At 40.0% G+C, this 143490-nt stretch overlaps 1 protein-coding gene across 3 annotated transcripts; it reads left to right on the top strand.

The window, feature by feature from the left end:
• Positions 1-23970: 23970 nt before the first annotated feature.
• On the top strand, positions 23971-91134 carry TRIOBP (TRIO and F-actin binding protein). Of its 3 annotated transcripts, none has more exons than XM_053721272.1 (14): positions 23971-24204; positions 42518-42574; positions 43994-44062; positions 54935-55024; positions 61654-61763; positions 64388-64802; positions 65243-65341; positions 66807-66954; positions 67251-67365; positions 67533-67692; positions 70805-70918; positions 71159-71245; positions 85185-85348; positions 87200-91134. In XM_053721272.1, exons 1-13 carry the CDS (start codon positions 24199-24201, stop codon positions 85344-85346), a joined length of 1632 nt encoding a protein of 543 aa, XP_053577247.1. In that variant the 5' UTR covers positions 23971-24198; the 3' UTR covers positions 85347-85348; positions 87200-91134. The 3 variants fall into 3 exon arrangements, with proteins under 3 accessions (XP_053577247.1, XP_053577248.1, XP_053577246.1); XM_053721271.1 differs by lacking the exon at positions 23971-24204 and adding an exon at positions 40069-40426; XM_053721273.1 differs by lacking the exon at positions 42518-42574.
• The last annotated feature ends 52356 nt before the right edge of the window (positions 91135-143490 follow it).

The following is a 143490-nucleotide window of genomic DNA, read 5'->3' as shown; positions in this document are numbered from 1 at the left end:
GATTGAGTCTATCCCAATGGTGCACTAATAATTTTTGGTTGCGTTAACAGGCAAGAAGTGAGCGTAGAGCAAAATTGCACTCCACACTGCACTCCAATGCCAGCGCTGCTTAAGTGAGCGGTGAGCTGGTTATACGTGCTCGTGCACGATTTCCCCATATACATCAATGGGGAGAGCTGGCTGAGAAAAAGTCTAACACCTGCAATAAAGCAGCGTAAAACTCAGTAACGCAGCCCCATTGATTCCTATGGGGCAACTAAAGTTATGTTTACACCTAACACCCTAACATGAACCCCGAGTCTAAACACCCCTAATCTTACACTTATTAACCCCTAATCTGCCGCCCCCGACATCACCGACACCTACATTATACTTATTAACCCCTAATCTGCCGCCCCCGACATCGCAGACACCTACATTATACTTATTAACCCCTAATCTGCTGCCCCAACATCGCCAACACCTACATTATATTTATTAACCCCTAATCTCCCTCCCCCAATGTTGCTGCAACCTACCTACACTTGTTAACCCCTAATCTGCCGCCATTATTCTAAATTTATTAACCCCTAAACTTAAGTCTAACCCTAATACCCCCTAACTTAAATATAATTTAAATAAATCTAAATAACATTACTATCATTAACTAAATTATTCCTATTTAAAACTAAATACTTACCTATAAAATAAACCCTAAGCTAGCTACAATATAACTAATAGTTACATTGTAGCTAGCTTAGGGTTTATTTTTATTTTACAGGCAAGTTTGTATTTATTTTAACTAAGGTAGAATAGTTACTAAATATTTATTAACTACTTAGCTAAAATAAATACAAATTTACCTGTAAAATAATACATAACCTAAGTTACACTAACACCTAACCTAAGTTACACTAACACCTAACACTACACTACAATTAAATAAATTACCTAAATGAAATACAATTAAATAAATCAAATACAATTAGCTAAATTACAAAAAAACAAAACACTAAATTACAGAAAATAAAAAACAAATTGCAAGATCTTTAAACTAATTACACCTAATCTAATAGCCCTATCAAAATAAAAAAGCCCACCCAAAATAAAAAAAAACCTAGCCTAAACTAAACTATCAATAGCCCTTAAAAGGGCCTTTTGCTGGGCATTGCCCCCAAGAAATCAGTTCTTTTATCTGTAACAAAAATATACACACAACCCCCACAACAGTAAAACCCACCACTCACACAACCAACCCCCCAAATAAAAGCCTAACTAAAAAAAACTAAGCTCCCCATTGCCCTGAAAAGGGCATTTGGATAGGCATTGTCCTTAAAAGGGCATTTAGCTATATTGCTGCCCAAAGCCCTAACCTAAAAATAAAACCAACCCAATACACCCTTAAAAAATCCTAACACTAACCCCCGAAGATTCACTTATCGGAAGAAGTCTTCATCCAATTGGCAAGATGTCCTCAACAAAACCGGCAGAAGTGGTCCTCCAGGCGGGCAGAAGTGGTCCTCCAGACGGGCAGAAGTGGTCCTCCAGACGGGCAGAAGTCTTCAGCCAGACGGCATCTTCTATCTTCATCCTTCCGACGCGGAGCGGCTCCATCTTCAAGACATCCGGCTCGGAGCATCTTCTTCAATCGACGGCTTCTTGCTGAATGAAGGTTCCTTTAAATGACATCATCCAAGATGGCGTCCCTTAGAGTCCGATTGGCTGATAGAATTCTATCAGCCAATCGGAGTTAAGGTTGCAAAAATCATATTGGCTGATGCAATCAGCCAATAGGATTTTTTTCAACCTTAATTCCAATTGGCTGATAGAATTGTATCAGCCAATCGGAATCTAAGGGACGCCATCTTGGATGACGTCATTTAAAGGAACCTTCATTCAGCAAGAAGTCGTCGATTGAAAAGGATGCGCCGCGCCGGATGTCTTGAAGATGGAGCCGCTCCACGTTGGAAGGATGAAGATAGAAGATGCCGTCTGGGTGAAGACTTCTGCCGGTAAGTGAATCTTCGGGGGTTAGTGTTAGGATTTTTTAAGGGTGTATTGGGTGGGTTTTATTTTTAGGTTAGGGCTTTGGGCAGCAATAGAGCTAAATGCCCTTTCAAGGGCAATGCCCATCCATATGCCCTTTTCAGGGCAATGAGGAGCTTAGGTTTTTTTAGTTAGGCTTTTATTTGGGGGGTTGGTTATGTGGGTGGTGGGTTTTACTGTTGTGGGGGTTGTTTGTATTTATTTTTCAGGTAAAGAGTTGATTTCTTTGGGGCAATGCCCCGCAAAAGACCCTTTTAAGGGCTATTGATAGTTTAGTTTAGGCTAGGGTTTTTTTTTATTTTGGGGGGGCTTTTTTATTTTGATAGGGCTCTTAGATTAGGTGTAATTAGTTTAAAGATCTTGTAATTTGTTTTTTATTTTCTGTAATTTAGTGGGGGTTTTTTGTAATTTAGCTAATTGTATTTAATTTAGGTAAGTTATTTAATTGTAGTGTAGTGTTAGGTATTAGTGTAACTTAGGTTAGGTTTTATTTTACAGGTAAATTTGTCTTTATTTTAACTAGGTAGTTAGTTAAAAATAACTATTTAGTAACTATTCTACCTAGTTAAAATAAATACAAACTTGCCTGTAAAATAAAAATAAACCCTAAGCTAGCTACAATGTAACTATTAGTTATATTGTAGCTACTTTAGGGTTTATTTTACAGGTAAGTATTTAGTTTTAAATAGGAATAATTTAGGTAATGATAGGAATTTTATTTAGATTTATTTAAATTATATTTTAGTTAGGGGGGTGTTAAGGTTAGAGTTAGACTTAGGTTAAAAGGGTTAATAAATTTAGAATAGTGGCGGCAACGTTGGGGATGGCAGATTAGGGGTTAATAAATGTAGGTAGGTGGCGGAGATGTTGGGGGCAGCAGATTAGGGGTTAATAATATTTAACTAGTGTTTGCGTTGCGGGAGTGCAGCGGTTTAGGGGTTAATATGTTTATTATAGTGACGGCGATGTTGGGAGCGGCAGATTAGGGGTTAATAATTTTATTATAGTGTTTGCTATGCGGGAGGGCCTCAGTTTAGGGGTTAATAGGTAGTTTATGGGTGTTAGTGTACTTTGTAGCACTTTAGTTATGAGTTTTATGCTACAGCATTGTAGTGTAAAACTCTTAACTACTGACTTTAAAATGTGTTAGGGATCTTGGAGGTAGAGGGTGTACCGCTCACTTTTTGGCCTCCCAGGACAGACTCATAATACCGGCGCTATGGAAGTCCCATTGAAAAAAGCCTTTACAAAATTTACGTAAGTTGGTTTGCGGTAAGGCCAAAAAAGTGTGCGGTGTCCCTAAACCTGCAAGACTCGTAATACCAGCGGGTGTAAAAAAGCAGCGTTAGGACCTGTTAACGCTGCTTTTTTACCCTAACGCACAACTCGTAATCTAGCCGATAGTATCCTTTGTTTAAAAGCAGGGAGGTAACCTCAGGAGCAGCAATGCACTACTGGAAACTAACTGCTGATTGGTGGCTGCTTATATATGCCTCTTGCCATTGGCTCACCAGATGTGCTCAACTAGCTCCCAGTAGTGCTTTTCTGCTCCTTCAACAAAGGATACCAAGAGAATGAAGCAAATTTGATAACAGAGATAAATTAGAGAGTTATGTTACGGAATACATTTTTATAAATGAGTTACATCTCTACAATATGTCATAGTCTGAAGGTCAGGGCACTTTACATAAAGGGGAGTAGTTGATACATGGAGCAGACATCCAGCAGAGGTGCGGACAATAAATACATTAAAGGGACATAAAATCAAAGAATTTTCTTTCATGATATACAGAATGTACCATTTTAAACAACTTTCCAATGTACATCAATTACATTTTTTGTTTTCCTGTTATCCTTTGTTGAAAAGCAGGAAGGAAAATTACAGGAGTGTGGACGTGTCTGCAGCACTATATAGCAGCAGTTTTACAACAATGTAGTACATTAGCAGGAGCACTAGATGGCAGCACTGTTTCCTGTCATGTAGTGCCCCAGACATGAGCAAACTACATATCTAGATACTTCTATGTCCCTTTAAAGCTACATGAAAATATTGTTTTTCTTTGTCATATCCAAAAGAAAGTAATTAAAGATGTACTGGATTTGTTTCTGAGGGTAAAACATCTTTCCCCCTGTATTAAATTGGGGTTGTGATAGGAAGTAGGGTAGCAAGTTCAGCTATAATTTACAGAAGAAATTGTTAACAAAAAAGGTGGTTGATTCATGGAACAGACTTCCAGTAGTGGTGGTAAAGACAAATACTGTAAGGGAATACAAGAATACCTGGAGCATACATATCCTGAGAAGTAATTCACCTTCAGAAGGGAATATGTGTAGTGGTGGTGATGAGCTCTCTGGATTTTATCTGCTGTCAATATCTATGTTGTTATGTTTATGTTTTCTGTTCTTTTTGTTTTGGCTCTGAGGAGCTGCGGGTCCTGTTACCAGCAATCAGAGGGACAGATTAGGCTGTGACATCCAGGTCATTTTAACCAACACTTTGTAAGAAAAAACTGCTCAAATGCTTCTAATGGTATTTTATATGCGTTTCAAATAACACTGGTATATCCCTTTAACTTAAAAGGACACTCAGGTTAAATTACATTTTCATGATTCAGATACAGCATGTAATTTTAAACAACTTTCCAATTTACTTCCATTAAAAAAAATGTGCACAGTCTTTTATATTTACAATTTTTGAGTCACCAGATCCTACTGAGCATGTGCAAGAATTTACAGACTATACGTATATGCATTTGTGATTGGCTGATTGCTATCACATGGTACAAGGGGAGTGGAAATATACATAATTTTGAAATTCGTTATAAAAAAATCTACTACACATTTCAAGTTCAGACTAAGTGCTATTGCATTGTCTTGTTATCTTGCATTATTATTAACATATTTATGCCAGACACAGGGGGTGATACATGTGTATGTTGTTTCTGATTGGCTCACGGCAGCAATACCTTGTAGTTCCTGAACAAATGGTAAGTGTGCTTTACTCCTGTGCAGGGGTTAAACCCTGACTTATTTAGTATTGGTGCTTTAATAAAATACTACAACAAATTAGAGCATTTTAGCATTGCAGTAACTTGTTTTCACATGTTACAAAAAGACTTCTAATGTGACTGCTTTTTCATATGTGCTTGAGGCTACGCTTACTATAGAGAGAATATAGGCTTATGGCTAAAGGGACATTTTAATCAAATTAAACTGCCATTTGTTGTTACAGAAGTTTTATTCTTTGATATATTCAGCTTTTATAGTTGTGTTATTCCCTTTTAAAGGGTTAAATTCATAGACACAATACTCATGTATGAAGCCACTGAAATACAAAGAGTGGTGAAAACCAAATGTGTTCTTTCAGGAATCAGATAGAGCAGAAAATGTAAATAACTGTCTAATGTGTTTCTATTATCTAATTTGTTTTGTTCCTTTTGTATCCTTTGTTAAAAAGTATACCTAAATAGGCTCAGAAGCTGCTGATTGGTGGGTGCACATATGCCTCTTTTTTGGCTTTCAGCTAACTCCTAGTAGTGTATTACTGTTCATTCAACAAAGGATACCAAGAGAATGAAACAAATTAGATAATAAAAGTATATTGCAAAGTTGTTTAAAACTGCACGATCTATCTGAATCATATAAGAAAAAAATTGGGCTTTTCATGTCCCTTTAACTATGGTCAAATTCAGTTTCTACAAGCCACTGCTTACAATTTAGAGACAAATAACCTTTTTATAAAATTCTGTCTAGATTTTTACATTTCCTGTTTCACACAAACTAGAAAAAATAATAAACTTAAGGCCTAGTTGAATGTACAAATATTAGTGCTATTGTACGTTAGCATCACTTGAGCGCAATCAATAGCTCTTCTATTTTTGTGCTCAAAAGTCCAAAGTTAGTTTTTACCGCTGAAGCAATAGTCTAAGGCGCGATAACATTTGCATGTCAGATATTGTGGTTACGCTAAATCCCTCACATAATAGACTCCTATGGGGATGCCAGTAATACTCATGTTGGATATTGCCCGTGCGCTTTGCCGATGTTGTGCAAGTAGTGGAATTCTTCATGTAGTACTGTTCTACATTATTAACAATAATCGTTTACTTCAGGTCTTAAAGGGACAGTCTACCTAAAAATGTTATTGTTTAAAAAGATAATCACTTACCCATTCCCCAGTTTTGCATAGCCAACATAGTTAAATTAATATACTTTCTACCTCTATGATTACCTTGTATCTAAGGTTCTGCAGACTGCCCCTTATCTCAGTTATATTAATATACTTTTTACCTCTGTGATTACCTTGTATCTAAGCTTCTGCAGACTGCTCCTTATCTCAGTTATATTAATATACTTTTTACCTCTGTGATTACCCTGTATCTAAGCCTCTGCAGACTGCCCCTTATCTCAGTTATATTAATATACTTTTTAACCTCTGTGATTACCTTGTATCTAAGCCTCTGCAGACTGCTCATTATCTCAGTTATATTAATATACTTTTTACCTCTGTGATTACCCTGTTTCTAAGCCTCTGCAGATTGCTCTTATCTCAGTTATATTAATATACTTTTTACCTCTGTGATTACCTTGTATCTAAGCCTCTGCAGACTGCTCCTTATCTCAGTTATATTAATACACTTTTTACCTCTGTGATTACCCTGTATCTAAGCCTCTGCAGACTGCCCATTATCTCAGTTATATTAATATACTTTTTACCTCTGTGATTACCTTGTATCTAAGCTTCTGCAGACTGCCCGTTATCTCATTTATATTAATATACTTTTTACCTCTGTGATTACCCTGTATCTATGCCTCTGCAGACTGCTCCTTATCTCAGTTATATTAATATACTTTTTACCTCTGTGATTACTTTGTATCTAAGCCTCTGCAGACTGCTCCTTATCTCAGTTATATTAATACACTTTTTACCTCTGTGATTACCCTGTATCTAAGCCTCTGCAGACTGCTCCTTATCTCAGTTATATTAATATACATTTTACCTCTGTGATTACTCCGTATCTAAGCCTATGCAGACTGCTTCTTATTTCAGTTATATTAATACACTTTTTACCTCTGTGATTACATTGTATCTAAGCCTCTGCAGACTGCCCATTATCTCAGTTATATTAATATACTTTTTACCTCTGTGATTACCTTGTATCTAAGCCTCTGCAGACTGCTCCTTATCTCAGTTATATTAATATACTTTTTACCTCTGTGATTACCTAGTATCTAAGCTTCTGCAGACTGCCCCTTATCTAAGTGCTTTTGTCAGACTTGTATTTTAGCTAATCAGTGCTGGTTCCTGCATAACTCCACAGGACATTCAGGTCAAATTGTAAATGCACATAGATGGATTACATCTTTAAATAGAAACATTTTTGCAATATACATGTATTGGCAAAAAATGCTTCTAGTAAAAGTTATAACTGTTTTAGTGTTAGCATTTTTCTCTGCATGTGCATGTGAAGCATAGCTAGATATTCTCAGTGCACCAGCATTTTAAATACTGCAGCTGCTCAGAGCATCAGTGGGGCTTGTATCATGCCAGCAAGTAACAAATTGAGTCATTACCAGATTGTACAAACACATTAAGCTCTCTGAGCAAGTGCTGTGTTTAAAATGCTGGTGCACGGTGCATACTTAAAGGGACAGTAAATTCAAAATTAAATATGTATGATTCAGAGAATGCAACTTGCCAGTTTGCTTCTGTCATCAAATTTGCTCTTTGGGTGTGCACTTAGCACTCTATGGTGGTAGTGTTTGCAACAGTGTATAACATTGCTGCCTTAGAGTGCTAACGACACGTGCACGCTCCTAATTCTACCTCAGTATCCTCTTCAGCAAAAGATACAAGAGAACAAAGCAAATTTGATAATATAAGTTAATGGGGACATTGACTAAAATTCCATGCTCCATCTGCATTTATAAAAGCTTAATTTTGACTTTATCCCTTTAAGAAACTAACAATCCATTCACTAGAATTCTTGTTAGTTATTTAACTAATTCATTAGACCACAAGAGAGCTGTCTAAACTTAAAGGGACACTGAACCTAAATGTTTTCTTTCGTGATTCAGATAGAGCATGACATTTTAAGCAACTTTCTAATTTACTCCTATTATCAACTTTTCTTCATTCTCTTGATATCTTTATTTGAAATGCAAGAATGCAAGTTTAGATGCCGGCCCATTTTTGGTGAAGAACCTGGGTTGTTTTTGCTGTTTGGTGGATAAATTCATCCACCAATAAAAAAGTGCTGTCCAGAGTGCTGAACAAAAAAAAAACCTTAGATGTCTTATTTTTCAAATAAAGATAGCAAGAGAACAAAGAAAAATTTGATAATAGGAATAAATTAGAAAGTTGCTTAAAATTGCATGCTCTATCTGAATCATGAAAGAATAAAAATTGGGTTCAGTGTCCCTTTAATGAATCCGGTATAGAAGACAGGAACTGGGCAGGGTTTTCACACATCCTAATGACTCTAGTGATGTCTCTATGAGCAGATTGATGCTGCTGTATTCTAATGAATCTAGTGATATATAGTAACAAGCTAATACTATAAAGTTACTGTCTGTCTCTATGAGCAGATTGATGCTGCTGTATTCTAATGAATCTAGTGATATATAGTAACAAGCTAATACTATAAAGTTACTGTCTGTCTCTATGAACAGATTGATGCTGCTGTATTCTAATGAATCTAGTGATATATAGTAACAAGCTAATACTATAAAGTTACTGTCTGTCTCTATGAGCAGATTGATGCTGCTGTATTCTAATGCATCTAATGATATATAGTAACAAGCTAATACTATAAAGTTACTGTCTGTCTCTATGAGCAGATTGATGCTGCTGTATTCTAATGAATCTAGTGATAAATAGTAACAAGCTAATACTATAAAGTTACTGTCTGTCTCTATGAGCAGATTGATGCTGCTGTATGCTAATGAATCTAGTGATATATAGTAACAAGCTAATACTATAAAGTTACTGTCTGTCTCTATGAGCAGATTAATGCTGCTGTATTCTAATGAATCTAGTGATATATAGTAACAAGCTAATACTATAAAGTTACTGTCTGTCTCTATGAGCAGATTGATGCTGCTGTATGCTAATGAATCTACTGATATATAGTAACAAGCTAATACTATAAAGTTACTGTCTGTCTCTATTAGCAGATTGATGCTGCTGTATTCTAATGAATCTAGTGATAAATAGTAACAAGCTAATACTATAAAGTTACTGTCTGTCTCTATGAGCAGATTGATGCTGCTGTATTCTAATGAATCTAGTGATATATAGTAACAAGCTAATACTATAAAGTTACTGTCTGTCTCTATGAGCAGATTGATGCTGCTGTATTCTAATGAATCTAGTGATATATAGTAACAAGCTAATACTATAAAGTTACTGTCTGTCTCTATGAGCAGATTAATGCTGCTGTATTCTAATGAATCTAGTGATATATAGTAACAAGCTAATACTATAAAGTTACTGTCTGTCTCTATGAGCAGATTGATGCTGCTGTATTCTAATGACTCTAGTGATATATAGTAACAAGCTAATACTATAAAGTTACTGTCTGTCTATCAGCAGATTAATGCTGCTGTATTCTAATGAATCTAGTGATATATAGTAACAAGCTAATACTATAAAGTTACTGTCTGTCTCTATGAGCAGATTGATGCTGCTGTATTCTAATGAATCTAGTGATATATAGTAAGCTAATACTATAAAGTTACTGTCTGTCTCTATGAGTAGATTGATGCTGCTGTATTCTAATGAATCTAGTGATATATAGTAACAAGCTAATACTATAAAGTTACTGTCTGTCTCTATGAGCAGATTGATGCTGCTGTATTCTAATGAATCTAGTGATATATAGTAACAAGCTAATACTATAAAGTTACTGTCTGTCTCTATGAGCAGATTGATGCTGCTGTATGAATCTAGTGATATATAGTAACAAGCTAATACTATAAAGTTACTGTCTGTCTCTATGAGCAGATTGATGCTGCTGTATTCTAATGAATCTAGTTATATATAGTAACAAGCTAATACTATAAAGTTACTATCTGTCTCTATGAGCAGATTGATGCTGCTGTATTCTAATGAATCTAGTTATATATAGTAACAAGCTAATACTATAAAGTTACTGTCTGTCTCTATGAGCAGATTGATGCTGCTGTATTCTAATGCATCTAATGATATATAGTAACAAGCTAATACTATAAAGTTACTGTCTGTCTCTATGAGCAGATTGATGCTGCTGTATTCTAATGAATCTAGTGATAAATAGTAACAAGCTAATACTATAAAGTTACTGTCTGTCTCTATGAGCAGATTGATGCTGCTGTATTCTAATGAATCTAGTGATAAATAGTAACAAGCTAATACTATAAAGTTACTGTCTGTCTCTATGAGCAGATTGATGCTGCTGTATGCTAATGAATCTAGTGATATATAGTAACAAGCTAATACTATAAAGTTACTGTCTGTCTCTATCAGCAGATTAATGCTGCTGTATTCTAATGAATCTAGTGATATATAGTAACAAGCTAATACTATAAAGTTACTGTCTGTCTCTATGAGCAGATTGATGCTGCTGTATTCTAATGAATCTAGTGATAAATAGTAACAAGCTAATACTATAAAGTTACTGTCTGTCTCTATGAGCAGATTAATGCTGCTGTATTCTAATGAATCTAGTGATATATAGTAACAAGCTAATACTATAAAGTTACTGTTTGTCTCTATGAGCAGATTGATGCTGCTGTATTCTAATGAATCTAGTGATATATAGTAACAAGCTAATACTATAAAGTTACTGTCTGTCTCTATCAGCAGATTGATGCTGCTGTATTCTAATGAATCTAGTGATATATAGTAACAAGCTAATACTATAAAGTTACTGTCTGTCTCTATTAGCAGATTGATGCTGCTGTATTCTAATGCATCTAGTGATATATAGTAACAAGCTAATACTATAAAGTTACTGTCTGTCTCTATGAGCAGATTGATGCTGCTGTATTCTAATGAATCTAGTGATATATAGTAACAAGCTAATACTATAAAGTTACTGTCTGTCTCTATGAGCAGATTGATGCTGCTGTATTCTATAATACATTACCTCTGTGATTACATTGTATCTAAGCCTCTGCAGACTGCCCATTATCTCAGTTATATTAATATACTTTTTACCTCTGTGATTACCTTGTATCTAAGCCTCTGCAGACTGCTCCTTATCTCAGTTATATTAATATACTTTTTACCTCTGTGATTACCTAGTATCTAAGCTTCTGCAGACTGCCCCTTATCTAAGTGCTTTTGTCAGACTTGTATTTTAGCTAATCAGTGCTGGTTCCTGCATAACTCCACAGGACATTCAGGTCAAATTGTAAATGCACATAGATGGATTACATCTTTAAATAGAAACATTTTTGCAATATACATGTATTGGCAAAAAATGCTTCTAGTAAAAGTTATAACTGTTTTAGTGTTAGCATTTTTCTCTGCATGTGCATGTGAAGCATAGCTAGATATTCTCAGTGCACCAGCATTTTAAATACTGCAGCTGCTCAGAGCATCAGTGGGGCTTGTATCATGCCAGCAAGTAACAAATTGAGTCATTACCAGATTGTACAAACACATTAAGCTCTCTGAGCAAGTGCTGTGTTTAAAATGCTGGTGCACGGTGCATACTTAAAGGGACAGTAAATTCAAAATTAAATATGTATGATTCAGAGAATGCAACTTGCCAGTTTGCTTCTGTCATCAAATTTGCTCTTTGGGTGTGCACTTAGCACTCTATGGTGGTAGTGTTTGCAACAGTGTATAACATTGCTGCCTTAGAGTGCTAACGACACGTGCACGCTCCTAATTCTACCTCAGTATCCTCTTCAGCAAAAGATACAAGAGAACAAAGCAAATTTGATAATATAAGTTAATGGGGACATTGACTAAAATTCCATGCTCCATCTGCATTTATAAAAGCTTAATTTTGACTTTATCCCTTTAAGAAACTAACAATCCATTCACTAGAATTCTTGTTAGTTATTTAACTAATTCATTAGACCACAAGAGAGCTGTCTAAACTTAAAGGGACACTGAACCTAAATGTTTTCTTTCGTGATTCAGATAGAGCATGACATTTTAAGCAACTTTCTAATTTACTCCTATTATCAACTTTTCTTCATTCTCTTGATATCTTTATTTGAAATGCAAGAATGCAAGTTTAGATGCCGGCCCATTTTTGGTGAAGAACCTGGGTTGTTTTTGCTGTTTGGTGGATAAATTCATCCACCAATAAAAAAGTGCTGTCCAGAGTGCTGAACAAAAAAAAAACCTTAGATGTCTTATTTTTCAAATAAAGATAGCAAGAGAACAAAGAAAAATTTGATAATAGGAATAAATTAGAAAGTTGCTTAAAATTGCATGCTCTATCTGAATCATGAAAGAATAAAAATTGGGTTCAGTGTCCCTTTAATGAATCCGGTATAGAAGACAGGAACTGGGCAGGGTTTTCACACATCCTAATGACTCTAGTGATGTCTCTATGAGCAGATTGATGCTGCTGTATTCTAATGAATCTAGTGATATATAGTAACAAGCTAATACTATAAAGTTACTGTCTGTCTCTATGAGCAGATTGATGCTGCTGTATTCTAATGAATCTAGTGATATATAGTAACAAGCTAATACTATAAAGTTACTGTCTGTCTCTATGAACAGATTGATGCTGCTGTATTCTAATGAATCTAGTGATATATAGTAACAAGCTAATACTATAAAGTTACTGTCTGTCTCTATGAGCAGATTGATGCTGCTGTATTCTAATGCATCTAATGATATATAGTAACAAGCTAATACTATAAAGTTACTGTCTGTCTCTATGAGCAGATTGATGCTGCTGTATTCTAATGAATCTAGTGATAAATAGTAACAAGCTAATACTATAAAGTTACTGTCTGTCTCTATGAGCAGATTGATGCTGCTGTATGCTAATGAATCTAGTGATATATAGTAACAAGCTAATACTATAAAGTTACTGTCTGTCTCTATCAGCAGATTAATGCTGCTGTATTCTAATGAATCTAGTGATATATAGTAACAAGCTAATACTATAAAGTTACTGTCTGTCTCTATGAGCAGATTGATGCTGCTGTATGCTAATGAATCTACTGATATATAGTAACAAGCTAATACTATAAAGTTACTGTCTGTCTCTATTAGCAGATTGATGCTGCTGTATTCTAATGAATCTAGTGATAAATAGTAACAAGCTAATACTATAAAGTTACTGTATGTCTCTATGAGCAGATTGATGCTGCTGTATTCTAATGAATCTAGTGATATATAGTAACAAGCTAATACTATAAAGTTACTGTCTGTCTCTATGAGCAGATTGATGCTGCTGTATTCTAATGAATCTAGTGATATATAGTAACAAGCTAATACTATAAAGTTACTGTCTGTCTCTATGAGCAGATTAATGCTGCTGTATTCTAATGAATCTAGTGATATATAGTAACAAGCTAATACTATAAAGTTACTGTCTGTCTCTATGAGCAGATTGATGCTGCTGTATTCTAATGACTCTAGTGATATATAGTAACAAGCTAATACTATAAAGTTACTGTCTGTCTATCAGCAGATTAATGCTGCTGTATTCTAATGAATCTAGTGATATATAGTAACAAGCTAATACTATAAAGTTACTGTCTGTCTCTATGAGCAGATTGATGCTGCTGTATTCTAATGAATCTAGTGATATATAGTAAGCTAATACTATAAAGTTACTGTCTGTCTCTATGAGTAGATTGATGCTGCTGTATTCTAATGAATCTAGTGATATATAGTAACAAGCTAATACTATAAAGTTACTGTCTGTCTCTATGAGCAGATTGATGCTGCTGTATTCTAATGAATCTAGTGATATATAGTAACAAGCTAATACTATAAAGTTACTGTCTGTCTCTATGAGCAGATTGATGCTGCTGTATGAATCTAGTGATATATAGTAACAAGCTAATACTATAAAGTTACTGTCTGTCTCTATGAGCAGATTGATGCTGCTGTATTCTAATGAATCTAGTTATATATAGTAACAAGCTAATACTATAAAGTTACTATCTGTCTCTATGAGCAGATTGATGCTGCTGTATTCTAATGAATCTAGTTATATATAGTAACAAGCTAATACTATAAAGTTACTGTCTGTCTCTATGAGCAGATTGATGCTGCTGTATTCTAATGCATCTAATGATATATAGTAACAAGCTAATACTATAAAGTTACTGTCTGTCTCTATGAGCAGATTGATGCTGCTGTATTCTAATGAATCTAGTGATAAATAGTAACAAGCTAATACTATAAAGTTACTGTCTGTCTCTATGAGCAGATTGATGCTGCTGTATTCTAATGAATCTAGTGATAAATAGTAACAAGCTAATACTATAAAGTTACTGTCTGTCTCTATGAGCAGATTGATGCTGCTGTATGCTAATGAATCTAGTGATATATAGTAACAAGCTAATACTATAAAGTTACTGTCTGTCTCTATCAGCAGATTAATGCTGCTGTATTCTAATGAATCTAGTGATATATAGTAACAAGCTAATACTATAAAGTTACTGTCTGTCTCTATTAGCAGATTGATGCTGCTGTATTCTAATAAATCTAGTGATAAATAGTAACAAGCTAATACTATAAAGTTACTGTCTGTCTCTATGAGCAGATTGATGCTGCTGTATGCTAATGAATCTAGTGATATATAGTAACAAGCTAATACTATAAAGTTACTGTCTGTCTCTATGAGCAGATTGATGCTGCTGTATTCTAATGAATCTAGTGATATATAGTAACAAGCTAATACTATAAAGTTACTGTCTGTCTCTATGAGCAGATTGATGCTGCTGTATGCTAATGAATCTAGTGATGTATAGTAACAAGCTAATACTATAAAGTTACTGTCTGTCTCTATGAGCAGATTGATGCTGCTGTATTCTAATGAATCTAGTGATATATAGTAACAAGCTAATACTATAAAGTTACTGTCTGTCTCTATGAGCAGATTGATGCTGCTGTATTCTAATGAATCTAGTGATATATAGTAACAAGCTAATACTATAAAGTTACTGTCTGTCTCTATGAGCAGATTGATGCTGCTGTATTCTAATGAATCTAGTGATATATAGTAACAAGCTAATACTATAAAGTTACTGTCTGTCTCTATCAGCAGATTGATGATGCTGTATTCTAATGAATCTAGTGATATATAGTAACAAGCTAATACTATAAAGTTACTGTCTGTCTCTATGAGTAGATTGATGCTGCTGTTTTCTAATGCATCTAGTGATATATAGTAACAAGCTAATACTATAAAGTTACTGTCTGTCTCTATGAGCAGATTGATGCTACTGTATGAATCTAGTGATAAATAGTAACAAGCTAATACTATAAAGTTACTGTCTGTCTCTATGAGCAGATTGATGCTGCTGTATGAATCTAGTGATATATAGTAACAAGCTAATACTATAAAGTTACTGTCTGTCTGTATGAGCAGATTGATGCTGCTGTATTCTAATGAATCTAGTGATAAATAGTAACAAGCTAATACTATAAAGTTACTGTCTGTCTCTATGAGCAGATTGATGCTGCTGTATGAATCTAGTGATATATAGTAACAAGCTAATACTATAAAGTTACTGTCTGTCTCTATGAGCAGATTGATGCTGCTGTATGCTAATGAATCTAGTGATATATAGTAACAAGCTAATACTATAAAGTTACTGTCTGTCTCTATGAGCAGATTGATGCTGCTGTATTCTAATGAATCTAGTGATAAATAGTAACAAGCTAATACTATAAAGTTACTGTCTGTCTCTATAAGCAGATTAATGCTGCTGTATTCTAATGAATCTAGTGATATATAGTAAGCTAATACTATAAAGTTACTGTCTGTCTCTATGAGCAGATTGATGCTGCTGTATTCTAATGAATCTAGTGATATATAGTAACAAGCTAATACTATAAAGTTACTGTCTGTCTCTATGAGCAGATTGATGCTGCTGTATGCTAATGAATCTAGTGATAAATAGTAACACGCTAATACTATAAAGTTACTGTCTGTCTCTATGAGCAGATTGATGCTGCTGTATGCTAATGAATCTAGTGATAAATAGTAACAAGCTAATACTATAAAGTTACTGTCTGTCTCTATTAGCAGATTGATGCTGCTGTATTCTAATGCATCTAATGATATATAGTAACAAGCTAATACTATAAAGTTACTGTCTGTCTTTATGAGCAGATTGATGCTGCTGTATGCTAATGAATCTAGTGATATATAGTAACAAGCTAATACTATAAAGTTACTGTCTGTCTCTATGAGCAGATTGATGCTGCTGTATGCTAATGAATCTAGTGATATATAGTAACAAGCTAATACTATAAAGTTACTGTCTGTCTCTATCAGCAGATTAATGCTGCTGTATTCTAATGAATCTAGTGATATATAGTAACAAGCTAATACTATAAAGTTACTGTCTGTCTCTATGAGCAGATTGATGCTGCTGTATTCTAATGAATCTAGTGATAAATAGTAACAAGCTAATACTATAAAGTTACTGTCTGTCTCTATGAGCAGATTAATGCTGCTGTATTCTAATGAATCTAGTGATATATAGTAACAAGCTAATACTATAAAGTTACTGTTTGTCTCTATGAGCAGATTGATGCTGCTGTATTCTAATGAATCTAGTGATATATAGTAACAAGCTAATACTATAAAGTTACTGTCTGTCTCTATCAGCAGATTGATGCTGCTGTATTCTAATGAATCTAGTGATATATAGTAACAAGCTAATACTATAAAGTTACTGTCTGTCTCTATTAGCAGATTGATGCTGCTGTATTCTAATGCATCTAGTGATATATAGTAACAAGCTAATACTATAAAGTTACTGTCTGTCTCTATGAGCAGATTGATGCTGCTGTATTCTAATGAATCTAGTGATATATAGTAACAAGCTAATACTATAAAGTTACTGTCTGTCTCTATGAGCAGATTGATGCTGCTGTATTCTATAATACATTACCTCTGTGATTACATTGTATCTAAGCCTCTGCAGACTGCCCATTATCTCAGTTATATTAATATACTTTTTACCTCTGTGATTACCTTGTATCTAAGCCTCTGCAGACTGCTCCTTATCTCAGTTATATTAATATACTTTTTACCTCTGTGATTACCTAGTATCTAAGCTTCTGCAGACTGCCCCTTATCTAAGTGCTTTTGTCAGACTTGTATTTTAGCTAATCAGTGCTGGTTCCTGCATAACTCCACAGGACATTCAGGTCAAATTGTAAATGCACATAGATGGATTACATCTTTAAATAGAAACATTTTTGCAATATACATGTATTGGCAAAAAATGCTTCTAGTAAAAGTTATAACTGTTTTAGTGTTAGCATTTTTCTCTGCATGTGCATGTGAAGCATAGCTAGATATTCTCAGTGCACCAGCATTTTAAATACTGCAGCTGCTCAGAGCATCAGTGGGGCTTGTATCATGCCAGCAAGTAACAAATTGAGTCATTACCAGATTGTACAAACACATTAAGCTCTCTGAGCAAGTGCTGTGTTTAAAATGCTGGTGCACGGTGCATACTTAAAGGGACAGTAAATTCAAAATTAAATATGTATGATTCAGAGAATGCAACTTGCCAGTTTGCTTCTGTCATCAAATTTGCTCTTTGGGTGTGCACTTAGCACTCTATGGTGGTAGTGTTTGCAACAGTGTATAACATTGCTGCCTTAGAGTGCTAACGACACGTGCACGCTCCTAATTCTACCTCAGTATCCTCTTCAGCAAAAGATACAAGAGAACAAAGCAAATTTGATAATATAAGTTAATGGGGACATTGACTAAAATTCCATGCTCCATCTGCATTTATAAAAGCTTAATTTTGACTTTATCCCTTTAAGAAACTAACAATCCATTCACTAGAATTCTTGTTAGTTATTTAACTAATTCATTAGACCACAAGAGAGCTGTCTAAACTTAAAGGGACACTGAACCTAAATGTTTTCTTTCGTGATTCAGATAGAGCATGACATTTTAAGCAACTTTCTAATTTACTCCTATTATCAACTTTTCTTCATTCTCTTGATATCTTTATTTGAAATGCAAGAATGCAAGTTTAGATGCCGGCCCATTTTTGGTGAAGAACCTGGGTTGTTTTTGCTGTTTGGTGGATAAATTCATCCACCAATAAAAAAGTGCTGTCCAGAGTGCTGAACAAAAAAAAAACCTTAGATGTCTTATTTTTCAAATAAAGATAGCAAGAGAACAAAGAAAAATTTGATAATAGGAATAAATTAGAAAGTTGCTTAAAATTGCATGCTCTATCTGAATCATGAAAGAATAAAAATTGGGTTCAGTGTCCCTTTAATGAATCCGGTATAGAAGACAGGAACTGGGCAGGGTTTTCACACATCCTAATGACTCTAGTGATGTCTCTATGAGCAGATTGATGCTGCTGTATTCTAATGAATCTAGTGATATATAGTAACAAGCTAATACTATAAAGTTACTGTCTGTCTCTATGAGCAGATTGATGCTGCTGTATTCTAATGAATCTAGTGATATATAGTAACAAGCTAATACTATAAAGTTACTGTCTGTCTCTATGAGCAGATTGATGCTGCTGTATTCTAATGAATCTAGTGATATATAGTAACAAGCTAATACTATAAAGTTACTGTCTGTCTCTATGAGCAGATTGATGCTGCTGTATTCTAATGAATCTAGTGATATATAGTAACAAGCTAATACTATAAAGTTACTGTCTGTCTCTATGAGCAGATTGATGCTGCTGTATTCTAATGCATCTAATGATATATAGTAACAAGCTAATACTATAAAGTTACTGTCTGTCTCTATGAGCAGATTGATGCTGCTGTATTCTAATGAATCTAGTGATAAATAGTAACAAGCTAATACTATAAAGTTACTGTCTGTCTCTATGAGCAGATTGATGCTGCTGTATGCTAATGAATCTAGTGATATATAGTAACAAGCTAATACTATAAAGTTACTGTCTGTCTCTATCAGCAGATTAATGCTGCTGTATTCTAATGAATCTAGTGATATATAGTAACAAGCTAATACTATAAAGTTACTGTCTGTCTCTATGAGCAGATTGATGCTGCTGTATGCTAATGAATCTACTGATATATAGTAACAAGCTAATACTATAAAGTTACTGTCTGTCTCTATTAGCAGATTGATGCTGCTGTATTCTAATGAATCTAGTGATAAATAGTAACAAGCTAATACTATAAAGTTACTGTATGTCTCTATGAGCAGATTGATGCTGCTGTATTCTAATGAATCTAGTGATATATAGTAACAAGCTAATACTATAAAGTTACTGTCTGTCTCTATGAGCAGATTGATGCTGCTGTATTCTAATGAATCTAGTGATATATAGTAACAAGCTAATACTATAAAGTTACTGTCTGTCTCTATGAGCAGATTAATGCTGCTGTATTCTAATGAATCTAGTGATATATAGTAACAAGCTAATACTATAAAGTTACTGTCTGTCTCTATGAGCAGATTGATGCTGCTGTATTCTAATGACTCTAGTGATATATAGTAACAAGCTAATACTATAAAGTTACTGTCTGTCTATCAGCAGATTAATGCTGCTGTATTCTAATGAATCTAGTGATATATAGTAACAAGCTAATACTATAAAGTTACTGTCTGTCTCTATGAGCAGATTGATGCTGCTGTATTCTAATGAATCTAGTGATATATAGTAAGCTAATACTATAAAGTTACTGTCTGTCTCTATGAGTAGATTGATGCTGCTGTATTCTAATGAATCTAGTGATATATAGTAACAAGCTAATACTATAAAGTTACTGTCTGTCTCTATGAGCAGATTGATGCTGCTGTATTCTAATGAATCTAGTGATATATAGTAACAAGCTAATACTATAAAGTTACTGTCTGTCTCTATGAGCAGATTGATGCTGCTGTATGAATCTAGTGATATATAGTAACAAGCTAATACTATAAAGTTACTGTCTGTCTCTATGAGCAGATTGATGCTGCTGTATTCTAATGAATCTAGTTATATATAGTAACAAGCTAATACTATAAAGTTACTATCTGTCTCTATGAGCAGATTGATGCTGCTGTATTCTAATGAATCTAGTTATATATAGTAACAAGCTAATACTATAAAGTTACTGTCTGTCTCTATGAGCAGATTGATGCTGCTGTATTCTAATGCATCTAATGATATATAGTAACAAGCTAATACTATAAAGTTACTGTCTGTCTCTATGAGCAGATTGATGCTGCTGTATTCTAATGAATCTAGTGATAAATAGTAACAAGCTAATACTATAAAGTTACTGTCTGTCTCTATGAGCAGATTGATGCTGCTGTATTCTAATGAATCTAGTGATAAATAGTAACAAGCTAATACTATAAAGTTACTGTCTGTCTCTATGAGCAGATTGATGCTGCTGTATGCTAATGAATCTAGTGATATATAGTAACAAGCTAATACTATAAAGTTACTGTCTGTCTCTATCTGCAGATTAATGCTGCTGTATTCTAATGAATCTAGTGATATATAGTAACAAGCTAATACTATAAAGTTACTGTCTGTCTCTATTAGCAGATTGATGCTGCTGTATTCTAATGAATCTAGTGATAAATAGTAACAAGCTAATACTATAAAGTTACTGTCTGTCTCTATGAGCAGATTGATGCTGCTGTATGCTAATGAATCTAGTGATATATAGTAACAAGCTAATACTATAAAGTTACTGTCTGTCTCTATGAGCAGATTGATGCTGCTGTATTCTAATGAATCTAGTGATATATAGTAACAAGCTAATACTATAAAGTTACTGTCTGTATCTATGAGCAGATTGATGCTGCTGTATGCTAATGAATCTAGTGATGTATAGTAACAAGCTAATACTATAAAGTTACTGTCTGTCTCTATGAGCAGATTGATGCTGCTGTATTCTAATGAATCTAGTGATATATAGTAACAAGCTAATACTATAAAGTTACTGTCTGTCTCTATGAGCAGATTGATGCTGCTGTATGCTAATGAATCTAGTGATATATAGTAACAAGCTAATACTATAAAGTTACTGTCTGTCTCTATGAGCAGATTGATGCTGCTGTATTCTAATGAATCTAGTGATATATAGTAACAAGCTAATACTATAAAGTTACTGTCTGTCTCTATCAGCAGATTGATGATGCTGTATTCTAATGAATCTAGTGATATATAGTAACAAGCTAATACTATAAAGTTACTGTCTGTCTCTATGAGTAGATTGATGCTGCTGTTTTCTAATGCATCTAGTGATATATAGTAACAAGCTAATACTATAAAGTTACTGTCTGTCTCTATGAGCAGATTGATGCTACTGTATGAATCTAGTGATAAATAGTAACAAGCTAATACTATAAAGTTACTGTCTGTCTCTATGAGCAGATTGATGCTGCTGTATGAATCTAGTGATATATAGTAACAAGCTAATACTATAAAGTTACTGTCTGTCTGTATGAGCAGATTGATGCTGCTGTATTCTAATGAATCTAGTGATAAATAGTAACAAGCTAATACTATAAAGTTACTGTCTGTCTCTATGAGCAGATTGATGCTGCTGTATGAATCTAGTGATATATAGTAACAAGCTAATACTATAAAGTTACTGTCTGTCTCTATGAGCAGATTGATGCTGCTGTATGCTAATGAATCTAGTGATATATAGTAACAAGCTAATACTATAAAGTTACTGTCTGTCTCTATGAGCAGATTGATGCTGCTGTATTCTAATGAATCTAGTGATAAATAGTAACAAGCTAATACTATAAAGTTACTGTCTGTCTCTATAAGCAGATTAATGCTGCTGTATTCTAATGAATCTAGTGATATATAGTAAGCTAATACTATAAAGTTACTGTCTGTCTCTATGAGCAGATTGATGCTGCTGTATTCTAATGAATCTAGTGATATATAGTAACAAGCTAATACTATAAAGTTACTGTCTGTCTCTATGAGCAGATTGATGCTGCTGTATGCTAATGAATCTAGTGATAAATAGTAACACGCTAATACTATAAAGTTACTGTCTGTCTCTATGAGCAGATTGATGCTGCTGTATGCTAATGAATCTAGTGATAAATAGTAACAAGCTAATACTATAAAGTTACTGTCTGTCTCTATTAGCAGATTGATGCTGCTGTATTCTAATGCATCTAATGATATATAGTAACAAGCTAATACTATAAAGTTACTGTCTGTCTTTATGAGCAGATTGATGCTGCTGTATGCTAATGAATCTAGTGATATATAGTAACAAGCTAATACTATAAAGTTACTGTCTGTCTCTATGAGCAGATTGATGCTGCTGTATGCTAATGAATCTAGTGATATATAGTAACAAGCTAATACTATAAAGTTACTGTCTGTCTCTATCAGCAGATTAATGCTGCTGTATTCTAATGAATCTAGTGATATATAGTAACAAGCTAATACTATAAAGTTACTGTCTGTCTCTATGAGCAGATTGATGCTGCTGTATTCTAATGAATCTAGTGATAAATAGTAACAAGCTAATACTATAAAGTTACTGTCTGTCTCTATCAGCAGATTGATGCTGCTGTATGAATCTAATGATATATAGTAACAAGCTAATACTATAAAGTTACTGTCTGTCTCTATGAGCAGATTGATGCTGCTGTATTCTAATGAATCTAGTGATATATAGTAACAAGCTAATACTATAAAGTTACTGTCTGTCTCTATCAGCAGATTGATGCTGCTGTATGAATCTAATGATATATAGTAACAAGCTAATACTATAAAGTTACTGTCTGTCTCTATGAGCAGATTGATGCTGCTGTATTCTAATGAATCTAGTGATATATAGTAACAAGCTAATACTATAAAGTTACTGTCTGTCTCTATCAGCAGATTGATGCTGCTGTATTCTAATGACTCTAGTGATATATAGTAACAAGCTAATACTATAAAGTTACTGTCTGTCTCTATGAGCAGATTGATGCTGCTGTATTCTAATGAATCTAGTGATATATAGTAACAAGCTAATACTATAAAGTTACTGTCTGTCTCTATGAGCAGATTGATGCTGCTGTATTCTAATGAATCTAGTGATATATAGTAACAAGCTAATACTATAAAGTTACTGTCTGTCTCTATGAGCAGATTGATGCTGCTGTATTCTAATGACTCTAGTGATATATAGTAACAAGCTAATACTATAAAGTTACTGTCTGTCTCTATGAGGAGATTGATGCTGCTGTATTCTAATGAATCTAGTGATATATAGTAAGCTAATACTATAAAGTTACTGTCTGTCTCTATGAGCAGATTGATGCTGCTGTATTCTAATGAATCTAGTGATATATAGTAACAAGCTAATACTATAAAGTTACTGTCTGTCTCTATGAGCAGATTGATGCTGCTGTATTCTAATGAATCTAGTGATATATAGTAACAAGCTAATACTATAAAGTTACTGTCTGTCTCTATGAGCAGATTGATGCTGCTGTATTCTAATGAATCTAGTGATATATAGTAACATGCTAATACTATAAAGTTACTGTCTGTCTCTATGAGCAGATTGATGCTGCTGTATTCTAATGAATCTAGTGATATATAGTAACAAGCTAATACTATAAAGTTACTGTCTGTCTCTATGAGCAGATTGATGCTGCTGTATTCTAAACAAAGAGCAGCTAATTAGAACCTGATACAAAACACTGACACCCAGGCCTGTGTTTGTTCCTGTGTGTAACATTGTATCAGCTTGAACTTCCTATCTGGCCCCTTTCATTGTCCCCATTGGCCCAGGGCCTCTCCCCTCCTCCCACTCACTGGGCACCTCCTTCCTAACTGGGTTAGTTTTTCCTGTCCCCTCCCAGGAAGTTTCTAAAAAAAATAGGAAAGAGAAAGAGAGAGAAAAAAAAAAAAGGTTAAAGAAAAAAGTGTGAGTGTTGGGGTCCCAGAGGAGGAAGAGGACAAGGAGTGAGGGGGCTACTGGCCTGAAACACCCCCAATACTGGCCCAGATAATCTGTGTGATACAGGAGGGGCAGGCAGCAACATGACGGTGAGTCTGACAGCATGCTGGGACTTTACAGCACCTGGGGGTATGTCAGCTTGTGTGTGTATACATGTCTGCTTTATATGTGTGTGTGTGTGTGTCATATCTATATGTATGTGTGTCATATCTATATATATGTGTGTGTGTGTATACATGTCTGCTTTATATGTGTGTGTCATATATATATATGTATGTGTATGTATACATGTCTGCTTTATATGTGTCATATCTATATGTATGTGTGTCATATCTATATATATATGTGTGTGTGTATACATGTCTGCTTTATATGTGTGTGTCATATCTATATGTATGTGTGTGTATACATGTCTGCTTTATATGTATGTGTGTGTCATATCTATATGTATGTGTGTATACATGTCTGCTTTATATGTATGTTTGTGTCATATCTATATGTTTGTGTGTATACATGTCTGCTTTATATGTATGTGTGTGTCATATCTATATGTTTGTGTGTCATATCTATATGTATGTGTGTATACATGTCTGCTTTATATGTGTGTGTATACATGTCTGCTTTATATGTGTGTATGTGTCATATCTATATGTATGTGTGTATACATGTCTGCTTTATATGTATGTGTATACATGTCTGCTTTATATGTATGTGTATACATGCCTGCTTTATATGTATGTGTATACATGCCTGCTTTATATGTATGTGTATACATGTCTGCTTTATATGTGTGTGTATACATGTCTGCTTTATATGTATGTGTACACATGTCTGCTTTATATGTATGTGTACACATGTCTGCTTTATATGTATGTGTACACATGTCTGCTTTATATGTGTGTGTATACATGCCTGCTTTATATATGTGTGTGTATACATGTCTGCTTTATATGTGTGTGTATACATGCCTGCTTTATATGTATGTGTATACATGTCTGCGTTATATGTGTGTGTATACATGTCTGCTTTATATATGTGTGTATACATGCCTGCTTTATATGTATTTGTACACATGTCTGCTTTATATGTGTGTGTATACATGCCTGCTTTATATGTATGTGTACACATGTCTGCTTTATATGTGTGTGTGTATACATGCCTGCTTTATATATGTGTGTGTGTATACATGCCTGCTTTATATATGTGTGTATACATGCCTGCTTTATATGTGTGTGTATACATGCCTGCTTTATATGTGTGTGTATACATGTCTGCTTTATATGTGTGTGTGTGTATACATGTCTGCTTTATATGTGTGTGTATACATGCCTGCTTTATATGTATGTGTATACATGTCTGCTTTATATGTATGTGTATACATGTCTGCTTTATATGTGTGTGTGTGTGTGTGTGTTTGTATACATGTCTGCTTTATATGTGTGTGTGTGTTTGTATACATGTCTGCTTTATATGTGTGTGTATACATGTCTGCTTTATATGTGTGTGTATACATGCCTGATTTATATATGTGTGTGTGTGTGTATACATGATGATGTCTGCTTTATATGTGTGTGTATACATGTCTGCTTTATATGTGTGTGTATACATGTCTGCTTTATATGTGTGTGTATACGTGTCTGCTTTATATGTGTGTGTATACATGTCTGCTTTATATGTGTGTGTATACATGTCTGCTTTATATGTGTGTGTATACATGCCTGCTTTATATGTGTGTGTATACATGTCTGCTTTATATGTGTGTGTATACATGTCTGCTTTATATGCAAGTGTGTCATATCTATATGTGTGTGTGTATACATGTCTGCTTTATATGTGTGTGTATACATGCCTGCTTTATATGTATGTGTGTATACATGTCTGCTTTATATGTATGTGTATACATGTCTGCTTTATATGTAAAATATACAAAAGTAATTGGAGGAATGGAGGCTGCACTTTTGAGTTTAAAAAGTAAAAAAATTATTTTATTCCATTATTTAAAAACTTAGTAGCAAGCACATACTCAAAGTAGAATTACCCTAGCAGACAGGGATTATGCTGTTCTCCGACGCGTTTCCTGCTCAACACGAGCACTTCATCAGGGATGTGTATATATGTATGTGTATACATGCCTGCTTTATATGTGTGTTTGTATACATGTCTGCTTTATATGTATGTGTATACATGTCTGCTTTATATGTATGTGTATACATGCCTGCTTTATATGTGTGTTTGTATACATGTCTGCTTTATATGTATGTGTATACATGTCTGCTTTATATGTAAGTGTATACATGCCTGCTTTATATGTGTTTGTACACATGCCTGCTTTATATATGTGTGTATACATGCCTGCTTTATATGTAAGTGTATACATGCCTGCTTTATAGGTGTGTGTACACATGCCTGCTTTATATGTGTGTGTACATATGCCTGCTTTATATGTGTGTGTACATATGCCTGCTTTATATGTATGTGTATATATGCCTGCTTTATATGTATGTGTATACATGTCTGCTTTATATCTATGTGTATACATGTCTGCTTTATATGTGTATGTATGTATACATGTCTGCTTTATATGTGTGTGTATACATGCCTGCTTTATATGTGTGTGTATACATGCCTGCTTTATATGTATGTGTATACATGTCTGCTTTATATGTGTGTGTGTATACATGTCTGCTTTATATGTGTGTGTATACATGCCTGCTTTATATGTGTGTGTACACATGCCTGCTTTATATGTAAGTGTATACATGCCTGCTTTATATGTGTGTGTGTGTACACATGCCTGCTTTATATATGTGTGTGTGTATACATGCCTGCTTTATATGTAAGTGTATACATGCCTGCTTTATATGTAAGTGTATACATGCCTGCTTTATATGTGTGTGTACACATGCCTGCTTTATATGTGTGTGTGTACATATGCCTGCTTTATATGTATGTGTATACATGTCTGCTTTATATCTATGTGTATACATGTCTGCTTTATATGTGTGTGTATACATGCCTGCCTTATATGTGTGTGTATACATGCCTGCTTTATATGTGTGTGTATACATGCCTGCTTTATATGTGTGTTTGTATACATGCCTGCTTTATATGTATGTGTGTGTATACATGCCTGCTTTATATGTATGTGTGTATACATGCCTGCTTTATATGTATGTGTATACATGTCTGCTCTATATGTATGTGTATACATGTCTGCTCTATATGTGTGTATATACATGCCTGCTTTATATGTGTGTATATACATGCCTGCTTTATATGTATGTGTATACATGTCTGCTTTATATGTATGTGTGTGTGTATATGTATATTATAGCTAGCAGGTTCAGACAAAAGTGGTTTCTTATTGGCATTTCACAGCATTCCCTCTGTATTGTGCGAGGTCAGATATATCTGGTTATGCGATTTCAGATATCTCTGGTTGTGCCTAGCAGTACTATGAGGTCAGCTATACCTGGTCGTGCCTAGGGGTACTGTGAGGTCAGCTATCTCTAGTTGTGCCTAGCGGTACTGTGAGGTCAGATATCTCTGGTTGTGCCTACCGCTACTGTGAGGTCAGCTATCTCTGGTTGTGCCTAGCAGTACTGTGAGGTCAGCTATCTTTGGTTGTGCCTATGGGTACTGTGAGGTTAGCTATTTCTGGTTGTGGCTAGCAGTACTGTGAGGTCAGCTATTTCTGGTTGTGCCTAACAGTACTGTGAGGTCAGCTATCTCTGGTTGTGTCTACCGCTACTGTGAGGTCAGATATCTCTGGTTGTGTCTACCGCTACTGTGAGGTCAGCTATCTCTGGTTGTGCCTACTGCTACTGTGAGGTCAGTTATCTCTAGTTGTGCCTAGCGGTACTGTGAGGTCAGATATCTGGTTGTGCCTATGGGTACTATGAGATCAGCTATCTCTGGTTGTGCCTAGTGCTACTGTGAGGTCAGCTATCTCTGGTTGTGCCTACCGCTACTGTGAGGTCAGCTATCTCTGGTTGTGCCTACTGCTACTGTGAGGTCAGCTATCTCTGGTTGTGCCTACTGCTACTGTTAGGTCAGCTATCTCTGGTTGTGCCTACTGCTACTGTGAGGTCAGATATCTCTGGTTGTGCCTATCGGTACCGTGAGGTCAGCTATCTCTGGATATGTCTACTGCTACCATGAGGTCAGCTATCTCTGGTTGTGTCTACTGCTACTGTGAGGTCGGCTATCTTTGGTTGTGCCTACCGCTACTGTAAGGTCAGCTATCTCTGGTTGTGCCTACTGCTACTGTGAGGTCAGCTATCTCTGGTTGTGCCTAGCGGTACTGTAAGGTCAACTATCTCTGGTTATGCCTAGCGGTACTTTGAGGTTAGCTATCTCTGGTTGTGCCTACCGCTACTGTAAGGTCAGCTATCTCTGGTTGTGCCTACTGCTACTGTGAGGTTAGCTATCTCTGGTTGTGCCTACCGGTACTGTGAGGTCAGCTATCTCTGGTTGTGCCTACCGGTACTGTGAGGTCAGCTATCTCTGGTTGTGCCTAGCGGTACTGTGAGGTCAACTATCTCTGGTTGTGCCTAGCGGTACTGTGAGGTCAACTATCTCTGGTTATGCCTAGCGGTACTGTGAGGTCAGCTATCTCTGGTTGTGCCTACTGGTACTGTGAAGTCAGCTATCTCTGGTTATGCCTAGTGGTACTGTGAGGTCAGCTATCTCTGGTTGTGCCTACCGCTACTGTGAGGTCAGCTATCTCTGGTTGTGCCTAGCGGTACTGTGAGGTCAGCTATCTCTGGTTGTGCCTAGCGGTACTGTGAGGTCAGCTATCTCTGGTTATGCCTAGCGGTACTGTGAGGTCAGCTATCTCTGGTCGTGCCTAGCGGTACTGTGAGGTCAGCTATCTCTGGTTGTGCCTAGTGGTACTGTGAGGTCAGCTATCTCTGGTCGTGTCTAGCGGTACTGTGAGGTCAGCTATCTCTGGTCATGCCTAGCGGTACTGTGAGGTCAGCTATCTCTGGTCATGCCTAGCGGTACTGTGAGGTCAGCTATCTCTGGTCGTGCCTAGCGGTACTGTGAGGTCAGCTATCTCTGGTCGTGCCTAGCGGTACTGTGAGGTCAGCTATCTCTGGTCGTGCCTAGCGGTACTGTGAGGTCAGCTATCTCTGGTCGTGCCTAGCGGTACTGTGAGGTCAGCTATCTCTGGTCGTGCCTACTGCTACTGTTAGGTCAGCTATCTCTGGTTGTGCCTACTGCTACTGTGAGGTCAGATATCTCTGGTTGTGCCTATCGGTACCGTGAGGTCAGCTATCTCTGGATATGTCTACTGCTACCATGAGGTCAGCTATCTCTGGTTGTGTCTACTGCTACTGTGAGGTCGGCTATCTTTGGTTGTGCCTACCGCTACTGTAAGGTCAGCTATCTCTGGTTGTGCCTACTGCTACTGTGAGGTCAGCTATCTCTGGTTGTGCCTAGCGGTACTGTAAGGTCAACTATCTCTGGTTATGCCTAGCGGTACTTTGAGGTTAGCTATCTCTGGTTGTGCCTACCGCTACTGTAAGGTCAGCTATCTCTGGTTGTGCCTACTGCTACTGTGAGGTTAGCTATCTCTGGTTGTGCCTACCGGTACTGTGAGGTCAGCTATCTCTGGTTGTGCCTACCGGTACTGTGAGGTCAGCTATCTCTGGTTGTGCCTAGCGGTACTGTGAGGTCAACTATCTCTGGTTGTGCCTAGCGGTACTGTGAGGTCAACTATCTCTGGTTATGCCTAGCGGTACTGTGAGGTCAGCTATCTCTGGTTGTGCCTACTGGTACTGTGAAGTCAGCTATCTCTGGTTATGCCTAGTGGTACTGTGAGGTCAGCTATCTCTGGTTGTGCCTACCGCTACTGTGAGGTCAGCTATCTCTGGTTGTGCCTAGCGGTACTGTGAGGTCAGCTATCTCTGGTTGTGCCTAGCGGTACTGTGAGGTCAGCTATCTCTGGTTATGCCTAGCGGTACTGTGAGGTCAGCTATCTCTGGTCGTGCCTAGCGGTACTGTGAGGTCAGCTATCTCTGGTTGTGCCTAGTGGTACTGTGAGGTCAGCTATCTCTGGTCGTGTCTAGCGGTACTGTGAGGTCAGCTATCTCTGGTCGTGCCTAGCGGTACTGTGAGGTCAGCTATCTCTGGTCATGCCTAGCGGTACTGTGAGGTCAGCTATCTCTGGTCGTGCCTAGCGGTACTGTGAGGTCAGCTATCTCTGGTCGTGCCTAGCGGTACTGTGAGGTCAGCTATCTCTGGTCGTGCCTAGCGGTACTGTGAGGTCAGCTATCTCTGGTCGTGCCTAGCGGTACTGTGAGGTCAGCTATCTCTGGTCGTGCCTAGCGGTACTGTGAGGTCAGCTATCTCTGGTCGTGCCTAGCGGTACTGTGAGGTCAGCTATCTCTGGTCGTGCCTAGCGGTACTGTGAGGTCAGCTATCTCTGGTCGTGCCTAGCGGTACTGTGAGGTCAGCTATCTCTGGTCGTGCCTAGCGGTACTGTGAGGTCAGCTATCTCTGGTCGTGCCTAGTGGTACTGTGAGGTCAGCTATCTCTTGTTGTGCCTAGCGGTACTGTGAGGTCAGCTATCTCTGGTTGTGCCTACTGCTACTGTGAGGTCAGCTATCTCTGGTTGTGCCTATCGGTACCGTGAGGTCAGCTATCTCTGGATATGTCTACTGCTACCATGAGGTCAGCTATCTCTGGTTGTGTCTACTGCTACTGTGAGGTCAGCTATCTTTGGTTGTGCCTACCGCTACTGTAAGGTCAGCTATCTCTGGTCGTGCCTAGCGGTACTGTGAGGTCAGCTATCTCTGGTTATGCCTAGCGGTACTGTGAGGTCAGCTATCTCTGGTCGTGCCTAGCGGTACTGTGAGGTCAGCTATCTCTGGTTGTGCCTAGCGGTACTGTGAGGTCAGCTATCTCTGGTCGTGCCTAGCGGTACTGTGAGGTCAGCTATCTCTGGTCGTGTCTAGCGGTACTGTGAGGTCAGCTATCTCTTGTTGTGCCTAGCGGTACTGTGAGGTCAACTATCTCTGGTCTTGCCTAGCGGTACTGTGAGGTCAGCTATCTCTTGTTGTGCCTAGCGGTACTGTGAGGTCAGCTATCTCTTGTTGTGCCTACTGGCACTGTGAGGTCAGCTATCTCTTGTTGTGCCTACTGGCACTGTGAGGTCAGCTATCTCTTGTTGTGCCTAGCGGTACTGTGAGGTCAGCTATCTCTGGTTGTGCCTAGCGGTACTGTGAGGTCAGCTATCTCTGGTTGTGCCTAGCAGTACTGTGAGGTCAGCTATCTCTGGTTGTGCCTAGCGGTACTGTGAGGTCAGCTATCTCTGGTTGTGCCTAGCGGTACTGTGAGGTTTGCTTCTCTCATTAATCATTTATAAAGTAATGTTTCCGTGTTGCATGTATAATGGAGCATTTTAAACAGTATTAGTTATCTGTGTTATGTGTAAATCAGAAGTTCTTATAGTGAGAAAAAAACAACTAGTATTTGAGCAGTTATATTGCTGCCTATTAATTAAACAGAGGGAGTTACCAATGACTGTCCCACAGACCAGTGTTGCACAAGCACTTTCTGCTCATTCACAATAGAACCGTTTTATTGCAACATCACATTTATTTACATTTTAAAGGGACCAAAAAGTACAATAATACAAATATTATCGCACTATTGTTTGCATATGTGTTTAACGTCTACAAAAGAATTAAACGCATAGATAAAGCCAGCTCAAATATTTTACTCTTTGTATCCTTTGTTGAAAAGCATACCTAAGTAGGCTCAGGAACAGTGATGAGCTACTGGTAACTAACTGAACATATCTGTTGAGCTGTCTCGGGGGGGGGGGGGTCTGTGCTATTTATCTGTCTCATGGTGTGTGTGTCTGCTATCTAGCTGTCTCATGGTGTGTGTGTCTGTGCTATCTATCTGTCTCACGGTGTGTGTGCTATCTATCTGTCTCATGGTGTGTGTGTGTCTGTGCTATCTAGCTGTCTCATGGTGTGTGTGTGTGTCTGTACTATCTGTCTCGGGGTGTGTTTGTCTGTGCTATCTGTCTCGGGGTGTGTTTGTCTGTGCTATCTGTCTCAGGGTGTGTGTGTGTGCTATCTATCTGTCTCATGGTGTGTGTGTCTGTGCTATCTATCTGTCTCAGGGTGTGTGTGTCTGTGCTATCTGTCTTATGGTGTGTGTGTGTTTGTCTGTGCTATCTGTCTCGGGGTGTGTTTGTCTGTGCTATCTGTCTCAGGGTGTGTGTGTGTGCTATCTATCTGTCTCAGGGTGTGTGTCTGTGCTATCTATCTGTCTCAGGGTGTGTGTGTCTGTGCTATCTGTCTTATGGTGTGTGTGTGTGTGTGTGTGTGTGTGTGCTATCTAGCTGTCTCATGGTGTGTGTGTGTGTGTCTGTGCTATCTATCTGTCTTATGGTGTGTGTGTGTGTGTGTGTGTGTTTCTCTAGCTGTCTCGGGGGGTGTGTGTGTGTCCTCTAGCTTTCTCGGGGTGTGTGTCCTCTATCTGTCTCGGGGTGTGTGTGTGTCCTCTAACTGTCTCGGGGGGGGGGGGGTGTCTGTTCTCTAGCTGTCTCAGGTTTGTGTGTCTTTTCTCTAGCTGTCTCGGGGTGTGTGTCTTTTCTCTAGCTGTCTCGGGGTGTGTGTCTTTTCTCTAGCTGTCTCGGGGTGTGTGTGTGTCCTCTAGCTGTCTCGGGGGGGTGTCTGTTCTCTAGCTGTCTCAGGTTTGTGTGTCTTTTCTCTAGCTGTCTCGGGGTGTGTGTCCTCTAGCTGTCTCGGGGTGTGTGTCTTTTCTCTAGCTGTCTCGGGGTGTGTGTCTTTTCTCTAGCTGTCTCAGGGTGTGTGTCTTTTCTCTAGCTGTCTCGGGGTGTGTGTGTGTCCTCTAGCTGTCTCGGGGGGGTGTCTGTTCTCTAGCTGTCTCAGGTTTGTGTGTCTTTTCTCTAGCTGTCTCGGGGTGTGTGTCTTTTCTCTAGCTGTCTCGGGGTGTGTGTCTTTTCTCTAGCTGTCTCGGGGTGTGTGTCTTTTCTCTAGCTGTCTCGGGGTGTGTGTCTTTTCTCTAGCTGTCTCGGGGTGTGTGTCTTTTCTCTAGCTGTCTCGGGGTGTGTGTGTGTCCTCTAGCTGTCTCGGGGTGTGTGTGTGTCCTCTAGCTTTCTCGGGGTGTGTGTGTCCTCTAGCTGTCTCGGGGTGTGTGTGTCCTCTAGCTGTCTCGGGGTGTGTGTCCTCTAGCTGTCTCGGGGTGTGTGTCTTTTCTCTAGCTGTCTCGGGGTGTGTGTCTTTTCTCTAGCTGTCTCGGGGTGTGTGTGTGTCCTCTAGCTTTCTCGGGGTGTGTGTGTCCTCTAGCTGTCTCGGGGTGTGTGTGTCCTCTAGCTGTCTCGGGGTGTGTGTGTCCTCTAGCTGTCTCGGGGTGTGTGTCCTCTAGCTGTCTCGGGGTGTGTGTCCTCTAGCTGTCTTGGGGGGGGTGTCCTCTAGCTGTCTCGGGGGGGAGGTGTCTGTTCTCTAGCTGTCCCGGGGGGGGGGGTCTGTTCTCTAGCTGTCTCGGGGAGGGGGTGTCTGTTCTCTAGCTGTCTCGGGGAGGGGGTGTCTGTTCTCTAGCTGTCTCGGGGAGGGGGTGTCTGTTCTCTAGCTGTCTCGGGGAGGGGGTGTCTGTTCTCTAGCTGTCTCGGGGAGGGGGTGTCTGTTCTCTAGCTGTCTCGGGGTGTGTGTCTGTTCTCTAGCTGTCTCGGAGTGTGTGTCTTTTCTCTAGCTGTCTTGGGGTGTGTGTCCTCTAGCTGTCTCGGGGTGTGTATGTATGTGTGTCCTCTAGCTGTCTCGGGGGGTATGTTTGTCTGTTCTCTAGCTGTCTCGGAGTGTGTGGGTGTCTGTTCTCTAGCTGTCTTGGGGTGGGTGTCTGTTCTCTAGCTGTCTTGGGGTGGGTGTCTGTTCTCTAGCTGTCTTGGGGTGGGTGTCTGTTCTCTAGCTGTCTTGGGGTGTGTGGGTGTCTGTTCTCTAGCTGTCTTGGGGGGGGTGTCTGTTCTCTAGCTGTCTTGGGGGGGTGTCTGTTCTCTAGCTGTCTTGGGGGGGTGTCTGTTCTCTAGCTGTCTTGGGGGGGTGTCTGTTCTCTAGCTGTCTTGGGGGGGTGTCTGTTCTCTAGCTGTCTTGGGGTGGGTGTCTGTTCTCTAGCTGTCTTGGGGTGGGTGTCTGTTCTCTAGTTGTCTCGGGGTGTGTGTCTGTTCTCTAGCTGTCTTGGGGGGGTGTCTGTTCTCTAGCTGTCTTGGGGTGGGTGTCTGTTCTCTAGTTGTCTCCGGGTGTGTGTCTGTTCTCTAGCTGTCTTGGGGTGGGTGTCTGTTCTCTAGTTGTCTCCGGGTGTGTGTCTGTTCTCTAGCTGTCTTGGGGTGGGTGTCTGTTCTCTAGTTGTCTCGGGGGGGTGTCTGTTCTCTAGTTGTCTCGGGGTGTGTGTCTGTTCTCTAGCTGTCTCGGGGTGTGTGTCTGTTCTCTAGCTGTCTCATGGTGTGTGTGCCTGTGCTATCTAGCTGTCTCAGGGGGGGGTGTCTGTTATCTAGCTGTCTATTGTCTGACTGTCTCTTTACATGTTTGTATTTAGCATTGTTATTTCTCCTTCAGATGTGTCTTTACTTTTTAACGTTCCCTTCACCTGTTAATTCATTCACTCTTCTACTGTACAGCGCTGTAGTTGTATATGTCTTTTGTAGCTGCCTCTCATTGTGTGGGTTTGTATTGTCAAATACTAGCTAGAGGTATACGTCCCCATTGTCCATCTGTCCTTTAAAGGGATATAAAATAATCTGTTTCATTGTTGTAATAGAAAAAAAGCATTAAAGAGACAGTCTAGTCAAAATTAAACTTTCATGAATCAGGGTGTGTTATTTTAAATAACTTTCCAATTTACTTTTATCATCAAATTTGCTTTGTTCTCTTAGTATTCTTTGTTGAAAGCCAAACCTAGGCTAAACCTAGGCTCATATGCTAATCTCTAAGACCTTGAAAGCCGTTTCTTATCTCAGTGCATTTTGTCAGTTTTTCGCAGCTAGATAGGGCTAGTTCATGTGTGTCATATAGATAACAATGTGCTCACTCTTCTTGACATGCATACCTCTCATCCAACCATCTCTTGATTTGTAGGTCTCGGTCACTTAAAGGGACATGAAACCCACATTTTTTTCTTTCACGATTTAGAAAGAACATGCAATTTCAAACAACTTTCCAATTTAGTTCTATTATCTAATGTGCTTCATTCTCTTGATCTCCTTTGTTGTAAAGCATATCTAAATAGTCTCAGTAGCTGCTGATTGGGTGGCTGCACATAGATGCCTTGTGTGATTGGCTCACTAATGTACTTTGCTAATTCTTCAAGAAAGGATACCTAAAGAATAAAGCAAATTGGATAATAGAAGTGAATTGGAATGTTGTTTAAAATTGTATTCTATATCTGAGTCATGAAAGAAAAATGTTGGGTTTCATGGTCCTTTAAGGCAGTGCTTGAGAAATCTGTTTAAAAATTAGGAGCCAGTAAGAATATTTAGGAGCCAGTCAATGGATTTGTATATAGATATATGGAGAATAACCCAAAAAGTTAGGAGCCAGGGGTAAAATTCTAGGATCCTGGGTTTGTCGAGCCCTGCTTTAAGGGACAGTCTAATTGATTTTGTATTGTTTAAAAAAAATAGATAATGTCTTTACTACCCATTCCCCAGTTTTGCACAACCAACACTGTTCTATTAATATACTTTATAACCTCTAAATCTGTGCCTGTTTCTAAGCCCCTGCAGGCTGCCTCTTATCTCAGTGCATTTCATAAGCTTTTCACAGCCAGACAGTGCTAGTTTGGGAGTGCCATATAGATAACATTGTGCAGGAGTCATCGCTAATTGGCTAAAATGCAAGTTTGTAAAAGGAACTGAAATAAGTGTGCAGTCTGCAGAGGCTTAGCTACAAGTTAATCACAGAGGTAAAAAGTATATTAATATAACTGAGATAAGGAGCAGTCTGCAGAGGCTTAGATACAAGGTAATCACAGAGGTAAAAAGTATATTAATATAACTGAGATAAGGAGCAGTCTGCAGAGGCTTAATACAAGTTAATCACAGAGGTAAAAAGTATATTAATATAACTGAGATAAGGAGCAGTCTACAGAGGGTTAGATACAACGTAATCACAGAGGTAAAAGTATATTAATATAACTGAGATAAGGGGCAGTCTGCAGAGGCTTAGATACAAGGTAATCACAGAGGTAAAAAGTATATTAATATAACTGAGATAAGGGGCAGTCTGCAGAGGCTTAGATACAAGGTAATCGCAGAGGTAAAAAGTATATTAATATAACAGTGTTGGTTATGCAAAACTGGGGAATGGATAATAAAGGGATTATCTATCTTTTAAAACAAAACAAAATCAAGTAGACTGTCCCTATAGAGGATTTTTGTGTTGCTGCCTCTTGTGCTCATGTAAATATCTCTCAGCGGTATCCTTAAGAGTGTCTCTATTGTCTAATTCTTGATGCGTATATTTCCTACAGCTTTGCTGTGACTTACTGGTATATCTATTGTTTATAAGTCTATAGATGTATGTGCTTCTGTTATCTAGTTGTCTCTCGACTACTGTATCTTCATCTTCCTAATGTCGCTTAAAGAGACATTAAACACCAAATACATTTCATGCACCTCCCTTTAATCATGGGAGCTGCCATTTTGGAACCTAAGTTACACTGCAGGTATCTGAAGGAGAGTTACTGCTGCACATGCGCAAACAAATACATCAGCACTGGAATACAGTGAGAGCTAGAGAACAACATGACTAGAGGGAGGTGGGGAATAACCTCAATACTATTCTTATAAAATGTATTTAGTGTTAATGTCCGTTTAATGTTTGTCTTTTGTCAAGCTGTTTTATATCTCATGTCTATTATCGAGCTGTCTCAATGGGGCCGAATTATCAAGGGCCGAATGGTGCTTAAGACCGCTGCTCCTTAACTGGTCCGCCTGTTCTGAGCGGCGGACAGCAATCAACCCGATCGAATACAATCGGGTTGATTGACAGCCCCTGCTTGCGGGCGATTGGCCGTGAATCTGCAGGGGCGGCATTGCATCAGCAGTTCACAAGAACTGTTTGTGCAATGATAAATGCTGAGCGGATCATGTCGGACAGATAGATGATAAATCGTCCCCATTGGGGCTAGATTTATCAAGACCTTTTCTCCACAAGCCAACCTGTAGTCAGGATTTATCAAGCAGCGGTCATGAGATCGCTGCTTCCCTACCCTGTACTCCACCTCTTAAAGGGACACTGTACCCAATTTTTTTCTTTTGTAATTCAGAAAGAGCATGCAATTTTAAGCAACTTTCTAATTTACTCCTATTATCAAATTTTCTTCGTTCTCTTGCTATCATTATTTGAAAAAGAAGGCATCTAAGCTTTTTTTTTTGTTTCAGTACTCTGGACAGCACATTTTTATTGGTGGATGAATTTATCCACCAATCAGCAAGGACAACCCAGGTTGTTCACCAAAAATGGGCCGGCATCTAAACTTACATTCTTGCATTTCAAATAAAGATACCAAGAGAATGAAGAAAATTTGATAATAGGAGTAAATTAGAAAGTTGCTTAAAATTTCATGATCAATCTGAGTCACGAAAGAAAAAATTTGGGTACAGTGTCCCTTTAAGTGGAGAATTTCAATTTTCCCTGTCTCTTCCCACTGGGGAGATTGACAGCTCCTGCCCGCACATGATTGGCTGTGCGTGGGGAGTGGGCGGGGTTGCAAATGAGCGCAAAGGAGCGGATTGCTGCCCACTAAAGGAGAACTCAGACGGAGAGGGGCGAATATGTACGTACCTGTCCGACTTTGAGTGATTAAATTGAGCTCTAAGTGGCAGACTATTTTCTCATTATTTCACCCTCTGTCTCTTTATAATTGTCTTCATTGTACAACTTTAAACAATTAAACTGTCACGATTCAGATAGCGCATCACTTTTAATAGATTTTCCAATTTACTAGCACTATCAAGCTGTGCACAGTCTCTTTTAAATGCACACTTTCTGAGGCACTGGTTCATACTGAGCTCACAGTGTATATGTGCATCAGTCTATGATTGACTGCTGTCTGTCACATGATACAGGGGGAAAGCAACTCAAAATAAATTATTAAATTTATCAGAAAAAAAAAATCTGCTGCTCATGTAAAATTCATTGTCTTTTTATCATGTGCTTGTTGGTTACAATTCTACTGTATTCAATTGTCATTGTAAGGGACATAATACTCATATGCTAAATCACTTGAACGTGATGCAGAATAACTGTAAAAAGCTGACAAGAAAATATCTCCTAAACATCTCTATGTAAAAAAAAAAAGAAGATATTTTACCTCAAAATTTCTTTAGCTCACAATAGTAAGTGCTCTGTGAGTAGTTGTTCCTCAGCTACTGTCAGTGGCAGGTTTAAAAAATAAAAATGAGTGCAGTGCTTAGATCATGCTTTGCTTTACTGTAATCTTGCGTTTCCATGGTGAACTTCCTTAAACTAAATAGGGTGATAACTAGCCATAGCACAAGCTTTTTTTTCTTTTTTGTATATGCAAATTATGACCCTGAGGGAAGTCTCCCTAAAGGTGATGCGGGAAACCATATGTGGACCCGTTGCTCAGTGTGCCTAGAGCGATATGGCTGCACCTCACTGACGAGGCCCACACTAGGCCGAAATGTTCATCTGGGGTTTTGCAGTTTCTCTTGTTTAGAGAGGGATTGCCTGGTATTTTGGGACTGAACTGCACTGTTAAAGGGATAGGAAAGTCAAAATTAAACTTGCATGATTCAGATAGTTGGTCATTTTAAGACACTTTTAAATTCACTTGTATTTTCAAATGTGCTTCGTTCTCTTAGTATCCCTTGTTGAAAAATAATACGCACATATCATACAACAGTGGGATCTGCTCCTAATTGGTGCATGCACACATTTGTCTCTTGTGATTGGCTGACTAGATGTGCTCAGCTTCCTGCCAGTAGTGCAATGCTATTCTTCAGCAATGGATAACAATAAAATGAAGCAAATTTGATAATAGAAGTAAATTGGAAAGTTGTTAACAATTGTATGTTCTATCTGAATCATAAAACAAAATTTGTGGGTTTACTATCCCTTTTAAGTCAGGGCCAGACTGATATACTACAGGAAAGTTCTCTGTGAAACGCCCATGTTGAGCAAAAAGAGGCTGTTCCTAGGGTGGTAACTAGCCATAGAACAAGCTATTATGCTATTGTTTGTTCCCAAGTTGATCGCTTCTCTCTTTTTGTATATGAATAGTGAAATAACAACACTGTCCTGCACATGACAGATGCACGCTCCCTTTGCAAGTCCCGGGACTAGCATCCTCATTGGCTGCTGAAAATCCCTTTACAATGGGATGTGGTTACTGAGGAAATTCTGATGTAAAATATCTTCCTTTTTAAATAGAGATGTTCTTGTGATATTTTCTACTCAGCTTTTTACAGTAATGCCGCATCTCTTTCAAGTGCTCCAACATTTGGTTATCATGTCCCTTTTAACTTGTCACTTTCTTGTCTAAATATTTCTTTATATGTGTTTGCGTAACTTGTGTTTCTCAGCATGTGCCCAGCTGTCTCATCATGAACGTTTAGCCGTATCTTTCCTTATTTTTTGGCGCTTGAGTCTCTCTCTCTTTCTATTTTCAGCTGGATCTCGAGTACACATCTCTATAATGTAGCTGTCTCTATTGTTAGTGACTGTTCCCCTGGGGATTTGGGTGTCTGGTGTCTTTAAACACACTGTATGGTGTAGTCTCACTTTTCGTGTGTCTCTCGGGTTGTATTTAGAGAGTGAAACAGAATACGACCAGATGTCTCGCTGTCCCCACTGCGCCCTCTAACCAGCAGGCCTGTGGCCGAGGGTAACGGGCACTAGTATGACAACCCCCCCCCCAACATACACAATTCCTCTGTGTAACTGGAGAGGGGATAACGAGTGAGGGACTGAAGCAAGAGGCAGGGTGACGGACAGAGACAGTGAGACACGATGTGAGAGAGAAGTATACCAGACAGAGACAGTGAGACACGATATGAGAGAGAAGTATACCAGAGACATAACTGATAAAAGTGTAGTGCGTGCTTAAACTAGAGTGAATTACACTCCTTGAATGAAATTTACAGCTGGAGGGGGAGATATAATCTCCACACTCAGGGACTGGAGCAAAGAAACAGTTTGGTCAGGGAATCAAAGTGACTGGGACGGATGTGGAGTGAAAAGCCGAGACACCACTATGTTGTACAGTCGAGGTGTCCCCCCCTCAGAAAGTGATGACAGCTCAGACCTGGAGGTAGGAAACTGTATGCAACTGGTGGGTTCAGCACTGCATTCTGAGAGGATGGGGGCTGTGGCCCTATGGGATAAAGTGTTGTCAGCCTGTGGGATAAGGGTCTGTCGCCCTGTGCGATTAAGGGTCTGTCGCCCTGAGGGATTAAGGGTCTGTCGCCCTGAGGGATTAAGGGTCTGTCGCCCTGAGGGATTAAGGGTCTGTCGCCCTGAGGGATTAAGGTTCTGTCGCCCTGAGGGATTAAGGGTCTGTCGCCCTGAGGGATTAAGGGTCTGTCGCCCTGAGGGATTAAGGGTCTGTCGCCCTGAGGGATTAAGGGTCTGTCGCCCTGAGGGATTAAGGGTCTGTCGCCCTGAGGGATTAAGGGTCTGTCGCCCTGAGGGATTAAGGGTCTGTCGCCCTGAGGGATTAAGGGTCTGTCGCCCTGAGGGGTTAAGGTGTTGTCGCCCTGAGGGGTTAAGGTGTTGTCGCCCTGAGGGGTTAAGGTGTTGTCGCCCTGAGGGGTTAAGGGTCTGTCGCCCTGAGGGGTTAGGGGTCTGTCGCCCTGAGGGGTTAGGGGTCTGTCGCCCTGAGGGGTTAGGGGTCTGTCGCCCTGAGGGGTTAAGGGGTCTGTCGCCCTGAGGGGTTAAGGGGTCTGTCGCCCTGAGGGGTTAAGGGGTCTGTCGCCCTGAGGGGTTAAGGGGTCTGTCGCCCTGAGGGATTAAGGTGTTGTCGCCCTGAGGGATTAAGGTGTTGTCGCCCTGAGGGATTAAGGTGTTGTCGCCCTGAGGGATTAAGGTGTTGTCGCCCTGAGGGATTAAGGTGTTGTCGCCCTGAGGGATTAAGGTGTTGTCGCCCTGAGGGATAAGATATTGTTGTCGCCCTGAGGGATAAGATATTGTTGTCGCCCTGAGGGATAAGATATTGTTGTCGCCCTGAGGGATAAGATATTGTTGTCGCCCTGAGGGATAAGATATTGTTGTCGCCCTGAGGGATAAGATATTGTTGTCGCCCTGAGGGATAAGATATTGTTGTCGCCCTGAGGGATAAAATATTGTTGTCGCCCTGAGGGATAAGATATTGTTGTCGCCCTGAGGGATAAGATATTGTTGTCGCCCTGAGGGATAAGATATTGTTGTCGCCCTGAGGGATGCTGGATTGTTACCCTTTGAGTCGGGGGGCTGTCACCCTTACATGATGAATAGCTTTCACCCTACAGGATTGTAGAATGAGAGTCTGTCACATTGTAGAATGAGAGTCTGTCACATTGTAGGATGAGGGGGATGTCACATTGTAAGATGGGGGGGATGTCACTTTGTACGATGGAGAGGCTGTCACTTTGTACGATGGAGTCTTTGTAGGATAAGAGGCTGTCACTTTGTGGGGTGGTGGGATGTCACCTGGCAGAACAGGGGGCTGGGACATATTTGTCACTCAGCAGCAAAGGTACAAAGCAATTCTGCAGTGAGGGTATAAATCCATAAGTCTCCCTGATGTGGTCACTATAAAGGTGAGATAGTGTTCACTGGTGTGCACTGGAGAAACACCCGGCTCATCTGTACACTCTAGTGATAACCCTTGCTGTGCTCAGCAATGCACACTGGTATGTGGTCCACACTCTTATCCTGTGTTATACAGCACATTGATCACTAATCTTCTGTTACACAGCCCTCAGATCACTAAATCCTGTGTTATGCTGCCCTCAGATCACTAAATCCTGTGTTACGCAGCCCTCAGATCACTAAATCCTGTGTTACGCAGCCCTCAGATCACTAAATCCTGTGTTACGCAGCCCTCAGATCACTAAATCCTGTGTTACGCAGCCCTCAGATCACTAAATCCGGTGTTACGCAGCCCTCAGATCACTAAATCCGGTGTTACGCAGCCCTCAGATCACTAAATCCTGTTTTAAGCAGATCTCAGATCACTAAATCCTGTGTTATGCAGATCTCAGATCAGTAAATCCTTACGCAGATCTCAGATCACTAAATCCTGTGTTAAGCAGATCTCAGATCACTAAATCCTGTGTTACGCAGACCCCAGAACACTAAATCCTGTGTTACGCAGCCCAGAGCTTATTGTGTATGATAAACAGATTTTCTCTCTTCCCTATAGCCGGACCTGCTGAACTTTAAGAAGGGATGGATGTCCCTAGAGGATGAAAAAGGAGTGGTGAGTCTGCACATGGTGTCTTTAGTTTGACTAATATATTTCACAATATACTGATTATGGGGAATTTAATGCCCTGTAAATGTGCATTTCACTGTGACTCGCTTCACTGTGTATGGGGTGTTTGTGTAACAATGTATACTGTGTGCACAGTGAGATTGCATGCTATACAACTGCCCCCTGTACATGAGATTGCATGCTATACAACTGCCCAATGTACATGAGATTGCATGCTATACAACTGCCCCCTGTACATGAGATTGCATGCTATACAACTGCCCCCTGTACATGAGATTGCATGCTATACAACTGCCCCCTGTACATGAGATTGCATGCTATACAACTGCCCCCTGTACATGAACTGTATGTAGGATTATACCCTGTATAACTGCTATTTGTATGTAGGATTGCACTCTGTATAACTGCTAGCTGTATGTAGGATTGCACGCTGTATAACTGCTAGTTGTATGTAGGATTGCACGCTGTATAACTGCTAGCTGTATGTAGGATTATATGCGGTATAACTGCTAGCTGTATGTAGGATTATATATGCGGTATAACTGCTAGCTGTATGTAGGATTGCACGCTGTATAACTGCTAGCTGTATGTAGGATTATATGCGGTATAACTGCTAGCTCTATGTAGGATTATATATGCGGTATAACTGCTAGCTGTATGTAGGATAATATATGCGGTATAACTGCTAGCTGTATGTAGGATTATATGCGGTATAACTGCTAGCTGTATGTAGGATTATATGCGGTATAACTGCTAGCTGTATGTAGGATAATATATGCGGTATAACTGCTAGCTGTATGTAGGATTGCACGCTGTATAACTGCTAGCTGTATGTAGGATTATATGCGGTATAACTGCTAGCTGTATGTAGGATTATATATGCGGTATAACTGCTAGCTGTATGTAGGATTGCACGCTGTATAACTGCTAGCTTTATGTAGGATTATATGCGGTATAACTGCTAGCTGTATGTAGGATTGCACGCTGTATAACTGCTAGCTGTATGTAGGATTATATGCGGTATAACTGCTAGCTGTATGTAGGATTGCACGCTGTATAACTGCTAGCTGTATGTAGGATTATATATACGGTATAACTGCTAGCTGTATGTAGGATTGCACGCTGTATAACTGCTAGCTGTATGTAGGATTATATGCGGTATAACTGCTAGCTGTATGTAGGATTATATATGCGGTATAACTGCTAGCTCTATGTAGGATTATATATGCGGTATAACTGCTAGCTGTATGTAGGATTATATGCGGTATAACTGCTAGCTGTATGTAGGATTATATGCTGTATAACTGCAACCCTATTGTCTATGCATGTATATCGCACTGTGTGTATGCTGTAGGAACAGTACAAGCATGTGTGAGTCTCACAATTATTTTACTTTATTTGCAGTGGAAGAAGCACTGGTTTGTTCTGACAGATTCCAGTCTGCGGTATTATAGAGACTCCAATGCAGAGGAGGTAAGAGTTCTACCTGTATCAGGGAGACCCCATAACGGGTTGTGCATCTGTCTGTTTGTGCATGCTGCAGCTTTATGTGCATAGTTTCCCTCTACAGCTTTGTGTGTGTTTGTGTCTGTGCACAGTATCAATCTACTGTTGTGTGTGTCTGTGCACAGTATCAATCTACTGTTGTGTGTGTGCACAGTATCCACCTACTGCAGTTGTGCCTGTGCACAGTATCCATCTACTGCTGTGTGTGTCTGTGCACAGTGTCCATCTACTGCTGTGTGAGTGTGTCTGTGCACAGTATCAATCTACAGCTGTGTGTGTCTGTGCACAGTATCAATCTACAGCTGTGTGTGTCTGTGCACAGTATCATTCTACAGCTGTGTGTGTCTGTGCACAGTATCATTCTACAGCTGTGTGTGTACGTGCACAGTATCACTCTACAGCTGTGTGTGTCTGGGGACAGTATCACTCTACAGCTGTGTGTGTGCGTCTATGCACAGTATCACTCAACAGCTGTGTGTGTCTGTGCACGGTATCTCTCTGCAGCTGTGTGTCTGTGCACGGTATCACTACAGCTGTGTGTGTCTGTGCACAGTATCCATCTACTGCTGTGTGTGTCTGTGCACAGTATCCATCTACTGCTGTGTGTGTGTCTGTGCACAGTATCATTCTACAGCTGTGTGTGTCTGTACACAGTATCATTCTACAGCTGTGTGTGTCTGGGGACAGTATCACTCTACAGCTGTGTGTGTGTGTCTATGCACAGTATCACTCAACAGCTGTGTGTGTCTCTGCACGGTATCTCTCTACAGCTGTGTGTCTGTGCATGGTATCACTACAGCTGTGTGTGTCTGTGCACAGTATCACTCTCCAGCTGTGAGTGTGTCTGTGTACAATATCACTATACAGCTGTGTGTGTTTGTGCACGGTATCTCTCTACAACTGTGTGTGTCTGTGCACGGTATCTCTATGTATATACAATTTATATGAGTGTGTGTACATATATCTACATATACGGTATGTATGTCTGTACACATACTTTTAGCTCTTTGTTTTATTATTCAGAGGTTTCCATAGAAGTTTCCATGCACTATAGTGAAGTTAACATTTGTTTGTCAATGCTCATTATTTCCTTCCTAAGATAGGGAGAGTCCACGGCTTCATTACTTACTGGCCACCTGGAGGAGGCAAAGACACCCCATCCAAAGGCTTAAATATCTCTCCCACTTCCTCATTACCCCAGTTATTCTTTGCCTTTCATCACGTTAGGAGGTAGCAGAGAAGTGTCAGTAGATTCAGAGAGTCCTGAAAATGGGTATCTGCCCTTTGAGATAGGACTGGAGTTTTAAGTAGTCATGTCAACCTCTCAGTGAGAGTATTGATGAAAGTCAGAGTCTGGAGATGCAGGGAAAGTTTTTCCTGCAAAACCATCCAGACTACTGCTAACAGCTCCTAAGCAATCAGTGTTGACGAGTTTCACTGCCTGCTTTCTCTCACTCAAGTCCATGTCAGGAGCCCTGCTATAAGACTGTCACACTTGAGAGACTGTGTTCTGTTCCACAGCATGGATCCTGGAGGTAAGATTGTTTCAATTTTTACACATAAAACGCTGTAAAAGGATCACAGTGTGGCTCCTTTATACCTTGATAGGATCCAGGGTTAATATCCTTGAAGGGGGTTTATTGAACAGTTGGGGTTAATTAATCAGTGTATTAATTATTTACATGCTGCTTTGTGTGATTTTTTTTACCTGGGCTGATAGACTGTGTGTTTTTGGCTGGAACAAATTGGTTTCACTTTTAAGTTTCACTTTCGTTTTTGAAAGTGTTGCACAGCTACTATTACTTGCTGTACTTGTAATAACAGGAGAAGTACTGTCTTGCACTCCATGTGACCAGGTGTGGTCTATGTTCATTTCCTCTATTCCGGCTGAGACTTGAACCTGAGGAGAGCGTTTCCTCTGTTAACTATCTGGGTCTAGGAGGTGGTGAGTCCCTCAGCCATTGGGAGTATAAAGGTGCAGTTTTCTATAATACATTTTTTTTGTGTGTCCTTCTGTGGGTATAACCTGAGCTATGGAAGACTCTAACATGTTAGAAGGTACTACTTCTGTACTAAACCATACCTGTTTATATTGTGAGGAGGCTGTGGTTTTCCCGCCCACTCAAGTATGTTCCACATGCCTTAACACCGTTATAAAGTCTAAGAAGGGAGACAAACCTGCTAAGGCTCTTAGTCCCTCTGAGCTCTCTACCTCTCAGGACTCGGCGTCCCATGAGATTACAACCCTTGCTACATCATCATTATCCACTCCACATGCAGTTCCCCATAGCACATCTAATCCTCCATCTGGAGGGGGCCTTCTTCCTGCGGACTTTGCCTCGCAATTACAAACAGTGGTGTCTGCAGCCCTCAGTGCATTACCTTGCTCTAGCAAATGCAAGAGAAAGGTTAAACATAGCTCTCCTGACCCAGAGTCATCTAAATATTTATCAGATTTAGCTATTATGTCCCAGTTATCCGATGATGAGTTAACCTCTAACTTCAGAGGTTGAACTTTCTGGATCGGATTCCTCAGCGTCTAAGCCTCCTGCTTCGGAGGAACCGTCCTTTAGATTTAAAATTGAGCATGTTTTTTGTTAAAGGAGGTTCTGTCTACGTTAGAGGTTCCAGAGGCCGCGCTGCCTGAAGAACCCATGATACCTAAATTAGACAGAGTTTACTAAGATAGGAAATTTCCTTTGACTTTTCCTGTGCTAGTTAAGATGGCAAACATTATTAAGAACGAATGGAAAAAAATTGGTTCTTCCTTTTTCCCCTTGCATACTTTTAAAAAGTAGTTCCCGGTCCCAGACTCTCAACTGGATTTGTGGGGCTCCATTCCTAAGGTGGATGGTGCTTTCTCTACACTTGCTAAATGTACTACTATACCTCTTGAGGATAGTTCTTCATTCAGAGAGCAGATGGATAAGAAAATGGAAACCTTTCTGAGAAAGATGTTTCAACATACAGGATTCTTGTTTCAACCGGCAGTTGCAGCGGTTGCCGGAGCGGCTACCTACTGGTTCGACTCTTTGTCGGAACTCATTGAGATGGAGTCTCCCCTCGAGGATATTCAAGACAGAATTAAAGCTCTGAGAATTGCTTATTCTTTTATCTGTGATGCGAACATGCAAATTATTCACCTAAATGCAAAGGCCTCTGGCTTTGCGGTCCTAGCCCGCCGGGTGCTCTTGGTCTGCGGCTATGATTTCTAATTCCAGACTCCTTTCCCTTCCCTTTAAGGGTAAGATTTTATTTGGTCCAGGCTTGGACTCCATTATTTCTATGGTTATGGGAGGCAAGGGTGCCTTATTACCACAAGATAAGAAGAACAAGTCTAAGGGAAGACAATATTCTAAATTTCGTTCCATTTGTTCTGACAAATCCCAACAACAACAATCCTCCTCCAAGCCTGAGCAACCCAAGAGTACTTGGAAGCTGTCTCAGTCCTGGAATAAATCCAAGCAGAATAAAAAGCCTGCCAAAAACAAATTGGCATGAAGGGGTGGCCCCCGATCCGGGATCGGATCGTGTAGGGGGCAGACTGTCTCTTTTTTTCAGATGCCTGGTTCAAAGACGTACAGTATCCATGGGTCCTGGAGGTGGTATCTCAGGGATACAAGATAGGCTTCAAATCTCATCCGCAAAGGGGCAGATTCCTTCTCTCTAACCTCTCTACCAGACCAGAAAAGAGGGATGCCTTTCTAGGGTCCGTTCGGGATCTATTCTCCTTAGGAGTTGTCTTGGTGCCTATCAAAGAAAGAGTTTTGGGGTTTTATTCCAACCTTTACATGGTTCCAAAGAAGGAGGGAACTTTCCGCCCAATTCTGGACCTAAAATTCTTAAACAAATTTCTCAGTGTCCCTTCCTTCAAGATGGAGACGATAAGGTCCATCCGTCCTTTAATTCAGGAAGGCCAGTTTATGACCACTATAGATCTGAAGGACACTTACCTTCATGTTCCAATCCACAGGGAACTCTTTCAGTTCCTAAGGTTTGCATTCCTGGACCAGCACTCCCAGTTCATTGCCCTTCCGTTTGGCCTAGCTACTGCTCCAAGAATCTTTACGAAGGTTCTGGGGGCTCTTCTAGCTGTTGCCAGAACACAGGGTATTGCAGTAGTCCCATACTTTGGCGATATTCTGGTGCAAGCACCATCCTTTAATCTTGTGGAAGAATTTTCAGAGTCCCTTCTCAGTCTTGTTCGATCACATGGATGGAAGATAAACTTAGAAAAGAGTTCTCTTATCCCAAGTACCAGGGTGGAATTCCTGGGTACTATAATAGACTCCATATCCATGAGGATATTTCTAACAGACCAGAGACATTGCAAGCTAACTTTGGCATGTCTTGCCCTCCGGACCTCCTTGAGTCCCTCTGTGGCTTAGTGTATGGAGGTGATTGGTCTCATGGTGTCCTGCATGGACATCATTCATTTTGCCAGGTTCCGTCTCAGACCTTTACAACTGTGCATGCTGAGGTAGTGGAACAGCGATCATTCAGATCTGTATCAACAGATTGTATTAGACAGCCGGTCAAGAGAATCGCTCTCTTGGTGGCTCTGTCCAGATCATCTGTCCTAAGGGACATGCTTCTTAAGACCATCCTGGGAGATTGTGACTACAGATGCAAGCCTATCCTGATAGGGAGCTGTTTAGGGTGCCAGGAAGGCACAGGGGTTGTGGACTCAGGAGGAGTCCTCCCTCCCGATCAATATTTTGGAACTACGGGCAATCTTCAAGACCTTGAAGGCTTGGCCTCTTCTGGGTTCGTCCCAGTTTATCAGATTCCAATCAGACAATATAACCTCTGTGGCTTACATCAACCATCAGGGGGAAACGAGATGTTCCTTGGCGATGAAGGAAGTTTCTCAGATTCTGGAGTGGGCAGAGGCCCACAGCTGTTCACTGTCAGTGATCCACATTCTCGGTGTGGACAACTGTGAGGTGGATTTTCTCAGCAGGCAATCCTTCCATCCAGGGGAATGATCTCTCTATCCCATGGTGTTTGCAGAGATATGCAGCAAGTGGTGGATGCCGGAGATGGATCTCATGGCATCCCGTCTCAAAACCAAGATACCCAGGTACGGGTCGAGGTCAAGGGATCCCCAAGCGGATCTTATAGATGTACTAGCAGTGCCCTGGAGGTTCAAACTCCTATATCTTTTTCCTCCATTACCGCTTCTTCCTCGAGTGGTGGCCCGCATCAAGCAAAAGCGGTATCAGTAATCCTGATTGCTCCATCGTGGCCGCGAAGGACGTGGTTCGCTGATCTAGTGTGGATGTCCTCATTTTCTCAGTGGAAGTTACCTTGTCGCAGAGACCTGCTGATACAAGGTCCATTTCTTCATCAAAATCTAGATTCTCTGAGGCTGACTGCGTGGAGATTGAACGCTTAGTCTTAGCCAAGAGAGGTTTCTCTGAGAGTGTCATTGATAGTCTTAATCAAGCTTGTAAACCAGTTACTCAGTGTATCTACCACAAGGTGTAGAGGGCCTACTTATTCTGGTGTGAAGAGCATGGGTTTTCCTAGCACAGAGTTAAGGTTGCCAGGATGGGCTGGAGAAGGGCTTTTCTGCTAGTTCCTTGAGGGGACAGATTTCGTCCCTATTGGTTTTATTGCACAAGAGACTGGCTGAGCTTCCAGACGGGCAGTCCTTTGTTAAGGCTCTGATTAGGATCAGACCTGTGTTTAGATCTGGGGCTCCTCCTTGGAGCCTAAATCTTGTTCCTTGGGTTTTGCAACAGGTTCCGTTTGAGCCTCTGCATTCCGTTAACATTAAATTGTTATCTTGGAAGGTTCTCTTTTTATTGGCTATTGCCTCTGCGCGCAGAGTTTCTGAGATCTCTGCTTTGCAATGTGAGCCCCCTTATCTGATTTTTCATGCAGATAAGGCAGTTTTATGTACTAAATGATTGAAACAAAAAAAGAAAGGGCGCCTCCTAGTGTAGCCAATTTTTGTAAGTAGATAATATATATTAGCAGATTTTGTACTCACATGTAGTGAAGGCAACGATAATGCCTAGGTAGATGGTCTGGAAACTTATCAGTGTCCCAGTTGACTGTGCACCATGAGAAGGGCTGCTCCTCTTGAATGGAAAAGATCTGGAAAACTGGAAAAATATACAGAGGGCGACTCCTAGTGCAAATCAGTTGATACAGTTGTAAACCCCAAATGATCCCTTTAGAGAGATACTCACATATTATGGAGCACACTATAGTGCTAATGAGGCAAGCTGGGTATATTATGGTGGCCCAGCGCACATAACACTCTGGCAAGCAGTGGATCAATGTAGCAAATAAAAAATAGGAGACTCCAGAAGTATATCAAAATAAGTTTTATAAAAATAAATAAATGAACATAAAAACAATCAGTAAAACACGCTACGCGTTTCTCAGAGCTCACCACTCTGTTTCCTCAGGCAAGTTCTACTGAGATATGACTGAAGTCTCCTATTTAAACCCAAAAAAAACTAATTGGGATGTCGGTTACACCCATTACCCACCCTTTTAATTAGCTCTTGCTACTATTACCATAGCAACTCTGCTGACTACACCTAACATTCCTTAAATGGCATATACAACATGTTTGATACATTTACTACAGAGATCTGATAAAATAACTTTGTATGTTATTCAACATTGGTTAAATTCTTAGTACAATGTAACAGATCATCCTATAAAAATAAGGAACACTTACATTTATATAGATAGATCTATCAACCAAAAACCTATATTTATCACAATATAGAGTGACTGTATTTATTTGTAGTGTATATACTTTCCAAATAAAAATAAGTATATGGCACTTAGCTTTATCTTCTTGTTTTTTGTTTGCAGTGCTGGAACCATCTTGTGTTGCAGTATGTGTGAGATATAGCTAATCGATGTATGTAATTTTTCGCTCGACTTTTGTTTCCTTGTGTTGTCTTATGCAATTGACGGGATTTTCTTATGTTTACTCTTAAAATTTGCTGTGCTCTCTGCCGGAAGTGGTCATGAGCAGTTGCGGTCTAGACCAATGTTATTGTATAATTACAGTGTTGTGCACTAAATGTCCAATGAAATATAGAGGTGTGTGCCAGTCATCCAATCAGTGATTTTCTAGAATAGGCCAATCAGTGTAAATCTGTCGTTCTCTATGTTTGAAATTAGTGCTGATCTTTACCCGTATAGCCTTTAGCTTATATAGCTGTCACCGAACTGACTGAATATCCGGCTATATTATTACTAGTTTTAATCCCTAAGTTCCTTACTATATATAGAAAAATACCCTCATAGATTAAGTCAAATTAATTTTTGATTGCAAATCATGAACTGAATAAAGGACAATTGTGCCGTAATCTCAATGTTGATGCTAAGCACCAAGCACACAATCAATGGACAGAGTACCATTGAAGCTAACAACACAGGGGAGATTTTCACACTAACACAAAAAATAACATGCAGCTCTCCATATGTGGTCTACTGTATCACCTGCATTTGTGGCCTACAATATATAGGCCGCACCTGCAGGATGATAAGACAAAGATGGTCAGAACATCTCAGATGCATTAGGAAAGGACTAGATAAATATAGCACTTCTAGACACCATACAACTACACATGGTACTATGAAATGTCTTATGAAGATTACTCCATTGGAGATAGTAACTGCCAGCAATTCACAAAATAGGATGACAAAACTCCGTCAAAGAGAGACCTTCTGGATTTATAAATTTTCGACTCTATATCCAGAAGGTCTAAATGAAGTTATAGATACAGCAGCATTTTAATACATATATCAACACTGTTAGTGACATTCAAGTATTATCTTATATAATAAATACCATGTTTATATATACACATTAGAGGAATTTGTCCTTAAATTTCAATTTGTTCATATAGGTAGAACACTTATTTTATTAATATTTCATTCATCACATGAAATTTTAATTAGTTTATATAGGTAGAACACTTTTTTCATTAATATATTATTAATCACATTATTATATCACAGATATACACGTTATAGGTTTATTTTAACAGAGGTGGAATATTCTTCTACCATCACACATATAATTAGTATATATATTATATGATCTCTTTATTAATAATTCACAGTTAGGTAACAACTAATAATACACAAGCACATTATAATAGGGTAATTATTACACATGGGGTCACTATAATAGTTTGTCATATATCAATAAACTGTATACACACATATACTCATAAATACACATTATAGCTTATAGACATCAACATCAAATGTTGGTGCCCACTGTGAGTAGTTATGAACTAGAACAGCTAATATTCGATTACTTGGTTAGCTCCATCTTAAAAGTAATTCATATATTAATTTCATAAAAGTTAATAGTTAACATCACACTTTTAATGCAGCCTTATAGAAATCTAACGGACACTCCATTGGTAGTAAAGTTTAGTTAATGTCATAAGATCAGCTCGAGAGCACATTTAATCTATATATACAAGTGTTATTAACATCCATAAAAGTAAAGTTTAGCTAATGTCATAAGATCAGCTCGTGAGCACATTAAATCTATATATACAAGTGTTATTAACATCCATAAAAGATCATTGGTTCATACGGACACACCTCTATATGGGGGGCGAAGAAAAACATTTTTTTAGTTCAGCATCAACATTGAGATTACGGCACAATTGTCCTTTATTCAGTTCATGATTTGCAATCAAAAATTAATTTGACTTAATCTATGAGGGTATTTTTCTATATATAGTAAGGAACTTAGGGATTAAAACTAGTAATAATATAGCCGGATATTCAGTCAGTTCGGTGACAGCTATATAAGCTAAAGGCTATACGGGTAAAGATCAGCACTAATTTCAAACATAGAGAACGACAGATTTACACTGATTGGCCTATTCTAGAAAATCACTGATTGGATGACTGGCACACACCTCTATATTTCATTGGACATTTAGTGCACAACACTGTAATTATACAATAACATTGGTCTAGACCGCAACTGCTCATGACCACTTCCGGCAGAGAGCACAGCAAATTTTAAGAGTAAACATAAGAAAATCCCGTCAATTGCATAAGACAACACAAGGAAACAAAAGTCGAGCGAAAAATTACATACATCGATTAGCTATATCTCACACATACTGCAACACAAGATGGTTCCAGCACTGCAAACAAAAAACAAGAAGATAAAGCTAAGTGCCATATACTTATTTTTATTTGGAAAGTATATACACTACAAATAAATACAGTCACTCTATATTGTGATAAATATAGGTTTTTGGTTGATAGATCTATCTATATAAATGTAAGTGTTCCTTATTTTTATAGGATGATCTGTTACATTGTACTAAGAATTTAACCAATGTTGAATAACATACAAAGTTATTTTATCAGATCTCTGTAGTAAATGTATCAAACGTTGTATATGCCATTTAAGGAATGTTAGGTGTAGTCAGCAGAGTTGCTATGGTAATAGTAGCAAGAGCTAATTAAAAGGGTGGGTAATGGGTGTAACCGACATCCCAATTAGTTTTTTTGGGGTTTAAATAGGAGACTTCTGAGGAAACATAGTGGTGAGCTCTGAGAAACGCGTAGCGTGTTTTACTGATTGTTTTTATGTTCATTTATTTATTTTTATAAAACTTATTTTGATATACTTCTGGAGTCTCCTATTTTTTATTTGCTACATTGATCCACTGCTTGCCAGAGTGTTATGTGCGCTGGGCCACCATAATATACCCAGCTTGCCTCATTAGCACTATAGTGTGCTCCATAATATGTGAGTATCTCTCTAAAGGGATCATTTGGGGTTTACAACTGTATCAACTGATTTGCACTAGGAGTCGCCCTCTGTATATTTTTCCAGTTTTATGTACTAAATTAGCTTTTCTTCCTAAGGTTGTGTCAGATTGCAAAATCAACCAGGAAATTGTGGTTCCTTCCTTGTGTCCTAATCTTTCTTCATCGAAGGAACGCTTACTTCACAATTTGGATGTGGTTCGTGCCTTGAAGTTCTATCTTCATGCTACTAAGGAGTTTAGACAATCTTCCTCTTTGTTTGTTGTCTATTCAGGGAAGCGTAAGGGGCAGAAGGCTACTTCGACTTCCCTATCTTTTTGGTCAAGGAGTGTCATCCGCTTAACTTACGAGACTGCGGGACATTGTCCTCCTGAGAGGATAACAGCTCATTCTACTAGAGCAGTGGCTTCCTCTTGGGCCTTTAAGAACGGTCCTCCTTACATACTTTTTAAATTTTTTACAAGTTTGATGTTTTTGGCTGAAGCAGCTTTTGGGAGAAAAGTTTTGCTGGCTGTGGTGCCCTCAGAATAGGGTCCGCCTCTTCCTTTTTGTTCCCTTCCGTTATTCATTCGCTGTGCTCTGAAGCTTGGGTATAGTTTTCCCAACAGTAAGGAATGAAGCTGTGGACTCTCCCTATCTTAGGAAGGAAACATAATTTATGCTTACCAGATAAATATCTTTCCTTTCGGATAGGGTGAGTCCACCTCCCCCGTAGCTTTTTTTTTTTGTCTATGGGCGGTCCCCTATTATTTATTTTATACTTCTGGCACCATTTATACCCTAATGTTTCTCCTACTTTTCCTTGTTCCCTCGGCAGAATGACTGGGGTAATGAGGAAGTGGAAGGAATATTTAAGCCTTCGGCCAGGGTGTGTCTGCCTTCTCCTGGTGGCCAGGTGTTGTATTTGCCAACAGTAAGGAAGGAAGCCGTGGACTCTCCCTATCAGGAAGGAAATTAATTTATCTGGTAATCGTGAATTACTTTTTTTATGGGGAAGGCATTTGTCCTTCCCTATATACAATGCTCAGAACTTGCTCTCCTTTCCCTCAGGCAGATGAGTTGGATGGTGAGATAGATCTTCGAACTTGCACCGATGTGCCAGAGTTTCCTGTACCAAGGAATTATGGTTTTCAGATTCATGTGAGTATCTCTCGCCAAATCATGACCATGTTTATTAAAGGGACATAATTTTTTCTTTATCTAATTTTGTTCATTCTCTTCATATCTTTTGTTGAAAATCAGGCCCACTAGATGGCAGCACTATTTCTTGCCATGTTGTGCTCCAGACCACTACCTAGGTATCTCTTCAACAAAGAATATCATGGGAACTTGGCAAATTTGATAAAAGAAGTTAATTGGAAAGTTTTTTTAAAATTGAATGTTCTATCTGAATTCTTATAGAAAGCAATTGGGTTTCATGTCCCTTTAAAGGGACATTCAACACTGCCCACAACATTAGACAACTAAGTCTAAAGAGCAAGCTTCAACGTTCCCCCTTTCTCTTACTTACTGCCTTCACTGTTCAATCCTCATCGATATCGTCAAAATTTGTCTCCTAATATGGCTGCTTAACTCCCCCCACTGTGACGTACAGCTCGTCTTCTTCAAACTAGCCGGCAGTTCTGTCCCATTTCACTAACTTCAATCCCAGCGCGTTCACGGGCGTTAGCGCATGCGCGATACAATAGGAACCTTAAAAGCGGAACCATAATAACCCAAAGTGTTTCCGTTCCGATTATCTTACTTATAGTACTTGATTACGTTTTTCTAGGTAAATACCCTATCCGCAACAACAAGTAATATCAGCGTAACGGAAACAACTTCTATTATTTGGTTCCGCTTTTACAGTTCCTAGTATATTGCGCATGCGCTAACGGCCGTGAACGCGCTTGGATTTCAGTCCGGGGAATGGCCTCTCATTGGCTGCTAGTTTGAGAAAGAAGGCGAAGACGTCACAGTGGGGGGAGTTAGGAAGACATATTAGGACAACAATTTGGAAGATGCGAAAGACGATTCAACAGTGAAGGTGGTAAGTAAGAGAAAGGGGGCACCTTGCAGCTTTATCCTTTTATTTAGTTTTGAAACATAGATTAATGTTGTGGGCAGTGTTGAATGTCCCTTTAAGTAAAAAAAAATTAGTAATAATTTATTGTGCCACAGGACAAAATCAACTGCCTGTCTTCCTGCAGCACATAATACAACTGCCTGTCTTCCTGCAGCACATAATACAACAGCCTGTCTTCCTGCAGCACGTAATACAACTGCCTGTCTTCCTGCAGCACGTAATACAACTGCCTGTCTTCCTGCAGCACATAATACAACAGCCTGTCTTCCTGCAGCACATAATACAACAGCCTGTCTTCCTGCAGCACATAATACAACAGCCTGTCTTCCTGCAGCACATAATACAACAGCCTGTCTTCCTGCAGCACATAATACAACTGTCTGTCTTCCTGCAGCACATAATACAACTGTCTGTCTTCCTGCAGCACATAATACAACTGTCTGTCTTCCTGCAGCACATAATACAACTGCCTGTCTTCCTGCAGCACATAATACAACTGCCTGTCTTCCTGCAGCACATAATACAACTGCCTGTCTTCCTGCAGCACATAATACAACTGCCTGTCTTCCTGCAGCACATAATACAACTGCCTGTCTTCCTGCAGCACATAATACAACTGTCTGTCTTCCTGCAGCACATAATACAACTGCCTGTCTTCCTGCAGCACATAATACAACTGTCTGTCTTCCTGCAGCACATAATACAACTGTCTGTCTTCCTGCAGCACATAATACAACAGCCTGTCTTCCTGCAGCACATAATACAACTGCCTGTCTTCCTGCAGCACATAATACAACTGCCTGTCTTCCTGCAGCACATAATACAACAGCCTGTCTTCCTGCAGCACATAATACAACAGCCTGTCTTCCTGCAGCACATAATACAACTGTCTGTCTTCCTGCAGCACATAATACAACAGCCTGTCTTCCTGCAGCACATAATACAACTGTCTGTCTTCCTGCAGCACATAATACAACTGTCTGTCTTCCTGCAGCACATAATACAACAGCCTGTCTTCCTGCAGCACATAATACAACTGTCTGTCTTCCTGCAGCACATAATACAACTGTCTGTCTTCCTGCAGCACATAATACAACTGTCTGTCTTCCTGCAACACATAATACAACTGCCTGTCTTCCTGCAGCACATAATACAACTGCCTGTCTTCCTGCAGCACATAATACAACAGCCTGTCTTCCTGCAGCACATAATACAACAGCCTGTCTTCCTGCAGCACATAATACAACTGCCTGTCTTCCTGCAGCACATAATACAACTGCCTGTCTTCCTGCAGCACATAATACAACTGCCATTGCATTATTTATGGTATTTTTTTTATGACCTTAAAAACTTTTCTGTCTCTGTCTTCCACTTTTAATAAGTAAAGTACCATCTGCATTGTTTGTTTAGGCCTTGTTTTATCCTGCTGTAGTGTATGACCTTTGTTAATTAGGAGGATCAGTGGGGGTAGGTGTGACACTATGCAGATAATATGGTATACGTTTGGGGTATTTCTTTTCTTTTTCCAATTTTTTTAAACCTGTCTGCATACCCCCAATTGATGCCGACGTAACTAGCTATCGGCCAGGAATACCGGGGTTATTGCTGTAAGCCACCTCTCTCTTTTCCGGAGCTTCCCAATACAGGCTTTACAGTGTGTTGTTTGTGTGTAGGTGCTTAGAACCGAGGTATCTACCATTTTTAACTAATTCAATAAAAGACTAAGTTTTAATATTAAACATATACTAGGGGAGCTGAGTGTTCACTCACAAACTCTTATGTGTCATTCCTTATGGTTTGACGTCTATATAACTTTGTTAATTAGGACCATGTGACTGTTATTACCCATACATAGCTTGTTAGAGCACTGCAGCAGGTGTGTAGTTCTCTAAGTGTGTTAGTGCATAAGTGTAGGAGTCATAACAAGGAGTTAGACAAAGGAGGGGACAACTTAGAAACAAGTACTTTAAAATCTCTCTACATTTATTCACAAACATTCATTCTCCTGTCTGCATTTACCTTCTCCCCCCTTCTCCTTAATGTGACAGCACCATTCATATTTCTTCTTCTCTTCTACCTTCCCCCCTCTACAACACACATGAACTCTATTCCCTTCTCATTCTGCCAGCCATGCTTCACGGATTCTAAACTTAAACACTCACATAAGACACACTCTCATCTTCTCTCTCTCACCATCTTTCTTCTCCTTGCAGCTGGAGATGTCTCAACTAACCCAGGTCCATCCTCTGCTCACTACCCCAAATGACACCTCATAAACCTTGCCTACATAACCCTCTCAACCTTATTAACTGCAATTCTGTTAGTATACCCAATATCTAATCATGACCTATTCATTTCACGTTCACTTAACCTGTTAGCCCTCACTGAAACTCAGCTCTCCTCCTCTAACACAACTGCTGTTACCGCTATGGTGGCCTGCACTTCAATTCAGTAGGAATTCTTCCGTCTCCATATTGTACCTTCCACTGCATTCCTTCACCCCCTCCTTTTTTTTCTCATCTTTTGAAGTTCACATTATCCGCATCTTCTCCCCTGTAGCTCTTTGTGTTGCAGTTATCTATCGGCCCCTTGGCCCACCATCACAATTTCTGGACCACTTAGAAGCCTGGCTTCCACACTTTCTCTCTTGTAACGTCCCTTCTCTCATCTTAGGGGACTTCAACATACCCGTTGATAATTCTAACATGCCTGCTGCCTCTAAACTTCTATCCCTTACCACCTCTTTTGGCCTGTCCCAGTGGACAACATCTCCAACTCACTGTGAAGGCAACTCCATAGGCCTGATCTTCACTAATCTCTGTGACATCTCCAACATCCCATTTCCTCTCTCTGACCACCATCTACTAACTTTATTTCTTACTCTACCTGCTGCATCTTTGCAAGCCCCCAAAAAACTGCCACCTTACAGGAATTTAAATGACTTGGATGTCACAGACTTCTTCGCTCAACTGAATCCTCTACTATCCAACATTTCATCCCTTTTTTGCCCAAACCCTGTGGCCTTACATTATAATTATAATTTCGCACTAAAATCAACTCTTTACAAAGCTGCACCCTCCAATGTTCGCCGTACTTCATTCATTTGACGACAACTGTAGCACACCAAAACAGACCCGATATCTTCAGCAATGTTCACAGGCTGCTGAATGGCAGTGGAGGAAATCACGCACTGTGCTGATTTACTGCATTACAAATCCATCCTTAAGTCATACAACTCTGTCCTCAGCCTGGCCAAACAAGTCTATTGCTCCTGCCTTGTGTCATCTCACGCATCAAACCCCAGAAAAAACTGTTCTCAACTTTTTAACTCCCTTCTACGTCCGCCTGCAACTCTGTCCACTACCAACCTCACTGCTCAGATTATTGCTGATCAATTCATAAAAAAAATTGACACCATTAGAAAATACATCTACACCTAACACCCCTCAAACCCAGCACTCCTACCCACCCCTTCTATTAACAAAACTCTCTGCTACTTTCCTCCTGTAACAGAGGAAGAAGTCTCCATACTCCTATCTTCAGCTCATCTCACAACCTGTCCACTTGATCCTATTCCTTCACAATCTCTTCCTTCTCTCTCTGCTTCTCTAACTCATCTCTTTATCCAATCTCTCACTGCTCGCACATTTCCTGATATATTCAAGCATGCATCAATCACACCAATTTTTAAAAAAACTTGCTTGACCCCTCCACCCCTTCTATCAGCAGTCTCTTTACTTCCCTTTACCTCCAAATTATTGGAACCACTGGTCTATAATTGCCTAACTCAATTTCTCACAACTAACGCCTTACGTAATCCACTACAATCTGGTTTCTTCCCTAAACCACTCTCACTAAAGTAACAAATGACCTGTTATCAGCTAAAGCAAAGGGCCAGTACTCCTTACTAATTATTTTTGACCTATCTGCTGAATTCTCTCATCCTAAAAATCCTACATTCATTTGGCATACGAGACACAGCCCTCTCCTTGTTTTCTTGATATATCTCAAACCTCTCGTTTTCAGTTTCCTTTAACAGCAGATCTTCTGATCCTTTACTTTCTCAGTAGGCATACTGCAAGGTTCTGTCTTGGGTCCCTTGCTTTTCTCTCTCTATACACCCCCCCCCCCTTGGACAAATCATAGCCTCCTTTGGGTTCCAGTACCACTTATATGCTGATGATACCCAAATCTATCTTTCATCTCCTGATATCGCTCCCTCTTTACTCAACCAGATTACCAACTGTCTCTCTGCAATCTCCTCTTGGATTCACACTTGATTGACTCTGAACTGACATTCACCCCATATATAACTGTTTCCCAAATCCTGCCATGCACACCTACGCAACATTTCCAGAATTCGTCCTTCCCTTTCCTTACTCAAAAAATAACAAAAATACGTCATTCCCTCATTTTGTCAAACATTGACTATTCCAATCTATTTCTAAATGGCCTTCCAAAACACTGCCTCTCCTCCCTCCAGTCTGTTATGAATGCTTCAGCTAGACTCATCCACCTAAGTCGCCGATCTACATCAGCTGCTCCGCTCTGCCAGTCTCTACACTGGATCCCCATACACTCCAGAATACAATTTAAAGTATTAACCCTAACTTACAAAGCACTCAACAGCCTCACCCCCAACTATATTTCCTCTCTCATCTCTAAATATTCCCCATCCCGTCCTCTTCGATCAACCTCTAACCTACGTCTCTCCACTCCTATTATCTCTACGTCCCACTCCCGCCTCCAAGACTTCCCACGTGCTGCTCCTGTCCTCTGGAACTCTCTACCCTGCTCCATAAGACTGTCTCCAACCTTGTATAGCTTCAGACGCTCCTTGAAAACCCACCCTTGCAGAGAAGCTTACCAGCTAACCTCTGCTTTTCATCCTAACCAAAATAATTCTTGAACTGCCTGACTCACTGCTGCAACTACAATCCACATGACAAGGTACCCCAAACCTTATGTTTCTACACCCTCAACCTGTAGACTGTAAGCTCTCCGGAGTAGGGCTCTCTTTCTCTTGTACTAGATTTGTTTAGTCTTTTATTTTTTTTATATTTTATCACAAGTCCTTGTCGTATTTCCTTATCTCTGTACCCAGCTATGAAAACCATATTTTGTTTTTATGTTAGTGAGGCTTGTCATTGTCTACGAATAATACAGTTAGAATTCTGCCAGTAAGCAATCAGTCCTTAGGGTCTAGTTGCACTTCATGTAAGCTTTAAAAAAATCATAATAAAACTTTTAACTTAACTTTTTTTTCCGTGCATAAAAATAGTGTTGACCTATTTTTATAGTACTCTTTTATATGAATGATAGAAATTGCAAGGAGCAAAGCATGAGCTGCTGTATTAATTTGAAGCAGTTTATATTCTAAATAGTATGTCCCTATAATACACAGATGAGGATTAATAACCCTAGAGTGCCTATGCCAACATCCAGCAATAGATCCGCGCTTGCCCTGGTCCCAAAGTTAAAATTAATTCCCAATTGGTTTAACCAAACCGGCCTATCATAAACTCATGTTTTTGATGAAAAGGGACAGCTTAAGATGAGAATCAGTAATAATACAGCTTTGTTCTGTGTAATGAGTATATTTTTCTTTTCACTGATTGCAATAGGATGCTTCCTAACCAATCACAACCCTGTGCAGTATGACCAGGCATTGTTGTATAATATCTAAGGCTCTCTCTATCTGTAGACACATGAGGGTGTGTACACACTCTCAGCAATGACTTCTGGGATACGGCGAAACTGGATTGAGGCGCTGAGGAAAAACGTTCACCCTGTCTGCATTCCTGATGTGACTAAGTAAGATACTGAGCTGAGATGGGACATGGGTGGTATTAAAGGGACACTAAACCCACATTTTTCCTTTATTGATTCAGATAGAACAGCAATGTTCTAATTTACTTTATTTTTAATTTTCTTGCTATCTTTATTTTTGTAAAGCTTAAGAGCCGGGACATTTTTGGTTCAGAACCTGGGTTATGCTTGCTTATTGGTTTGCTAAATGAAGCCACCAATAAGCAAGCGCTATCCAGGGTTCTGAACCTATAATGGGCTGGCTCCAAAGCTTTTCAATTCTTGCTTTGTAAATAAAGATAACAAGAGAATGAAGTAAATTTGATAATAAGAGTAAATTAGAAAGTTGCTTAAAATTGCTGCTCTATCTGAATCATTTAAGAAAAAAATTAGGTTTAGTGTCCCTTTAAGCATGTGATAAAGAGTAGGCAAAATGAGATAGCGAGAGGGACTGGTGTGCATGGAAGTAGAAGGTGCTGTGCACAATAGGCTTTTTTCTTTTAACTGAATAGTGTAACCAATACCAGCATGGCATGTTATAATGGATTAGACCTGTCATTAGTGTAGGCTAGTGTGCAAGATGAGACCACTGATTAGTGTAGGCTAGTGTGCAAGATGAGACCACTGATTAGTGTAGGCTAGTGTGCAAGATAAGACCACTGATTAGTGTAGGCTAGTGTGCAAGATGAGAGCACTGATTAGTGTAGGCTAGTGTGCAGGATGAGACCAGTGATTAGTGTAGGCTAGTGTGCAAGATGAGACCACTGATTAGTGTAGGCTAGTGTGCAAGATGAGACCACTGATTAGTGTAGGCTAGTGTACAAGATAAGACCACTGATTAGTGTAGGCTAGTGTGCAAGATGAGAGCACTGATTAGTGTAGGCTAGTGTGCAAGATGAGACCACTGATTAGTGTAGGCTAGTGTGCAGGATGAGAGCACTGATTAGTGTAGGCTAGTGTGCAAGATGAGAGCACTGATTAGTGTAGGCTAGTGTGCAGGATGAGAGCACTGATTAGTGTAGGCTAGTGTGCAGGATGAGAGCACTGATTAGTGTAGGCTAGTGTGCAAGATGAGACCACTGATTAGTGTAGGCTAGTGTGCAGGATGAGAGCACTGATTAGTGTAGGCTAGTGTACAGGATGAGACCACTGATTAGTGTAGGCTAGTGTACAAGATAAGACCACTGATTAGTGTAGGCTAGTGTACAAGATAAGACCACTGATTAGTGTAGGCTAGTGTACAAGATAAGACCACTGATTAGTGTAGGCTAGTGTGCAAGATGAGAGCACTGATTAGTGTAGGCTAGTGTACAGGATGAGACCACTGATTAGTGTAGGCTAGTGTGCAAGATGAGAGCACTGATTAGTGTAGGCTAGTGTACAAGATAAGACCACTGATTAGTGTAGGCTAGTGTGCAAGATGAGACCACTGATTAGTGTAGGCTAGTGTACAGGATGAGACCACTGATTAGTGTAGGCTAGTGTGCAAGATGAGACCACTGATTAGTGTAGGCTAGTGTACAGGATAAGACCACTGATTAGTGTAGGCTAGTGTGCAAGATGAGACCACTGATTAGTGTAGGCTAGTGTACAGGATAAGACCACTGATTAGTGTAGGCTAGTGTACAAGATAAGACCACTGATTAGTGTAGGCTAGTGTGCAAGATGAGACCACTGATTAGTGTAGGCTAGTGTACAGGATGAGACCACTGATTAGTGTAGGCTAGTGTACAGGATGAGACCACTGATTAGTGTAGGCTAGTGTGCAAGATGAGACCACTGATTAGTGTAGGCTAGTGTGCAAGATGAGACCACTGATTAGTGTAGGCTAGTGTACAGGATGAGACCACTGATTAGTGTAGGCTAGTGTACAGGATGAGACCACTGATTAGTGTAGGCTAGTTTACAGGATTAGACCACTGATTAGTGTAGGCTAGTGTACAAGATAAGACCACTGATTAGTGTAGGCTAGTGTACAGGATGAGACCACTAATTAGTGTAGGCTAGTGTACAGGATGAGACCACTGATTAGTGTAGGCTAGTGTGCAAGATGAGAGCACTGATTAGTGTAGGCTAGTGTGCAAGATGAGACCACTGATTAGTGTAGGCTAGTGTACAGGATGAGACCACTGATTAGTGTAGGCTAGTGTACAGGATGAGACCACTGATTAGTGTAGGCTAGTGTACAGGATGAGACCACTGATTAGTGTAGGCTAGTGTACAGGATGAGACCACTGATTAGTGTAGGCTAGTGTACAGGATGAGACCACTGATTAGTGTAGGCTAGTGTACAGGATGAGACCACTGATTAGTGTAGGCTAGTATACAGGATGAGACCACTGATTAGTGTAGGCTAGTGTACAGGATGAGACCACTGATTAGTGTAGGCTAGTGTACAGGATGAGACCACTGATTAGTGTAGGCTAGTGTACAGGATGAGACCACTGATTAGTGTAGGCTAGTGTACAGGATGAGACCACTGATTAGTGTAGGATACTGTACAAGAAATAACCACTAGTTAGTGTAGGATATTGCACAAAATGGATTAGAAATAACCAGGCCATGATGCTTGCTGTGTAGGACATGTGGCCATGCACCTTCCTAAATTACTTTGCTACCTCTTTTTTTAGGCTTTCTGAGAGTAACAAGGAGAACTCTTTTGCCCCACCACGTCCCACTGCGAGACCCGATGAGCTGCGCCTGGGATCAGAGACTAGACAGAGGAGGCTGGAGAGTGTTGGTGTCCGACATGGCTCATTTGATTATGTAGAGCTTTCTCCGCTCTCGCCATCCGAGGAGCGAGACCACAGGACGGAGGAGCGCAGGCGCTGGTTTGAAGGAGTAGATGCATCTTCTACCCGTCGTGCCCCCTCCACACCACTTACAGAGGAGCAGAAGCATCGTCTTAATGAAGATATTGAAACCAAGTGGAGGGAATTAGAGCGTCTGCCCCTGAGAGAGACCAAACAGAGTCCCCTTACGTGCCTGCTAGGGGGAAGCCTGGGCAGAGCAGGGACAGACAATACAGCTGTACTGGAGAAACAGGTGAGGGGTAAAACTAGGGTCTGTTTGTACTGCGGAGGGCCTAGAGGAACTCATTTAAAGGTCCATAGAAGATAGATTTACTGTCATGATGCAGAAAGTGTGTATGGTGTAAAAAAATCTTCTGTTATCAAGTTTTCCATCTTTCTCTTGGTCTCGTTTTTGTTAAAACTTGAAACTCTCCTGTAACGAGAGCACCCTGAGGAAGGCTCAGAAGCGTGCACATATCTTGTGCACTATGTGCACCCTAACATCTGCATGTCAGAGAGCGCAGGTGCTCTAAATCCCTCAAACAATAGACTTTTATTGGGGGAGTGCAGTAAAATTCATGGTGGACACCGGTGGTGGGCTAAGCAACTGATGTCCTGGTGAATGCCGGACTATTTATACATTGCTATAGATGGGGACTTCTGCAGATCTGATCACATTCATTCATGTTTCAGATTCAGAGCCTAAAGATGCAGCTGGAGAAAGCAAAGAAAGAGCTTGAGACCCAAAGGGGAAGCACTGAGGGGGCCAAACCACCTGGCTTCATTTCCAAGGTGAGTTTCAAATGTATTTTAGTACAGATAGTTGGGGATATGAATTTAATTGTGTAACATCCTAGAGCTCCCTGTGTGTGTCTGTATTACAGGAGGTTTGTGAGTGCTACATGTGTGTCTGTATTACATGAGGTCTGTGAGCGCTACATGTGTGTCTGTATTACAGGAGGTCTGTGAGCGCTACATGTGTGTCTGTATTACAGGAGGTCTGTGAGCGCTACATGTGTGTCTGTATTACATGAGGTCTGTGAGCGCTACATGTGTGTCTGTATTACAGGAGGTCTGTGAGCGCTACATGTGTGTCTGTATTACAGGAGGTCTGTGAGCGCTACATGTGTGTCTGTATTACATGAGGTCTGTGAGCGCTACATGTGTGTCTGTATTACAGGAGGTCTGTGAGCGCTACATGTGTGTCTGTATTACGGGAGGTCTGTGAACGCTACATGTGTGTCTGTATTACGGGAGGTCTGTGAACGCTACATGTGTGTCTGTATTACATGAGGTCTGTGAGCGCTACATGTGTGTCTGTATTACAGGAGGCCTGTGAGCGCTACATGTGTATCTGTATTACAGGAGGTCTGTGAGCTCTACATGTGTGTCTGTATTACATGAGGTCTGTGAGCGCTACATGTGTGTCTGTATTACATGAGGTCTGTGAGCGCTACATGTGTGTCTGTATTACAGGAGGCCTGTGAGCGCTACATGTGTGTCTGTATTACAGGAGGTCTGTGTGCGCTACATGTGTGTCTGTATTACAGGAGGTCTGTGAGCGCTTCATGTGTGTCTGTATTACAGGAGGCCTGTGAGCGCTACATGTGTATCTGTATTACAGGAGGTCTGCGAGCGCTACATGTGTGTCTGTATTTCATGGGGTCTGCGAGCGCTACATGTGTGTCTGTATAACAGGAGGTCTGTGAGCGCTACATGTATGTCTGTATTACAGGAGGTCTGTGAGCTCTACATGTGTGTCTGTATTACAAGAGGTCTGTGAGCTCTACATGTGTGTCTGTATTACAGGAGGTCTGTGAGCGCTACATGTGTGTCTGTATTACAGGAGGTCTGTGAGCGCTACATGTGTGTCTGTATTACAGGAGGCCTGTGAGCGCTACATGTGTATCTGTATTACAGGAGGTCTGCGAGCGCTACATGTGTGTCTGTCTGTATTACAGGAGGTCTGCAAGCTCTACATGTGTGTCTGTATTACAGGAGGTCTGTGAGCGCTACATGTGTGTCTGTATTACAGGAGGTCTGTGAGCGCTACATGTGTGTCTGTATTACAGGAGGCCTGTGAGCGCTACATGTGTATCTGTATTACAGGAGGTCTGCGAGCGCTACATGTGTGTCTGTATTACAGGAGGTCTGCAAGCTCTACATGTGTGTCTGTATTACAGGAGGCCTGTGTGCGCTACATGTGTGTCTGTTTTACAGGAGGTCTGTGTGCGCTACATGTGTGTCTGTATTACAGGAGGCCTGTGAGCGCAGTCTCTCTCAGATGGAGTCCTCGCACCAGCAATTACTATCCGAGCTGCAGAAACACCATGAACGGGAGATTCAGAGGCTGAGACAGGAGAAAGAGCAACTGCTGTCAGAAGAGGCTGCAGCCACTGCCTCAGGTAACGTGTGGGTGCGTCTGCACTGTGCGTAAGGGACCTTGCCATACAGAAAACCTCCAAATATAATAATCTAATAGGAGGTCTAATAATCTAATTGCACAGAGCATTAACACAGGGTCAGGTGTCAAGGGAACAAGTGTAGCACAGACAGGTGAGGGGATAATGATAACAAAAGCGCACAGACTATTACATTGAGTTGTGTGTATAAAGATTTATATATCCTGCAATATATATTTTTATTTATATTTCTTCTTCTGTTTCTCTCTCTCTATCCCCCGTCCCTTTTCTGTTCCTAGTAATTGAAGCCATTCGTTCTGCACATAAAGAAGAGCTGAGGCGAGAAGTTGAAAAGGCGCGAACGTACCAGCATGGAGGCTCCACGTCACAAGAGATGCTCCGCCGGCAGCATCAGTACATACTGTTCCTTTTTTTTCCTCCTCCCTGCATTCCTCTTTCAACATTTGCACAGCATCATATTACATGTTAGAAACAATATGGCTGTCTTTCCTCCTTGCTTCCATTTCTGCACCATTATATTGGCTGGATTCTGCGGTGTGACCGGGATATCCCCTTTGCAGGTCTGATGTTGAGGCTTTGCGACGAGAACTACAGGCTCTGTCAGAGCGATACTCCCAGAAGTGCCTTGAACTTGAAGCCATGAACATGACTGGGGACGAGCGGGAGAAGGAACTGCAGAGGTGTCAAATGGAGGGGCAGGAACTGCTCAGGCAGAACCAGGTGAGGTGCAATAGCAGAGGGACCGCAGGTGCAGAAGGTGGTGAGGGTTCACTATCATTTTTGCAAAACAGCAACATGGCGGTTGCCACAATTTTTTTATTTTTTTATTTCTATGGCGGGTTGTTATGTAACAGTGACATTATATGGTTGCCACTATGTTGCACATACATTAGTGTTGTGGACAACATGGTCGTCTGAGACACAAAGTTAAGCACTTGGATACCAGAGAAGGCTTCAAGGTGTCAAGGTGACTTTCAAGGGGTTAAAGGGACAGTCTAGTCAAAATTAATCTCACATGATTCAGATAGGGCATGCAATTTTAAGAAACGTTCCCATTTACTTGTATCATCACATTGGCATTGTTCTCTTGCTATTCTTTGTTGAAAGCTAAACCTAGGTAGGCTCATATGCTAATTTCTAAAACCCTTGAAGGCCACCTGTTATCTCAGTGCATTTTGAAAGTTTTTCACAGCTAGACAGTGCTAGTTCATGTGTGCCATATAGATAACATTGTGCTCACACCCAGTTGTTTATGAGCCAGCACTGATTGGCTAAAATGCAAGTCTGTCAAAAGAACTGATATAAGGGGGCTGTCTGCAGATGCTTAGATACAAGGTAATCACAGAGGTAAAAGTGTATTAATATAACTGTGTTGGTTATGCAAAACTGGGGAATGGGTAATAAAGGGATTATCTATCTTTTTAAACAATAACAAATCTGAAGTAGACTGTCCCTTTAACCCTAATTACAGCATTGCTACTTATCTGTCTCAAGATGGGTGACTTGTGATAACATAGAACAGTAGTGTCATGGCAGGCAAACTCTAACAATGTACAAGATAATTGTACAGTGTGATATTCTCTCTATCTATAGAGTTTTTGTTAAGCGTGGCTACTCACCATAAGGGTCTCAAGTCGCTTGGGGTTGCTGCGGTTCAGTCGAAGAGCCAGGTCTTGAGGTCCTTTCTGAGCTTAGTTAGGGCGGTAGCTTGTCTGAGGTGCAGCAGGAGGGTATTCCATGTCTTGGCTGCCAGGTGAGAGAAGGATCTGCCTCCCGCTGTGGTCTTCCTGATGCGGGGGATGACTGCGAGGGCTTGGTCGGCCGATCGAAGCTGTCTGGCGGGGGTGTAGAAGGTGATGCGGTGGTTGACGTATTCAGGACCGATGTTGTGAAGGGCCTTTAACGCGTGGGTGAAAAGCTTGAACGTGATTTTGTGCCGCTGAAGCTCACCGGGTGAGGGATGACAAGAGCAGAGAGCACCCCTGCATCTCTCTGCCCCACCTTAAGGGATATGAAACCCAGTTTTTTTTGTTTTTTTTTCATGATTCAGATACATCATACAAGTTTAAACAACATTCCAATTTACTTCTCTTATCACATTTTCTTCCCTTTCTTGTTATCCTTTGTTGAAATACAGGGATGTAAGCTTGGGATTGTGCACAAGTCTGCAACACTATATGGTAGCAGTTTTACAACAATATTATACATTAGCAAGAGCACTAGATGGCAGCAGTTTTCTAACAATGTTATACATAAGCAAGAGCACTAGATGGCAGCAGTTTTATAATAATGTTATACATTAGCAAGAGAACAAGATGGCAGCAGTTTTATAATAATGTTATACATTAGCAAGAGCACTAGATGGCAGCAGTTTTATAACAATGTTATACATTAGCAAGAGCACTAGATGGCAGCAGTTTTATAATAATGTTATACATTAGCAAGAGCACTAGATGGCAGCAGTTTTATAACAATGTTATACATTAGCAAGAACACTAGATGGCAGCAGTTTTATAATAATGTTATACATTAGCAAGAGCACTAGATGACAGCATTTTTATAATAATGTTATACATTAGCAAGAGCACTAGATGGCAGCAGTTTTATAACAATGTTATACATTAGCAAGAGCACTAGATGGCAGCAGTTTTATAATAATGTTATACATTAGCAAGAGAACAAGATGGCAGCAGTTTTATAACAATGTTATACATTAGCAAGAGAACAAGATGGCAGCAGTTTTATAACAATGTTATACATTAGCAAGAGCACTAGATGGCAGCAGTTTTATAACGATGGTATAGATTAGCAAGAACACTAGATGGCAGCATTTTTATAACAATGGTATAGATTAGCAAGAGCACTAGATGGCAGCAGTTTTATAACAATATTATACATTAGCAAAAGCACTAGATGGCAGCAGTTTTATAACAATATTATACATTAGCAAGAGCACTAGATGGCAGCAGTTTTATAATAATGTTATACATTAGCAAGAGCACTAGATGGCAGCTGTTTTATAACGATGGTATAGATTAGCAAGAACACTAGATGGCAGCAGTTTTATAACAATGTTATACATTAGCAAGAGCACTAGATGGCAGCAGTTTTATAACAATATTATACATTAGCAAGAGCACTAGATGGCAGCAGTTTTATAATAATGTTATACATTAGCAAGAGCACTAGATGGCAGCAGTTTTATAATAATGTTATACATTAGCAAGAACACTAGATGGCAGCAGTTTTATAATAATGTTATACATTAGCAAGAGCACTAGATGACAGCATTTTTATAATAATGTTATACATTAGCAAGAGCACTAGATGGCAGCAGTTTTATAATAATGTTATACATTAGCAAGAGCACTAGATGGCAGCAGTTTTATAACAATGTTATACATTAGCAAGAGCACTAGATGGCAGCACTATTTCCTGTCATGTAGTGTTCCTGACGTGTGCACGCTACCTATCCATATGTCAAAGAATAACATGTGAACAAAGCAAATTTCATAATAGAAGTAAATTTGAAACTTCTTTTTTTTTTTTTTTTTTTTAATAGTATTCTCTGTCTGAATCATGAAAGTACAGATAACAGATATGGGTTTCACGTCTCTTTAAATGGACATAAAATCACAAATCGTACTATCGCTTTCATATAACTATGTGTTTAATCCCTGGCTACTGGGAGCTAGCTGAGCACACCTGAAGAGCCAATGACAAGATAGTACTCCCTGAGAAGCCACTTAGAACCTCTAGAATAATTAAGTACAGATGCAGCTCGCATGAACGGAGTAAATATGATGTAGTTCTCTTTAATGTGTCTGTACAGGAACTGAACAAACGGCTTTCTGAAGAGATAGAAAAGCTGCGCACATTCATGGCGGGTAACGGCCCCAAAGAAGTGACTCTGCGTGCAGGAGAGCGAAACAATACTGAGCTGGAGGTATAGAAGTCATATGAGATGCACTTACATTCGTTTCAGTATTTCAGTGTCTCCCTCTTGTTCTCTCTTTTGTTCTCTCTGTGATTTATTCTCTCCGTCCTCAAGTTAAGGTTAACAACTTCATGTTCATATCTTTTAGAATTAGTCCTGGACTAGTAAAATAGTAAAATACGTTGTCCCTTTATCTCACTTTATTGACTTTGTTTAATTTTTTTTCTCGCAAATACTTCTTGTTTTCAGGTATTGCTGCGAGTGAAAGAGAATGAGCTGGATTATTTACGAAAGGAAATCTCATGTCTACGTGAGGATCTACAGAACGTGCAAAAGGTGAGAATGGGGTCAAATGGATGTGAAGCGATATATGTAATTTTTATATTAAATATATATATATATATTGTAGGTTGTTACAGTAGTCAAGCCGGGAAATTACTAGGGAATGGATTAGCTGTTTAGTAGTTTCAGCACTCAGAAAAGGACAAATTTTGGAGATATTGCGTAGGTGGTTGCGACAGGATGAAGAGAGAGATTGGATGTGGGGTATGAAGGACAGATTGGAGTCAATTGTAACTCCTAGGCAGCGGACTTGGGGTGATTGGGAGATAGTGGTGTCACCAACAGTGATAGTAAAGTTAGAAACTGGAGTAGAATTAGATGGGGGGATTAGAAGAAGCTCAGTCTTGGACATGTTGATTTTTAGGTGATGAGAGGCCATCCAGGAAGAAATGCCAGATAAGCAGTCACTGATGTGGGAAAGAACAGAAGGAGAGAGTGCAGGGGTGGATAGGTAGATCTGAGTATCATCAGCATAGAGGTGAAGCCATAGCTACTGATACGTTTACCCAGTGAGGAAGTATAAATAGAGAAGAGTAGAGGGTCTAAAACAGAGCCTTGAGGTACTCCTACAGACAGAGGCAATGGAGAGGAGGAGTCGCCAGCAAATGAGACAGAAAAGGACCTATTAGAGAGAGAAGAGTGGATCCAGGAGAGGGCAATGTCACAGAGCCAAAGGGAGCTGAGAGTCCGTAGGAGGAGGGGATGGTCAACAGTGTCAAAGGCAGCAGACAGGTCAAGTAAGATACAGTGGGGCAAAAAAGTATTTAGTCAGCCACCAATTGTGCAAGTTCTCCCACTTAAGAAGATGAGAGAGGCCTGTAATTTTCATCATAGATATACCTAACCAAGCCCCAAAGTTTTATATGTATACAGATGTCTACAGATTTCTGCTTGTTCCTGTTTGTCTAATATGTATTTTCATATGTAGGGAAGGGGGCAGTGTCTGCTCTTCCTGCTTTCCCAGCCCCTTTCACTGGGTGTCCCAGCCATTGATTTTTATTTCAGTATCTGTGCATATTCTTCTTTATATCAGTGCCTATTTACATGCAGTTATATGAAAATTGGTGTATACTATCCCTTTAATGAAGAAATGCTACAGAAGAAATTGCACACAAACCTTCAGGCTTTGAAATCTTAAACATCCAACTGCCCTCATACTACCTGATGGTCACAACACTTTATATACACTAATATTAATATATATACACATACACACATATATATATATATATATATATATATATATATATATATATATATATATATATATATATATATATATATATATATACACACACACACACCCACACCCCTTGTTTTATTGCGCTTCGCAGATATTGCTCTTTTTACAAATTCAATGTTTGTGGCAACCCTGTGTCAAGAAAGTCTATCTCTGCCATTTTCCAACATATATGCACAAATAAAAACATTAATAAAGATATATATATATATATATATATATATATATATATATACACACATACATACATACATACATACATCTCTTTCTGCTAAAAAATAATGGCCACTATTCTATACTTACAGTGGGGCAAAAAAGTATTTAGTCAGCCACCAATTGTGCAAGTTCTCCCACTTAAGAAGATGAGAGAGGCCTGTAATTTTCATCATAGGTATACCTCAGATATGAGAGACAAAATGTGGAAACAAATCCAGACAATCACATTGTCTGATTTGGAAAGAATTTATTTGCATATTATGGTGGAAAATAAGTGTTTGGTCACCTACAAACAAGCAAGATTTCTGGCTCTCACAGACCTGTATCTTCTTCTTTAAGAGGCTCCTCTGTCCTCCACTCATTACCTGTATTAATGGCTCCTGTTTGAACTTGTTATCAGTATAAAAGACACCTGTCCACAACCTCAAACAGTCACACTCCAAACTCCACTATGGTGAAGACCAAAGAGCCGTCGAAGGACACCAGAAACAAAATTGTAGACCTGCACCAGGCTGGGAAGACTAAATCTGCAATAGGCAAGCAGCTTGGTGTGAAGAAATCAACAGTGGGAGCAATAATTAGAAAATGGAAGACATACAAGACCACTGATAATCTCCCTCGATCTGGGGCTCCACGCAAGATCTCACCCCGTGGGGTCAAAATGATCACAAGAACGGTGAGCAAACATCCCAGAACCATACGGGGGGACCTAGTGAATGACCTGCAGAGAGCTGGGACCAACGTAACAAAGGCTACCATCAGTAACACACTACACCGCCACGGACTCAGATCCTGCAGTGCCAGACGTGTCCCCCTGTTTAAGCCAGTACATGTCCGGGCCCATCTGAAGTATGCTAGAGAGCATTTGGATGATCCAGAAGCGGATTGGGAGAATGTCATATGGTCAGATGAAACCAAAGTAGAACTGTTTGGTAGAAACACAACTCGTCGTGTTTGGAGGAGAGAGAATGCTGAGTTGCAACCAAAGAACACCATACCTACTATGAAGCATGGGGGTGGCAACATCATGCTTTGGGGCTGTTTTTCTGCAAAGGGAACAGGACGACTGATCCGTGTACATGAAAGAATGAATGGGGCCATGTATTGTGAGGTTTTGAGTGCAAACCTCCTTCCATCAGCAAGGGCATTGAAGATGAAACGTGGCTGAGTCTTTCAGCATGACAATGATCCTAAACATACCGCCCGGGCATAGAAGGAGAAGCCCATAGAAAACCTTTGGAGGGAGTTGAAAGTCCGTGTTGCCGAGCGACAGCCCCAAAACATCACTGCTCTAGAGGAAATCTGCATGCAGGAATGGGCCAACATACCAGCAACAGTGTGACAACCTTGTGAAGACTTACAGAAAACGTTTGACCTCTGTCATTGCCAACAAAGGATATATAACAAAGTATTGAGATGAACTTTTGATATTGACCAAATACTTATTTTCCACCATAATATGCAAATAAATTCTTTCCAAATCAGACAATGTGATTGTCTGAATTTGTTTCCACATTTTGTCTCTCATAGTTGAGGTATACCTATGATGAAAACTACAGGCCTCTCTCATCTTCTTAAGTGGGAGAACTTGCACAATTGGTGGCTGACTAAATACTTTTTTGCCCGACTGTAAGTATAGAATAGTGGCCATTGTTTTTTAGCAGAAAGAGGTGTATGTATGTATGTATGTATCTATGTATGTGTATATATATATGTATATATGTATGTGTGTGTGTGTGTATGTGTGTGTGTGTATATATATATATATATATATATATATATATACATACATACATACATACATACATACATACATACATACATACATACATACATACATATCTTTATTAATGTTTTTATTTGTGCATATATGTTGGAAAATGGCAGAGATAGACTTTCTTGACACAGGGTTGCTACAAACATTGAATTTGTAAAAAGAGCAATATCTGCGAAGCGCAATAAAACAAGGGGTATGTGTGTGTGTGTGTGTATATATATATATATATATATATATATATATATATATATGTGTGTATGTGTATATATATATTAATATTAGTGTATATAAAGTGCTGTGACCATCAGGTAGTATGAGGGCAGTTGGATGTTTAAGATTTCAAAGCCTGAAGGTTTGTGTGCAATTTCTCTGTAGCATTTCTTCATTAAAGGGATAGTATACACCAATTTTCATATAACTGCATGTAAATATGCACTGCTATAAAGAAGAATATGCACAGATACTGAAATAAAAATCAATGACTGGGACACCCAGTGAAAGGGGCTGGGAAAGCAGGAAGAGCAGACACTGCCCCCTTCCCTACATATGAAAATACATATTAGACAAACAGGAACAAGCAGGAATCTGTAGACATCTGTATACATATAAAACTTTGGGGCTTGGTTAGGAATCTGAAAATCAGCACAATGTTATTAAACAAATAATTAAAACTATACATTGTTACATTTATACAGCCCATCTGGAAGTGTTTTTGTATCATCTACAAAATAGCTATGCAAAGAAAAATCTAGTGTTCAAGGCTGCTTTAAAGGGACAGTGTACTCTAATTTGTCCCTTATAATCCGTTTTACCTGCTTGGGTGTATTAAAGAGACAGTCAAGTAAAAAAAAAAATCTTTCATGTTTCAAATAGGGCATGTTATTTTAAACAACTTTCCAATTTACTTTTATCACCAATTTTGCTTTGTTCTTTTGGTATTCTTAGTTGATAGCTAAACCTAGGAAGGCTCATATGATTTCTAAGCCCTTGAAGGCTGCCTCTTCTCACATGCTTTTTTATTTGCTTTTCACAACAGGAGAGAGCTAGTTCATGTGAGCCATATAGATAACATTGTGATCACGTCTGTGGCTTGTGGCAGACACTGCACTAATTGGCTAAAATGAAAGTTAATAGATAATAAATAAAAAGTCATGTGATCAGGGGCTTTCAGAAGAGGCTTAGATACAAGTTAATCACAGAGGTAAAAAGTACATTAATATAACTGTGTTGGTTGTGCAAAACTGGGGAATGGGTAATAAAGGGATTATCTATCTTTTTAAACAACAAACATTCTGGTGTTGACTGTCCCTTTAAATTGTTTACAAATAGCTTGTTTACCTTTATTTTGACATTTGAAATGGCCAAGGTTGCTTGAAGTATCCCTAACTGTACTGAAAGTTTCTATACTTAAAGTGATGGTAAACTTTGCCCTTTGTATAAACCAGTGAGACTGGCCCCTTGGGGGGCACTAGATCATATAAGGGCAGGAGCAGTGACACTTTGTACTATCCTATGGAAACTACAAACAACAGTTGACTTTGGCAAAACATAGAGCAGTTTAAAGAGCCGACAATGACACTTGCCGTGTAGTGGTTGAATAAGGCAAAGGGCAGGATGTAGGTGGGAGAAAGGTGCTGAAGTTGAACTCGCTCAGAGACTGCGTTGCTTTTGTTGTCTTGATCAGGAGTAACAAAGGGCAAAGTGAAGCGGGAGTGAAGAAACAATTTGGTTGAGCAGAATCAGCTCTTGAGAGCTGTGAGCAAACTCTGGATCAGATGTAAATTCCCAAAATGAAAACTAGAAATAAATATTACAATTTGTTTTAAAGAGGAAAAATAAAGTAACCATTTGTCTTGTAAATTTATGAGGGGAGGACCAAAGCCTAACACTTTAGAAATTCTGGATCTGTTTATACCAGGAATTTTCAAAGTAATATTTTTTTGTGAGTTTTGAACTGTTCTCCAATCGGTGCTCTAGTCATACGGCACTCACCCAATTTTTTTTTACACTCCCAGTGGGGGTAAGAAGAGAAAAGTAATAAAATGTTAATTTTTAATTAAATTGCTTTAAGTATTGGGCTTGGGTATGCAGACAAAAAGAATATAATGAAGCATATGTGTGTACAGATAGTGATAAAATAAGATTTCATTATTGTGGACACAACTTTCATAAAACTATAAATAACATTTTCAGATATGTCCTGGGTTACTATAAGTCTTGCTTTAGTTGATGCATAATATGGGATCACTTAGTGTCTGTTTTAGTTGATTAAAGTGTTAATATTTTGTTTTCAGTTGGTTGGGTTGTTGGTGGAATTGGTTGGTACAGTCTGTTGATTATTATTTGGAGGATAATGTGATATTGTTTGTTCCTTTTGCAATAGTTGGAGAAGGAATCTCTAAGCGTTTAGTTTGCAGAACATTATGTTCAGTGGACTAGTAAATGGTTCTGTTTGCAAAAGCCATTATAGATTTATAATGGATCACTTGATAGGATTCCCACATATTTGTGTTTTTTAAGATAGAGAAGTCTGTCAATAGAAGAATGGGATGTAAAGTTTTAGCCTGAGACAGGGCTCAACAAATTTGTTCAAGATCTAGGTTCCAGCCCATAATTGTCAGAGCCAGGATGTTTTGACCATTCTTATGAGTTTATAAATACAGATTATATAATAACACATGGATTTGTATTTCCAAGGTGCGAGTTCTAGGAAGGATACAGCGGCACAAGATAACATTTAGGTGTGGCCAGCAGGGGGCAATCATGGGTGTCTTGGGGACTCTAAATCAGGACACCAGGGCCTAATTTTAAGGTACCAGTGGCTCCTTGGCGCCTGGATTAAGCCCTGGCCTAAAATGACGCTTGTTGGGATCGCAGATCCTTTGTTTGGTCGCAAACTAGGATTCCCAAAGGCTGGTTGGTGAGATCCATTTGTAGAGAATCCCTGACAGTAGAATGAGAGTATTCTGAGGACTAAATGTGCTGAATGTTTGCAGGAGTCTGAGAGAAGATGCTATGCTTGTGTTACTCATAATCTAACTGGAAATCCATAAATCCTCCATACTCAGTCTCTGTTTACGTTTTTCTACCCCCTCATATATTCCAAACATCCCTTTCCGTATTCAGTCTGGCATTGTTTTCATCCAAATTTCCAATAAAATGACACACATGTCTTGCACAAATCAGACAGAGCATACACTAAATACATTTCATGCACCTTTCTCTAATCATGGGTGCGGCCATTTTGAAACCACCATTACACTACAGGGTCTGGAAGGAGAGTTACTGCACATGTGCAAACAGGTCAGTATTGGAATGTAGTAAAAGATTTCAACATGGCGGCACCCATGAATAGAGGGAGAAGGTTATAACCTCAATACTATGGTTCTAAAATATTTAGTGTTTAAAACTCTTTTAAAAAAATTCCGGATCTGTTTTTATAAGGGGGAGAGTTTACCATCACTTTAATGGTACACAAACTTCGTTTTAACTGAGCAAAACACGGTTCCTCTTCTGTTTTTTGGCTAGAGGTCTACTTTTTTTTGTGTGTGTGTCACACAGCACATAGTATTGCCTCAATATATTGCTGAGGTATCTAGGATAATACACGAGATCCACGTTTGTTAAAAATACTAACTGCTTTTTTTTTGTTTCTTTGTTCTGGCAGTCACTTTCCCCACTTTATGGAAAAGTACATGCACAACACAAAAAAATATAAAATCACCGGGGATACCCCCCAAACAAAAAGATAAAAAAGTAAGAACAATACAGAGTATGGATACAGGCATCTCATTGAACACAATAGATGCACAAAATATAGTAAAGACAGAACACAGAGATGATCACGCCACAATTTGATCAATTACGTAAGGAACTTTCCCTTCTAACATCAGAAGTAAGACAATTTTCCACAAGAATTACAGAGGTTGAAAATAGAGTTTTGGATCTTGAGGATTTAACTATTACGCAAGATCAATTGATTAAAAACCATGAAAAATTCATTCTGGCCTTTCAAAAAAGAATGGAAGACATGGAAGATAGGGCACGCAGAAATAATTTAAGAGTCATAGGGCTGCCCGAAACGCCAGAGTACAAGGACCTCTTACAGTAAAACTACCAGAATTATTAGGAATTAATAGCCCCATAGCTGTAGAAAGGGCGCATAGAATAGTTCAGCTAAGAGAACAAGTGGGAAATAAATATGCAAGGACGGTAATTATAAACTACTCCATTTTCAAGATAAGGTACATATACTAAGACAATATAAAAAAGTATTCCCCCTCAAAATAAATGATGAGCCAGTCGCCATATTTCAAGATTTTTTGATAGACACATCTAAAAAAAGGAGAGAATTAACACCAATCTGCACACAGCTAATAAATATGTGTATACAAGCAACTGTCATTTATCCAGCAAAACTGAGAGTGATATATAAATCAGAAGTAAGAATATGTGAGGCTAGACAGGCAGCAGTTCAGTTTATTGATAAGCTGACATAATAGTCTGGATTTAAGGATATATATATATATACACATCATTTAGAATAAGATATGTGTCGGATCTGAGATATATAAGATGATATGCATTGGACAAAGTGTTAATAAGAAAAAAATGTTTTATATTGGGTGCTATTGTGGTCAAGTTTTATATAAAGGCTGATTTTACTGATCTAGAGATATTGAGGCTTGTTGTTGTTTTTTTTGGGGGGGGTTCTCTCCCCCTCCTTTTTTTTTTTTAGGTTACAGGATGTTGTGCCCCACATGTTTTGCAAAACACTCTAAATGACTAAAATAGGTCTGAATATTGTATTCTGGAACGTGGGGGGGGGTGGGGTCTATAACATCACCGATTAAGAGGAAACTGAGTATAAGCGATCTTCAAAAAGATTCACCAGATTTCGCTATTATTCAAGAAACACATCTAAGAAATAGTGAAGTAAATAAATTAAAAATGAAATGGGGGGGGTAATTGCCACTCCATGCAAGGGAAGGAAAAAAGGAGTACCATGTCTCTTCAATAAGAATCTTAAATACAAAATCCTCTCCCAAGAGCTAGACCCAGAAGAAAGATTTATTATTTTACATTTAGAGATTACAGGAATTAGATATACTATATGTAATATACATGGTCCAAACTACTTAGACGAGAAATTTTGGAGTAAGTTAGTACTAAAATTGACAACGTATTCTGAGTCTTACTTAATCTTAGCAGGAAATTACAATATGACAATGGATCCAATACTAGACAGAATAAATAAAAGATATAGCAGGCAATACAATAAAGAAGCTAAAATACTTGCTAACATATGCAAAACCCTAAGGGTAAAGGATATCTGGCGGATCCAAAACGCATAAAACCTTCTCCAGATTAGATTTTTTTTTAGTCAGCGAGAAATTATTACATATGGAATTAAATACAAGAATAAATGACATATACATATCCGACCATGCTAGCATCTCTCTTTTTATACACAATAAGCTACAAGGAAGATCCCTGATTAACCGTTTCTTCTTCCCGAGATACTTGTTAAATAACATAGATTTTCAAAACTGGATGAGAAGTAAATGTAATGAGTTTATTAACTTTAATAAATAAGAGGAAACGGATTACTAACTGGCCTCCCTCTCTCCCGCCTCTCTCCCCTCCAATCCATCCTAAATGCCTCGGCTAGGCTAATCCACCTCTCTCGACACTCTGTTTCTGCTGCACCTCTCTGTGAGTCCCTTCACTCCCCATTCACAACAGAGTTAAATTCAAAATTCTCACCCTGACCTACAAAGCCCTCACCAATGCTGCCCCACCCTACCTGTCCTCACTCATCAACAAATATACTCCTGCCCGTCCCCTAAGATCCAACAATGACCTGCTTCTTGCGTCCTCTACCATCACCTCCTATCCTGCTAGACTACAGGACTTCTCTCGTGCGGCACCAACCCTCTGGATCATACTTCCTCGAGCTGTCACACTTGCCCCTAACCTCTCCTCCTTTAAACGCTCCCTAAATACCTTTTTATTCAGGGAAGCCTATCACCCGACTTATTAACAAGCTAACTTTGCTTAACTAACAGTTGCCCTCGATCTCCTCACTAATATCATTCTCACCTTTGCAGTCCCCACCTCCTGTTTAGCATCCTCCTACCCATCTAGATTGTAAGTTCCCACGGGAATAGGGCCCTCAATTCCCCCTGTATTTGTCTGTAAAAATGTTGTCTTTTATCGTATTGTTTCTCTATTGTACTGTTATCCTTGTACCCATGGCCAGCGCTGCGGAATCTGTCGGCGCTTTATAAATAAAGAATAATAATAGGTCATATAGAGAAAAAACAGAAATACTATGGGAAACAGCGAAGGCATATTTTAGAGAGGAAATAAAAGCATGGCTTATTATAAAAAGTCTAAAGCAAGAGAATTACAACTCTTGAACACGCTATGAAATAGCTTTAAAATATATATTGAAAACCCCACAAATCAATTATGGAAAAAATATCAAGAAAAAAAAAACTAGAAATAATTTTCTTAATCATAAAATGTATCAGACAGACTTTCAAAAAAAGGCAATCTTCAGTAGCTTTAATGTGAAAACTATGAGATGGCTAGCACTTTTAGAAAATGCCCATAAGAAAAGAAAAAAATGCATAAATGCTGTTATAAATAACGGGGAAAGATATACAGATACCGCAGAAATTAAGGAGATTTTCTTTAACTATTTCAAGAACATTTATGCAGAACAAGAAATAAACAATAGTAACAAATATAAATTTTGGAAGCGCATACAAGTCCCAAAATTGACCAGGGAAAACGTAGAAATTCTCAATGCCCCCATAGAACAAGAGGTAATTTTAAAATCAATTGAAGTATCTAGCTCAGGGAAAGCCCCAGGGCCAGATGAATTACCAATAGAATTCTATAAAATTCTCAAAGAACAAATAGCTCCTACGTTAAAAGATTTATTTAAAAATTATTATATACAAAACAGTATGGTATCCCCTTATTTTTCAGCATCAGTTATAAATGTAATCCTTAAGAGAAAGTTGATTCATATAGGCCAATATCCCTGTTAAACAATGACTACAAGTTGCTAACGGCAATATTAGCAAATAGGTTTAAAAAAATGATAGACCCAATAATCCACCAAGATCAGACGGGCTTTATGCAAGGTAGAAACGTGGCTAGGAACATGAGGAGATTAATGGTACTGATTGAAAACATTTGGCTTAAGGTGCAGAAACAAAGCGATAAAAGTAAAAGTGCCATGGACACGGCACTTATAGCAATCAACGCAGAAAAGGCCTTTGATTCAATCATATGGGATCACTTATTAACCTCACTAGAAAACTTTGGAATCACTGGCCAATTTAATAGGTTTATTGATTTAATATATAAAAATGCCACTTCTACCTTATTAATAAATGGATCTATCTCTAATAAAATAACCATAGCCAAGGGCACCAGACAGGGTTGCCCACTTTCGCTACTATTGTTTAACTTATCTATAGAACCGTTAACAATCTGTCTCAGGAAGGAGCTAGAAGGCATAAGGGTGGGGAAATCTAGAGTCGTCCTATCTCTATATGAAGATGATCTACTGATATTCATTTGTAATATAAATAGGAATATCCCTTGTTATAATATGTACAGTTTATTATAAAATAAATACATCCAAGTCAGAAATTATCTGGTTAAATAAGGTTAGGGGGAGTTTAGATTCCCATCCATTTAAAGAGTCGGAGAATGTAATTAAATACCTGGGTATATATGTAAGTAGAGATCCGTCAGACTGGTACAAGATAAATTATAACAAACTCTGGAAATCAATTATAGATAAGCTTGAAAGATGGAAATATTTTCCACTTGCACTTTCAGCCAAAATACATCTGATTAAAATGATTATTTTTCCGAAGATGATATTTCTTCTTCAAAATCTTCCTTTACTAGTAAAAGAAGAAGATATAAAGAATTTCTATAAAAAGTGCACCCAATTCTTCTGGAAACGGTAGAAAGTGCGAGTAGCAATGGAAAAACTGATACAGAATAGGGACTACGGAGGTTTAGGAATGCCTAATATCAAATTCTATAACTGGGCATCTATGCTTAAAATAGCATGTGATTGGATCACAGAAAAAAATGTAATTACACATTTACAAATAGAAAAGAAGGTGATTACTCCACTCTCCTTGCCAGGGCTACTGCATTTACCAGAGAAAGATATCCCCAAGAATATTAAAGTTAGAAAAACCTTTTTCAATGTAATCAAAGCCTGGAAAAAATATAGTCAAACATTGAAGATAGATACACATATATCCAAATATCTACTAACAGGGGGGAACCCAGAATTTGCACCTAGTCTAGTGACTAGCACTTTCAAAAAATGGCATCAAAAAGGCTTAGAGTTTGTATATCAACTAGAGGATCAAGAGACTGGTACAATTAAATCAGTTGAGACTTTAAGACAAGAATATCTACTACCAGCTCAATATTTTTTTTGCTTACTTACAGATTATACAATATTATTTTAATTTGATAGAGAAGTATGGAAGGGACTGGGATCTCTAGGGGGATTATAACAAGGTATTACTTTATATAAAGCTGGACAGCTATCAATTGCCATCTGGTATAAGATTCTAACATAAGAGATGGGACATAAAAACTTAGAGATGATCTATTCTAAATGGAGGACAGATCTCACTGATTTTACAGCAGACAGAGTTTCTAAGAGTGTGCAGATTTTATATAAATGTAGCAAGCTACAAACATGAAGAGAAGCGCATATGCGACTGATCAACAACACGTATCTAACCCCAGATAGAATATCTAAATGGTCACATCAGCCAATGTGTTGTTCTAGATGCTCATACCCATTAGCGGATATAAAACACTGCTTTTGGACATGTCCTAAGGTTAGAGAATTTTGGCTTAAGGTTACGTACTGACTAAACAAATTTTTAGAAACACCACTGACCCTAGATTTACTAGATATAATATTTATGCATGAAAAATCATATAGGGATGAAAATAGTAACTAAATCAATACAGCAATACTGATTGGTAGAAATATGATCCTAAGCTCATGGAAATCCAAACACAGCCCAAGTATAAAAGAATTTATTAGTAGAGTCCTATTACAGATTGGTATGGAACAATATGACTTAGACCAGAGCTTTCCAAACTTTTCATGTTGGTGACACACTTTGTAGACCTACATCATTTCGCGACACAGTAATTCAGTTGTACTAGCAAAAAGGAGGTTAAACTAACTTGTTTTAAAAGATACGGACACATACATAAATTATATAATAACAAAATGCATTTACAAGTACCAGTATGTATGTGCAAGAATTAAAAAAAGTTTAATAACACCAATAGCTACTTACTATTTTATTGGGCTGTATGAGGTTGATGGGATGAATCAACCATTTTTAAGCTTTCACTTTCTATCCATATATCAAGAGCAGTACTGGGAGCTAGTTGCAAAAAAACCCCACTGACTTCTGACTTCAGCTCAGCGTTTAAGCTGCCACCCTGAGAGCTCTGTGAGTCCGACTGACTACTGCCCGCGCTGCAAACACACTGCTGTCCCACTCACTGACTACACTTGCAGTCACGAGCCAATTAAGGAGACTACACGTGCAGTCAGGAGCCAATGTGCCGCCAAAGGTAATAATTTCAGTTCCCACTGAGCTGTGCCAATAGGTTAAGATGATCTTTGACCCACTAGGTATCAATCACGTGTCAACCATGTGATATGCGTAGCAGGCAGGCGGAAAGTCAGAAACCAAAAAACAATTTACAAAAAAAAAAATTAAATTTAAAAAAATTTGTGCTGAAGCTGGGACACACCTACACACTGCTGCCGACACACTAGTTTGTCCCGACACACAGTTTGGAAAGCACTGACTTAGACTCTGCTCAGGATACAGTTGTCAAGAGATTTTTCTCCAAATGGTTCAAGGTAATAATTATGCTCCTTTCCGGAAGGCATCCAGAAACAATCAATAGCAATGTTTAAGAAATCAGATTTTTCTGTATGGTGGTACTTACAGTAGATTTACCAGAGATCTGGTTGGATTGATAGTTTTTTAAATAAATAACAAGAGGGGGGGGGGGCATGGGAGCAGGAGTTCCCTCCAGGTTTTTTTTATGTCTCATTAAAACTGACCATGTTTGAGTTCGTTAACCTAAATTATAAAGGGTCTCCATATTTTTTCTTACAGGGTGATACCTCTTCTTATGAGAGAGAGTACTCATTTTAGTTCTATTTCGTTTCTGTTTCTAGATGTGTAGTTTTAGTTGCTTATGCTTATAAAATAATAAAACCCCCACATTGAGGTACATATGCATAGATTCTAGACGGGTTTTTATCTGTAGAAGATTCTTGCAGCCTTCACTGTAACTGTGAACATTGAATTCTTAATGTATCTGATATTGAAGATTGTTGCATTTGACCATATTGCTTTATCAATTTTGTAGTCTTTTTTTACACCCTGCGTGGTATCACAGATACACAGTTTACTATTGTACCCTATGTTGGTTATAAATAAAATAAAAAAAAACATTCCAGATCAGATTTTCTAAAGGGGAGAGCTTACCATCACTTTAATATCCAGTTGCGTACTTCAACTCTCTTCTTGTTTAATTTTTGTCCTCTGTTTTCCTTTTCTACATATCTCTGGACTCATTCTCTTTCCATTGCCTGCTCACAGGATAAACTTTATGCCTCGGAGAAATACAAAGACATCTATAAAGAGCTCAGCAACATAAAGACTCGTTCTGAGCGAGAGATAGACCAGCTGAAGGAGCATCTGCGACTTGCCATGGCGGCTCTGCGGGAGAAGGCTGCGCTGCGGAATAGTGTTGGGGAGTAAAGGTAAGGATGGGGAGGGGGGGAAGTGTAAAGAAGATTGTGATAAAAGTGTAAGGTGATTGATACGGGGGCTGCAGTAGAAGATGGCTGGGATTAGGGAGGTATACGTTTAAAGGGAGATAAAAAAAAAACTGTAAATATAAAGGGACGGTATCCAACTTCTTAATTTTATCTGGTACAAAAAAAGGACATTAAAACGCCTCTTGCTCCCTAAAGAGGTAAAAAAAAAAGAGGTGTTTAATGTCCTTTTAATTATGTAAAGGTAAAAAAAACTTTGGTATTCTGCCTTCATTATTTATTTTGCCTGATTTTCCGGTAATTGTACACAAAAAAAATTCTTAAATGGACATACAACCCAAAATGTCTCTTTCATGATTCAGACAGAACTTTCCAATTCCCTTGTGCGCAAGGAGGGGCCAACCTCAAGGCAGCTCGGCTTCCCCCTCCCTGCTCACAAGCACATGCGTCACTCCCCTCTCACTGTGGCGCAGCCGCAGTGATAAATTTGAGCAGAGCAGCTGGCCTTCTTTAAAACACGTGAGCGCTGTGAATGGCCTCCCTCACAGCATTGTTACCAGAACCCAGTTGGGCGGCCCACTGGGAAATATCCCGGGAAGGCCAATCCGGCCCTGGTTAAATGCACATTAGAGGATTACGTCTAGGTTGCTGATCCCAAAATTCAACAACTGATACACTCAAGCCCAATTGCACTTCCTGTAAGTAGCTTTAAAGGGACAGTAAACCGCTTGTAATTTAAAAAAAAAAAAAAAAAATCTGCAGTCTAGTAATATAACATACTGTGTGAGTTTTAAAATGTTTTGAATGCATTAACACTGTGTTTGCTCCAATTATTTTTCAATAGACAAACTCCGCCCTCTGCCTTATTTGAAGGAGCTTGTTACTGGAGTAGAAAAAGGCTAGCCATTATCAATAGGTTAGCAAACTCTCCATTGTTTTGCAGTATATTATAATCATCTCTGCTGGGGCCAGTTAGGGGAAGAGAAGTCACAGGTCTGTAAAGTCAGTTCTCATAGTTGGAAGTTTTCAGACTTCGTTCTCAGGCAAAATAAATTAATAAAAATTCATTGCAAAGTTTTTTACTAAACATAATCAATTTTATTTTTATAAATAAATATGAAAGTGTTTAATATCTCTTTAATTTAGGGAGAGGCGTACAAGGGCTGGGTTTAGGAAGAGGGCTTCAGGTTAGGAAGAGGTGTATAAGGGCTGGGGGTTAGGGAGAGGCGCACAAGGGCTGAGGGTTAGGGAGAGGTGTATAAGGGCTTGGGGGTTAGGGAGAGGCGTACAAGGGCTGGGTTTAGGAAGAGGGCTTCAGGTTAGGAAGAGGTGTATAAGGGCTGGGGGTTAGGGAGAAGCATACAAGAGCTGGGTTTAGGAAGAGGGCTTCAGGTTAGGAAGAGGTGTATATGGGCTGGGGGTTCGGGAGAGGCGCACAAGGGCTGAGGGTTAGGGAGAGGTGTATAAGGGCTGGGGGTTAGGGAGAGGCATACGAGGGCTGGGTTTAGGAAGAGGGCTTCAGGTTAGGAAGAGGTGTATAAGGGCTGGGGGTTAGGGAGAGGCATACGAGGGCTGGGGGTTAGGAAGAGGTGTATAAGGGCTGGGGGTTAGGGAGAGGCATACGAGGGCTGGGGGTTAGGAAGAGGCGTACGAGGGCTGGGGGTTAGGTAGAGGCGTACAAGGAATGGGGCTTAGGGAGAAGCGTGCAAGGGCTTGGGGTTAGGGAGAAGTCTGGGTAAGAGAGCTCTCTGAAGATGCCGTGTAAGAGGCATCAGGTTGGAAGTAACAGGCGCAGTTAAAGTGTTAATGACCCCATTTATTCTGTCTTGTACACAGGGCCCATCTCACACGTTAACATGGAGATTGATCTGGACACTGTGACGTCATAAGGGCTCAGCCTTCTGCAACATAAACCCGCATCCTTCACATGTGAAAAACATTATTTTTATACAGCTTGTGATTATTACTGTTACTATTTTATATAGGGATCACTGCACTGTAAAGGCAGATGACATGACTCAAGGTTACACATCCCAGAATCCTTACTTGTTGCCCAGTGCATCATGGGATGTCATTGGTTTGTCTGTTACGGATTGGCAACCACATTTTATTTCATTTTTATTAATTGGTTGAGCGGAACAGTGTAAAGGTGCAGATCATTTAATGAACCATATAATCATATGGGGAAAAGGGAGCAGTACAGTGAGTCTGTGTGGGGCGTTTTTATATTTCCTATTGTTAGTGAGGCTCATTGTATGAGTGCTGTGGGTGTGTAGTAGTGTATGAGTGCTGTGTGTGTAGCAGTGTATGAGTGCTGTGTGTTTGTATGTAGTAGTGTATGAGTGCTGTGGGTGTGTGTAGCAGTGTGTGAGTGCTGTGGGTGTGTAGCAGTGTATGAGTGCTGTGGGTGTGTGTAGGAGTGTATGAGTGCTGTGGGTGTGTGTAGGAATGTATGAGTGCTGTGGGTGTGTGTAGGAGTGTATGAGTGCTGTGGGTGTGTGTAGCAGTGTATGAGTGCTGTGGGTGTGTGTAGCAGTGTATGAGTGCTGTGGGTGTGTGTGTGTGTGTAGCAGTGTATGAGTGCTGTGGGTGTGTGTAGCAGTGTATGAGTGCTGTGTGTGTAGCAGTGTATGAGTGCTGTGTGTGTGTGTAGAAGTGTATGAGTGCTGTGGGTGTGTGTTGCAGTGTATGATTGCTGTGGGTGTGTGTAGCAGTGTATGATTGCTGTGGGTGTGTGTAGTAGTGTATGAGTGCTGTGGGTGTGTAGCAGTGTATGAGTGCTGTGGGAGTGTAGCAGTGTATGAGTGCTGTGTGTAGGGGGCAGTGTATGAGTGCTGTGCGTAGTGGGCAGTGTATGAGTGCTGTGCGTAGTGGGCAGTGTATGAGTGCTGTGTATAGGGGCAGTGTATGAGTGCTGTGTGTAGGGGGCAGTGTATGAGTGCTGTGGGTGTGCGTAGTAGTGTATGAGTGCTGTGTGTAGGGGGCAGTGTGTGAGTGCTGTGTGTAGGGGGCAGTGTGTGAGTGCTGTGTGTAGGGGGCAGTGTGTGAGTGCTGTGTGTAGGGGGCAGTGTGTGAGTGCTGTGTGTAGGGGGCAGTGTATGAGTGCTGTGTGTAGGGGGCAGTGTATGAGTGCTGTGTGTAGGGGGCAGTGTATGAGTGCTGTGTGTAGGGGGCAGTGTATGAATGTTGTGTGTAGGAGGCAGTGTATGAGTGTTGTGTGTAGGAGGCAGTGTATGACTGTTGTGTGTAGGGGGCAGTGTATGAGTGCTGTGTGTAGGGGGCAGTGTATGAGTGCTGTGTGTACTAGTGTAAGAATGTGACAAGTGCTGGGTGAGCTGTGTAAGAGTGCTGGGGGGCAGTGTAATAGTGAGGGATTATTGGGGTGCTGCTGGACACTATAACAGAGTGAGAGTGCTGGGAATGTACAAGTGCCAAGTGTTGCATAACTGGTGTAAAAGCACAGTGTTTAAGAGAACCAGGGAGGTGAATAACAGCACTGAATGAAATGACTCTGTGCAGGTTTTTTGTTTTTTTTTACTAATGTCACCAATGTGCCTTAGTTTTGTGGAAGGGAATGTGGTTCTTTTGAATTCACTTACACACACACAAACATTTATATATATATATATATATATATATATATATATATATATATATATATATATATATATATATATATATATATATACATACATATACACACACAAACATGTTTATTTGTGTGTGTATATAAATAAATATATATATATACACACACAAATATATATATATATATATATATATACGCGCGCACGCACACACACGCAAACATTTACACATATATATATATATACACACACACACACAAAAATATATACATATATATATATATATACATACATACATACACACACACACAGTCTTATAGACACCCACACATATCTACACACACACCCACACTTATACATATACACACACACATATATATATATATATATATATATATATATATATATACATACATCTATACACACATTTATACACACACACACACACACACACACACACACACACACACACACACATATATATATATATATATATATATATATATATATTTATATATATATATATATATACATATACACCCGCACACACACACACACGTCTATACCCTGACATTCCCAATTATTTAACACATTTGGCCACTTTGGAAAGTAGTTCAGGAAACATAGGATGGCAGCACCTAGTCTTGGGGTGATCAGTCTGATAAAATGTATGGTATGGGGAGTGACTTTGTGTCACATGCTTACTAGGGGAGTGAGAGTCTGAAGCAGCCCAATAGAGAGTTTGGTCTAGCTGTAAGCACACCAGACTGTTAGCACAGAGTAGTTATGGCACTAACCGTGGGGTAGTGATTAGTGTATGAGTGCTGAATGTTTCTGGGATATATGTATCAAGAAGCTTAAGGGAGCGGATGAAGAGAACAGATTACTTGAGTGAGTGTCATAGGGGAGATGACAAAAGCACACCAGGTGTCGGAGGTAGCAACCCAAGAGTGCTTAATATGTTGGGGAGAAATGAAACAGCACTTACAAATTAGAAGGAGCATAAGACAGTTGCATTATTTGAGAAGTATAGAAATTAGAAGGAGCTTAAGAGAGTTGCATTATTGGATAAGTAGTATAAGGAAATACTAACTGCTTAGAAATTGGTGGAACAGTGTAGGAGATATATATTTAGGGGGGTTTGTTTGGGCGAGAGGTATAAAGGAACTGAGTGTTTGGGGAAATCGTGTTAGGAGTGTTTAGTGTTTTAAACAGCTGCATAAGAGCCCTTGGTATTTGGGACAACTGCAAGAGACAACTAAGTGTTGCAGACAGCTGTATAATAGCCCTTTGTATTTGGGATAGCTGCTACCATGTTTTCCTTGGCACTTATGAGTTACACCTGCTGCAGGGTAAGCAGTAAGAACATGTATTAAGCCTCCGTGCACACCCTGCAGCATGTGTAACTCATAAGTGTACAGGAAACCGTGGCAGCCCTATGCAGGAGACAGCTAAGTGTTGTAGACAGCTGCTTTAAAAAGAGCTGAGTGTCGTGTCTGTGACAGCTGCGATAGAGATCATCGCGTTTGGGGATGCAGCTGTTTGCAGTTGATCTGCAGAGCAGTAAAATACCCAAAGGACAAACAAGGATGCTATTAAAAAAAAAAAAAAGAGCTCTTCCTTGACGTGCAACACATCTACCACTTTATATCCACCTCATTTGGCACTGAAATGGTTAACGGTCTTGGTGATTCTATGGGTGCTGGTGCTATTTTACTCTGTACCCCGGTTGGAGCTGGTTGTCTGTCTCTGCCCTCCACATACTAAAGTATATAATACCGCAGCTCTCACACCTTCTCACCCACCTGTTTTTTACTCCTCTTGAATAATTCAGTGGAATTTATAGATGTAAAAGTATTGTATACCAGGGATTGTTATAAATGGCCACTTGTGAACTAGCCAAGTATTCAATGTTACTGTCACAATTACTGTCACATTCTGCAACCTCAAAGAAAGCACTGGATAGTTTTATAGTCTTAATTGCTTTATTACCCTGCGTAGGGTTAATGACCAGCAACACCGTTGTGCCTTAATTTTGGGGGAAGGGAACATGCTACTTTCAGCTTGTGATGTCTTAGAAAGATTGATTGGCAAAAGGGGCACCCCCACAGCAATACGCTGACACCCCCAAATGTTTAACTCCTTTTGACAACTTTGTATTAAAGTTCTTACATATTTGAACAATGCTGTGTCTTTTGTTTTGTTTTTTTTACAATTATCTGTCTATTAATGATTAAATAAGTAGAAAGAATCATCTTGCTTCCATAAAATGTGAACATTATTAATGCATATCGTTAAAATACAAAATAGGACACTGCACATCAAATCATGCAAACTAATGAAGCGTAACACCAGCTGGCTTACGCGTTTCGGCTAGCAGCCATAATCATTATTAACACCTTGCACACTGTTTTAAAAGAGTAACACTTCATGCTCATTGGTTTAAAAAGTTACGCCTCATCCGAGATGACACCTGTAGAGTAATTCGATTTAACTTCATTTGACATCCTTATCCATTCACCTTGGAGGAGGCTGTTGAGACGGTAGAAGTTTGGCTCAGGGGTGTCCACGAGACTGGATGTATTTATGTATCAAACTTTTTTTAAACTACAAGGGGTTGAGTGCTTTGGAACTGTGTAGGGCTTATGTTGCCCCATATATTATTGAGGCAACTGATTGATGTGTCTCTTTACCCATCTAATACCTGCCCTGTTATACCTGATGTGTCTCTACCCATCTAATACCTTCCCTGTTATACCTGGTGTGTCTCTTTACCCATCTAATACCTGCCCTGTTATACCTGATGTGTCTCTTTACCCATCTAATACCTGCCCTGTTATACTTGATGTGTCTCTTTACTCATCTAATACCTGCCCTGTTATACCTGATGTGTGTCTGTACCCGTCTAATACCGGCCCTGTTATACCTGATGTGTCTCTACCCATCTAATACCTTCCCTGTTATACCTGGTGTGTCTCTTTACCCATCTAATACCTGCCCTGTTATACCTGATGTGTCTCTTTACCCATCTAATACCTGCCCTGTTATACTTGATGTGTCTCTTTACTCATCTAATACCTGCCCTGTTATACCTGATGTGTGTCTGTACCCGTCTAATACCGGCCCTGTTATACCTGATGTGTCTCTTTACCCATCTAATACCTGCCCTGTTATACTTGATGTGTCTCTTTACCCATCTAATACCTGCCCTGTTATACCTGATGTGTCTCTTTACCCGTCTAATACCTGCTTTGTTATACCTGGTGTGTCTCTGTACCCGTCTAATACCTGCCCTGTTATACCTGATGTGTCTCTATACCCATCTAATACCTGCCCTGTTATACCTGTTGTGTCTCTTTACCCATCTAATACCTGCCCTGTTATACCTGATGTGTCTCTTTACCCATCTAATACCTGCCCTGTTATACCTGGTGTGTCTCTTTACCCATCTAATACCTGCCCTGTTATACCTGGTGTGTGTCTCTTTACCCGTCTAATACCTGCCCTGTTATACCTGATGTGTCTCTGTACCCATCTAACACCTGCCCTGTTATACCTGGTGTGTGTCTCTGTACCCGTCTAATACCTGCCCTGTTATACCTGATGTGTCTCTGTACCCATCTAATACCTGCCCTGTTATACCTGATGTGTGTCTGTACCCGTCTAATACCTGCCCTGTTATACCTGATGTGTCTCTTTACCCATCTAATACCTGCCCTGTTATACCTGATGTGTCTCTTTACCCATCTAATACCTGCCCTGTTATACCTGATGTGTCTCTGTACCCATCTAATACCTGCCCTGTTATACCTGATGTGTCTCTTTACCCATCTAATACCTGCCCTGTTATACCTGGTGTGTCTCTTTATCCATCTAATACCTGCCCTGTTATACCTGGTGTGTGTCTCTTTACCCGTCTAATACCTGCCCTGTTATACCTGATGTGTCTCTGTACCCATCTAATACCTGCCCTGTTATACCTGGTGTGTGTCTCTTTACCCGTCTAATACCTGCCCTGTTATACCTGATGTGTCTCTGTACCCATCTAACACCTGCCCTGTTATACCTGGTGTGTGTCTCTGTACCCGTCTAATACCTGCCCTGTTATACCTGATGTGTCTCTGTACCCATCTAATACCTGCCCTGTTATACCTGGTGTGTGTCTCTGTACCCATCTAATACCTGCCCTGTTATACCTGGTGTGTGTCTCTGTATCCATCTAATACCTGCCCTGTTATACCTGATGTGTCTCTTTACCCATCTAATACCTGCCCTGTTATACCTGATGTGTCTCTTTACCCATCTAATACCTGCCCTGTTATATTTGATGTGTCTCTGTACCAGTCTAATACCTGCCCTGTTATACCTGATGTGTCTCTTTACTTGTCTAATACCTGCCCTGTTATACCTGATGTGTCTCTGTACCCATCTAATACCTGCCCTGTTATACCTGGTGTGTGTCTCTGTACCCATCTAATACCTGCCCTGTTATACCTGATGTGTCTCTTTAACCCGTCTAATACCTGCTTTCCTCTGGTGTTGTCCCTTTTGTCTTTGTATCTGGATTTGGCTATTGCTTTGCCCTCTGGGTGCCTTTCTGAATGATTACCTGGCTTCTCTTTACCGGATTGTATGCTGGTCCTCTCTGCACTTTAGTCCAACACTCATAGCTTTGTTTTTGCTTTTAGATTCCTACTTGCTCTAAGCTTCCGAGGTAATCCTTAAAGGGACATAAAATCCCAAAATGTTTTTCATGATTTAGATAGAAGATACAGTTTTAAAGGGACAGTCTAGTTAAAATTAAAAGTCCATGATTCAGATAGGGCAGAAATTTTAACCAACTTTCCAGTTTACTTTTTCATCACATTTGCTTTGTTCTCTTTGAATTCTTTGTTGAAATCTAAACCTAGGTAGGCTCATATGCTAATTTCAAAGCCCTTGAAGGCTGCCTATTATCGCAGTGCGTTCTGACATTTTTCACAGCTAGACAGCACTACTTAGTGTGTGCCATATAGAAAACATTGTGCTCACTCCCATGGAGTTACCTAGGGGTCAGCATTGTGTAGGGCTTATGTTGCCCCATATATTATTGAGGCAACCGATTGATGTGTCTCTTTACCCATCTAATACCTGCCCTGTTATACCTGATGTGTCTCTACCCATCTAATACCTGCCCTGTTATACCTGGTGTGTCTCTTTACCCATCTAATACCTGCCCTGTTATACCTGATGTGTCTCTGTACCCATCTAATACCTGCCCTGTTATACCTGATGTGTCTCTACCCATCTAATACCTGCCCTGTTATACCTGGTGTGTCTCTTTACCCATCTAATACCTGCCCTGTTATACCTGATGTGTCTCTGTACCCATCTAATACCTGCCCTGTTATACCTGATGTGTCTCTTTACCCATCTAATACCTGCCCTGTTATACTTGATGTGTCTCTTTACCCATCTAAAACCTGCCCTTTTATACCTGATGTGTGTCTGTACCCGTCTAATACCAGCCCTGTTATACCTGATGTGTCTCTTTACCCGTCTAATACCTGCCCTGTTATACTTGATGTGTCTCTTTACCCATCTAATACCTGCCCTGTTATACCTGATGTGTCTCTTGACCCATCTAATACCTGCCCTGTTATACCTGATGTGTCTCTTTACCCATCTAATACCTGCCCTGTTATACCTGATGTGTCTCTGTACCCATCTAATACCTGCCCTGTTATACCTGATGTGTCTCTTTACCCATCTAATACCTGCCCTGTTATACCTGATGTGTCTCTTTACCCATCTAATACCTGCCCTGTTATACCTGATGTGTCTCTGTACCCGTCTAATACCTGCCCTGTTATACCTGGTGTGTGTCTCTGTACCCGTCTAATACCTGCCCTGTTATACCTGGTGTGTGTCTCTGTACCCGTCTAATACCTGCCCTGTTATACCTGATGTGTCTCTGTACCCGTCTAATATTTGCCCTGTTATACCTGATGTGTCTCTTTAACCCGTCTAATACCTGCTGTCCTCTGGTGTTGTCCCTTTTGTCTTTGTATCTGGATTTGGCTATTGCTTTGCCCTCTGGGTGCCTTTCTGACTGATTACCTGGCTTCTCTTTACCGGATTGTATGCTGGTCCTCTCTGCACTTTAGTCCAACACTCATAGCTTTGTTTTTGCTTTTAGATTCCTACTTGCTCTAAGCTTCCGAGGTAATCCTTAAAGGGACATAAAATCCCAAAATGTTTTTCATGATTTAGGTAGAAGTTTTAAAGGGACAGTCTAGTTAAAAAAAAGTCCATGATTCAGATAGGGCAGAAATTTTAACCAACTTTCCAGTTTACTTTTTCATCACATTTTGCTTTGTTCTCTTTGAATTCTTTGTTGTAATCTAAACCTAGGTAGGCTCATATGCTAATTTCAAAGGCCTTGAAGGCCGCCTATTATCTCAGTGTGTTCTGACATTTTTCACAGCTAGACAGCACTACTTAATGTGTGCCATATAGAAAACATTGTGCTCACTCCCATGGAGTTACCTAGGAGTCAGCCCTGATTGGCTAAAATGCAAGTCTGACGAATAAACTGATATAAGTGGGCAGTCTGCAGAGGCTTAGATACAGGGTAATCACAGAGGTAAAAAGTATATTAAAATAACTGTGTTTCTTATGCAAAACTAGGGAATGGGTAATTAAGGGATTATCTATTTTTTTAAACAATAAGAATTCTGGTGTAGACTGTCCCTTTAAATAACTATCTATTCTATTGTTCTAAGGGACATAAAACCCAATATATTTTTTATAAACCTTTCCAATTATTTTTTGTTATGAAATTGACTTCCTTCTCTTGGTATCCTTTGTAAAAACAGATAGGTAGGCTCAGGCGTGTGCTCGTGTTTGGAGGACCATATGGTAGCAGTTTTGCAAGAATGCCTTTAACAGTGTCATATATATTTACAAGAACACTAGATGGCAGCAGTGTTTTTACAAACTGCTACCCTATAGTGCATGCTACCTACCTAGGTATGCTCTTCAACAAAGAATACCACGAGAACAAAGCAAATGTGATAATAAAAGTAAATTGGAAACTTTTTAAAAATTGTATACTCTGTCTGAATCATCAAAGAACAATTTGACGTTTCATGTTGTTCATCCTTTTTCACTCTTAAAATTTCACCCTAATGAGATTCTTTTGTAGTTGTTCACCCAGACAGGATGGAGTGCATTACATCAAATTTATAATGCTGACACTACTACTTACTGCACAGTGATCTGCCTAATAAGCTACTATAAACATTTAAAATACTTTTCAAGGGGTGTGCAACTGAACTGCAAAAAATGCACACTTTTGCCAACACAATTACATTTTTAAAACATTAGTTTGCAATTCAGTGGTTTATTTCTGATGCTCATATAACAAAAAATGGAATGTGCTCCAAAATCTTTCAAGCATAGCATTGAGGTTAGTCCCGATTGATGTGTCTCTTTACCCATCTAATACCTGCCCTGTTATACCTGATGCGTCTCTACCCATCTAATACCTGCCCTGTTATACCTGGTGTGTCTCTTTACCCATCTAATACCTGCCCTGTTATACCTGATGTGTCTCTGTACCCATCTAATACCTGCCCTGTTATACCTGATGTGTCTCTTTGCCCATCTAATACCTGCCCTGTTATACTTGATGTGTCTCTTTACCCATCTAATACCTGCCCTGTTATACCTGATGTGTGTCTGTACCCGTCTAATACCGGCCCTGTTATACCTGATGTGTCTCTTTACCCATCTAATACCTGCCCTGTTATACCTGGTGTGTCTCTTTACCCATCTAATACCTGCCCTGTTATACCTGATGTGTCTCTTTACCCATCTAATACCTGCCCTGTTATACCTGATGTGTCTCTTTACCAGTCTAATACCTGCCCTGTTATAACTTATGTGTCTCTTTACCCATCTAATACCTGCCCTGTTATACCTGATGTGTCTCTTTACCCGTCTAATACCTGCCCTGTTATACTTGATGTGTCTCTTTACCCATCTAATACCTGCCCTGTTATAACTTATGTGTCTCTTTTACCCATCTAATACCTGCCCTGTTATACCTGATGTGTCTCTGTACCCATCTAATACCTGCCCTGTTATACCTGGTGTGTCTCTTTACCCATCTAATACCTGCCCTGTTATACCTGATGTGTCTCTTTACCCATCTAATACCTGCCCTGTTATACCTGGTGTGTCTCTTTACCCATCTAATACCTGCCCTGTTATACCTGATGTGTCTCTTTACCCATCTAATACCTGCCCTGTTATACCTGATGTGTTTCTTTACCAGTCTAATACCTGCCCTGTTATAACTTATGTGTCTCTTTACCCATCTAATACCTGCCCTGTTATACCTGGTGTGTCTCTTTACCCATCTAATACCTGCCCTGTTATACCTGGTGTGTGTCTCTTTACCCGTCTAATACCTGCCCTGTTATACCTGATGTGTCTCTGTACCCATCTAACACCTGCCCTGTTATACCTGATGTGTCTCTGTAGCCGTCTAATACCTGCCCTGTTATACCTGGTGTGTGTCTCTGTACCCGTCTAATACCTGCCCTGTTATACCTGGTGTGTGTCTCTGTACCCGTCTAATACCTGCCCTGTTATACCTGGTGTGTGTCTCTGTACCCGTCTAATACCTGCCCTGTTATACCTGATGTGTCTCTGTACCCGTCTAATACCTGCCCTGTTATACCTGATGTGTCTCTGTACCCGTCTAATATTTGCCCTGTTATACCTGATGTGTCTCTTTAACCCGTCTAATACCTGCTGTCCTCTGGTGTTGTCCCTTTTGTCTTTGTATCTGGATTTGGCTATTGCTTTGCCCTCTGGGTGCCTTTCTGACTGATTACCTGGCTTCTCTTTACCGGATTGTATGCTGGTCCTCTCTGCACTTTAGTCCATAACTCATAGCTTTGTTTTTGCTTTTAGATTCCTACTTGCTCTAAGCTTCCGAGGTAATCCTTAAAGGGACATAAAATCCCAAAATGTTTTTCATGATTTAGGTAGAAGTTTTAAAGGGACAGTCTAGTTAAAAAAAGTCCATGATTCAGATAGGGCAGAAATTTTAACCAACTTTCCAGTTTACTTTTTCATCACATTTTGCTTTGTTCTCTTTGAATTCTTTGTTGTAATCTAAACCTAGGTAGGCTCATATGCTAATTTCAAAGGCCTTGAAGGCCGCCTATTATCTCAGTGTGTTCTGACATTTTTCACAGCTAGACAGCACTACTTAATGTGTGCCATATAGAAAACATTGTGCTCACTCCCATGGAGTTACCTAGGAGTCAGCCCTGATTGGCTAAAATGCAAGTCTGACGAATAAACTGATATAAGTGGGCAGTCTGCAGAGGCTTAGATACAGGGTAATCACAGAGGTAAAAAGTATATTAAAATAACTGTGTTTCTTATGCAAAACTAGGGAATGGGTAATTAAGGGATTATCTATTTTTTTAAACAATAAGAATTCTGGTGTAGACTGTCCCTTTAAATAACTATCTATTCTATTGTTCTAAGGGACATAAAACCCAATATATTTTTTATAAACCTTTCCAATTATTTTTTGTTATGAAATTGACTTCCTTCTCTTGGTATCCTTTGTAAAAACAGATAGGTAGGCTCAGGCGTGTGCTCGTGTTTGGAGGACTATATGGTAGCACTTTTGCAAGAATGCCTTTAACAGTGTCATATATATTTACAAGAACACTAGATGGCAGCAGTGTTTTTACAAACTGCTACCCTATAGTGCATGCTACCTACCTAGGTATGCTCTTCAACAAAGAATACCACGAGAACAAAGCATATGTGATAATAAAAGTAAATTGGAAACTTTTTAAAAATTGTATACTCTGTCTGAATCATCAAAGAACAATTTGACGTTTCATGTTGTTCATCCTTTTTCACTCTTAAAATTTCACCCTAATGAGATTCTTTTGTAGTTGTTCACCCAGACAGGATGGAGTGCATTACATCAAATTTATAATGCTGACACTACTACTTACTGCACAGTGATCTGCCTAATCAGCTACTATAAACATTTAAAATACTTTTCAAGGGGTGTGCAACTGAACTGCAAAAAAAGCACACTTTTGCCAACACAATTACATTTTTAAAACATTAGTTTGCAATTCAGTGGTTTATTTCTGATGCTCATATAACAAAAAATGGAATGTGCTCCAAAATCTTTCAAGCATAGCATTGAGGTTAGTCCCACCTCCATGTCTGGATGAAATCTCTCTTTCACTACCTTCCAGTGCTGATGTGTTTGCACATGAGCAGTAACTCTCCTTCAGATACCTGCAGTGTAACTTAGGTTTCAAAATGGCAGCCCCTATGATTAGAGGGAGGTGCAGGAAATGTGTTTATACACAACACTGCAAGTAGTGGAAAATGGAGATTATTTTGGAAAATTCTGGTGCCTTCGATGATTTTCAGACGAAGAATTCTGGAGTTGTATTATCTTTTCCACGGCACAGTAAACGTGAGCTTTTCTATAAAGTGTTTAGATATGTGTAATAAAACAACTTTACAATATTCTTTCACTATTTTTATTATTTTGTCACTTTTTCATGTCATTTAGCTCTGAAAAGTAATGATTTTCTAATTCTCTGAAATAGAAATACAGCTTGCAGACATATGGCTAACCGTGCTACATATCTGTATCTCATTTTAGTCTCATCAGGTAACAACTGCAAAACAATGCACTTTATACTAACGTAATGACCGTGGCTGTATTTATACTCGCTACATTTGCCTCAATTGGTGCGGACCGGTTGTGATAAGTGAACAACCCAGTTTTTAATAGATCTGCTGCACCAACCAGAAGGGGTTTTCCTTTTGTAAACACAGGACATTTGGATTCAATAAAAAGTACAGAAAGCCTTATTATTTATCTTTTTTTTTTTACTTTTTTTTTTTTTATATTTTCTTTTTATTAAAGCTTTTTCTTTTCTCTTGATAACATAACAACAGGAAAAAAGAAACCATACAATTTACAAGGACAAAAAAAGAAAAAAACAGTTATGCAACAATCAAGAGTACATTTCAAAAATAAAATTCAAGAGTATTTACATTAATTCTCCTTCTTTCGATTCCAACCTAACTTAGAACCGATATACATTTCACTATTCTTTGGTACACTTAAACAAAAACTTCCTTTGTTTCATATATGGGAAATCTCAGGGTTTGTACATGGAGGGCTGGCGCAGGGGGTGGCTTGGTGAAAAAAAAAAAAAAAAAAAAAAAAAAAATTGATGTTATTAGTATTATAATTATTATTATAGTTATAACGGGGGAGATCTAGTCCATCTAGCTATTCGCCCAGCTAATGGGAAAGTTACCATTAAGGATGTTTAATTGAAAGAAAATAGATTGCTTTAATGGGAAAACCATTTGTTTTTGGACTCCCAATGGCATTATTTGGATAACCCTAGTCCACTTGGCAAAAAAAGATTCTATCTGTTTTTCGTTCCAGATCTGGATGTTATATTGGTCTATTATTATTTGTGTTTCTATACGCTTGGAAAACTCAGTCATACTGGGAGCTGCCGAAGCCTTCCATTTTTCCAATATTAATATCCGCCCGATCATAATAACAGTATTGATTAAGTGAGTATTCCTATACTTTTCTCCTGGACTTACTAAGACAACAATCTGTTGGGGTTTTAATAGTATCGGTATATCCATAAATTTATTAAGCCAGAAATTGATTTTGGACCAAAACTGCCTTATCTTTGGACACCACCAGAAGCAGTGGAGTAAATCTGCCCTATCTGAACTACATCTGGGACATAAATTACTGGTTGTATACCATCCTGCAAGTTTTTTTGGGGTGATGTAGATCATATTAATCAATTTAAAATGTGATTCTTTACAGGCATTAGAAGTTTTCGTTTTTTTTGCCAGTAAAAAGCTTGCTTGGATATTTTCCATAGACACCTCAGGGAGCAGACTATTCCATTTAATGCATATTGCGTTCATAGATTGATAACCCATGTGACAAATCAGTGTATCGTAGAAATTAGTAATTGCGAAATTACCTTTTGAGTAAGCTTTAATATTATCTGCTAAATTACCTAATTCCCAATCTGGGTTAAATTTAATTTTGATTGCCTGAAGGAAATGTCTAAGTTGGAGGTATGCGAAAAATTCAGATTGGGAAATTCCGAACTCTCTAGTAATCTGGCAGAAAGGTTTAATATGGCCAGTTGAGATATCTATTAATTGGACAAGATATATTAATCCTTGATTCTTCCATTTTGAAAAGATTGATCGACCCAGTCCAGCAATGAATTCTGGATTCCCTGTGATCGTTAAATGGTTGGATGCATATGGTATTACATTAATCTGTAAACATGTTCTATGCCAGGCGCGAATAATATTACGAAAAGTTATCATATTGCAAATGTTAGCTGGTAATTTAGATGGACAGCAGTGTAAGATCGCATTTAAGGTGAATGGCGAAACCAGATCTGATTCTATTTCTAGTGAAGTCAAGTATTCTTTTTTGGTGATCCAATCTACTGCATACTTAAACAAAGAAACCCAGTTGTAGTATTGAATATTTGGAAATGCCATTCCAGCCATACTTTTGCGCATGGCCAGTTTCTGCATGGATAGTCGTGGTCTATTGCCTTGCCATATAAAGACAGAGCAAACCCGGTTAAACGCATTTAGATCTTTCCGAGATAATAAGAGGGGGAGATTTTGTAACAAATATAGTAGTTTAGGAAATAAAACAGTTTTAATTAAAGCCACCCGTGCAGAGAGAGATAAGGGTAGTTTCATACACTGTTCTAGTTTTTTTTTCCCATATTCAAAGAATTCAGGGAAATTTAGTGCATACCAGTGTGTAGGGTCTGCACTAAGAACAATACCTAAATATTTTATATTTTTAACTTCTTTGAAGGGATGGCTTCTTATACTATATGGGGTCCTCGCGATCCATAATAACTCTGATTTAGAGGTGTTTATTTTGTACCCTGAAATGGAACTGTAAACATCTATAATGCTTATTAGTTGAGGTATACTCTGTGTTGTATTATTGAGAAAGATAAGCAAGTCATCTGCATACAGAAGGAGAGTCATGCTATTCTTCCCCAGACATATCCCTTTAAGTTCCTGTCTTAGTAGGATCGCTAGGGGTTCCAGGGAGAGGTTAAAAAGAAGAGGCGATAACAGACACCCTTGTCTAGTGCCTCTGTTTAGCTTGAATCTATCCGACATTTCATCGTTAATAATTAGAGACGAAAAAGGATTCCTATAGATATTAAGAATGAATTGTTGGAAGTGTCCTGTAAGACCAAATTTTGTCAGAGAAGTGAATAAGTGGTCCCAGGTGATCGAGTCGAATGCCTTCTCGGCATCGACAGTAAGGATTGCTGCATCGTTTCTTGAATGGGTTCTTTTTGAGTGGATTTTGTTTCGGTACCAGTCCAACAAGATTGTAACTTTCCGCAAGCTTTTCATTGAGCTACGGCCTGTCATAAATCCCACTTGGTCAGTATGAATTAGGGAGTCAAGATATTTCTGTAATCTCTTCGCTAGGATAGATGTTATTAATTTATAATCTACATTAAGTAGAGAAATGGGGCGATAAGAAGAGGGATTTTCAGCATCTTTATCTTTTTTCAGAATCAGGGCTATATTTGAGGCTGCAAAGTTACTGGAACAGTCTTTTCCGTTCTGGTAATACTCATTAAACAACTTAAACAAAATTGGACTTACTTGATCTTGGAGCATTTTATAAAATTCAGAGGGAAGGAAATCAGGCCCTGGCGCCTTGCTTAACTTAGAGCTTTTAATACTTGCATTAATTTCATCCATAGAAATGGGTTGATTAATATTATTAGTTTGCTCCAGAGTTAGTTTTGGAGTTTTGATGCTCTGCCAGAATATTTCTTTATTTTCAAAGTGGACCTCCCTTTCTGCATATAGGTCTTGATAAAACTGATGGAAAACTTTTTTAATGTCTGAGTTGTTAGTGAATCTTTGCTTGTTAAATTGGACTGCCATTATCCTGTTATTTGAATTTTTCTTAGTGAGACGTGCAAGATATTTCGCTGAGTGTCCTGAAAAACCCCCATATAATGCTTTCTGTCTCAGTTCTTTGTTTGCTGTTTGTTGCTTTAAAAATAAATCTCTCTCTGCTTTGGCCTTAATGTACTTATCCCAATTTTGATCACTTACTGATGAAATATATGTCCTGAAGCTATTCTTAAGAGCATTAGCTAATTGATACTCCCTCTGCTTATTCTTACGTTTCCATTTGCACATGTACGCCTTTATTTCCCCTCTAAAAAAACATTTAGCGGTCTCCCAAAAGATTTCTATTTTATTTATATGTGTTTTATTAAAACTGTAAAACTCCGTCCATTTGGACTGTAACCAGTTCTTAAATTTAATATTATGGACCAAGTATTTAGGAAAAAAAAATTTGGAAAAATCATTTGGTTCCTTCTTAAGATTAGATTTAATAACCAATGTTAGGATGGCATGGTCCGAAATGACTATGTCTGCAATGTCTGCTACTATATTTAGTCCACATATTTTGTCTGAAACCAAGAACAGATCGATTCTCGAAAATGTTTTGTGACTTTTCGGCTCACAGGTATACATTCTCAAATCCGGGTTTTGTAGACGCCAGATATCTTTGAGATCCAGAGAGTTACAAAAATTTCGCAGCAATCTATTTTCACAAGTTTTTTTACCTTGCTGTCCTTTATCAAGTCTATCAAGCTTAGAGTCCGGAACCATATTGAAATCCCCCGCTATAATTATATTTTCGTTGGAAAATTTAAAAAGTTTTCCACGTAGGTTATCCCAGAATTCCCAATCAGTAGAATTGGGACCATATACATTACATAAAATAAGAGCTGTATTATTAATTTCTATTTTAATTATTTGGAATCTGCCATCACTATCTTTCTCATCGTGGACAACCTTATAACTCAGGTTTTTATTAATTAATATTGCAACCCCTCTCTTTCTTTGGGAGCATGGAGTAGCAATCACTTCGCCTACCCATTGAATTTTTAATTTAACTAGTTCTGGGGCTTTAAGATGGGTCTCTTGTAAGCAAAGAATATCAGGTTTTAGTTTCCCAGCCTGTCTAATAATGGATTTTCTTTTGCTGGGGGAGGTTATCCCTCCCACATTCCATGACAGGATTTTTATATCAGAGCCAGGCATATGTTATACAAAAGTGTCACATAACACCCCCCCAATACCAGAAAAGGGGGAAAAAAAACAAAAAAAAAAAAAACAGCTAATATGCCCCCCCTCCCGCGCCAGGCACCTCCTAAAAAAAAAAAATAGGGAAAAAAAGGAAAGAAATTAAAAGAGGACCAAACACAGTCAAAGCAAAACATTTAAATACAATGTCTTTTAAGCATAATTATACTAAGACCATACATTAGGTGATCTTATTTTCTGTTAAAAAACATTGAGCTTCCTTAGGGTCTTTTAGTGTCTTGACTTCACCATTTAACATCACTGCAATTTTTGCTGGGTACAGCAACCTGGCATTATAATTAGCCTGTATGAGTTTTGAGCAAAATGGGGACATTTCCCTACGTTTACCTAAGGTTTCTATAGAAAAATCTGAAAATAAAAGAATCTTGTGTTGGTCTATTGTCAGTGGGTATTTCTTTCTATAACATCGGAAGAGGTTAACCTTATCTTGAAAATACACTACTTTAACTATCACAGCTCTTGGTCTCGGGTTTCCATCTTTACTTAAGCGTGTAGGCCCTACTCTGTGTGCACGCTCAATTCTAATTGGGCTGCTATTTGGGCAATTTAATATCTCAGGAAGCATAGTAGAGGCAATTAGATCTTGATACTTATCAGATTCTGGTAACCCAATTATCCTAAAATTATTACAGCGAGCGCGATCCTCTATCTCTTCGACTCTAGTCTGTAACTCGTCTAACTTATTTTGGTGTAATATAGTAAGATGGTCTTGATTATTAACCCTGTCTTCCAAGTCCGAGATCCTGTTTTCTGCTTCTTCAAGCCTAGTATGGAACTGCCTTACCTCATTTATTAATGTGGTTATCTCTATTTTTAATGAATCAAACTGTGGATTAATAATTCCAGCTATTTGGCTGAGTAGGTTAGGTGAGTCAGGGTTTAAAACTGTGTTATGTGAGGAATCCTGTGAGATGCTAGTGTCATTTTGTCTAGTGTTTTTTTTTTCTTTGTGTTTAGGTGGTATTATCGGGGAGTTTGCCTTGGAATGTGATACAAATCTTTCCATGTGATATAGTGGTGTGGGAGAAAAATTAGAAGGTAAAAAAAAAGAAAACAAGGTGAAAAAAAATAAAAAAAAGGAAAAGGAAGTGAAAAAAAGAAAAGAAAGAAAACAGGCGTGCTCAGGTGATTCAGCCCTTGTTCCTCTCCAATTTGTTGCTATCTAGATTCTGCTTAAGTTCTATTACCACAGTGTGACAAAAAAAAAAAAAAAAGCAGAAGGAAAAAGAAGAGAGAAATTTTTTTTTCTCCTTTTTTTCCTTTTTTTTTTTCTTTGCAGTTCCTCACGTGTTGTTACTGAGAGTACTTGCTTGACACTACAGCATGAGGTACATAGATACACACTTTAAGGGAAACCAACATCAGTAACTTATATGTAACAAAATAATTCTTCTATTATTACAAACATAGGCATATCTTGGGATCCCTTACAACCTTTAGGGGATACTTTCTTTAGTGCTTAACCAGCTACAATAATTACAATTACAGTTTTCTATAGCCTTCCTGCACCAGATGCTTGCCTAATGGTGATTACTAGCACTTTGATATTTATAATCAATGCATTGCTTATAACTGACAACAGCAGGCCATATACTGAAAGGCAGCACACTTAAATAAACAGGTAGAATTAGTTTCTCCCAGTCTGGAGTCTTTTCCTTTTGTTGCAATGTTTCTAGAAAGTAAAACGTTCCTAGTATTTAAGGTGTTAGTCTTGTTCCTTGGCACGCCAAGCGAGATAAATAATAGAAATACGTCTCCTTTGAGCTTGGATATTCTCAAATGGCAACACAACTTGAAGGGAACAGCTTAAACTTCTATTTGCAAATTTTAGGTATGTCCACGCGCCTGTACTTTTAACACAGCTGGAAACGTGTTTGGCGGGGTAGGGAGAAAAGCTAAGGCCCCAGTCACAGGCACCACACAAATATCAGACTATTAAATATAAGCAAGTTCAGAGTCATACAAGCATTTCAGGTGCCTTTTTAGGCGATGTTTAGCCAAAACAGTGAATACTTGTGGTTAGGACCTCCACTATCGTATACTCCTGGGCCAGATTGCTGCTCTCCTAAAACGTACACCTTTTGCTACACCGGACACCTCCAGAGAGTAATCGGGACTTCAAGGCAGCAGCTTCAGCATTGGCACCTTCTTTTTACTTCCATCACCAGCGAATTATGCACTCCTTGCGCGCGCTGGTGACCAGCAGGGTGGTTCCTGTAGACTCTGCTCCTAGATCCGCCGGCAACCAGGACCGGGACCAGGCAAGAAGGAGGCTCCAGCCGACAGAGCAAATTCGGCCTTAAGGTGACTTCCACAGCGCTAGCTCCACGTCCGGGCTCAGGGATTCCACTCCGCCAGGATAGTAGTCTCCGCGAGCAACGGCAAGGCAAGCACCGGTCGGTAGCGTTGTATCACTGCGCCACAAACACCTGCGCACAGAGCGGCGCCTTCACACGCCAGCTCCTCCCAACAGGAAGTCCCTCCAAGCCTTATTATTTATCTACTTTTGTTTGGTTTTTAGGTAAGAGGGATCAGTGCATTATCTGATTGTTTACATACAGTATAATTATTATTAAAACATTCTTACCATTTATCGCCCCTTTCACACAGTGCACAATTTAATGATGGGAGTAAATCGGCAAGTTTTTTTTCTTTCATACAGGTGATGAGAGTCCACTATCCATTATTCTAGAGAATTATGCTTCACTTCCACTAGGAGGAGAAAAAGATTCCCAAATCATAAGAGCTCTATAAAACCCCTCCCACCTCACTGGCACCTCAGTCTTGTCTTTGCCTCCGCTGGAGGAAGGTAAAGAATGAAGATGTGCATAGGATTCTTCAATAAGAGGGGTTCTCAGACTGAGTTGAGGCCCATTTTCCTGCAGAGTGCAGTAATGTCAGAGGGATGTGTATGGAGTACGGGTAGTGTCTCATTTTTCACCTTATGGGAAATTAATCACAAGCCTTCCATAGGTGTCACAGGGACACGTCATTTGCTGGGTCACATAAAAGTTTAGGTTTGACTTCACTGTTTCTTTAATATCCCTTTAATATTTTAAGGGATATAAAACCCCAAAAAAGTTTATTATTTACTTCTATTATCAAATTAGATTAGTTCCTATAATATTTTGTGGTGAAGAGATACCTAGGTAGGCCTCTAGAGCACTACATGGCAAGAAATAGTGCTGACATCTAGTGCTCTTGCAAAACTGCTGCTATATAGTCCTCCAGAAATGGGCCGGCTCCTAAGCATACATCCCTAATTTTCAACAAAGGATACCAAGAGAACAAAGAAAAGTTGATCATAGAAGTAAATTATCTATGTGAATCATGAAAGACACATTGTGGGTTTCATATCCCTTTAAAGGGCCATTTTATATGCCTGTTACTAACTAACTACCCCAAATACGCTTTTAATCAATAGCATTTCATTAACATATCTCTACCGTATATCAGAAATCTTGTCTGCAAATTTAATTGTTTTCCAAACCCACTCCGTGGGTATCATTTGCTCTGTACCAATCCGTTTACAATACTTAGGTTTCAAAATGGCGCTTTAAACACAAAGTTATTGGTTTAAGTATTTTGAACATGCAGTGCTGAAAATAGTGGGCAGGATAACGTGACATCATCGGCGAATAAAAGATATAACTTTTAGAACGTTATGAAACTTCGTTTTGGAGAAAATATAGGTCAGTAGGTTTTAATTAATGTTTATTAACTTTAATATGTTAGTTGTTTAGCTTAAAAATTATAACAGAAAGTAATCCTTTAAGTACCAGATTAGCAAATAGATGTTCATGGGCTTTAACAAAGATTTTCATTTTTTACCACTGATATGCATTTGAACTCTGAATCATTTTAATAAATGGAATAAATCCCAAAAGATCTATTTTGCCCTACAGCTTTACAAGCAATTGATTCTCTGCATCAGTATATGTATCCCTTATTTAAGTTTATTTTGCTTATGTATTTATTTTACTGCTACCTTTCGCCAGGCAAGTGTGAAAAAAGGATACAAATTGTGCTGCAATGTTTCTTTTAAAGGTCTGTAAAGTTGATACAGACAGTACAGCAAGACATTAAAAGCTTTAAATGGTGTCAAGTTCACACGAACTGCAAAAAAAGGTGTCAAACTTTATTATTGGTGCAAATATCTGGGGCTGCACAACACAGTCACAAAAGCGGACTGAGAACAACCAGGGCTTCTGGGTAAAAAATAATAAAGGGCCCCTCAACTGTTTTACCCACACCAACTCTTATGGCCCACACAGGGCCCCAATCATAAGGGCCATAGACAAAGCCCCCCCCCCCAACCTCTAGGGCCAGACCCCCCAACCTCCAGTGCCCCAACAGAAACAGACCCCCCAGGCCCCTCCCCCTCTAAGATCAGACCCACACTCCAGTGCCCATTCCAGTGCCCCCAGAGCAACAGACCCCCCAGGACCCCCACAAACTCGGGCCAGATGGCACACTAAAGGATCCCAAGAGCAACAGATCCCCCCACACACTCATGATAGCTCCTGATCATCTGCAGCCAGCCCCAGCTCACAACCATAAGCGCTGCTGTCAGAGCTCGCTTGCTAATCTTTGAAGGGGGGAAGGGATTGGCTGTGGGCATTTACTCTGCAGGTATTTACTGTGCGTGTGGTCTTATAACTGCTGTCACCCACTTAATCACAGTCACAACCACTAGCCCAGCTCAGATGTCACCATTGTGCTAACAATTTAACCAGAAGTGACTGTGAGGGTAGGATGCCCCCAAGAGCCTTGGACATGTCATTGTGCCCCCCCCCTTACACGCTGGGCCCTCGGTCCAGGTCCTATATGCCCAACATCTCTGTCCACCCCTGCACAATCACACTAGTTACAAATAAAATTGAGAACACAACACATTAAAGGGGACATAGCAAAAACATTATGGGTTTTATGATTAAGAAGGAACATACAAATGTATACAACTTTCCTGGTTTACTTCTATTATTATTATTAATGTTGCTTCATTCTCTTGGTATCCTTTGTTAAAGGGTCAGCAATGCACATCTGATGAGCCAATGACAAGAGGCATATATGTGTAGCCACTAATCAGCAGCTAGCTCCCAGTATATTTCTTTCTGCTCCTGAGCCTGCCTACTGGTGCTTTTCCAGCATTGAATACCAAGAGAATAAAGCAAATATATTTGTTTTTGACTGATTGTAAATAAAGAGCAATGGGACTTGGGAATTAAGTTTATATAAAATTCGGTAGACAATGCAGCAGTGCAGCCAGTAAGGCCAGTGGAATACTTGGTTGCATTGGGAGAGGTATTAGTAGCAGAAATAGCAGGGTTCTTATGCCACTTTACAGATCATTAGTTAGACATCATCTGGAATACTGTGTATAGTTCTGGAGACCATATATTCAGAAAGACATACATAAACTAGAAACTGTACAAAGGAAAAAGCCCTGGATAGGGCGAAACGCATCGAAAGTTGTGGCATATGTTGTGTTCAATCACAATATCTCCTTTCAAGTTTTAAACATTGGATTTTTTAACCCGGGTTAATCTGTGTTGCTTTGATTTTAAAGACTTTTTAAAAAAAAAAATTTCCTTTCTCTCTTTTTCCTGCGTGTAAATTGCACTAAGGGCAGGATTCAACACTTTTAAGGAAGAATAACAGTTTAGATTGGAATACACAGTATCCATACCAGCCGAACAAGAAAGGTACTGACAGTGTCACCCGTGATGTCAGACGCCATTGGTCACGTGGGGTGAACTCGCATTGGTAGCAATACGCTGGCGGAGCAACATGGTTGCAAACACCCTCCTGACACCTCGAAGTTTCACGGCTCTTACTGTACCGAGTGTCACACGTAAAAGACTGTGCAAGTATTACCATACTTCTGAGAAGAATTTCAGTGTATTAAGAATAATTTCCTACTCGATGGTATAACCTCCGCTGCTATACTATTTGTGCCGGGACGGAGTTGTTCTGAGCCACATGTTAATAGACTGAGTTAAATGATAAACCTGACCTCTTATTGGGATGGACAGTAGTTGGTTTTAGATCCTGATATACTGGTGGTATAAGAAGAAGAAAACATATTTAAGTGTATCGGATTCCAATCAATTGTAGTATCCTTACTTGTTACATTGACTCTGTATTTGAATATTGTATATTTTTTATTGTTTCAAAGGCATATCAAAGGGAGATGTCCCTATTTCATAAATAAGCGATTTTTAACCAAACTTTGCCTGCTACGTAAAAGTATTTTATGTTTTGAACACAAATATCAATTTATGAAGTGATTAATGATATCTTTAGCTGTATAGCGCCCTAACTAAACAGATCTAAATTACCATTTGTACTAAACAAATAGAAGGAATTGTTTTGTTTGTGAGGTGTATGATATCCTGAGCCTATTATACCTTTTACACATCATGTAAGTGCTGTGTAAATAAACAGTTATAGTTAAGCTGCTGTCCAGCTGAAAGCTGAAAACAAAAAAACAATAGCCAATCAGCATCAGCAGTGCTGGGGTCATGCTTTGCTTTGCTGTGATCTCATGAGATTTCATAGAACTTACTTAAAGGGACATTAAACACTTTGCTATGGTAATATAAAATGATAAATCCTATATATATATAAAAAAAAACCTCTACAATATACTTTCATTATTTATTGGCCTCCTTTCCCTGTAATTCCATTCTAAGGCCTAGATTTGGAGTTCGGCGGTAGCCGTCAAAACCAGCGTTAGAGGCTCCTAACGCTGGTTTTTGCCGCCCGCTGGTATTTGGAGTCAGTGATTAAAGGGTCTAACGCTCACTTTTCAGCCGCGACTTTTCCATACCGCAGATCCCCCTACGCCATTTGCGTAGCCTATCTTTTCAATGGGATCTTTCTAACGCTGGTATTTAGAGTCGTTTCTGAAGTGAGCGTTAGAGCTCTAACGACAAGATTCCAGCCGCCTGAAAATAGCAGGAGTTAAGAGCTTTCTGGCTAACGCCGGTTCATAAAGCTCTTAACTACTGTACCCTAAAGTACACTAACACCCATAAACTACCTATGTACCCCTAAACCGAGGCCCCCCCCACATCGCCGACACTCGATTAAAATTTTTAACCCCTAATCTGCCGACCGCCACCTACGTTATATTTATGTACCCCTAATCTGCTGCCCCTAACCCCGCCGACCCCTGTATTATATTTATTAACCCCTAACCTGCCCCCCACAACATCGCCGCCAGCTACTTAAAATAATTAACCCCTAATCTTCCGACCGCAAAGCGCCGCCACCTACGTTATCCCTATGTACCCCTAATCTGCTACCCCTAACACCGCCGACCCCTATATTATATTTATTAACCCCTAATCTGCCCCCCACAACGTCGCCGACACCTGCCTACACTTATTAACCCCTAATCTGCCGAGCGGACCTGAGCGCTACTATAATAAAGTTATTAACCCCTAATCCGCCTCACTAACCCTATCATAAATAGTATTAACCCCTAATCTGCCCTCCCTAACATCGCCGACACCTGCCTTCAATTATTAACCCCTAATCTTCCGATCGGAGCTCACCGCTATTCTAATAAATGGATTAACCCCTAAAGCTAAGTCTAACCCTAACACTAACACCCCCCTAAGTTAAATATAATTTACATCTAACAAAATAAATTAACTCTTATTAAATAAATGATTCCTATTTAAAGCTAAATACTTACCTGTAAAATAAATCCTAATATAGCTACAATATAAATTATAATTATATTATAGCTATTTTAGGATTCATATTTATTTTACAGGCAACTTTGTAATTATTTTAACCAGGTACAATAGCTATTAAATAGTTAAGAACTATTTAATAGTTACCTAGTTAAAATAATAAGAAATTTACCTGTAAAATAAATCCTAACCTAAGATATAATTAAACCTAACACTACCCTATCAATAAAATAATTAAATAAACTACCTACAATTACCTACAATTAACCTAACACTACACTATCAATAAATTAATTAAACACAATTCCTACAAATAAATACAATTAAATAAACTAGCTAAAGTACAAAAAATAAAAAAGAACTAAGTTACAGAAAATAAAAAAATATTTACAAACATAAGAAAAATCTTACAACAATTTTAAACTAATTACACCTACTCTAAGCCCCCTAATAAAATAACAAAGCCCCCCAAAATAAAAAAATTCCCTACCCTATTCTAAATTAAAAAAGTTACAAGCTCTTTTACCTTACCAGCCCTGAACAGGGCCCTTTGCGGGGCATGCCCCAAGAAGTTCAGCTCTTTTGCCTGTAAAAAAAAACATACAATACCCCCCCCAACATTACAACCCACCACCCACATACCCCTAATCTAACCCAAACCCCCCTTAAATAAACCTAACACTAATCCCCTGAAGATCTTCCTACCTTGTCTTCACCATCCAGGTATCACCGATCCGTCCTGGCTCCAAGATCTTCATCCAACCCAAGCGGGGGTTGGCGATCCATAATCCGGTGCTGAAGAGGTCCAGAAGAGGCTCCAAAGTCTTCCTCCTATCCGGCAAGAAGAGGACATCCGGACCGGCAAACATCTTCTCCAAGCGGCATCTTCGATCTTCTTCCATCCGGAGCGAAGCGGCAGGATCCTGAAGACCTCCAGCGCGGAACATCCATCCGGACCGACGACTGAACGACGAATGACTGTTCCTTTAAGGGACGTCATCCAAGATGGCGTCCCTCGAATTCCGATTGGCTGATAGGATTCTATCAGCCAATCGGAATTAAGGTAGGAATTTTCTGATTGGCTGATGGAATCAGATTGAGCTCGCATTCTATTGGCTGATCGGAACAGCCAATAGAATGCGAGCTCAATCTGATTGGCTGATTGGATCAGCCAATCGGATTGAACTTGATTCTGATTGGCTGATTCCATCAGCCAATCAGAAAATTCCTACCTTAATTCCGATTGGCTGATAGAATCCTATCAGCCAATCGGAATTCGAGGGACGCCATCTTGGATGACGTCCCTTAAAGGAACAGTCATTCGTCGTTCAGTCGTCGGTCCGGATGGATGTTCCGCGCTGGAGGTCTTCAGGATCCTGCCGCTTCGCTCCGGATGGAAGAAGATCGAAGATGCCGCTTGGAGAAGATGTTTGCCGGTCCGGATGTCCTCTTCTTGCCGGATAGGAGGAAGACTTTGGAGCCTCTTCTGGACCTCTTCAGCACCGGATTATGGATCGCCAACCCCCGCTTGGGTTGGATGAAGATCTTGGAGCCAGGACGGATCGGTGATACCTGGATGGTGAAGACAAGGTAGGAAGATCTTCAGGGGATTAGTGTTAGGTTTATTTAAGGGGGGTTTGGGTTAGATTAGGGGTATGTGGGTGGTGGGTTGTAATGTTGGGGGGGGGGGGTATTGTATGTTTTTTTTTACAGGCAAAAGAGCTGAACTTCTTGGGGCATGCCCCGCAAAGGGCCCTGTTCAGGGCTGGTAAGGTAAAAGAGCTTGTAACTTTTTTAATTTAGAATAGGGTAGGGAATTTTTTATTTTGGGGGGCTTTGTTATTTTATTAGGGGGCTTAGAGTAGGTGTAATTAGTTTAAAATTGTTGTAAGATTTTTCTTATGTTTGTAAATATTTTTTTATTTTCTGTAACTTAGTTCTTTTTTATTTTTTGTACTTTAGCTAGTTTATTTAATTGTATTTATTTGTAGGAATTGTGTTTAATTAATTTATTGATAGTGTAGTGTTAGGTTAATTGTAGGTAATTGTAGGTAGTTTATTTAATTATTTTATTGATAGGGTAGTGTTAGGTTTAATTATATCTTAGGTTAGGATTTATTTTACAGGTAAATTTGTTATTATTTTAACTAGGTAACTATTAAATAGTTCTTAACTATTTAATAGCTATTGTACCTGGTTAAAATAATTACAAAGTTGCCTGTAAAATAAATATTAATCCTAAAATAGCTATAATATAATTATAATTTATATTGTAGCTATATTAGGGTTTATTTTACAGGTAAGTATTTAGCTTTAAATAGGAATCATTTATTTAATAAGAGTTAATTTATTTCGTTAGATGTAAATTATATTTAACTTAGGGGGGTGTTAGTGTTAGGGTTAGACTTAGCTTTAGGGGTTAATCCATTTATTAGAATAGCGGTGAGCTCCGATCGGAAGATTAGGGGTTAATAATTGAAGGTAGGTGTCGGCGATGTTAGGGAGGGCAGATTAGGGGTTAATACTATTTATGATAGGGTTAGTGAGGCGGATAAGGGGTTAATAACTTTATTATAGTAGCACTCAGGTCCGCTCGGCAGATTAGGGGTTAATAAGTGTAGGCAGGTGTCGGCGACGTTGAGGGGGGCAGATTAGGGGTTAATAAATATAATATAGGGGTCGGCGATGTTAGGGCAGCAGATTAGGGGTACATAGGGATAACGTAGGTTGCGGCGGTTTACGGAGCGGAAGATTATGGGTTAAAAAAAATATGCAGGGGTCAGCGATAGCGGGGGCGGCAGATTAGGGGTTAATAAGTGTAAGGTTAGGGGTGTTTAGACTCGGGGTACATGTTAGGGTGTTAGGTGCAGACGTAGGAAGTGTTTCCCCATAGGAAACAATGGGGCTGCGTTAGGAGCTGAACGCTGCTTTTTTGCAGGTGTTAGGTTTTTTTTCAGGTCAAACAGCCCCTTTGTTTCCTATGGGAGAATCGTGCACGAGCACGTTTTTGAGGCCGGCCGCGTCCGTAAGCAACTCTGGTATCGAGAGTTGCATTTGCGGTAAAAATGCTCTACGCTCCTTTTTTGGAGCCTAACGCAGCATTTGATTAAACTCTCGATACCAGAGTTAAATTTATGGTGCGGCCAGAAAAAAGCCCGCGGAGCGTTAACAGCCCTTTTACCGCCGAACTCCAAATCTAGGCCTAAAATTGTGAGCATTTCAGTTCCTGTTAAAAATGGAAGTGCAGAACACGGTTATATTCCACACAGCTATTGGTTGCACACTCTAGTGGCCTATTTATAACTGTCCCTGATTGGCCACACATTTGAAAATAGAAGTAAATGTAAAAGTGTCTTAAAATTACAATCTCTATATGAATCATGCAAGTTTTTAATTTTGACTTTCCTATCCCTTTATTTTTGACTAGACTGTCCCTTTAAGTTAGAGGGTATTAGTTTCAGGAAAAATATGAGAAAGCATTTTTTTTTACAGAAAGGGTGGTAGCTTTATGGAATAAACAGGTGGTAAACACAGGGACTGTAAATGAATTCAAAAATGCCTGGGACATGCATAAGGCTATCCTAAGAAAACAGTAACGTAATATGTATAGACTTGATGGCCCTAGGGCGGCAGATTGGCAGGGGGCAGCACTTTTTTGTGGCTATATTTGTAAGACGTTTACAGTCATTATTTTTTTAATTGATTTTTATTTGTCTTTTTAACTTACAATCACATGAAACAATTCAAAACATTTCAAAAACGTAATTCTCCACATGGTTACATAATATTGTGAATAAAGTAAAGATATGGTGGGAATTAAACAAAGAGGAAATTCTTTACTTTGATATCTCATTCTCCCAGTTGTATGTCATATAAGTTATCTTGAAGAAGGTTCTGTTAGACCTGGTTATATTGCCAGTCCTCTTGATATGAGGTCTATCACATTAGTTATGGCTTATTGTCCACCAAGTATTTAGTAACAAATTCCTTTTGGATGTGGCTTTTAGAACTGGGAGTTCCACAACCATAGCCTTAAATACATGTATGTGTGGAGAAGTAAAACAATAACAATTTACAACAAAGCTGTACAATAAATACAGTAAAACAATTAAAAAGAAAACTAAAACAGTCCAAAATACCATACAGATTATGATATGTCTGTCCATTGTATGTAAGGTTTAGGATACTTAAAGTGAGGCTTTGCGATTATGTATCTATGTTAGCTTGAAAAAGAAATTACATTTTGAAACTAGTTGCTCTATTTTAAACTAACTCCTACACCTTTGGAGTATTTTATTTGTGCAGATATCTTGTGGCTGAATAACCCTCTGCTATGTGTTTTTTGTGCAGTATTGGCCATTACAAACAGGCCTTGGGAGCTAGAATGCATATCCTGTTAAAGAAAGCTGCAAAAAATTCACTGGGTTTCTAGCCTAGTATATCTAATTGCTTTTCCCTGTTAAAGCTTTTCTGTTTCCAGTGGCCATTGGTTACTATTGGAAGGTGTACCCACAGATCGTTGGTTCAAGTTTGGAGGCCGGTTGCTGCTTATTATTATGTAAGTACGGATGTAACTTCCCCTGCTATTTGCTGTGTGACATTTACTAAGAGGATTCCTTGTCCGTAGGGGAAATACCATCATTGGCTGCGACTGCCTCTTTTGTCCTGGGAACGCTCCTCTTACAACTATACACAGAACAGCATCCTTGTATGAGCGTGGGTCCACATAGTAACAAGCCGAAAAATCGTCCACTCCTGGGAACTGTTTCTTATGCATGAACTTCTGGTTTTTGGTTTAAGGAGTTTTTTATACTAATTTTATTTTTTTCTATATTTTTTTCTTAATTTTGTGATTTATTATTGTATGTCTTGAATAGGTCGACCTATATTGTAATAAAGTTTTTTATATATAGATATGCAATTCTAGTATTTGTTGCTGGCATCTTCTATAGAATTGAATTTTTTCATATATAATTTTTTCCAATTTTGAAAAGATTTTTTTCACACATAATTCACAATTTACATGTATTATACATATTGCCTATTATAGTAGTATCATATTAGTATCAGGTTAGGTGTTTTTTATTGTTATATATATTCTATATATCCTTACTCTTAAGCTGGTTTCAGCGCTCCCTAGTGCTTTGTATTTTGTATTGATTAGTCCTGTAGGTCTTTGAGGATAACCTATTTTTTTCTAGTTGGAGTTTGTAGTAATTTATATTTTTTGGCGCTGGTCACTTAAGTCTATTTTTTGATTATGTATCTATGTTACCCTTGTATGATTCCTAATAAAATAAGATATCATTATATAATTGTAAGCGGTTAGATTTGAGGTAGTAGTACCTCTCCAACAGTAATGTAGATTTAAACTTAACCATTGAGGAAATAGTGGGTATCTCAGTGGATTTCCAATTGGCGGCTATCAATTGTTTTGCAGCATTAATTAACATTAACCCTAGGTTTTTCTTTATTGAGCATGTTATTTCAGTTAATATTTTGAATAGACATGTTTGTGGTGACAATATAAGATCACTAGAAAGGATGGTATTAGTTTCTTTCAGGATCTTTTCCCAGAACTCCTTTATCTTGTGGCATGTCCACCAAATGTGGCTCATGTTACCGGTGTGTAACTTGCACCTCCAGCATTTGTGTGAGACACATATATTTCAATCTCTGTGGTGTTAAGTACCATTGGAGATTGAGTTTATAATTTGTTTCTAATGCCTGTATAGAGTGTGCGGAGTATGCAGTGTCCTTTAATATATTATTCCACTCTCTTCGTTCATACGTCTCCCAATTCTGTTTCCCATACTTTCATATACTTGTGTGGTGTAGGGGTTGAGGCTTCAATTTTGTATAATAATGAAATGAGACCCTTTTGTGGGTAGTCTGTATGACATATTTTGTCAAAATTGGTGAGGGGTATTAATATATTTTGTCTATCTGTGAGTGTTAATGTAGTGGTTAACGTGATGATATTTTAGCCATGGTTTCAAGAACTCCTGGTCTAAGTGTTTTAATTCTTGTATGGGTTTCAGTTTGTGTGAGTTTAGTAGTAAATGTATTGGAATATATCTATTTATGTTTAAGTTGGTATCAGGTGGATATGTTATACTTTCTTGGAACTCAGGGTTGAACAGGAGTGGTGTCAATGGGGAGGTCAAACTAGAGATTCCCTTAGTGGTTTTACAAATGTTAGACCAATCTAGCAATGTTTCTGAAACTATAGATATCCCTTTTTCTCTAATGGTGTTTATTAATGTAGGGGACTGAGTGATTCCAGGTAGATCATGTTTGATTTGAATCCAATGTTTTGGGTTTATAGAATGGTGTCTACTCCATTCTACGATTCTTTGTAGTAAAATTGCTTTTTTTTGCAGTTTAAGATTTGGTACCCCTAATTCTCCCATTTCTTTTGAAGGGTCCAAAGTCGATTTACCAATTCTGGGGATTGTTAAGTTTACAATTATTTAGAAGAATTGTACAGGTATATAATGGGAGATTTTGCCCAAAGAGCTTACATTCTAGGGGGTATAATAAGAAACACTGTGTGAGTATGTGTATAATTCTTCTGTGTGCGTATGCGTCTCTGTGTGTATAACACTGTGTGTTTATATGTCTGTGACTGTGTGTGCATTTGTATAACACTGTGTGAGTATGTGTCTGTGACTGTGTGTGTATGTGTATAACACTGTGTGCGTATGTGTCTTTGACTGTGTGTGTATGTGTAAAATACTGTGCGGGTATGTGTCTGTGACTCTGTGTGTATGTGTATTTCACTGTGTGTGTGTATGTGTAGAACTCTGTATGTGTAGAACACTGTGAGTATGTGGCTGTGACTGTGTGTGTTTATATGTTTAACGCTGTGTGGGTATGTGTGTGTATAACTCTGTGAGTGTGTATGTGTCTGTGTATATGTGTGTGTATGTGTATAACTCTGTGTGTGTACAGGGAGTGCAGAATTATTAGGCAAGTTGTATTTTTGAGGATTAATTTTATTATTGAACAACAACCATGTTCTCAATGAACCCAAAAAACTCATTAATATCAAAGCTGAATAGTTTTGGAAGTAGTTTTTAGTTTGCTTTTAGTTATAGCTATTTTAGGGGGATATCTGTGTGTGCAGGTGACTATTACTGTGCATAATTATTAGGCAACTTAACAAAAAACAAATATATACCCATTTCAATTATTTATTTTTACCAGTGAAACCAATATAACATCTCAACATTCACAAATATACATTTCTGACATTCAAAAACAAAACAAAAACAAATCAGTGACCAATATAGCCACCTTTCTTTGCAAGGACACTCAAAAGCCTGCCATCCAAGGATTCTGTCAGTGTTTTCATCTGTTCACCATCAACATTGCTTGCAGCAGCAACCACAGCCTCCCAGACACTGTTCAGAGAGGTGTACTGTTTTCCCTCCTTGTAAATCTCACATTTGATGATGGACCACAGGTTCTCAATGGGGTTCAGATCAGGTGAACAAGGAGGCCATGCCATTAGATTTTCTTCTTTTATACCCTTTCTTGCCAGCCACGCTGTGGAGTACTTGGACGCGTGTGATGGAGCATTGTCCTGCATGAAAATCATGTTTTTCTTGAAGGATGCAGACTTCTTCCTGTACCACTGCTTGAAGAAGGTGTCTTCCAGAAACTGGCAGTAGGACTGGGAGTTGAGCTTGACTCCATCCTCAACCCGAAAAGGCCCCACAAGCTCATCTTTGATGATACCAGCCCAAACCAGTACTCCACCTCCACCTTGCTGGCGTCTGAGTCGGACTGGAGCTCTCTGCCCTTTACCAATCCAGCCACAGGCCCATCCATCTGGCCCATCAAGACTCACTCTCATTTCATCAGTCCATAAAACCTTAGAAAAATCAGTCTTGAGATATTTCTTGGCCCAGTCTTGACGTTTCAGCTTGTGTGTCTTGTTCAGTGGTGGTCGTCTTTCAGCCTTTCTTACCTTGGCCATGTCTCTGATTATTGCACACCTTGTGCTTTTGGGCACTCCAGTGATGTTGCAGCTCTGAAATATGGCCAAACTGGTGGCAAGTGGCATCTTGGCAGCTGCGCGCTTGACTTTTCTCAGTTCATGGGCAGTTATTTTGCGCCTTGGTTTTTCCACACGCTTCTTGCGACCCTGTTGACTATTTTGAATGAAACGCTTGATTGTTCGATGATCACGCTTCAGAAGCTTTGCAATTTTAAGAGTGCTGCATCCCTCTGCAAGATATCTCACTATTTTTTACTTTTCTGAGCCTGTCAAGTCCTTCTTTTGACCCATTTTGCCAAAGGAAAGGAAGTTGCCTAATAATTATGCACACCTGATATAGGATGTTGATGTCATTAGACCACACCCCTTCTCATTACAGAGATGCACATCACCTAATATGCTTAATTGGTAGTGGGCTTTCGAGCCTATACAGCTTGGAGTAAGACAACATGCATAAAGAGGATGATGTGGTCAAAATACTCATTTGCCTAATAATTCTGCACTCCCTGTATAACTCTGTATGTGACTGTGTGTGTATGTGTATAACACTGTTTGCGTCTGTGTATGTGTCTGTGTGTGTATGTGTATAACACTGTGTGTGTATGTGTCTGTGTGTGTATGTGTATAACACTGTGTGAGTATGTGTCTGTGACTGTGTGTGTATGTGTATAACACTGTGTGCGTATGTGTCTTTGACTGTGTGTGTATGTGTATAACTCTGTGTGTGTGTATGTGTATAACACTGTGTGCGTATGTGTCTTTGACTGTGTGTGTATGTGTATAATACTGTGTGGGTATGTGTCTGTGACTCTGTGTGTATGTGTATTTCACTGTGTGTGTGTGTATGTGTAGAACTCTGTATGTGTAGAACACTGTGAGTATGTGTCTGTGACTGTGTGTTTATATGTTTAACGCTGTGTGGGTATGTGTGTGTATAACTCTGTGAGTGTGTATGTGTCTGTGTATATGTGTGTGTATGTGTATAACTCTGTGTGTGTACAGGGAGTGCAGAATTATTAGGCAAGTTGTATTTTTGAGGATTAATTTTATTATTGAACAACAACCATGTTCTCAATGAACTCAAAAAACTCATTAATATCAAAGCTGAATAGTTTTGGAAGTAGTTTTTAGTTTGTTTTTAGTTATAGCTATTTTAGGGGGATATCTGTGTGTGCAGGTGACTATTACTGTGCATAATTATTAGGCAACTTAACAAAAAACAAATATATACCCATTTCAATTATTTATTTTTACCAGTGAAACCAATGTAACATCTCAACATTCACAAATATACATTTCTGACGTTCAAAAACAAATCAGTGACCAATATAGCCACCTTTCTTTGCAAGGACACTCAAAAGCCTGCCATCCATGGATTCTGTCAGTGTTTTGATCTGTTCACCATCAACATTGCGTGCAGCACGTGTATGTGTATAACTCTGTGTGTGTGTATAACTCTGTATGTGACTGTGTGTGTATGTGTATAACACTGTTTGCGTCTGTGTATGTGTCTGTGTGTGTATGTGTATAACACTGTATGTGATTGTGTGTGTGTATGTGTATAACACTGTGTGTATATGTGTCTGTGTGTGTATGTGTATAACACTGTGTGAGTACGTGTCTGTGACTGTGTGCGTGTGACTGTGTGTATGTGTATAACAACACTGTGAGTATGTGTATAACTCTGTGTGCGTATGCGTCTCTGTGTGTATGTGTATAACACTGTGTGTGTATGTGTATAACACTGTGTGCGTATGTGTATAACACTGTGTGCGTATGTGTCTGTGACTGTGTGTGTATGTGTATAACACTGTGTGCGTATGTGTATAACACTGTGTGCGTATGTGTCTGTGACAGTGTGTGTATGTGTATAACACTGTGTGAGTATGTGTCTGTGACTGTGTGTGTATGTGTATAACACTGTGTGTATGTGTCTGTGACTGTGTGTGTATGTGTATAACACTGTGTGAGTATGTGTCTGTGACTGTGTGTGTATGTGTATAACACTGTGTGCGTATGTGCCTGTGACTGTGTGTGTATGTGTATAACACTGTGTGCGTATGTGCCTGTGACTGTGTGTGTATGTGTATAACACTGTGTGCGTATGTGTCTGTGACTGTATGTGTATAACACTGTGTGTTTATGTGTCTGTGACTGTGTGTGTATTTGTATAACACTGTGTGCGTATGTATCTGACTGTGTGTGTATGTGTATAATACTGTGTGAGTATATGTCTGTGACTGTGTGTGTATGTGTATAACACTATGTGAGTATGTGTCTGTGACTGTGTGTGTATGTGTATAATACTGTGTATGTGTCTGTGTGTTTATGTGTCTGTGACTGTGTGTGTATTTGTATAACACTGTGTGCGTATGTATCTGACTGTGTGTGTATGTGTATAACACTGTGTGCGTATGTGTCTTTGACTGTGTGTGTATGTGTATAATACTGTGTGAGTATGTGTCTGTGACTGTGTGTATGTGTATTTCACTTTGTGTGTGTATGTGTATAATACTGTGTGTGTATGTGTATTTTACTGTGTGTGTATGTGTATTTCACTGTGTGTGTATAACACTGTGTGCGACTGCGTATGTGTCTGTGACTGTGTGTGTATGTGTATAATACTGTTTGCGTATGTGTCTGTGACTGTGTGTGTATGTGTATAATACTGTGTGAGTATGTGTCTGTGACTGTGTGTGTATGTGTATATGTGTGTATAACTCTGTATGTGTCTGTGACTGTATGTGTATGTGTATAACTCTGTGTGCGTGTGTGTGTATGTGTATAACACTGTGTGCGTATGTGTCTGTGACTGTGTGTGTATGTGTATAATACTGTGTGAGTATGTGCCTGTGACTGTGTGTGTATGAGTATAACACTGTGTGTGTATGTGTCTGTGACTGTGTGTGTATGTGTATAACACTGTGTGTATAATACTGTGTGAGTATGTGACTGTGTGTGTATTTGTATAACACTGTGTGCGTATGTGTCTGTGTATGTGTCTGTGTGTGTATGTGTATAACACTGTGTGCGTATGTGTATGTGATTGTGTGTGTATGTGTATAATACTGTGTGAGTATGTGTCTGTGACTGTGTGTATATAACGCTGTGTGTGTCTGTGTATAACTCTGTGTGTGTATGTGTCTGTGTATACGTGTGTGTATAACTCTGTATGTGTCTGTGACTGTATGTGTATGTGTATAACTCTGTGTGTGTGTGTATGTGTATAACACTGTGTGCGTATGTGTCTTTGACTGTGTGTGTATGTGTATAATACTGTGCGGGTATGTGTCTGTGACTCTGTGTGTATGTGTATTTCACTGTGTGTGTGTATGTGTAGAACTCTGTATGTGTAGAACACTGTGAGTATGTGTCTGTGACTGTGTGTTTATATGTTTAACGCTGTGTGGGTATGTGTGTGTATAACTCTGTGAGTGTGTATGTGTCTGTGTATATGTGTGTGTATGTGTATAACTCTGTGTGTGTATAACTCTGTATGTGACTGTGTGTGTATGTGTATAACACTGTTTGCGTCTGTGTATGTGTCTGTGTGTGTATGTGTATAACACTGTATGTGATTGTGTGGGTGTATGTGTATAACACTGTGTGTGTATGTGTCTGTGTGTGTATGTGTATAACACTGTGTGAGTATGTGTCTGTGACTGTGTGCGTGTGACTGTGTGTATGTGTATAACAACACTGTGAGTATGTGTATAACTCTGTGCGTATGCGTCTCTGTGTGTATGTGTATAACACTGTGTGAGTATATGTCTGTGACTGTGTGTGTATGTGTATAACACTATGTGAGTATGTGTCTGTGACTGTGTGTGTATGTGTATAATACTGTGTATGTGTCTGTGTGTTTATGTGTCTGTGACTGTGTGTGTATTTGTATAACACTGTGTGCGTATGTGTCTGACTGTGTGTGTATGTGTATAACACTGTGTGCGTATGTGTCTTTGACTGTGTGTGTATGTGTATAATACTGTGTGAGTATGTGTCTGTGACTGTGTGTGCATGTGTATTTCACTGTGTGTGTGTATGTGTATAATACTGTGTGTGTATGTGTATTTCACTGTGTGTGTATGTGTATTTCACTGTGTGTATATGTGTATAACACTGTGTGCGTATGTGTCTGTGACTGTGTGTGTATAATACTGTTTGCGTATGTGTCTGTGACTGTGTGTGTATGTGTATAATACTGTGCGAGTATGTGTCTGTGACTGTGTGTGTATAACTCAGTGTGTGTCTGTGTATAACTCTGTGTGTGTATGTGTCTCTGTATATGTGTGTGTATAACTCTGTATGTGTCTGTGACTGTATGTGTATGTGTATAACTCAGTGTTATACACATACACACACGCACACAGAGTTATACACATACACATACAGTCACAGACACATACAGAGTTATACACACACATATACACAGACACATACACACACAGAGTTATACACAGACACACACAGCGTTATACACACACAGACACACACAGTGTTATACACACACAGTCACAGACACATACTCACACAGTGTTATACACATACACACACGCACACAGTGTGCATATGTGTCTGTGACTGTGTGTGTATGTGTATAATACTGTGTGAGTATGTGCCTGTGACTGTGTGTGTATGAGTATAACACTGTGTGTGTATGTGTCTGTGACTGTGTGTGTATGTGTATAACACTGTGTGTATAATACTGTGTGAGTATGTGACTGTGTGTGTATTTGTATAACACTGTGTGCATATGTGTCTGTGTATATGTCTGTGTATATGTCTGTGTATGTGTCTGTGAGCGTATGTGTATGTGATTGTGTGTGTATGTGTATAATACTGTGAGTATGTGTCTGTGACTGTGTGTATAACGCTGTGTGTGTCTGTGTATAACTCTGTGTGTGTATGTGTCTGTGTATATGTGTGTGTATAACTCTGTATGTGTCTGTGACTGTATGTGTATGTGTATAACTCTGTGTGCGTGTGTGTATGTGTATAACACTGTGTGTGTATGTGTCTGTGACTGTGTGTGTATGTGTATAATACTGTGTGAGTATGTACCTGTGACTGTGTTTGTATGAGTATAACACTGTGTGTGTATGTGTCTGTGACTGTGTGTGTATGTGTATAACACTGTGTGTATAATACTGTGTGAGTATGTGACTGTGTGTGTATTTGTATAACACTGTGTGCGTATGTGTCTGTGTATGTGTCTGTGTGTGTATGTGTATAACACTGTGTGCGTATGTGTATGTGATTGTGGGAGTGTGTGTATGTGTATAACACTGTGTGTGTGTATGTGTATAATACTGTGAGTATGTGTCTATGACTGTGTGTGTGTATGTGTATAACTCTGTGTGTGTATGTATCTGTGTATATGTGTGTGTGTATGTGTATAACTCTATATGTGTATGTGATTGTGTGTGTATGTGAAGAACTCTGTATGTGTCTGTGTGACTGTGTGTGTATAACTCTGTATGTGATTGTGTGTGTGACTGTGTATGTGTTCGTGAGTGTGTGTGTATAACGCTGTGTGGGTATGTGTATAACTCTGTGTGTGTATGTATCTGTGTATATGTGTGTGTGAGTATGTGTATAACTCTGTATGTGTATATGTGTGTGTATAACTCTGTATGTGTGTGTGACTGTGAATGTATGTGTATAACTCTGTATGTGTCTGTGTGACTGTGTGTGTATAACTCTGTATGTGATTGTGTGTGTATAACACTGTGTGTGTATGTGTCCGTGACTGTGTGACTTACTAGTTTTCTTGGAAAATTCAAAATAATCTATACCCTTATTATTAGATATGCTTACTATTTTTAGCTCGATCTCAGGCTATAAGATTAACCTGGGAAAAAGTGAATTAATGTGGATCTTGAAAAAGTCAGATAGTTATATATACCATCCTTTTAAAACAATAGATCATATAAAATATTTGGGGACACAACTCCCTAAGAATCCAAAATTTTGGTATGAGATGAATTTTCCGCAGGTTTTTAGTGAATCAATTTCAGATGTTAAAAATTGGATGGATCTTCCCATTTCCCTATCAGCCAGAATCACCCTGATTAAAACAATTATATTCCCACAAATTCTGTATTTGTTACAGAATTTACCACTTTTTATTTTTAAACAGCAAATAAATTAATTATATTCAATATTCTCACAATTTTTATGGAAAAAGCAAAAAGCCTGCATATCAATAGCAAAACTTACTAAAAAAAAAGAGAATGCTGGGCTGGCGTTTCCAGATATTAAACTGTACAATCTTGTAACGTTAGCCAGGACTGCTATGGACTGGCTAACGAATCTTAGGAAATTCACCTCTATTGAACTTGAAACAGAAATAATTTCACCATTTTCTTTCAAGGCGATTTTGCATTGCCCAATAGGGAAACTTACTAGTAGTCTAACAAATTTAATAACCTTTAAGAATGTTATCATTGCATGGCAAAAGATTTGTTCCATTCTGGGAATAGATTTTAAATGCTCTTCCCTTCTTCCAATATGTGGGAATCCAGAATTTATACCAGGAATTCAACAAGCAGTTTTTAAAACATGGTCTCAAAAGGGGTTGATATATCTGCATCAATTGTTCTCTTCTACTGGACATTTACTATCTTTTAATGATCGTATTCGTCTGTTCCAAATACCTAGGAATGATTTGTTTGCATATTTTCAGATACGTCATTTTATTCATTCTAAAAGCTGGAGAATCGAGCTACTGTGTCGATGGTCCGAGATCAATCTATCTATCAGGAAATTTTCTGTAGGCAAATGTTCTTTATTGCTACTATATGATATTTTGCTCTCCAAACAAGGTCAGTTATATTTAAATAAAATTCAAGCTTTTCCAGCAATAGACTCTATAAATATTAGACACAATTTTATGTTAATACAAAAGCTTACAATTCCCATTGGTTGGACAGAATCACACGTCAAACTGATTCAAAACGTCTATTTCTCTCCCTCTAAATTGGCAAAATTCTTCCCAAATAATGATTTTGACTATTCTAAATGTCATCTAGATAAAGCAGATATTCTACATATATTTTGGAAACGCCCAAAAATATCACAATTATGGTCCAAATTAAATTTTTGGTATAGCAAACTTTTTTCTGACCATTTCAAGATTAATGGTAGATATATATTTTTTCTTGTCGGATTCGGCAATTATTAGACCAAATTATTACCATACCTATTGTACGTTTATAATGATAATGCGATACATGATATTGAAGAAGTGGAAGGATACATCTCCACCTTGGTTTTCTAGTTTTATAACTACCCTGCTACAACATATGTTTGAGATACAGAATATTAATTTATTAAATGATAACAAGACCCAGGAATTCTTGGTAAATGGTTACCACTGATCAAAGCACAAAAATTGGTGATTCAAAAACTGTTACTATCTCCATTATTTAACACCAAACCATTTATATCAGCAGTTAAAATGGGATTGTTTCTGTTTTCTTGGATACCAGCTTCATCTGTAGCACAGTAATTTGAAGATTGTATCAAAGCAAGTAATGTTATAGAGGGATGGAGTGATTTATTATTTATTTATTTATTTATTTATTTTTTGTTCCTGTGTGTTTATCTTATGTTTTGGGGGGGATAAAAGTGTTAATAGATGTAGGCATATGATAAACAGGAATTAATGTGTATTTGTTTGGGAAACTCTGAAATTAGAGTAATCTCTGTGAATTTCATTATGGCCAAATTCTTGAAAGACATGTGGTCTTCACTTATTTTTAGTGGTTTATGATTTTACATATTGTTCTTGTATAAACATGTCATAATTTGTTACCTGTTTTATACCCATGAAATGTATATAATTTCTTTCATGTAATTGGCAAGAGTCCATGAGCTAGTCACATATGGGATATACAATCCTACTAGGAGGGGCAAACACCCACCACACCCACAATTCAGTTTTACAAACTTTGCTTCCTGTGGAGGTGGTGAAGTAAGTTTGTGCTAAGATTTCTACGTTGATATGCGCTTCTCAGCATTGTTGAAGCCCGATTCCTCTCAGAGTACAGCGAATGTCAGAGGGACGTGAAGGGAGTATCACCTATTGAATACGATGATTTCTCTAACGGGGGTCTTTTTTCATGGGTTCTCTGTTATCGGTCGTAGAGATTCATCTCCTACCTCCCTTTTCAGATCGACGATATACTCTCAATTTACCATTACCTCTACTAATAACTGTTTTAGTACTGGTTTGGCTATCTGCTATATGTGGATGGGTGTCTTTTGGTAAGTATGTTTTCATTACTTAAGACACTCTCAGCTATGGTTTGGCACTTTATGCAAATTATATAAAGTTCTAATTATATGTATTGTACTTATATTTGCCATGAGTCAGGTTCATGTATTTCCTTCTGCAGACTGTCAGTTTCATATTTGGGAATATAAACACTTTAAGAAATTTATTTCTTACCTGGGGTTTAGTCTTTTTTCAATTTGACTACTTTTTGCAATTGCGGGTGTTAGGCCCGCGTGTGCATCAAATGTTAGACTTTATTGCGTCATTTTTGGCGCAAACCTTTTTGATGCGGAAAAATACGTTTTTGATGCAACTTTGTACAGCGAATGTCAGAGGGACGTGAAGGGAGTATCACCTATTGAATACGATGATTTCTCTAACGGGGGTCTTTTTTCATGGGTTCTCTGTTATCGGTCGTAGAGATTCATCTCCTACCTCCCTTTTCAGATCGACGATATACTCTCAATTTACCATTACCTCTACTAATAACTGTTTTAGTACTGGTTTGGCTATCTGCTATATGTGGATGGGTGTCTTTTGGTAAGTATGTTTTCATTACTTAAGACACTCTCAGCTATGGTTTGGCACTTTATGCAAATTATATAAAGTTCTAATTATATGTATTGTACTTATATTTGCCATGAGTCAGGTTCATGTATTTCCTTCTGCAGACTGTCAGTTTCATATTTGGGAATATAAACACTTTAAGAAATTTATTTCTTACCTGGGGTTTAGTCTTTTTTCAATTTGACTACTTTTTGCAATTGCGGGTGTTAGGCCCGTGTGTGCATCAAATGTTAGACTTTATTGCGTCATTTTTGGCGCAAACCTTTTTGACGCGGAAAAATACGTTTTTGATGCAACTTTGTCATTTCCGGCGTCATACGTGATGCCGAGACCTTTTCACACGGCGGCGTCATTAGTGACGCAAGTGTGTAATTTCCGGTCATTTTTGCCGCCAAAAAAAGTTTACATTACGTTGTGCGTCATACTTGGCGCCAAATTTTCTTCATTATTTCAATACCCCATTGTTGTTTGCCTCCTGCTTTCTTTTCTATCAAGAGGCCTATGCTTTTGCATTTTTTTCCCATTCCTGAAACTGTCATTTAAGGAAATAGATAATTTTGCTTTATATGTTGTTTTTTCTCTTACATTGAGCTAGATGTCCCAATCTGATCCTGCCTCTGAAGTTTCTGCTGGAACATTGCTGCCTGACATCGGTTCTACCAAAGCATTTGTTGCAAAATTGTAGAAATTATTTCACCGAATGTCATTTGTAATAGTTGTCATGATAAACTTTTACATGCAGATAGTGTTTCTATCAGTAATAGTACATTGCCAGTTGCAGTTCCTTCAACTTCTAATGTGCATGATATACCTGTAAATTTTAAAGAATTTGTTTCTGATTCTATTATGAAGGCTTTGTCTGCATTTCCACCTTCTAATAAACGTAAAAGGTCTTTTAAAACTTCTCATTTAGCTGATGAAATTTCAAATGACCAACAACATAATAATTCATCCTCTTCTGATGAGGATCTATCTGAAACAGAAGATCCTTCCTCAGATATAGACACTGACAAATCTACTTATTTATTTAAAATAGAGTATATGCGTTCTTTATTAAAAGAAGTGTTAATTACTTTGGATATTGAGGTAACCAGTCCTATTGACGTTCAGTCTAATAAACGGTTAAATGCTGTTTTTAAACCTCCTGTGGTTTCCCCAGGTGTTTTTCCCATTCCTGAGGCTATTTCTGATATGATTTCTAAGGAATGGAATAAGCCAGGTACTTCCTTTATTCCTTCTTCAAGGTTTAAGAGATTGTATCCTTTACCAGCAAAATCTATAGAGTTTTGGGAAAAGATCCCCAAAGTTGATGGGGCTATTTCTACTCTTGCTAAACATACCACTATTCCTATGGAAGATAGCACTTCCTTTAAGGATCCTTTAGATAGGAAACTTGAATCTTATCTAAGGAAGGCCTATTTATATTCAGGTCAACTTCTCAGACCTGCTATTTCTTTGGCTGATGTTGCGGCTGCATCAACTTTCTGGTTGGAAAATTTAGCGCAACATGAATTGGATTTTGACATATCTAGCATTGTTCGCTTACTGCAACATGCTAATCATTTTATTTGTGATGCCATTTTTGATATTATCAAAATTGATGTTAGATCCATGTCTTTAGCTGTATTAGCTAGAAGAGCTTTGTGGCTTAAATCTTGGAATGCTGATATGACATCTAAATCTAGATTACTATCTCTTTCTTTCCAAGGTAATACTTTATTTGGTTCTCAGTTGGATTCTATTATTTCAACTATCACTGGAGGAAAATTAGTTTTTTTGCCTCAGGATAAAAAACCTAAGGGTAAATCTAAGGCTTTTAACCGTTTTCGTTCCTTTCGTCAGAATAAGGAACAAAAACTCAATCCTCCTCCCAAGGAATCTGCTTCCAGTTGGAAGCCTTCCTCAAATTGGAATAAATCCAAGCCATTTAGGAAACCAAAGTCTGCCCCTAAGTCCGCATGAAGGTGCGGCCCTCATTCCAGCTCAGCTGGTAGGGGGCAGATTAAGGTTTTTCAAGGATTTTTGGATAAAATCTGTCCAAAATCATTGGATTCAGAGCATTGTCTCTCAAGGGTATCAAATAGGATTCAAAGTAAGACCTCCTGTGAGAAGATTTTTTTTCACCCTATAAATCCAGTAAAAGCTCAGGCTTTTCTGAAGTGTGTTTCAGACCTGGAGTCTTCAGGGGTAATCATGCCAGTTCCTCCTCAGGAACAAGGTTTGGGGTTTTATTCAAACCTATTCATTGTACCAAAGAAAGAAAATTTGTTCAGACCAGTTCTGGATCTAAAAATTTTGAATCGTTATGTAAGAGTACCAACTTTCAAGATGGTGACTATAAGGACTATTCTGCCTTTTGTTCAGCAAGGACATTATATGTCCACAATAGACTTGCAGGATGCATACCTTCATATTCCGATTCATCCAGAACACTTTCTCTTTTTTAGACAAGCACTACCAATTTGTTGCTCTTCCATTTGGCCTAGCAAGCTCCAAGAATCTTTTCAAAGGTTCTGGGTGCCCTACTATCTGTAATCAGAGAACAGGGTATTGCGGTGTTTCCTTATTTGGATGATATCTTGGTACTAGCTCAGTCTTTACATACTGCAGAATCTCACACAAATCAACTAGTATTGTTTCTTCGGAAACATGGTTGGAGGATCAATTTACCAAAAAGTTTTTTGATTCCTCAGACAAGGGTCACCTTTTTAGGCTTCCAGATAGATTCAGTGTCCATGACTCTGTCTCTAACAGACAAGAGACGTTTAAAATTGGTTGCAGCATGCCGGCTCCTTCAGTCTGTCATTCCCTTCAGTGGCTATGCGCATGGAAGTTTTAGGTCTCATGACTGCAGCATTGGACGCAATCCCCTTTGCTCGTTTTCACATGAGACCTCTACAACTTTGTATGCTGAATCAATGGTGCAGGGATTATATACAAAGATATCACAATTAATATCCTTGAATCCCAATGTACGACACTCTCTGACATGGTGGATAGATCACCATCGTTTGGTTCAAAGGGGCTTCTTTTGTTCGCCCAACCTGGTCTGTGATCACAACAGATGCGAGTCTTTCAGGTTGGGGAGTTGTTTGGGGATCTCTGACAGCACAAGGGGTTTGGAAATCTCAAGAGGCGAGATTACCAATAAATATTTTAGAACTCCGTGCAATTCTCAGGGCTCTTCAGTTCTGGCCTCTGTTAAAGAGAGAACCGTTCATTTGTTTTCAGACAGACAAAATCACAACTGTGGCTTATGTCAATCATCAGGTTGGGACTCACAGTCCCCAAGCTATGAAAGAAGTATCTCGGATACTTGCCTGGGCGGAATCCAGCTCCTGTCTAATCTCTGCGGTGCTTATCCCAGGCGTAGACAATTGGGAGGCGGATTATCTCAGCCGCCAGACTTTACATCCAGGGGAGTAGTCTCTCCATCCAGATGTGTTTTCTCAGATTGTTCAGATGTGGGGGCTTCCAGAGATAGATCTCATGGCCTCTCATCTAAACAAGAAACTTCCCAGATACCTGTCCAGGTCCAGGGATGTTCAGGCGGAAGCAGTGGATGCGCTGACACTTCCTTGGTGTTATCAACCTGCTTCCATCTTCCCGCCTCTAGTTCTCCTTCCAAGAGTGATCTCCAGAATCATCATGGAACAGTCTTTTGTGTTGCTGGTGGCTCCAGCATGGCCACACAGGTTTTGGTATGCGGATCTGGTTCGGATGTCCAATTGCCCGCCTTGGCCACTTCCGTTACGGCCGGACCTACTATCTCAAGGTCCGTTTTTCCATCAGGATCTCAAATCATTAAATTTGAAGGTATGGAAATTGAACACTTAGTTCTAAGTCATTGAGGTTTCTCTGACTCAGTGATTAATACTATGTTACAAGCTTGTAAATCTGTCTCTAGAAAGATTTATTATAGAGTTTGGAAGACTTACATTTCATGGTGTTCTTCTCATAAATTCTCCTGGCATTCTTTTAGAATTCCTAGAATTTTACAGTTTCTTCAGGATGGTTTGGATAAGGGTTTGTCTGCAAGTTCCTTGAAAGGACAAATCTCCGCTCTTTCTGTTTTATTCACAGAAAGATTGCTATACTTCCTGATATTCACTGTTTTGTACAGGCTTTAGTTCGTATTAAGCCTGTCATTAAATCAATTTCTCCTCCTTGGAGTCTTAATTTGGTTCTGAAGGCTTCACAGGCTCCTCCATTTGAGCCTATGCATTCTTTGGACATTAAACTACTTTCCTGGAAAGTGTTGTTCCTTTTGGCTATTTCTTCTGCTAGAAGAGTTTCTGAGCTATCTGCTCTTTCTTGTGAGTCTCCTTTTCTGATTTTTCATCAGGATAAAGCAGTTTTGCAGACTTCTTTTCAATTTTTACCTAAGGTTGGGAATTCTAATAACATTAGTAGAGAAGTTGTTGTCCCTTCCTTGTGTCCTAATCCTAAGAATTCTTTGGAGAGATCCTTACATTCTTTGGATGTGGTAAGAGCTTTGAAATATTATGTGGAAGCTACTAAAAATTTCAGGAAGACTTTGTTTATTTGTTTTATTTTCTGGTCCTAGGAAAGGTCAGAAAGCTTCTGCTATTTCCTTGGCTTCTTGGTTGAAACTTGATTCATCAAGCTTATTTGGAGTCGGGTCAAACCCCGCCTCAGAGAATTACAGCTCATTCTACTAGATCAGTCTCCACTTCGTGGGCTTTTTAAGAATGAAGCTTCAGTTGATCAGATTTGCAAAGCAGCAGCTTGGTCCTCTTTGCATACATTTACTAAATTCTACCATTTTGATGTATTTGCTTCTTCGGAAGCAGTTTTTGGTAGAAAAGTTCTTCAGGCAGCTGTTTCAGTTTGATTCTTCTGCTTTTGATTTAAGTTTTTTTTTTCTTTCAAAAGTGAAAATAACTTATTTTTTGGGTTGTGGATAATTTTTTCAGCGGAATATGGCTGTTTTTATTTTATTCCCTCCCTCTCTAGTGACTCTTGAGTGGAAGACTCCACATCTTGGGTATTGATATCCCATATGTCACTAGCTCATGCCAATTACATGAAAGAAAACATAATTTATGTAAGAACTTACCTGATAAATTCATTTCTTTCATATTGGCAAGAGTCCATGAGGCCCACGCTTTTTATGATGGTTATGATTTTTTGTATAAAGCACAATTATTTCTAAATTTCCTTTGTTGATGCTTTCTACTCCTTTCTTTATCATCCCACTGCTTGGCTATTCGTTAAACTGAATTGTGGGTGTGGTGAGGGGTGTATTTATAGGCATTATGAGGTTTGGGAAACTTTGCCCCTCCTGGTAGGATTGTATATCCCATATGTCACTAGCTCATGGACTCTTGCCAATATGAAAGAAATGAATTTATCAGGTAAGTTCTTACATAAATTATGTTTTTCTCCCTAAGGGATTAAATGCCCTACATCTCCTGAGTGTCTGCTTGTAACCTAACTTAACCATAACTTAACACTTAACATAACTTTATTATATATAAATAACAACACAACACAGTTTGTGGGTGAAAGACCCGTGGGTCGCATTTATTGATACCAGCCGTGGAACTGGCAGGTAACTTAACCACGGGTGGCGGCAATCTGGGCCTATCTAACTATGAATAACCCCTTCAAGAAAATAGCCAAGGGACACTGCTGCAGACCACAAGGCGGAGATACTCACGCAGCTTTAATATTTAGGGGTTTCTCGGCCCAACAATAATCAGCCCGAGCACGCCCAAGCATACCAAGCCTGTGACGTCACCCTGACCGCAATGGCCGATATTCAAACCTCCTTCCAGCCTGCAGCCGTGATCCTGACAACCCGCCACAAGAGACTGACCTGCATATTCAATGGTCCTGACTCTTGCCGCCACCCTATACTCTTAGGAGTAACTCCTGCCTGATGTTCTGCGAGAACAAATCTACTCCTGCCGGTTCTAAATGAACCCAATCCTGCCTATACAAACCCTTATGGGCTGCCAAGATGTTCCCGTGCTCTATCACAAAACCCTTGAGTTCCACTACCTGCTTCCTCAGGTCCCTATTGATCTTTTTCCTGACCTGGAAAGCCACCTTATGACACACCATGTGCCTCCATCTCAATCTAGGGATCACATTCGACCACCCGATTCGCACACCTGGAAACCAGAGTTTGAACTGCCTCAGGTCTGACTGCATTGCCCAAATTAAATCCAATGTGGGAATGGCCCCACATCGTTGCCGCCGGCATGTAGTATCAGAATGTGGGGTTTCTCCCACCTTCTCACGGCATTCTGCAGCAATGCAGGCAGATCTGCCCAGGCCAAGCCTCTGCGCCCTAGCCAACATAACACAGCCCTGGACGAAGAAAATCCTAGCTGCTGTCCTCCTGGCATGGCTGCAGCTCTAATTGCGGCCCAGTGCACATAAGAATGGCCGACGATCCACACCCGTACAGGACCTGGACGTGTTCCTGAAAATAAAGAAAACAAGAGTTAGCCTGCTTGCAGTGGACCAGATCCTCATCAAACCTTGGCCCATTCCTCTTTAGGTATCACCCCCTCAAGCCCCAAACCCTTGCCCCCTTGTCACATTGACCCCCGTTCTCCATCATACAGCGGCCTAACATAGGACTTGTACCGCTGCGACCTCCACCGCCCCAATGAGCGAATCCGATCCGAGGACCAACCCAGCTCTGCTGCTGTCATCGCTGCCCCCACTCGGAGTGTGGGATAATCCAAGACCCATCCAGACAAGCCTTTTGCGCTACCCTACCTAAAACCTTCCCAAACTGGTATCTGGTCAGCGGGTCTCCATTTGCATGTATTAGAAACCTGGAGGAGCCTCCTGGCCGCACTTCCAGGTATGACGATACCAGCCGTACTGGGCAACAGGTAACACCCGGCTGCCCTGGCAAGGAAAGCCAAGCCCCCCAGCCCTCCTGGTCGGTTTTTGACCTGGGAATGAACAATAGCATGGAGTCATCCACCAACCTAACATGATTGTGCATGCCCCCCCCTGTGACCGCCATCTTGGCTCGCGGTACCAACTCGCCCACCCTCAATGCGCCATGAAACGCCAGGCCGAAGGCCGCCCCGAAGAGCTGAACCTCGAAAGGCGAGGAACATATCTCTGGCAGGACCGCCAGCAACTTTACCAGCCGTTCCGCCGTAATGGGCTCCCTTGTGTCCCGCCGTGGAACTTCCAGACGGCCCCACCCCCTAATAAGCTGCTTTACAAAGAAGTAGCGTGACTCGTCTTTGAAAGCGTATAACCTGCAGAAGAAAGCAACAGCCGATAGCCTAGAGACCACCGCCCCCTTTTTTGCTTGCTTACCTCTCAGGTCAGCCAGCCAGTGCAACAGAAATCCCTGTTCCCCTTCACAGGAGGAGAACTCATGTAGGTCACAGAAACCTACCCACACGCTCCAGTACCTCACGTAGGCCGACCATGTGCTGGGTGCCAACGAAGCCCGCAACAGGGGAATCAGCTGCTGTAGTCCCTCGCCATCTGCCACAAAAAGAGAGGGCAAGAAAGACCATTAGGAGCCGCGGCCGGTGCTGCAGCCCTAAATGCCTCCCACTGGAAGCGAGATAATGCATCAGAAACTATATTCTGCACCCCTGGCACATGCCGGGCCCTAAAGTCAATGTTCCATTGCAAACATCTCAACACTAGGTGCCGCAGGTAATGCACCACCACAGGCGATGAAGCTGAAAGTCTGTTAATGGCAAACACCACGCTGAGATTATCCGTCCAGAAAATCACAGCCCTGTTACTGAACAGGTGACCCCACAGTTCCACTGCCACCAGTATAGGAAACAGTTCCAGAAAGCAAAGATTGCGTGTAAGCCCTCGGCCTGCCCACTCGGTCGGCCAAGGCTCTGCACTCCATGCCCCCTCAAAGTAAGCCCCGTACCCGAATGCTCCAGTGGCATCCGTGAACAGATGCAGTGATTGGTTAGATATTGGATCACCTCGCCACATGCAGATGCCATTAAAGTCCTGGAAAAACCTCTCCCAAACCTGCAAATCTGCCACGAGATCCCTCGTGATGCGAATGCGCGATGCCGGAGTCCTTCCTCCGCCCAAGCACTGCTCTAACCACTTGCTAAACACCCTACCCCATGGGATAACTCTCCCCGCGAAGTTAAGGAGACCAAGGAGCGACTGCAGCTCCCTTAGCGAACATGTCTGTGCTGAAACCATGGCACGGACTGTCACCAACATCTTGGCAACCTTTTCTTTAGGCAACCTACACTCCCCTGCCACCGAATCAATTTCGATGCCTAAGAACGTTAAACACGTGCACGGTCCCTCCGTCTTATCCTCTGCTAAAGGAACCCCAAGCCTGGCCATCATGAACCTCATGACTTTCATTAATGAGGCGCATTCTTGCGAGTTGGCTGCCCCAACCAGAAGGAAATCGTCCAAATAGTGTGCAACCCTGTCACTTCCTGCAACCAAGACCACCGCCCAGTGTAGGAAAGTGCTAAACGCCTCAAAATACGCGCAAGATATTGAACAGCCCATGGGAAGACAACGGTCAACATAATAACCCCCTTCGAACCAACACCCCATGAGCCTGAAGGATGATGGGTGAATCGGGAGAAGCCGGAACGTGGATTCTATATCCAACTTCGCCATCAAGGCTCCGGGGCCCCTTTCCCTGACCATAGCCAGCGCGTCGTCAAACGACTGGTAATGGACTGAGCTCAATTCCTCCGAAATGGCGTCATTCACCGACTGACCTTTCAGATAAGAGAGGTGCTGTATGAGCCGGAACTTAGCCATTTCCTTTTTGGGAACAACCCCCAGCGGGGAAATAACTAAGTCCGGCATTGGTAATTCCTTGAAAGGGCCTGCAACCCTACCCAAGGCCACTTCTTTCCCCATCTTCTCCCTGACCGCCTAAGACTGAGAAGCCGATTTCAGGTTCTTCCTGTCTCGGGCTACCGCTACCCGACCCACTACCGGGATAATAAAACCCCTACGCAAACCGCCATCCAACAATTGAGCAGCCGCCCTGTCCGGGTACCTGCTCAACCATTTTCAGATAGCCTGAACCCTAAGGGGCGAATCCGCCCTTACTCCCATCACTTCCCTTGCCCCCGAACCGTTCATTTTGGGTGTCTCGCTTCTTGGAGCAATCAGCTCCAGGGTGTTGTCCGCTGCAGAACTTGCAGACGTGCTTGAACGTGCACGATGTGCCCCGCTCGCACACTTTGTCCTGATATCGCCAGCACACACCCCCTTGCCGCTGTCGAAAGCGCAATGTCTGCCTACTCCCCGGCGATACTGCCGTTGAGCCTCCCTGCGCCCTCCTTTCCGCATCAAGATGCGCCCAGAGGTGCAAGTCCATTGTGCTGAAATCAAGTAATGGGTTGCCCACCTTCTTCTTACGATATAACATATCGTACTCTCTCCACGCACCATCAGCAAACTTCCTATGTATTGCATCAATGGTGTTGACGTACTTAAAGAGGGCAGTCCCCTGATCGGGAAACCTCTCCAAATAGCAGGTGGCGTATACACGAAAACACCGATGCCACTCCTCAAGTGTATCGGGCCGCCTAAATTTCTTAGGGCCCGTACCGTCCTCTGCCATTTCCTTAAACTTAAATGCTTCTGCCGACAGTTCGAACATGTTTACATACTTACTGTCCTGGATACGCTTCACCGTCTTAGACTTGAGGTGTGCATGTAAACTGTGTACCTGGCACGAATAAGTATCCCCATGTACTGCTGCCTTCCTGTTCACTGCCTGTGGTGACCCCCCAGCAACCCCTAGGAGTTGAGATGACTGCACCACGCTACTGGCATTGCCATCCCCGTGATTGCCCCAACTCATCTTTCTCAACATTCTGTACATCCTCCTATGCCCTTTCGTGTGCAATCCCAGGGACCCATCTATCTCAGACCCTGATCCTGACCCGCTAGAACTGGAGGAATCACACCGCCCCCTAGGTAAACCAATTTGGTACTCACCAGATGAAGTACCCGATGGGGCCTGGCCTTGTCCGGAAGTACTGCTGATGCCTCTAGGCACGAGAGCTCCGGACTCTGAGTCGCCATGTCCCTACTGGATTAGGATGCACTGGGTACCTGCAAAATAGAAGCCAAGAGGGGAGTACCTCGGGAAGAGCCAGCCATCTCCTCCCTATCCCCCCCGACCCTGAATTCTTGATACCCTTCCCGGTCGCTATCACTCACACCGCATGCCAAACTCACATCATCATCCGTACTGGTGGCCTGCCCACTTGTATAATCCTCCTGAAATCTCACTGTCCTACCCCTACTTTGAGACTTCAATCCTCTGGCCTGTCTCACCGCCCCCCTCCCGGGGCTTTCTAGGCCTTTCCCAGAGTTATCGCTAATGCTAGCATGCCCCCTTTTCACAGCCCCTCTTGTGGCTATCTGACCTGACCGTGCCGGTGAGGTCCTGCTGGACGTCAACATACCCTGCAGTCCCTGCTCCTGGAGCTCCGCCAGAGCGGTGTCACCCCTTGAGCCTTGTGCCACACTGGCCCCCTTATTCGCGGCTCTAGCCACGGGGCCTTCCCTTTATTCTGTGCCGCAGCGCGTGCGGGAGCCACCTTGGCTTTGCCCCCTCCTGAAGCGGGCCACAAGCGCGAGGAGGGTGCCCTATCGGCCTCCCCTCCTTTATTGCATGACACTCTTGTGCGCACCCCTGCTGTGCCACCCCCTGGGTGCCCCCCGGGGGGCCTTGCTGCCCCGCTTTGACGCTCACTGGAAGTGACGTCACTGGAAGTGAGCGGAAGTGACGTCACTGGAAGTGACGTCATGACGCGCAACGCTACCGGAAGTTGACGCGGCGCCCATCTTGGACGAGGAAGCCTGTGACGACAGACCAGAGGCCTGCGCACTAGGAGGGACCGAAGCCTGGGCCTTGAGTACCTCCACCCCCAGAGCCGCACCTGCGAGGACCGACGCTAGGGACTGCAAGAGGGAGACCTCCACCGCCACGGATTCCCCGGAGAGAGAACCACCGACGCAGGTAAGGCCGCACTGCTCCCACTATCCGCGCCAACGGAACCCTACCCAGGGATACCCGCTGAACCCCTCTGAGACTCCCCAGGCCCCTGGCTAGGGCCCACACTGGAACCCCCGGATGGATTACCGGGACCCCCGGAGCAGAACCCGGAACTCCCTTGGGACCCCTTAGGCCTGCCTTGCGCACTTCGCCCGCTCCCTTTCCCCTGGGCCTGCTCAGGCCCTGAAGGCCGACTATGTCCGTGACTGTGTGTGTATGTGTATAACACTGTGTGTATGTGCCTGTGACTGTGTGTGTATGTGTATAACACTGTGTGAGTATGTGTCTGTGACTGTGTGTGTATGTGTATAACACTGTGTGAGTATGTGTCTGTGACTGTGTGTGTATGTGTATAACACTGTGAGTATGTGTCCGTGACTGTGTGTGTATGTGTATAACACTGTGTGTATGTGTCTGTGACTGTGTATGTATGTGTATAACACTGTGTGAGTATGTGTCTGTGTCTGTGTGCGTATGTGTATAACACTGTGTGAGTATGTGTCTGTGACTGTGTGTGTATAACGCTGTGAGTATGTGTCTGTGACTGTGTGTGTATGTGTATAACACTGTGTGTATGTGTCTGTGACTGTGTGTGTATGTGTATAACACTGTGTGAGTATGTGTCTGTGACTGTGTGTGTATGTGTATAACACTGTGTGTATGTGTCTGTGACTGTGTGTGTATGTGTCTGTGACTGTGTGTGTATGTGTATAACACTGTGTGCGTATGTGTCTGTGACTGTGTGTATGTGTATAACACTGTGTGTGTATGTGTATAACACTGTGTGCGTATGTGTCTGTAACTGTGTGTGTATGTGTATAACACTGTGTGCATATGTGTCTGTGACTGTGTTTGTATGTGTATAACACTGTGTGCGTATGAGACTCCCCAGGCCCCTGCCTAGGGCCCACACTGGAACCCCCGGATGGATTACCGGGACCCCCGGAGCAGAACCCGGAACTCCCTTGGGACCCCTTAGGCCTGCCTTGCGCACTTCGCCCGCTCCCTTTCCCCTGGGCCTGCTCAGGCCCTGAAGGCCGACTATCAAAACCGACCGGCTGATAAACCCGGCCTGCCTCAGCATCCCCTACCAGGTTCTCCCGTGCAGGAGAGGAAAATAAGTCAGGGCTGCCCTCCCCTCCCAGGGGAGAAATGGCCAAACATAGCCCAGACACATTGCCCTGACCCACCGTAATGTTTCCTGATGGGGATGGTGCGACCCAATCGATGTCCTCTAACTCCATCTCTTCCCACTCTACAGATTCACCTTCCATTTGAAATGCTGCAAGCTGCGATGCTGAAAGATCTTCTGGGAGTCCACAGGAACAAAGAGGAAGTGGAATCCCTGCACATCCCCTTTATAAGGTTGGTAGACCCCTCCCAACACAATGCAACATTGTAACTAAACACACACACACAGCAGCAGCACTCACTCCTCCAGGCCTTAACCCTTAGCTACGCTCCGGGCTATTTGCCCTGCACTTTCTTTATGTTCTGTGAACTGGCTTAATAAAAGAATTTAAAAAAAAAATGTGTCCGTGACTGTGTGTGTATGTGTATAACACTGTGAGTATGTGTCTGTGACTGTGTGTGTATGTGTATAACACTGTGTGCGTATGTGACTGTGACTGTGTGTGTATGTGTATAACACTGTGTGCGTATGTGTCTGTGACTGTGTGTGTATGTGTATAACACTGTGTGAGTATGTGTCTGTGACTGTGTGTGTATGTGTATAATACTGTGTATGTGTCTGTGTGTTTATGTGTCTGTGACTGTGTGTGTATGTGTATAACACTGTGTGAGTATGTGTACGTGACTGTGTGTGTATGTGTATAACACTGTGTGTATGTGTCTGTGACTGTGTGTGTATGTGTATAACACTGTGTGAGTATGTGTCTGTGACTGTGTGTGTATGTGTATAACACTGTGTGAGTATGTGTCTGTGACTGTGTGTGTATGTGTATAACACTGTGAGTATGTGTCCGTGACTGTGTGTGTATGTGTATAACACTGTATGTGTCTGTGACTGTGTATGTATGTGTATAACACTGTGCGAGTATGTGTCTGTGACTGTGTGTGTATGTGTATAACACTGTGTGAGTATGTGTCTGTGACTGTGTGTGTATGTGTATAACACTGTGAGTATGTGTCTGTGACTGTGTGTGTATGTGTATAACACTGTGTGTATGTGTCTGTGACTGTGTGTGTATGTGTATAACACTGTGTGAGTATGTGTCTGTGACTGTGTGTGTATGTGTATAACACTGTGTGTATGTGTCTGTGACTGTGTGTGTATGTGTATAACACTGTGTGCGTATGTGTCTGTGACTGTGTGTATGTGTATAACACTGTGTGAGTATGTGTCTGTGACTGTGTGTGTATGTGTATAATACTGTGTATGTGTCTGTGTGTTTATGTGTCTGTGACTGTGTGTATATGTGTATAACACTGTGTGAGTATGTGTCCGTGACTGTGTGTGTATGTGTATAACACTGTGTGTATGTGTCTGTGACTGTGTGTGTATGTGTATAACACTGTGTGAGTATGTGTCTGTGACTGTGTGTGTATGTGTATAACACTGTGAGTATGTGTCCGTGACTGTGTGTATATGTGTATAACACTGTATGTGTCTGTGACTGTGTATCTATGTTTATAACACTGTGTGAGTATGTGTCTGTGACTGTGTGTGTATGTGTATAACACTGTGTGAGTATGTGTACGTGACTGAGTGTGTATGTGTATAACACTGTGAGTATGTGTCCGTGACTGTGTGTGTATGTGTATAACACTGTGTGAGTATGTGTCTGTGACTGTGTGTGTATGTGTATAACACTGTGTGAGTATGTGTCTGTGACTGTTTGTGCATGTGTATAACACTGTGTGTATGTGTCTGTGACTGTGTGTGTATGTGTATAACACTGTGTGCGTATGTGTCTGTGACTGTGTGTGTATGTGTATAACACTGTGTGAGTATGTGTCTGTGTGTGTATGTGTATAATACTGTGTATGTGTATGTGTGTTTATGTGTCTGTGACTGTGTGTGTATGTGTATAACACTGTGTGAGTCAGCATACTCAGCATCCCCTACCAGGTTCTCCCGTGCAGGAGAGGAAAATAAGTCAGGGCTGCCCTCCCCTCCCAGGGGAGAAATGGCCAAACATAGCCCAGACACATTGCCCTGACCCACCGTAATGTTTCCTGATGGGGATGGTGCGACCCAATCGATGTCCTCTAACTCCATCTCTTCCCACTCTACAGATTCACCTTCCATTTGAAATGCTGCAAGCTGCGATGCTGAAAGATCTTCTGGGAGTCCACAGGAACAAAGAGGAAGTGGAATCCCTGCACATCCCCTTTATAAGGTTGGTAGACCCCTCCCAACACAATGCAACATTGTAACTAAACACACACACACAGCAGCAGCACTCACTCCTCCAGGCCTTAACCCTTAGCTACGCTCCGGGCTATTTGCCCTGCACTTTCTTTATGTTCTGTGAACTGGCTTAATAAAAGAATTTTAAAAAAAAATGTGTCCGTGACTGTGTGTGTATGTGTATAACACTGTGAGTATGTGTCTGTGACTGTGTGTGTATGTGTATAACACTGTGTGCGTATGTGACTGTGTGTGTATGTGTATAACACTGTGTGCGTATGTGTCTGTGAC

The sequence above is a fragment of the Bombina bombina genome, chromosome 7 (genome assembly GCF_027579735.1).
Source record: "Bombina bombina isolate aBomBom1 chromosome 7, aBomBom1.pri, whole genome shotgun sequence".
NCBI lineage: Eukaryota > Metazoa > Chordata > Amphibia > Anura > Bombinatoridae > Bombina > Bombina bombina.
This window is presented reverse-complemented; position numbering and strand designations above follow the sequence as displayed.

Bases quoted from the DNA above. Each gene is read 5' to 3' on its own strand.
- TRIOBP (XM_053721271.1), top strand. From the start codon at position 40,247: ATGAAATTTACAGCTGGAGGGGGAGATATAATCTCCACACTCAGGGAC. The intron at 65,342-66,806 runs GTGAGTTTCAAA...TCTGTATTACAG, and splicing joins CACCTGGCTTCATTTCCAAG to GAGGCCTGTGAGCGCAGTCT. The intron at 71,246-85,184 runs GTGAGAATGGGG...GCCTGCTCACAG, and splicing joins ATCTACAGAACGTGCAAAAG to GATAAACTTTATGCCTCGGA.